The sequence below is a fragment of the Leucoraja erinacea genome, chromosome 4, assembly GCF_028641065.1.
Source record: "Leucoraja erinacea ecotype New England chromosome 4, Leri_hhj_1, whole genome shotgun sequence".
NCBI classification, from domain to species: Eukaryota; Metazoa; Chordata; class Chondrichthyes; order Rajiformes; family Rajidae; genus Leucoraja; species Leucoraja erinaceus.
In genome coordinates this window covers 19029119-19173297 of record NC_073380.1, presented here as the reverse complement: position 1 = coordinate 19173297, position 144179 = coordinate 19029119, and the positions used below count along the sequence as shown (strand labels likewise).

Sequence of the window (144179 nt, the reverse complement as noted above, 5' to 3'; positions counted from 1 at the left end):
CTACTCCGGATCTCTGCAACTCATTCCTCCACTTTTTTGCTGATAAAATCAGCACCATCTATCAATTTTTATCCCCTGTACCCGACTCCCCAGCATCTACTCCACCACCTACCAAGGCCCCTCCTTTCAACATCTCCACTGACCTCCTTACCCCTCCTCCACACTGCTTCCTCTCCCAGTTTGACCTGGTCACCCCTATTGAAATCTCCAAACTTATCAGCTCTTCCAAACCCACTACCTGCTCCCTCGACCCTCTCCCCACTCCCCTGCTGAAGTCCTGCCTCCCCGTTCTCTGCCCCTACCTCACTAATCTCTTCAACACCTCATTGTCCCAAGGAATTGTCCCCTCCGCTTTCAAAACTGCTGCTGTCACACCAATCTTAAAGAAACCTGGTCTTATCGGTAGGGGCGCTGTCCTGAACGGCTGCCTGTCCTGCAGCTGTCCGTTTTCTTCACTTCTTTTTAAATTATTTTTAGTGCGTTAAAGTGTGTTGTCGGGGGGGTCTAATCTTTTTATGTGTAGGGGGTGGTGGGGGGGGAAGGGGGAAACAGCTTTTCAAGTCCCTACCTGGTCAGTGAGGCTGCCTTCCCCCGAGCAGCACCTTCGACCTGTCCTCGCGGCCTACCAACGGGTCCTGGAGCGACGTTTTCTGAGGGGACCTGGCCAGAACCTCGGCTTTGGCGGCGGCACAGCGCTGGGGCACTGTCGCGGAGCGGGTGGAGCGGGCAATGCCTTGCCTGGGTCGCTGCGCTGCAACTCCAGTATGCTGGGACCGCCGATAAAAACATCATGGAGCCGTGGTTCTGTGGAGCGGTCAGCTGCGGCGCTGAACTTTGCATCTCGGAGCCTGGGATCTTTCGTCGAGATCGCCAGTGAGTGAAGCTTCGTTCAGCGTGGTCTATTGGCCTGGAGGCCGCGGTCTCTGGTAAGAGGGCGGCTGTTCCTGGCACCCCAAGCTGCTGAGGGTTCTACCGACGCCGGAGTACCATCACCTGATGAGAACGGCCGGGAACATCGGGCCCCGTAACGGCGACTGTGGAGGCCTCAATAGGCCTGACTCTGGGTGGACAAGAGGATGGGGACTGGACTTTGTGCCTTCCCCCACAGTGGGAACCTCTGTGGGGGGATGTTTTATGTTTTAATGTTAAACTTCTTGAATGCTATGTTGTATTTTTATTAGTGTGCTGCAAGGACATCTGAATTTCCCCTGAATAAGGGGATTAATAAAGTAATAATCTAATCTAATCCAATCTAATCTAATCTAATCTAATCTTGATCCCTCCTCTCTCATTAACTACCGCCCAATCTCAAACCTCCCCTTTCTTTCAAAAACCCTGGAGCGTATCGTTGCGTCACAACTTCATTCCCACCTCCTTGCGTATAACCTACTTGGACCCCTCCAATCTGGCTTTCGCCCCCTCCATAGCACAGACACTGCTCTCCTCAAAGTCCTCAATGACCTCCTCACCTCTGCTGACACTGGTTCCCTCAACATCCTCATCCTCCTCAACCTGAGCGCAGCCTTCGATACAGTGAACCATAACATCCTGCTCACCAGACTCAAAGACCTCGGCATTGAAGGCTCTGCACTCAGCTGGCTCCGTTCCTAACTTTCCAACAGATCCCACTTCATCTCTCTCCATAACCACACCTCTGCTACAGCCACAGTCACTCAAGGCGTTCCCCAAGGCTCCATACTCGGCCCCCTCCTCTTCATCATCTACATCCTCCCCCTTGGTCAGATACTCCGCCACTTCAACCTGGACTTCCACTGTTACGCCGATGACACCCAGATCTACCTCGGCACCAAATCCCCCCCCACAACCCCCCCCCTCCCCCCTCCCATATCAACCCCTGTTTGTCAGCTATAAAAACCTGGATGCAACATAACTTCCTCAAACTCAACAGCGATAAGACAGAATTCCTCCTCATAGGCTCCAAATCCATACTCAGCAAAATCAATAACCCCACTCTCACCATCGACGGCACCACTGTCTCCCCATCTCCCCAGGCCCGCAACCTTGGCGTGATCTTTGATTTCACCCTCTCCCTTGAGCCTCACATCCGCCATGTCATTAAAACCTCCTTCTTTCATCTCCGCCACATCGCCAAACTCAGACCCTCTCTCACACCTCCCGCTGCTGAAAGACTCATCCATGCCTTCATCTCCTCCCGACTGGACTATTGCAACTCACTTCTCCTTGGCATCAGCTCCACCTACATCAACCGACTCCAACTGGTCCAGAACGCAGCCGCCCAACTCATCACCCACATCAAATCCTGGCATCACATCACTCCAGTCCTCAAACAACTTCACTGGCTTCCCATCTCCCAACGGATCACCTACAAAATCCTGGTCCTCACCTACAAAGCCCTCCACCATCTGGCCCCCCCCCATATCTCACTGACCTCCTCTCCCCCTACCAACCCTCACGGTCCTTCAGATCCACATCAGCCGGTCTCCTCTCCATCCACAAGTCCAACCTCCGCCGTTTTGGGGACAGCGCCTTCTCCAGGGCAGCTCCCAGGCTCTGGAACTCCCTTCCCAACTGATCCGCAATTCCGTGTTCCTCACCATCTTCCAGTCCCGCCTCAAGACCCATCTCTTCACCTCTGCCTATCCTTAGCCCCACGTCCCCCTCCCTTTTCATCTGTGCATTAATTGTCTCAAATTGTGTTTTGAATTGAATTCTGTCTTTAATTTGTGTATTAGGCATGTCTCTACTAACCATATAACCATATAACAATTACAGCACGGAAACAGGCCATCTCGGCCCTACAAGGCCGTGCCGAACAACTTTTTTTCCCCTAGTCCCACCTGCCTGCACTCATACCATAACCCTCCATTCCCTTCTCATCCATATGCCTATCCAATTTATTTTTAAATGATATACCAACGAACCTGCCGCCACCACTTCCACTGGAAGCTCATTCCACACCGCTACCACTCTCTGAGTAAAGAAGATCCCCGTCATGTTAGCCCTAAACTTCTGTCCCTTAATTCTGAAGTCATGTCCCCTTGTTTGAATCTTCCCTATTCTCAAAGGTAAAAGCTTGTCCACATCAACTCTGTCTATCCCTCTCAACATTTTAAAGACCTTTATCAAGTCCCCCCTTAACCTTCTGCGCTCCAGAGAATAAAGACCTAACTTATTCAACCTATCTCTGTAACTTAGTTGTTGAAACCCAGGCAACATTCTAGTAAATCTCCTTTGTACTCTCTCTATTTTGTTGACATCCTTCCTATAATTGGGCGACCAAAACTGTACACCATACTCCAGATTTGGTCTCACCAATGCCTTGTACAATTTTAACATTACATCCCAGCTTCTATACTCAATGCTCTGATTTATAAAGGCTAGCATACCAAAAGATTTCTTTACCACCGTATCTATATGAGATTCCACCTTCAAGGAACTATGCACGGTTATTCCCAGATCCCTCTGTTCAACTGTATTCTTCAATTCCCTACCATTTACCATGTACGTCCTATTTTGATTTGTCCTGCCAAGGTGTAGCACCTCACATTTATCAGCATTAAACTCCATCTGCCATCTTTCAGCCCATTTTTCCAAATGGCCTAAATCACTCTGTAGACTTTGGAAATCCTCTTCATTATCCACAACACCCCCTATCTTGGTATCATCTGCATACTTACTAATCCAATTTACCACACCTTCATCCAGATCATTGATGTACATGACAAACAACAAAGGACCCAACACAGATCCCTGAGGCACCCCACTAGTCACCTGCCTCCAACCCAACAAACAGCCATCCACCATTACCCTCTGGCTTCACCCATTCAGCCACTGTTGAATCCATCTTGCTATTCCTGCATTTATACCCAAACAGTTGAACCTTCTTAACCAACCTTCCACGAGGAACCTTGTCAAAGGCCTTACGAAAGTCCATATAGACAACATCCACTGCTTTACCCTCATCAATTTCCCTAGTAACCTCTTCAAAAAATTCAAGAAGATTAGTCAAACATGACCTTCCAGGCACAAATCCATGTTGACTGTTCCTAATCAGACCCTGTTTATCCAGATGCTTATATATATTATCTCTGAGTATCTTTTCCATTAATTTGCCCACGACTGAAGTCAAACTAACAGGTCTATAATTGCTAGGTTTACTCTTAGAACCCTTTTGAAACAATGGAACAACATGCGCAGTACGCCAATTCTCGGGGACTATTCATTTACTTCATGCTGCCTATAATTATTGTAGATCTCCCTCTTTTTCCGAACAAGATGTCCAATTTCCCTTGAAAACCAGGGCTCTTTCCAATTTTTACTTTCCTTTCAACCGAACAGGAACATAAAGATTCTGTACTCTTAAAATTTCCCCTTTAAATGTCCTCCATTTCTCTTCTACATCTTTCCCATAAAACAAAATGTCCCAGTTCACTCCTTTTAAATCATCTCGCATCTCATCAAAGTTTGCCTTTCTCCAATCAAAAATCTCAACCCTAGGTCCAGTTCTGACCTTCTCCATAATTATATTGAAACTAATGGTATTGTGATCACTGGACCCGAAGTGCTCCCCAACGCATACCTCCGCCACCTGTCCCATCTCATTTCCTAACAGGAGGTCCAGCACTGCCCCTCCTCTAGTAGGTACCTCTATATATTGCTGCAAAAAACTATCCTGCACACATTTTACAAACTCCAAACCATCCAGCCCATTTACAGAATGTGTTTCCCAGTCTATGTGTGGAAAGTTAAAATCTCCCACGATCACTACCTTGTGCTTACTACTAATATCTGCTATCTCCTTACATATTTGCTCTTCCAATTCTCGTTCCCCATTTGGCGGTCTATAATACACCCCTATAAGTGTTGCTACACCTTTCCCACTTCTCAGTTCCACCCAAATAGCCTCCCTAGATGAGCCCTCCAATCTATCCTGCCAAAGCACTGCTGTAATATCTTCCCTGACTAGCAATGCAACACCTCCACCTCTTGCCCCTCCAATTCTATCACACCTGAAGCAACGAAATCCTGGAATATTTAGTTTCCAATCACAGCCCTCCTGCAACCATGTTTCACTGATCGCCACAACATCATACTTCCAGGTGTCTATCCAGACTCTAAGCTCATCCACCTTTCTTACAATGCTCCTTGCATTAAAATATGCACATTTAAGAAACCCCCCGTCTCTTCTTCTCTGTTTATTTCCTTTTTTTTCTTTCTCGTCTTGTGTCTGAGTGCTTCCCTTTTCTGCTTCCTGCCTCCCATTCTGTCTACTAGCTTTCTCTATTTGAGTCCCTCGCCCCAACCATTCTAGTTTAAAGTCTCCCAATTGGCCTTTGCAAATTTCCCCGTCAGGATATTGGTCCCCCTCGGGTTCAAGTGCAACCCATCCTTTCTGTACAGGTCCCACCTTCCCCAAAAGAAGTCCCAATGATCCAGAAACTTGAATCCCTGTCCTCTGCACCAGTCTTTCAGCCACGCATTTATCCTCCACCTCCTACTCTCACTGTCGCGTGGTACAGGCAGTAATCCTGAGATTGTTACCTTTTTGGTCCTTTTCCTTAACTCTCCTCCCAATTCCCTAAATCCTCCATTCAGGACCTCTTCCCTTTTTTTACCTATGTCATTGGTACCTATATGTACCACGACCTCAGGCTCCTCTCCCTCTGATTTCAGGATATCTTGGATGCGTTGAGACACGTCCGAGACCTTGGCACCAGGGAGGCAGACCACCATCCTGGTCTCCCGACTGCGTCCACAGAAACGCCTATCCAACCCCCTAACAATAGAGTCCCTAATTACAATTGCCCTCTTCTTTTTTTCCCTACCTTTCGGAGCAACAGGGCCGGTCTCTGTGCTGGAGGCCCGTCCGCTGTCGCTACCCCCGGGTAGGCTGTCACCCCCATCCGTACTTAAACAGGAGTACTTATTTGCAAGGTGTACCGACATTGGAGTACTCACTCGTCCCAGCCTCTGCCCCTTGCCCTTCCTTAGCGTGACCCACATGTCTCTCTCCCATGGCTTTGGAGTGACCACCTCCCTATAACTCCCCTCTATGACCTCCTCACTCTCCCTGATCAGAGCGAGGTCATCGAGCTGCTGCTCCAGGATCCTAATACGGTCCCTTAGGAGCCCCATCTCTCTGCACCTGGTGCAGATGTGGACGTCTGGAGGGCCATCTGACACCATGACCTCCCACATCTGACATCCAGAACAGTACACTGCTCTGACTGTCATTCTCCCTCCTTACCCTGGATCCGATACCAGTATAATACAATAGAAACTGCTGGGAGAAATCAGCAGGTATCTGACTCACAACAGCTGCTCCCTCTTGACCTTTAAACTGCACCTTTATTATATAAACAAAAAGCACTGTACCTTTAGCCCACTGTACCCTTGGCTCACTGTACCTTTACTAAAGCACTGTACCTTTAGCCCACTGTACCCTTGGCTCACTGTACCTTTACTAAAGCACTGTACCTTTAACCAGAAAGCACAAATGCTAACCTGAGGTTGCACCCAATCAGCTGCTTCCTCTAGTCTGCTTCCACCAATCAGCGGTTTCCGCCAGAACCCTCCCTATGGAGTGTGGAACGTTACGGATTTCGGTAAGCCCTGACCCTCCTCCACACTCTCCAACGGTCCCGGGCCTCTGTGAAATAAAGCCCCGCGCCCGATACTACTTATTTCATTCCCCTTACATGTTTTTCCTCTACTTGCTAAATTTTTGTAAGGTGTCCTTGAGACTCTTGAAAGGCGCCCATAAATAAAATTTATTATTATTATTATTATAATTAAGACCATCTCCGCAATTCTTTTATTTACTGTGGGGATCTGGGCTTCATTGGTAAACAGTGAAAGGGGGGAGGATGCTCCAAGGACCGTCCCATCACCAACATTCCTAAATGTCCTTGAGGGGATAGTGTGGAGCCAGCTTCTTCAATTGTTGTTGTCCTTCTGGTGAGAAGGGAGTGAGAACCAGGATTTTTTCCGAGCCTGAGTGAAGGAACATGTGGATATTTCCAAGTCAGGATGGTGTGCAAAATGAAAGGGGAACCCGCATGTGGTGGTGCTCCCATGTGCTTGCTACCTTTCACCCTCTTTGTGGCAGATGATTTATTTATGACAACAACCACGAACGTCTTTCATTATACGAGGTATGAATCCAATTTTTGGAGTGCATTACATTTGACGTCGATTGACTTCAGTTTTATGTGCACCTTCATGACATAATCCTCCAACCAAGTCAAAATGTTTTCTACCTCATGCGACCTACATTTTCACCCAAGTTGTTAATATATATGATATATAACAGGGGACTTAGTGCTGATCTCTGAGACACACAGCTGGTCACATTCTGAAAAACAAACCTTCTGTACCACCCTTGGACTTTTTCTACCAAGCCAATGTTGAATCCAGTTGGCTATCTCACCTTTGATCCCATGTGATAATAGACAATAGACAATGGGTGCAGGAGTAGGCCATTTGACCCATCGAGCCAGCACCACCATTCAATGTGATCATGGCTGATCATCCACAATCAGTACGCCATTCCTGCCTTCTCCCCAAATCCCCTGACTGCTTTCTTTAAGAGCCCTATCTAATTCTCTCTTGAAAGTATCCAGAGAACCGGCCTCTGAGGCAGAGAATTCCACAGACTCACAACACTCTGTGTGAAAAAGTGTTTCCTCACCTCCGTTCTACCCCTTATGCTTAAACTGTGGCCCCTGGTTCTGGACGCCCCCAACATCGGGACAATGTTTGCTGCCTCTAGTGTGTCCAAACCTTTAATAATCTTATATCATTCAATAAGATCCCGTCTCATCCGTCTAAATTCCAGAGTATACAAGCCCAGCCACTCCATTCTCTCAGCATATGACAGTCCCGCCATCCCAGGAATTAACTTTGTGAACCTAAGCTGCACTCCCTCAATAGCAAGAATGTCCTTCCTCAAATTTGGAGACCAAAACTGCACATACTACTCCAGGTGTGGTCTCACCAGGGCCCTGTACAACTGCAGGAGGACCTTTTTGCTCCTATACTCAACTCCACTTGTTATGAAGGCCAAAATGCCATTCACTTACTTCACAGCCTGCTGTACCTGCATGCTTACTTTCATTGACTGATGAACAAGGACACCTTTCCCCAACTTGACACCATTTAGATAATAATCTGGCTTCCTGTTTTGCTACCAAAGTGGATAACCTCACATTAATCCACATTAAACTGTATCTGCCAAGCATCTGCCCACTCACACAACCTGTCCAGGTCACCCTACATTCTCATAGCATCCTCCTCAAAGTTCACACTGCCACACAGCTGCAAATTTGTTTCATCTGCAAATTTGCTAATGTTACTTTGAATCCCTTCATCTAAATCATTAATGTATATTGTAAATAACTGCAGTCCCAACACCGAGCCTTGCGGTACCCCCACTAGTCAGTGCCTGCCATTCTGAAAGAGACCCGTTAATCCCTACTCTTTGTTTCCTGTCTGCCAACTAATTTTCTATCCATGTTAGCACTCTATCCCCAATACCATGTGCCCTAATTTTGCCCACTAATCTCCTTATCAAATTGTTTCTAAAAGTCCAGGTTACACTACATCCATTGGATCCTCCTTATCCATTTTCCTAGTTACATCTTCAAAAAATTCTAGAAGATTAGTCAAGCATGATTTCCCCCATCGTAAATCCATGCTGACTCAGACCGATCCTGTTACTGCTATGTGCCGCTATTTCATCTTTTATGATTGACTCCAGCATCTTCCCCACCATCGACATCAGGCTACCTGGTTGATAATTCCCTGTTTTCTCTCTCCCGCCTTTCTTAAAAAGTGGGATAACATTAGCTACCCTCCAATGCACAGGAACTGATCCTGAATCTATAGAACATTGGAAAATGATCACCAATGTGTCCACGATTTCTAGAGCCACTTCCTTAAGTACCCTGGGATGCAGACCATCAGGCCCTGTGGATTTATCAGCCTTCAGTCCCAGCAGTCTACCCAACACCATGTCCTGCCTAATGTGGAGTTCCTCTATCACCCCAGATCCTCTGGCCACTAGTATATCAGGAAGATTCTTTGTGTCCTCCTTAGTGAAGACAGATCAAAAGTACCTGTTCAACTTTCCTTGTTCCCCATAATAAATTCACCTTTTTCACTCTTCAAGGGTCCAACTTTGCTCTTAACTAATTTTTTCCTCTTCACATACCTAAAGAAGCTTTTACTATCCTCTTTTATATTCTTGGCTAGCTTACTTACATACCTCTTTTCTCCCCATATTGCCTTTTTAGTTATCTTCTGTTGCTCTTTAAATGTTACCCAATCCTCTGGCATCCCGCTCATCTTTGCTATGTTGTACTTCTTCTCTTTTATCTTTATACTGTCCCTGACATCCCTTGTCAGCCACGGTGGCTCCTTACTCCCCATGGAATCTTTCTTACTCTTTGCAATGAACTGATCCTGCACCTTCTGTATTATTCCCAATAATACCTGCCATTGTTGTTCCATTGTCATCCCTGCCACGGTATATTTCCAGTCATCTTTGGCCAGCTCCTCCCTTATGGCTCCATAGTCCCCTATGTTCAACTGTAATACTGACATCGATTTATGCTCCTCCCTCTCAACTTGTAGATTAAAACTTACCATATTATGGTCACTACCTCCTAATGGCTCCTTAACCTCGAGTTTCCTTATCAAATCCGGTTCATTACACAATACTAAATCCAGAATTGGCTTCTCCCTGGTAGGCTCCAATACAAGCTGTTCTATGAATCCATCACAGAATCACTCCACAAACTCCCTTTCTTGAGGTCCAGTACCAACCTGATTTTCCCAGTCCACCTGCATGTTGAATTCTCCCATAACAACCGTAGCATTATCTTTACCACATGCCAACTTTAACTCCTGATTTAACGCGTCCTATATTCAGGCTACTGTTTGGGAGCCTGTAGATTAGTCCCATTAGGGTATTTTTACCCTTACAATTCTTTAGTTCTATCCATACTGACTCCACATCTCCTGTTTCAATGTCACCCGTTGCAATGGACTAAATTTCATTCCTCACCAACAGGGCAACCCCACCCCCTCTGCCCACCTGTCTGTCTTTTCGATAGGAGGTATACCCTTGAATATTCAGTTCCCAGCCCTGGCCCTCTTGCAGCCATGTCTCAGTAATTCCCACAACATCATACTTGCCAGTTTCTAACTGAGCCTCAAGCTCGTCCACTTTATTTCTTATACTTCGCGCATTCATATACAACATTTTGACTTCAGTATTCACCTCCCCTCTCACACCACTCACTATTGGCCCTGACCTTACTCTCTTATCCCTTCTCGAACTTTCCTTCCCATTAATTTGGGAGTCTTTTGTAACTTTTCCTGTACTCACTTCCCCTTTAACTCCATCTTTATACTCCCAATTTGTCAATACCTCTCCCCCACTGTTTAGTTTAAACCCACACATGTAGCCCTAGCAAACCCGCCTGCCAGAATGTTGGTCCCCATCCAGTTAAGGTGTAACCCGTCCTCTTTGTGCAGGTCACCCCTACTCCAGATGAGATCCCAGTGGTCTATAAAGCTATATCTTTGCTCCCTGCACCAGCCTCCCAGCCACACATTCAGATCCCATATATCCCTGTTCCTGCCTTCACTAGCACGAGGTACTGGAAGCAATCCAGAGATAACTTTTCAGTCTTCCTCCTAACTCTCTAAATTCCCGTTGCAGATCCTCCTTCCTCTTCTTCCCGATGTCGTTCGTGCCCACATGCACAACTACTGCCGGCTGTTCACCTTCCCTCTCGAAGATGTTCTGAAGTCGATCTGTGACATTTTTAACCCTGGCACCAGTGAGGCAACAGACCATCCTTGAGTCTTGGCTGCCGCCACAGAATCTCCAGTCCATACCTCGGACAATGGAGTCACCCACCGCTATAATCGGTCTCGTCGGTCCAGTCTCATCGCGTGGGTTGGAGCCTCCTAACCTTCTAGCCGACCATGTGCGTCTTTTTCAGAGGCTTTGTTCAAACCCGTGTAAAACAACATCCCCACCCTGCCTTCATCAACCCCCAATCCTCCAATTTAATGAAAATAACCCACAAACAACACCCCCCTCTCCTTGTTTTTGACCATAAGACAGAGGAGCAGAAATAAGCTATTTGGCCCTTCAAATCTGCTCCACCATTCAATCATGGCTGTTCAATTTTTCCCTCCCTCCCATTGATGAGATCATTCATGCCACATTCGGTCTTCGCCACACTTTCTAACTGCGTTTGCCACTTTTCATGAACTTTGTACTTGTACCTCAAGGTCATTCTGTTCTCCAATACTCGCCAGGACTATACCTTTCATTGTGTATGTCCTGTTCTAGTTTAACATCTAATATGCATCATTCTGCACTTCATCTACCTTTTCTTTGGCCTCTTTCCCAGTTGATTCTGTTACAACCTCAGCCAATTTTCTTCACAGGCCATTATACAACCAATTTTATTCCATTCACAAACTTATTATTGGTATTTGATTTGGTTTATAATTGTCACGAAATACTGAGACAGGGTGGAAGCATTTTGTTTTTCATGCTGTTGAGGCAAATAATACTCTACATGTGTATAATCAAATCAAACAATGAGCACAACGAAAGGAACAGAGTGCAGATATGATGTTACATCTACAGAAAAGGTGCAGTTAAAAATAACTGCAAGGACTGTCATGAGGTAGATAAGGAATTCGGGAATATATATTCTTAGTTATTGATAAGTCCTTTCAGTATTCTGATTAGTGGGAAAGAAGCCATTTTAAAATCTGTAATACATGCTTTCAAGCCTTCGTATCTTTTGCCAGAGGAGAGAAGGGAGATGGGAGAATGTGAATGGTCCGGTTGAGGAATATAGCTGATGTAGAATGTAATGAATGCAGAGCTATGCCCCACCCCTTGACATGTACAGCCTAATCAAGTGGGAGATGAGGGAGAGTGATGAAGGGTCTCGACCCGAAATGTCACCTATTCCTTCTCTCCAAATATGCTGCCTGTCGCGCTGATTTACTCCAGCTTTTTGTGTCTATCTTCGGTTTAAACCAACATCTGCAGTTACTTCTCACACAAGATTGTGAGTGATCCTTGATTATGTTTGTTGTTTTCCTGAGGCAGTGTGAAGTGTAGGAGGAATCCATGAGGGTGGTGGGAGTCTGGTTTGCATGATAGACGGGGCTGCATCCACAACTCTCTGCAATTCCTTGAGGTCTTGGGCAGAACAGTTGCCATATCATGTTTTGATTCATCTGGGTAGGATGCCTTCTACGATATATCAGCAGAAATTGAAATGAGTCATTGGAGACATTCCCAATATTCTTAGTCTTCTCCTGTGCTTTCTTAGCCACAGCACGGATCTGGTTGCACCTGGTCAAATTGTTAGAATTATTTACACCAAGGAAACCGCTTAGTATTCTGAGGAAATAGAGGCTTTGATGTGCTTTCTTGACTGCAGTTTCCTGGTGTTTGGACCAGATCAAATTGTTATATACATTGCAGCTACATCCTCATCCAAATTGTTAATACAGTTGACAAACAATAGAGGACCCAGTGCTTGTGTCTGCAGCACACCACTGGTCACAGACCTCCATTACACAAACAATCCTCCATGACCACCCTTTGACTCCTACCACTCAGCCAATTTTGTATCTACTTGGCCAGCACACACGACATCCCATGTGATCTAATCTTACAGACTAACCTACCACATGGAGCATTGTCAAAGAACTGACTGAAGTCCATGCAGAAATTTCTATTACCCTCAAATTTTAGAGATCCCATTTCCCTCACACTAAATATTGCCAACTCTCTCTAATCAGTCCTTATCCTTCCAAATTCTACTGATCGTATCTCTCATAATTCCCTCCAGTCACTTTCCCACTGCTGATGTCAGGCACACTGGCCTGCAGTGCTCTGGTAGAAACAAAGAACTGCAGATGCTGGTTTACACAAAAGTACACAAAGTGCTAGAATAACCCAGTGAGCAGCATGGCTGGAGGACATGAATAGGTGACGTTTCAGGTCAGCATCCTTCTTCAGACTCTGGTAGTTTTGTTTTGTCTTTTCATCTCTGACCTTAATCCAACTATCTACCTATCTCCCCTTCACCTGTATTTGCCTATCACTTGCCAGCCTTTGTCCTGCCCCCACCTCCATTCTAGCTTTCTCCATCACAACCACCATCAGTCTGAAGAAGAGTCCCAACCTGAAACATTACCTAACCATATTTTCCAGAGCTGCTGCCTGGCCCGCTGTGTTACTTTGGCACTTTTGCGTCTGTGAAACGTTTTGTGAAACACTGACTACACAATTCCCTTGAAGAGTTTTGCATACATTCCATATGATCTGGAATGTGCAATCAATGAATAGAGCTTTAATTAGAAGTAAAATTGGATATCCAAGATTGCAATAACTTCAAAATCGTCCTCTGTTGTTTGGATTTGGTTGAGAATGTAGGTGGTATGATTACTGAGACTGCAGATGATATTGGTGGTATAGTGGACAGAATATCGATCAAATGGGAAAGTGGGTAAAAGAATGGCAGACGGAATTTAACTCCATCACGTGCAAATGATGCATATTGGAAAGTCAAACCAGGGCAGGACATACAGTGAATGATATGGCCCTGGGGAGTATTGTAGAACAGAAAAAACAAGTGGTACAAATACCTGAGAATTCCCTGAAAATGGGGACACAGTAAGACAGTGTGGTGCAGAAAGCATGTGACACGCATGAGCTCATCGGATGGGGCATTGAGTCCAAATGATATGATCTCATATTATAATCTGAGGAAAGACATTCTTGCCATAGAGGGAGTACAGAGAAGGTTCACCAGACTGAATCCTGAGATGGCAGGACTTTCATATGAAGAAAGACTGGATAGACTCGGCTTGTACACGCTAGAATTTAGAAGATTGATCTTATAGAAACTTACAAAATTCCTAAGGGGTTGGACAGGCTAGATGCAGGAAGATTATTCCCGATGTTGGGGAAGTCCAGAACTAGGGGTCATAGTTTAAGGATAAGAGGGAAGTCTTTTAGGACCGAGATGAGAAAATCATTTTTTACACAGAGAGTGGTGAATCTGTGGAATTCTCTGCCACAGAAGGTAGTTGAGGCCAGTTCATTGGCTATATTTAAGAGGGAGTTAGATGTGGCCCTTGTGGCTAAAGGGATCAGGGGGTGTGGAAAGAACGCAGGGATTGGATACTGATCAGCCATGATCATATTGAATGGCGGTGCAGGCTCGAAGGGCCGAATGGCCTACTCCTGCGCCTATTTTCTATGTTTCTATGTTTCTAATCTGACTTGACATCGATGAGACCATACTTGGAAGTACTGTGTGCTGTTCTGGTCACCACATTATGGGAATGATGTGATTAAGCTAGTGAGGTGCAGAGGAATTACAAGGATTTACTTTAGACTTTAAACTTTAAAGATATAGCGTGTAAACACCCTTCAACCCAGCAAGTCCACACCAACCAGCGATATCCCCAAACATTAGCACTATCTTACACACTAGGAACATTTTTCAATGAACAAAGTCAGTCAACCTCAACCCTATATATCTTTGGAATGTGGATAGGAAACCGGAGCATTCGGTGAAATCCCAGGCGGCTGCAAGAAGAATTTACAAACTCTCTACTGACAGCACCCATAGTCAGAAATAAACCTAGTTCTTTGGCAACTGTACTGCTGCACCACTGTGCCACCCTAAATATTGTTGGATTGGAGGACTTGAGATATAAAGAGGAATTAAATAGATTGGTGTTTAAAAAGGAACTGCAGATGCTGGAAAATCGAAGGTAGACAAAAATGCTGGAGAAACTCAGCAGGTGAGGCAGCATCTATGGAGCGAAGGAAATAGGCAACATTTCGTGTCAAGACCCTTCTTCAGACGGCTCTCAACCCAAAACATTTCCTATTTCCTTCTTCAAGTTTATTGTCATGTGACCCTGTATAGGACAATGAAATTCTTGCTTTGCTTCAGCACACAGAACATAGTAGGCATTTATAACAAAACAGATAAGTGTGTCCATATACCATAATATAAATATATACACACATGAATAAATAAACTGTTAAAGTGCAAATAACAGAAAATGGGTTATTAATAATCAGAGTTTTGTCCAAGCCAGGTTTAATAGCCTGATGGCTGTGGGGAAGTAGCTAATCCTGAACCTGGTTGTTGTAGTCTTCAGGCTCCTGTACCTTCTACCTGAAGGTAGCAGGGAGATGAGTGTGTGGCCAGGATGGTGTGGGTCTTTGATGATACTGCCAGCCTTTTTGAGGCAGCGACTGCGATAAATCCCCTCGATGGAAGGAAGGTCAGAGCCGATGATGGACTGGGCAGTGTTTACTACTTTTTGTAGTCTTTTTCTTTCCAGGGCGCTCAAATTGCTGAACCAAGCCACAATTCAACCGGTCAGCATGCTCTCAACTGTGCACCTAGAAGTTAGAGAAGTTAGGTCAGAAGGGTCTCCACCCACAACATTGCCTATTTCCTTCTCTCCATAGATGCTGCCTCACCCGCTGAGTTTCTCCAGCATTTTTGTCTACATTAAATAGATTGGGTTTGTTTTCCATGAAGCAAAGGAGGCTGAGGGGTGACCTTAGAAGTACATAAAATTATGAGCAGCATGGAAAGGGTAGAAAGTCACAGTTTTTTTCTGCAGGGTAGGATGGTCTAAAACTGTAGGGCATACATTTAAGGGGAACGATTTGGAGGAGACTTGAGGAACAGGTTTTTTTCACACAGAGGGTACAGTGTTTAAGAGACCTTTTGACTATATATGGACAGGAAAGGTTTAGAAAAATATAGGCAAAACATAGGTACATGGGATTAGCTGAGACACACACTTCAGTCAACATGGATGAGTAGGACCAGAGGGCATGTTTCCATGCTATTTAATGCTATAAATCTACAAATCCAGATAAAATCGGGCTGGATTGCACTGACCGTTGATGTACTAAATAAAAGGACTCTAAACCAAGCTTTAGTACAATTTATTCTTTATTAGCACTCAAGTGACCTAAACATCTATGCATACCACTGAACTCTAGTAATATCACATTAAATCTATTGTTCCCATTTATCACTTGGTTCATTAAGTTCTAAGACTCAGGCTTGGACTTAATTACCACCCGTATGAAATTAATTTGGCAAGGTTCACTCTGACAGGGTTGCTGTCTTCTCTGAGTTTCAAATTCAAGGCCCTCTTCTTTTGATGGTTAATCCCAGGTCTGTTGGTCCCACCCCCCTACAAATTCCTGCTAGCACCACATCGCAATTGTCTAAAATATTTGGTTCCTTGATTATCAAAGTGTGTGTTATAATTTATCAAGTCTTTTCTATCGTGGTTCCCAAAACATTCTTATTGCTTAAACAAGAAACTGCAGATGCTGGTTCAAAGACTGCCATTCATTAAAAAGACTTTGGGCGGCCACGATGGTGCAGCGGTAGACTTGCTGCCGTACAGCGAAGGCAGTGCCGGAGACCCAGGTCCGATCCCATTTGTCTACGTCGCATCTGCTCCCAGGATGATGTGTTCCACACCAGGGCATCGGAAAGGTCCTAATTCTTCAGGGAACGAGGGTTCCCCTCCCCTACTATAGATGAGGCTCTCACCCGGGTCTCTTCACCCCACTAGCCGTCACATACAACAAATAGTCCTCTGTCATTTTCGCCACCTCCAACGTGACCCCACCACTCGCCACATCTTCCCATCTCCCCCCTTGTCTGCTTTCCACAAAGACCGCTCCCTCTCCAACTCCCTGGTCAATTCTTCCCTACCCTCCCACACCACCCCCTCCCCGGGCACTTTCCCTTGCAACCGCAAGAGATGTTACACTTGTCGCTTTACCTCCCCCCTCAAATCCATTCAAGGACCCAAGCAGCCATTCATCTGCACCTCCTCCAACCTCATCTATTGCATCCACTGCTCTAGATGTCAGCTTATCTACATTGGTGACACCAAGCGTAGGCTTGGCGATCGTTTCGCCGAACACCTCCGCTCGATCCGCATTAACCAACCTGATCTCCCTGTGGCTCAGCACTTCAACTCCCCCTCCCATTCCGAATCCGACCTTTCTGTCTTGGGCCTCCTCCATGTGAGTGGGCACCACCGGTAATTAGAGGAGCAGCACCTCATATTCCGCTTGGGCAGTTTGCACCCTAGCGGCATAAACATTGACTTCTCCAATTTCCGGTAACCCTTGCTGTCTCCGTTCCTTCTCAGCTCTCCCTCAGCCCTCGGGCTCCTCCTCTTCCCTTTCTCTCTTTTCATCTCCCCAACCCCACCCCCCCCCCCCCCCCCTCCCCCCACTCTACATCAGTCTGATGAAGGGTTTGGGCCTGAAACGTTACCTATTTTCTTCACTCCATAGATGCTGCTGCACCCGATGAGTTTCTCTAGCACTTTTGTCTACCTTCGATTTTCCAGCATCTGCAGTTCCTTCTTAAAAACGTAGACATCCAAGTCCTTAACTTGCTGCAATTCATTTATACAAAGCATAGTTGCACAAGTAAAGTTTAAAAAATTGATGCCGCCATCATACAAGGCAGCGTTTACCCCCAACATTTACCTCACACGTATCTTTAGGATTGCTTGCTGCCTTTACAATGTATCAATCATTTTATTACAGACTTTCTCTAACATTTGTCTGTGTTTCCGTATGTACAGTTTCAAGATTTTTTTCAAGGTTCAAGACTCAAGAGAATTTATTGTCATGTGTCCCACATAGGAATATGAAATTCTTGCATTGCTGCAGCACAACAAGATATTGTAGTCATAAATACAGATTCAGATCAGTGTGACCATCTATATTACTAAAACTCTGATCTTGACCGCTTTTGGCCCACTGTGCCGCGATTTCCGACAGAACGCCACCACCTACGGCCGTCATTTTTGGCCACCTCGCTCAGAGCCCCGCTCTGCCTTAAAGGAGCAGAGGATTTTTCCCAATGATGACAAATCAGAGAGATATTAATGTTTTTAAAAAATTCGCCATTCTCTCTGCTGCCGCTGCTGGAGGGAGGGGGAGGGACTATAAAACCAGGAAGTGGTGTGCCTCACTTAGTCTCTTCAATATGGATGAAGCCAAGGGTCATGTCTCTCTGAGCTCTGAATAACACTGAACAAATGTCTACATAACTGTGAGTCCCCTTAATGTGGTTTGAAAATGAAAATATGGTTTGTTTGAGGTAAAAATGCACTGCCTGCAAATGGTTGTTTGGGTTCTTTGGCTTGAAGTTAAAAGGCATTGCTTACTGCAAATGGTGGCTTGGGTGCTTTGGCTCGAAATTGAAATGCACTACTTACTGCAAATGTTGGCTTGGGGAGCTTTGGCTTGAAGTTGAAAGGCACTATTACTACAAATGGTGGCTTGGTTGCTTTGGCTTGAAGTTGAAAGGCACTGAAAATGGTGGCTTGAGAGCTTTGAATTGAAGTTGAAAGGCACTATTACTGCAAATGGTGGCTTGGCTGCTTTGGCTTGAAATTGAAAGGCACTACTTACTGCAAATGTTGGTTTGGGTGTGGCTTGGGTGTGGCTTGAAGTTGAAAGACACCACTTACTGCAAATGGTGGCATGAAGTTGAAATGCACTACTTACTGCAAATGGTGGCTTGGTTGCTTTGGCATGAAGTTGAAAGGCACTACTTACTGCAAATGGTGGCTTGGTTGCTTTGGCATGAAGTTGAAAGACACTACTTACTGCAAATGGTGGCTTGGGAGCTTTAAATTGTGAAAGGCACTACTTACTGCAAACGGTGGCTTGGGAGCTTTTTGAAGTTGAAAGGCACAACTTACTGCAAATGGTGGCATGAAGTTGAAAGGCACTACTTACTGCAAATGGTGGCTTGGGTGCAATGGCTTGAAGTTAAAAAGGCATTACGTACTGCAAATGGGGGCGTGGGTGCATTGGCTTATAAAGAGGTTGGAGAGAGGTTATAAATCCCGGAAGTGTGGGTGTGGCTCAGTCTCTGCATGATGGGGGAGGGAGAGGTCACGACTCTGTCTGAGCTGTGAATCAAGTGAACACACTGAATGTCTACTGAAGTGTTAGTTTGGTGTTTTGTGTGGTTTTATGGTGGTTTCACCCTGCATGAAATGGTATGAAGCTGCATTTGAATTTAGTGGCCTTGCACCCTGCTTGAAATGGAATAAAACTGCACTTGAATTTGGTGGCCTTGCACCCAGCTCAAAGTGGTAATAAATTGCACTTGAATTTGATGGCCTTGCACCCTGCTTGAAATGGTAGGAACATGGATTTGAATTTGGTGGCCTTGCACCCTGCTTGAAATGGAATTTCAAGGAATAGTCATGAGTCAACTGCCAGCCCACCAGCCGTGAGTGAGCTGCCAGCCGATCAGGCTTGAGGGACTGAGCTGCCACCCCAAGAACCCATACCAGCACTCCAGAAATCCCCCCCACTGGCCACCTATATTGGAATTGGTGGGGAGGTGGAATATTGCGTCGGGTGACCAGCCCTCCCGTGTGAATATGGGACCCAACGGGTCCCACTTAGTCTAGTGTATATATATATATATATACACACATTAATAAACAGGCTCCTGTACCTTCTACCTGATGGCTGCTGAGAGATGAGTGTGTGGCCAGGAGGGTGTGGGTCCTTGATGATGCTGGCAGCCTTTTTGAGGCAGTGACTGCGATAGATCCCCTCGATGGTAGGGAGGTCAGAGCTGATGATGGACTGGGCACTGTTTCCAGCTTTCTGCTCCTGGATTATAGAAGATATTTGATATATTGAAGCTAGAAACATTGCAATGATAACCACATGAGAGGCTATCCTCACCTACGGGTTAAATAGCATCAATTGTATCCCAGTGCAAATATCGTCCCACCATCAGGTACAGGATACTGAGTTGGATGATCAGCCATGATCATATTGAATGGTGGTGCAGGCTCGAAGGGCCAAATGGCCTGCTCATGCACCTATTGTCTATGTTTCTATGTTTCTATCTGATATCCTTAATTTCTTTAACAACCTTCCCAAGCTCTCCATGTTACTGAATGTCGATGACTGTATGGTGGGCTTTGACTACTTGTTGCTTAATTTATTGCAAATCCTTGGGCCAGGGACCAATTTCACTCATATAGTTTTAGAAATAGTTATCCAAAACTTTCTTTACTTCCTCCATAACCTTGATTGTAATTTGACTTCCTCAGTAAACTCTATTGTAATATTGTAAATTTGCACTATCGATAAATCTAACACAGTTTGGTGTTTCTTATTCGGCCCGGCATTTCGGGGTTAATACAAATAGTGTTATTGGTTGGGTTCCTTCTTAAGGCACAAAGGTGCATAGAAAGTGCTCCTAGCAACTTTATGAAATGTATCAGCTGGTATTTGTGTAACATTATAAACCCTTCAAATAACCAGGAAGAAAAAGCTTAGGAGCAGATTCAAAGGCACAATCAAAGCACAAATGCTGTCTGTAAATAGCTCGTTCTAATCTCTCCCCTGTCTAGTTTTGGTCAATAAAATACTGAATCAAGCACTTGAGATACTAAACTTTATTTTGGATAACACAACCCAAATTCCCCTATACAATACCTAACCACCGTGGGTTCGCCCTTCTAGCCTTGTGCAAGCAGAGACAGTCCAAAAGGTCATGCAGTGCCAAGCGTTCTTCCAGAAGATCGACATCGGACCTTGTGGGAGCTACTTTTTATAGGTTTCTGAACCTTGAGGGGCTGAACTACATGGAGGTGGTCTGCTTAAACATATTGATAATAACAGTACATAATTGACAGTTCCCTAACCCATTATTACATTCTTGAACACATTGTGTTTGAAAGAAGCTTCTAGAAAGAAGCTAACATAGATGAATAATGCAACATGTGCCTTGGGATTCAGACAACCCAGACAACACTTAACATTTTAACCAATCAACAACTATCCAAATAAGGCTTTGCAACATTATTTAAACAATGTTTATCTGGTTTGCATTGACCCAATCAATTCTATGCATTTTACATCTTATCGTAAGACTTCTGCAGATGTCCCATTCTTTATCTGCAGCTCTTATCTGGGCCACAGACAAACTGGCACCATTCAGCAGCTTATCTCAGTTCTGTAAAGGCACATTTAACTTGACCAAAATGGCCTAGCAGCACACAAGCCTTTCCTCAATTTTAATACCATGGCTGTTCCAATTTAGCCAGGGTTAACATTCCTTCCTTTTATCATATATGATAAACCATAATTTATGATAACCTAATAATCAGATAATCAGATATACATGGGTGACTATTGCGTTATCAGTCTATTAACAACAACAAGATGATGATGATGTCTCTTCCCAGAATCACATCAAGTTTCACGAGTTTTCGTAGGTGTAGCTTCACAATTTCCATCTGATGAGTCTTCACCTCCCGTGTTTCTGTGGGCATGAATCCCCTTTATCTGTATTGTCAATCCCTCTGTATTCCATCCATGGTTGAACCTAAAATTCCTGAAAAGCTTGTGAGGAAGCAAGTTACCATTCATGCACGAATGCTCTTCCATATATTCATCAACTGTACCAATACTATTCTAATAGCATACACTTTTCTATTTACTATCACTATTCTATACTGTATAATCTTTCCCCTACTAGGATCAACATTAATCAGTCCCCTCTGTATTCACACGATGTTCTTCAATGTATATCTGATGATGGTTTCTCATATAAATTTCAGCTGGGTTCAGTCCAGATTTCCCACCAGGCGTGACTCTTATTTAAAGCAAACCATGAGGAATGTTTCAATTCAACCAAATTCAGTCTCAGCCTTCAATTTAATATTTTAAGTCTTGGGGTCCGTCTCACCCTCTTCATTCCACAGCTTGTGGTCGATATCACAACTCCATTCCAATTCCTGTGGAATTCCCAGCTGTTCAAATGTAATCAATTAATTTCCATATGTTGTCAATTTTATTATAAAGCCAATTAACAATGCCGAATCTAGGACAATTTCTTTACACCTTGATAACAGAAGCCACTTTACTATCAAGGGTTAGACACATTTAGATTCACTGGTCAAATACATCGACTGACACCAGTACCCATTCCCTTAGTATTTCTTCTAATTCAATAAGACTTCTCCTCAAGTAACTCTTTCTTAGGTAGTTAACTTTGGTTTCTCGAAGGGGAGTTCTGCTATTCTCATTTCCTCTCTCTTACTATTTCAATGCCAACTCTCATGTTCCCTGAATATTCCTCCATTTGACCAGATCTTCCCAAGTTCCATCCTTCCCTGATGTTCTTTGCATAATCCTTCCCATCTTTGGTTGCCTGTTTGGGGATGAGACAATAAAAATACCAAGTTAATAATCAGATTTTAAATACTTCTAAGCCAGATCTCATGTCAGTTCCTAATCTCAAGCCTTAAAGTCCTTCCAATTCATCACTATATAATTCAGAGATCGTTTTGTATACCCTTCCACTACCGGGCTGGCTGCTCCACTACCAGATACTATGTCCCCCACGGCGTTCAACGCCTAGCTCGCCTATTTCACCACCTCCACCCGGCGAGTCCCCGGTCATTTCCCTGGTTCCCTCCCCAGTCACTTCACCGGTGAAAGGAGGAGATGCTGATTTTGTACCGCACACGTGCCGGATGGGTCAGCAGGCCACGCATTAGATACGGTGATTTTGTGTAACTATCTATACTTCCCCATATGCTTTATTAACGTTCCGGCTACTATATTGTTTGGCCACCATGTTTCCACGTATCTATGCTTTATTTTGGTTCTGCAAGGAAAGATGTAGATTGGTTATTTCCTGCTAACCAATTGTAGTGCTTGTTAGTAGTTGCTCCGCATAATATGCGATTAATATTACCAAGAGCTTGCTTACATAATTCAGTCTGAGTAGCTGTTAGGTACTGTAACGTCCTGCAGACCAATGCTGTAAGTGGACTTTAATAAATATGTGTTGTTTTTTGATGTGTGACCGACTCCACTCATTACATTCCATACTGATTTAACAGACATTGTTTATTGGGAGAGTCTTGAATTAACCTTATGCTCCTGATGGAAAAGGATGTGACTGCTTGAAAGATTATAAAATGTTGTAAAAACATTGCCTTTGCACTGACATCATTCATTCATACACTCTCTCTCTTTCTCTCTCTCTCTCTCTCTCTCTCTCTCTCTCTCTCTCTCTCTCTCTCTCTCTCTCTCTCTCTCTCTCTCTCTTTTTCTCTCTCTCTCTCTTTCTCTTTCTCTTTTTGTTTGCAAATATAAATTAATTTACAAGTTGCCACACCTCATACAACATTTTAAAACTCAGATCATTCATAACAGTTCATGACATACAAAATAGATTAAACAGTCTAATATACATTTTAAACTACATTCATGCAAACTTGAATGAAGCCTTTAAACTTTGAGACTTTAAGACAAAGCTGAAAGCTATTAATCATGCAAAAGTAAACATTCAACCAGTTTGAAGAGTGACAACTCCAGGGCAACTAAATTTCCAGGGTTTCTCACATTTCAAACTCTGATGGGACTCGGAATTCAGATTATAAAACCTGTTTGTTGGACGTTTCTGGGAAGTTAACGGATTGGATGGGGAACCGCACTGGGGTTCTTCAATCTATCTGCTGCTCTGTAACCTGACCTTTAATCCTCCTCACAATGCCCTCGGTATTTTCTCAGAGGGGAACCATTCTAGTAGTTCCTTCTACAATTAAAAACATTATTCCAGCATTTTGTTTTCCCACATTCATATCCTTCATTGCAGAATCCATGACTCATTGTGGGTAGCAATTATCCCACCCCCCACCCCTTTCTGCTTTCCACAAAGCTTCCTGTGTGTACTCCTTAGATCACTCTTTGAGCCAGCACCACCACTCATTATGATCATGAGGCAGCATGCAAACTGGAGGAACTGGATCTCAGCACTTAACCAGCACTTAAATACTTTACAACCCAGTGGTTTGGACATTAAATTATCCAATTTGAGGAAACTTAGACACCACCCAGCCCCTCCTTTTATCCCCCTCTCTTCCCTGTGCCCCACCTGAATGCCCACCCATTTCTCCCTTTCCCCTGTTGCCTTCCACCTATATTCTTTCACATTTCGTGCTTCCTCTATCCTCATCTCACACTTTTAGTCTTTTTAACCCATTTGTTTAACCAATCAAACCCCCTCTCCCTCCCCCTCCCCCACCTGTATTCACCATCACTTGCTTGCATCTCTCTTCCAGCCTTCTCTCCACCCCCATCCCCATATCATAAACAGCCTGATGAAGGGTCCCAACCCAAAACATTGTCTATCCATATTCTCCGTAGTGGCTGCCTGACTCACTGAGTTACTCCTGCACTTTGTGTCAAAATTATCACGAATTTTGGGACTTTTCAGAGAGACTAAAGTACGACTAAAGTATGAGTCCAGTGCCTTTGCTTAAATTCAAATCAGTTTTGTCTGTTTAGGAAGGAACTGCAGATGCTGGTTTATACCGAAGATAGACACTAAATGCAGGAGCAACTCAGCGGGTCAGGCGGCATTTCTGGAGAAAAGGAATAAGAGACGTTTCGGGTCGAAACCCTTGAGTCTGAAGAATGATTCCGACACAAAACATAACCTATTCCTTTTCTCCATAGATGATGCCTGATCTGCTGAATTACTCCAGTATATTGTGTTTGACTAAGAAGGAACTGCAGATGCTAGAAAATGGAAGGTAGACATAAATGCTGGAGAAACTCAGCGGGTGAGGCAGTTTGTCTGTTTAGTTTTGGCCCATGATATCCTTGAGAATTAAACCTTTTTTCTGAATGCATTTGCTCAAACCATTCGTCGGATCCAGTCACAACGACCAGGTTCAGGAATAGCTACTTCCCCACAGCCATCAAGCTATTAAACTTGGCTCGGACAAAACTCTAACATTAATAGCCCATTATCTGTTTATTTCCACTATCAGTATATTTATTCATGTGTGTATATATTTATATAATGGTATATGGACACACTGATCTGTTCTGTAGTCATGCCTACTATGTTATGTTGTGCTGAAGCAAAGCAAGAATTTCATTGTCTTTCAGGGACACATGACAATAAACTCTTGAATCTTGAATCTTGAATCTATCACTTCCCACCACCATCAATACAGCCTCCTTCATGTGCTGCTGCTCCTTCCACCAGTATTCTGCAGCTTGGGTAATGCTGAGATCAAGCCACCCATTTCAATGCCTAGGACATGCAGAAGGCAGCATCCTTATTGGGCAGAAGCCTGAAATTCCACACTGCGTGCCACTCGCAGTCAAGTGGCATGGTTGAGAGAAATAATTGAATTCTACAAAGTCTGATTTGGAAAATGTTTCAAACTGAAGAATTCTACACGGAATACCATGGGGCTCAGACACATCTGCAGGAGAATTGTCTCCTCTTTTTCATAGAACCTAAGCAGGTCCTTCTGCTGGTGGACACCCATTCAAAGAACTCGTGGGGATTGATGGAGTGTTCTTTATTTCACAGCTGGTGCCACTGTAAACAGTGCAATGTATGTAATGTCCACTTGGTTTGCCTGTGTTCTGGGGTCTGTGGGTGGTAGATTTGGTCACAGGAGCAGACTCGATGGCTGTGGATGGTGTTAGGTCCTGAGTTTCACTCCAGGGCGTAGAAATTCCAAATCTTACACTGGCTCTCTCACTGTCTTTCCCCATACCTCCTCGCTACTTCATCCAATTCTCCCCAATTTACTTTACCATCCCCTTTATCTACCCCAGCAGCCCCAAAGTTCACGTCAAACCCCTTTAAACTGAGCTGCACAATCAAGTTTGACTCAAGTATAGTAGATAGAGCAAAAGGGAAGATACTAGAATATAGTTCTCATCTTTCCATTACATCGGTTTCATAGACATAGTCCGCAGTGGATTAGAGGTGAATTGGACAGTATCCAAACTTATCGAAGAACCATTCAGCCTGATAACAGAGGGGAAGATGCTGTTCCTGATTCTGGTGGTACACGGTTTCAGGTTTCTGTACGTTCTGCCATGCGGGAGCAGGGAGAAGAGGAATGACCAGTGGGACAATTCTTTGATTATGTTTACTTAGTTTATTATTGTCACTAGTACAAAGGTACAGTGAAAAACATTTGTTGCATGCTATCCAGTCAAAAAGACTATAGATGATTACAATCAGGCCATCCTCAGTGCACAGATAAAGGATACAGGGTTAAAGCAGGAACGTGGTACTGATTTGGGATGATCAGCCATGATCATATTGAATGGCGGTATTGGCTCAAAGGGCTGAATGACCTACTCCTGCACCTATTTTCTATGTCTCTATGTTTCTAAAACATTTAGTGCAGGATGAAGTCCAATAACAGATAGTTCTAAGGTCACCAATGTGGTAGATAGGCGGTTATGACCGCACTGTAGCTGATAAACTGCACTCTAGCTAATGAAAAGTGATATTTTGGCCGCTTTTCCGAGGTAGTGCGAAGTGTAGATGGAGTCCATGATCAGAAGTCTTCTGCATTTTTCTGTGACCACTGCAGTTCCTGATTTGCAGCTTTGCACCCCATGGCTGCTTTTTCCTTTTCCTAAAATGCTGCATGTAAAATTGTCAGGTACAGGTATAAACTACTTGGTACCAGGTACACCCAAGATACCTGTACCAGGTACAGACAGCCAAGGTAGAGACCAAAGATCTTATAGCAGAGCTCTGCTATAAGATCTTTGGTAGAGGCTGCAGCTGAATCCTTTGTTCCTCCTTTGCTACTTCCCGCAGATCTTACTTATTTCTTGTTTTGTTGTTTCTACTGTAACTACTTCTTTAACTTTGAAATCATAATTTCTTTCCCCCATACCCACTGGCTATTGCAGTCATCTGACTAAGTTTAGGAGCTTATTTAGTCAGTACTTTCTTTGCCTCTTCCCAATATTTCAGTCAGCAGGGCTTGAGCATATTCAACCCATGCGGGCCATTTATCACTTAGGTACCTCGTAGCACTTTTTGATGACTGTACTTGGTTTAGTTTTGTTAGCTTTAGAGATACAGCATGGAAAGAGGCCATTCGGCCCACTGAGTGCATGCCGACCAGCGATGCATGTACACTAGCACCATCCTACACAATGGAGACAAGTTACGATCTTTACTGAAGCCACTTAACCTACAAACCTGTACATCTTTGGAATGTGGAAGGAAACCGAAGCACCCCAGGAAAAGCAACAGGGAGAACTTGCACACTCCCGACAGCACTCATAGTCAGGATCGAACCCGGGTCTCTGGCATTGTAAGGCAGCAATCCTACTGCTGCACCACTGTGCCAGAAGGTGGAGAGGCTCTTGTGGTTCCAACCTGCAGTCAGGAAAGTGTGTGGATGACCTCTTAATTCCGCAGTGACTGTCTTCCCTGCAAGATTTCCATCCAGTCCCTATGAATCAATTCACAGGAGGAACACCTCTCAGCATTGACTTGCAGAGTTTTAACCTAGTCTCCACATGAATTCATGACCTCTATGATCACAGTTTTTTTGTTCAGCAATCTGTGATTTGGATGTAGTGGACCATAGAAATTCACCATTTAACCATTCTCAACCAGGGATACGGAAATATAACCCCCACCCCACACTTCAACCCCCCACCTTTTCACTTAGGGCATCCATTGACGTTCTGAACAGAAATACTCAAAACTAAGGATTATTGGAACTAAATCTTTAGTGGGCATGAGGAATTGCTGTTAGTGGATTAAACAAAAACAGGTGCTGGAGTAACTCAGTGGGCCAGCTTGCATCCCTGGAAGACATAGATAGGCAACGTTTTGGACCGGGATCCATCAAGGTCCCACATAAAAGATTAGTATACAAACTTAAAGCACATGGTATTGGGGGATCAGTATTGATGTGGATAGAGAACTGGCTGGCAAACAGGAAGCAAAGAGTAGAAACATAGAAACATAGAAAATAGGTGCAGGATTAGGCCATTCGGCCCTTCGAGCCTGCACTGCCATTCAATATGATCATGGCTGATCATCCAACTCAGTATCCTGTACCTGCCTTCTCTCCATACCCCCTGATCCCTTTAGCCACAAGGGCCACATCTAACTCCCTCTTAAATATAGCCAATGAACTGGCCTCAACTACCTTCTGTGGCGGAGAATTCCAGAGATTCACCACTCTCTGTGTGAAAAATGTTTTCCTCATCTCGGTCCTAAAAGATTTCCCCCTTATCCTTAAACTGTGACCCCTTGTTCTGGACTTCCCCAACATCGGGAACAATCTTCTTGCATCTAGCCTGTCCAACCCATTAAGAATTTTGTAAGTTTTTATAAGATCCCCCCTCAATCTTCTAAATTCTAGCGAGTACAAGCCGAGTCTATCCAGTCTTTCTTCATATGAAAGTCCTGACATCCCAGGAATCAGTCTGGTGAACCTTCTCTGTACTCCCTTTATGGCAAGAATGTATTTCCTCAGATTTGGAGACCAAAACTGTACGCAATACTCCAGGTGTGGTCACACCAAGACCCTGTACAACTGCAGTAGAACCTCCCTGCTCCTATACTCAAATCCTTTTGCTATGAATGCTAACATACCATTCACTTTCTTCACTGCCTGCTGCACCTGCATGCCTACTTTTAATGACTGGTGTACCATGACACCCAGGTCTTGTTGCATCTCTCCTTTTCCTAATCGGCCACCATTCAGGTAATAGTCTACTTTCCTGACGAGGGAATTGAATGCAGCATCTCCAAGTTTGCGGATGACACGAAGCTGGGGGCCAGTGTTAGCTGTGAGGAGGATGCTAGGAGGCTGCAAGGTGATCTGGATAGGCTGGGTGAGTGGGCAAATGCATGGCAGATGCAGTACAATGAAATGAAATGAAAAATGAAATGATTCAATTTATTGTCATTGTCAGTGTACAGTACAGAGACAACGAAATGCATTTTTAGCATCTCCCTTGAAAGGGAGACACAGGGCGTCGCGGTGTGCCCGCGCCTGCCGCCGTAACATTCCATTACAGGCAAAGGTGGGTGAAGTGTCTTGCCCAAGGACACAACGACAGTATGCACTCCAAGCGGGATTTGAACCGGCGACCTTCCGGTCGCCAGCCGAACTCTTAGCCCATTGTGCTATCTGTCGTCCAACGTGGATAAATGTGAGGTTATCCACTTTGGTTGCAAAAACAGGAAAGTAGACTATTATCTAAATGGTGGCCAATTAGGAAAAGGGGAGATGCAACGAGACCTGGGTGTCATGGTACACCAGTCATTGAAAGTAGGCATGCAGGTGCAGCAGGCAGTGAAGAAAGCGAATGGTATGTTAGCATTCATAGCAAAAGGATTTGTGTATAGGAGCAGGGAGATTCTACTGCAGTTGTAAAGGGTCTTGGTGAGACCACACCTGGAGTATTGCGTACAGTTTTGGTCTCCAAATCTGAGGAAAAACATTCTTGCCATAGAGGGAGTACAGAGAAGGTTCACCAGACTGATTCCTGGGATGTCAGGACTTTCATATGAAGAAAGACTGGATAGACTCGACGTACTCGCCAGAATTTAGAAGATTGAGGGGGGATCTTATAGAAACTTACAAAATTCTTAAGGGGTTGAACAGTCTAGATGCAGGAAGATTGTTCCCGATGTTGGGGAAGTCCTGGACAAGGGGTCACAGTTTAAGGATAAAGGGGAAATCCTTTAGGACCGAGATGAGAAAAACATTTTTCACACAGAGAGTGATGAATCTCTGGAACTCTCTGCCACAGAAGGTAGTTGAGGACAGTTCATTGGCTATATTTAAGAAGGAGTCTGATGTGGCCCTTGTGGCTAAAGGGGTCAGGGGGTATGGAGAGAAGGCAGGTACAGGATACTGAGTTGGATGATCATCCATGATCATATTGAATGGCGGTGCAGGCTCGAAGGGCCGAATGGCATACTCCTTTTCTATGTTTCTATCAGACTAATTCAGACAATTGGTAAAAAACGTCCCAACCCGAAATATCGCTTATCCATTTCTTCCATAGATATTCTCTGACCTGCTGAGTTACTCCATGTAAAGGAGCTTAGACGTAGTCCTTAGTCCTTCACTAAGTCTTTATTAAGACGCTACATCCACACGTCCCAGCACTGACCACAACTGGTCTACACACGTACTGGAACCTACAGGGGGAGGGTGCATGCAGATACTACAGTTATACTACATAAGGTGGGAGTGTCAATATGGTAATGAGGTAGCTACATATTTGGTTGCATGCATAACCATCTACATCCTTTCCCGTAGAATAAACAGCAGCAGGGTAATTATACAAACCTGCAACATAGTAACAGTATCAATTAATCAAACAGCACAATATTAAGCAAAGTTGCCATACCGATCAGGGGGCCGGACAACTCTACCTGAGCGGGTCCGTACAGCACCCTCACCCTCACTCCCCTCCCCCAAAGAGAAAGGCAGAGGCGGAGAACAACGTGGGGACGGCGGATCAGACAGAAAAACAGGGGACTGGCCAGAAACCGGTGGACTGCGAGATGGCGACTCCCGAGGCGGATAAGAAGAAGAAGAAGAAGAACCAGTAGGCGAAAGATGTGGAGGAGACGCACCGGCCGGGGAGTTGAAACCAGGAGGCACCGTGAGAGGCATGGTAGGGGCACGAACAACAACAGGATTAAGCGGCACAATCCGAGGAGGAGAGTCGAGCCACGGAGAGGGAGGCTCCGGGAATGGAATCGGTGGCCGCAGGCTCCCGGACAGCTAACAGATGTTGGCAACTGCAACGGTACACAGTGCCTTCGTAGTCTACTAAATAGGAACAGGGCGAGTCCACCACCCCTACTACAGTGGCAAGCTTGGAAAACCCGGTAGGTGTCTGCATACGGACAACCTGACCCGTTGTGAGGGGAGGTAGGGGGCGGCAAGACTTGTCGTGGGACCGGCGCTAGATTTCGTGGCGTTGAGAAATACGGCGGTGGACCGCGTCAGGGTGGCGTACCACCGGGACCAGCGACTGCTGAGCGATCGGCATTGGCGGCCGGAGGACACGGGATATGAGCCGCTGAGCAGGTGAACCCAAAACACCATTTCTAGACACATTGCGCAGATTTAACATTCCCTGATAAAAATCGCAGTTTGACAAGCGAGACTGCTCCAGCAACGTCTTCGCGCTGCGCACAGCACGTTCAGCCAGGCCGATACTCTGAGGGAATTCAGGGCTGCTAGTAAAGTGAGTAAAGTCCCATTTGGTAGCGAAGGCAGCAAATTCGGCGCTAGTAAATTGACGGCCGTTGTCAGTCTGGAGCTTGACCGGGGAACCAACGGCAGCAAAGTGACGTCGCAGCTTGCCGATGACCATCTCCGATGTGATGGTGGGAAGAAGGTCCACTTCAAACCAGGATGAATACGAGTCCACTAACACCAGGTAGGGCTTCCCACGCCACTCAAAAATATCTGCAGCCAGTGAAGACCAGGGCATGTCAGGGGCCGGCTGCTGCAACAGGGGCTGGCGTTGCTGGTGAGGGGCCATGGAGTTGCACTCGGAGCACGCTGCCACTCGAGCCTTGATATACTTGGCCATGGCAGGCCAATAGTACTGCCCTTGAGCATGAGCAACAGTAGCGTCAGCGCCCGGTTGCCCCAAATGAGCAGCAGAGTAGTAAGCATCATAGAGCGAGGCAGGGATCACCACCTTGTGACCTTTCATGATGATACCCTCCCGAACCACAAGCTCATCCCGAACCAGGAAGAAGGGGTGCACGCCAGCAGGCAGAGAGTTGGGCTTGCGGGGCCACCCGCGCATAATGACAGCAGACAGCTGTTGCAAGTCAGGGTCAGCAGCAGTGTGCTCGAGCAGGCACCGCAGCTGCTTTGAAGGGACAAAATTCACATTCAGAACGTGCAGGTCCTCCTGCTCGTATGGATGCTGGGCACAGGAGGACTGAGGTGCCCTCGACAGAGCATCGGCAACATGCATTTCGGTACCCCTCCTGTACACAATGTTGAACTCGAACCGCTGTAGCTGTAGCATCATCCGCTGCAGACGGGCCGGGGCAGCATGAATAGGTTTGTTTAATATCGTAACCAGCGGCTGGTGGTCTGTTTCCACCGTGAACCGAACCCCAAAGAGAAAGTCCCGGAACTTGGAGCACGCAAACACCACAGCAAGGAGCTCCTTTTCAATTTGAGCATACCTTTGCTCCGTGTCCGTCATGGTACGAGAGGCAAACGAGACAGGCAGCAGAGAATCTCCATCACAAAGTTGCATGCAGGCTGCACCGAGACCAAAACGAGAGGCATCGCAGGTCACCACAATTGGGAGCCGGAGATCGAAAAACCGGAGAACCGGAGTGTTGACCAGCATTTTTTTGTCAAAGTGTGAAACGACTGTTGGTGCTGCGGAGTCCACGACCAGGCAACATCCTTCTGTCAGGAGGCGCAGCGGCGAGCTGAGCTCACTGAGACGCGGAACAAACTTGCCCAGATAGTTTACCATCCCGAGAAACCGCTGCAGGCCAGCGACATCAACAGGTGCAGGGAACTCGGAGATGGCAGCAGTTTTGTTAGGGTCAGGCTTCAGGCCACGAGAGGTAAAGATGTGGCCGACATACGACACTTCAGACAACCGGAACCTGCATTTGGACGGGTTCAGTTTGAGGTTTATCTGGCGAGCCCGGTCGAGGACCCGTCTGAGATTTCGATCGTGTTCCATGACATCCCGACCATACACGAGGATATCATCGACAATGATGGCACATGGTAGCCCGGCAAACAATTGCTCCATGGAGCGCTGGAAGACTTCGCTAGCTGAGCTTATCCCGAAAGGCATTCTTAAAAACTTGTACCTCCCAAATGGCGTTGCAAAAGCTGTCAAGTCAGTTGACTGACTGTGCAGTGGAATCTGCCAAAACGAACTCCTGGCATCAAGAACTGAAAATACGGTGGCTTGACCAACCTGGGCAGCTACATCCTCGACAGTCCGCATAGGGTAGTGGGGCCGCTTAATGGCAGTGTTCAAGTCCTTCGGGTTGATGCAGACCCGAATTTCGTTCTTCCCTTTTTTTTATAGTGGCAACCATCGTAGACACCCAGCTAGTGGGCTTACTGATAGCTTCTAGCACCCCCAAGTTTACCATTTTGTCCAGCATTGCTTTAACTTTGTCTTTCATCGTGAAAGAAACCCTATGAGATGGACGGCACACAGGAGTTATGGAGGAATCAGTAGTAATTTTATATACAAGCGGCAGCTTACCGAGCTGATCATCAAAGAGGTCAGGGTATTCAGAGACAGGGTCCAACACCACCCTCACCTCATGGACTGTGCTGTTGAAAGCAACCAGACCCAGATCCTGGCATGCCTGATTGCTCAGCAGAGGTACACAATCACAATCCAACACAAAAAACGACAGGTCACGAGATGTCTTCTGTAGCTTGCAGTGGAAAGTTACCCTCCCCACATGTGTCAGTTCCTCCCCTCCGTACGCTCGGAGCACAGAGCGGTCTGCAGTCAAACTTTCATTAGACCTTATCTGGTGGAAGAGTGATGTTGACATTACGCTGACCTTGGCACCCATGTCCAATTTCGCAGTGAAGGTCTTGTCATTAATAGTAACAAGCACCGATGGATCGGGGAGTCGAGTCTGGTTGTGCAGCAGAGCGTAAACACTGGCATCCCCCATAGAGATGCTGGAGTCTGACTCGGGGGCTGACTCCTCAATGTACTGAGAATCAAGGACACTTTCAATCCTCTGGAGATTGTTAAACACCTGGCGAGGAGGCTGAGCAGCGTTCCCACGGGAACGACATACCGCCGCAAAGTGGTTCTGTTTTCTGCAATAGTTGCAGGCTTTTCCATAAGCAGGGCACGGAGACTGTGGCAAATGTCCATACCCACAATTGGGGCACTTCCTGGCACTCTGAGGGCGAGGGGCAGGAGCTGGGCGAGGCTGTGGTTTAAAACTGTTTGGTGGCCGCCGCGGCACAGACAGAGCAGCCACGCTAACGGCACGGTTCCCAGATCCTCTCTCCCCACGAAACGGAGTAACAACCTCAGCAATGCAACAAGCATGCACAGCTTCGTTCAACGTGAGGTCAGGCCTCCGTAATAAATCAGCCCGCAACTTCTGGTCTAGCATGCCAGTAACTAACATGTCCCGCGTGAGCTGGTCACACAACTCACCAAAACGACAGCGCTGGGATAGATAGCGGAGGTCGGCAATAAAACATTCCACAGGTTCCTCAGGCTGTTGCTTGCGAGAAAAGAAATGAGCCCGCTCCAAAATGCGGTTCGAAGGAAGGTCGCAAATCTCTGTTAACTTCCTCAACAGACACACCGGGTCGTCAGGAGACTCGGCTGGCTCAGCAATCTGGTCATCCTTGCCCAGGACCGCTGGACGGTACACAAACGACTGAGCCCGCCTCATAGCATCAGGCCCAGCGAGATTCAATAGCAGCGATGCTTTGACAGCAGCAGGGTCATTACGGTGTGCAATATTCACATAATGGTTGTAGTCCATGATGAACGTGTCCCATCGCTCCGCGATGTCGGCATCAAAGACTAACGGGGAAGGCTTGCGACAAGACAAAGCCATCACTACACACACACTCAAAATGCAAAATAAAAGCAGATATACGAGAGGCGCAGATTAAAAGGTTCTGACACCATGTAAAGGAGCTTAGACGTAGTCCTTAGTCCTTCACTAAGTCTTTATTAAGACACTACATCCACACGTCCCAGCACTGACCACAACTGGTCTACACACGTACTGGAACCTACAGGGGGAGGGTGCATGCAGATACTACAGTTATACTACATAAGGTGGGAGTGTCAATATGGTAATGAGGTAGCTACATATTTGGTTGCATGCATAACCATCTACACTCCAGAACTTTGCCTCTCTTTATAATGTTTAGTGGTATTGGTATTGGTATTAGTTTTGGTTTACTATTGTCTTGCGTCGTGAGATAACATTAAAAAACGTTGTTATCTGTGCTATCCAAGCAAATCATGCCATTCATGAGTACAATAGGTTGTGCAAAGAGAAAATTAAACCAAGTGCAGCAGAAAATGTTACAGCTGCAGAGAAAGTGGAGATAGAAAAAAATGCAAGATACACCTATAGTCTCGGAAAGGTCCATTAAATAGGGAAGGTGTTGTTCCTGAATCTGGTGAAACATACTTTCACATTTTTGTGTCTTCTGCCCAATAGGATAGGGGAAAGGAGAGAATTAATGGATTGTAACAGTCCTTGAACTGCAGATGCTGGTTTAAACTGAAAATAGACACAAAATGCTGGAGTAACCCAGCAGGACAGGTAGCATGTCTGGAGAGAAGGAATGGGCGACGTTTCGGGTCGAGACCCTTCTTTTGGTTCTTTTCCCTAGGCAAAGTAAAGTGCAGGGTGTTGATGGGAGAGGCTGGTTGATTTGATGCACTGGGTGGTTTACAATAGGAGAGTTCACAGAACTGTGTCAGCACGACCCTATGTCCTCATCTCAAGGCTAATCTTCACTGCGCTTCTTTGCTTCTACCCCCCAAAACCTGATGGTGCTTATTATCTTATCCACATCTGCAGCACAGACTTGTTTTACTGCAGAGAGCTTGCTGCAGCAAATTTCGGAGTAGTCAACACTTCCAAGCCTGCACACTGCATCATAACATGATTTAAGATTAAAACATCCAGATGAATTATTGAGGAACCAACTGATTTTGAGTCAAGGCAAGAGTTGAAAAATAGGATAATGAAAATTAGGAGTAAAGATGTACGTGGATTTTGGCCTGAGGAAGCTATAAGCTAGGGGGTGATAATAGCATGGACGATAGTTTAAATAAAAACAAACATCTTTCTGTTTCACACTTTGAAATGAAAGAGGATGATTTATTGTGTCAGCTTTTGTTACCTGAGGCAAATAATTAAGAAATCAAGCAAATAGGCAGTAAAGTTAGAAGTAGACAGATTCATCAAGGATTAATGAACAATCCAGCAGGAGGGACTTCATGGGTCAAATAGCAACTTTCTTGATGGGTCGAGCAGCATCTTTGTTGGCGGGAAGGACAACATTTTGTTTATTCCTTTTGCCCCATAGATGCTGTTTAACCCACTGAGTTCATCCTGCTGTTTGTTGCTTCCAGTCAGGTCGTCAAGTTTATTATCATTAGTCAATATTGTCATAGTCATTAGCGAGACTACAGTGAGCTACAAGTACAAGAATTTTGCTTACACAGCATTATCAGCACACAGATTCAGACAATGTACAAAACAAATATATATATAAATCATGCAGAACTATGGAAAAATAAGTCACTAGTTCAAAAATTCCACAATAGTGCAAGAGGAGGTCCGTAGTGTTCCATTGCTGAGATAGGATTGGGTTGAAAATACAGCATGGAAACAGGTCGTGTGTTTCAACAAACAACAAGCCTGCAGTTTTGGGATATGGGAGAAATCTGGAGGACCCAGAGGAAACCCATGAGGTCACAGGGAAAACATGCAGACTTCAATGTTATATCTTTGCATTACACATTGTACCCTTTATCCTTTATCTTTGCAAATGGATGGCTTGATTGTATTCATGTTCAGTCTTTGATTTACTGGATAGCTTGTAAACAAAAGCTTTTCACTCTATCTTGGTACATGGGGCAATAATAAACTAAACTAAACTCCACACAACCAGCACCGAGGTCAGGATCGAACCAAGGTCCCTGGTGTCATGAAGCAGCTGCTCAGCCAGTTGTGTCACTGCACTCTTCCAAGAAATTAGAGGTGATTGTGCATTCTTTTTTGTGATTACATCTACGTGCTGGGGCCAGAAGAGATATTCTGGGATATTATCACTCAGGAATTTGTAGCCTCTCCACAGCCAATCCCCCAATGAAAACTGACATATGGTCCCCCTCCTATCCCTCTCTAAAGTCAATGATTAAGCCATTTGTTTTATGGACATTCAGTGAGACATTGCTGTTGCGGAATGCTCAAACCTGGTTGACATAACAAAGTGTAACGCCTCAAACTTGTCAAAGTTAAATCCCACTTGCCATTCCTTGGCCCATCTTCCCAACTGATCTATATCCTGTTGTAAACTTAGATATCCCTCCTTATTGTCCACTATACCACCAATGTTCGTGTCCACCAGCTTAATTAACAATGTGAACTACATTGTCATTCATATTGTTTAGATGATGAAAACCAGTGGACCCCATACCAATCCCTGTAACATGCCTCTGGTCACGCACTTCCAATCAGTAAAGCAACCCTCCACGATTATCGTTTGACTCCTTTCTCCAAACTACTTTTTAATCCAGTTGGCTAGCTCCCCTTCCAGAAGATTATCCCATTCCCCATTATCATATTGTTAATTGATTCCAACACTGGTAGCGTTTGCAATCTTGATATCGTCCAGTAGTTCACTCTCCACAGAGACCTGGGCACTACAGCCAGACCTGAGGCAAGTGAGCTGACCTGGGCGCTACAGCCAAACCTGCCAGCCAACCTGGGAACTTCAGCCAGTCCCAGGGCACGCAGGCGACCTGGTAGCTATAGCCAGACGTGTTTTGTGAAACATTGCAGCAAAACCGAAGCCTCCGAAGTCGAGTCGCAGCAGCAACGCCACCACAGCCTCCAAAGTCAGCCAGCTCCGTGATGGCAAGTCCGCACACAGGCTCCGCGACCGGAGCCCTCAAGGTTGATTCCAGTTGGAGGCCGCCAGCTCCTAGAATCTGGACTCGGGACTAGCTGCAGTTCCAAGGTCGGCTCGCCTGCCTCGGGACTGGCTATAGCACCCGGGTAGCCTGCGTGCCCTGGGACTGGCTGTAGTTCCCAGGTTGGCTGGCAGGTTTGGCTGTAGTGCCCAGGTCTGCTCGCTTGCTCCAGGTCTGGCTGTAGCACCCAGGTCTCTGCGTGCCCCGGGACTGGCTGCAGTTCCCAGGTCGCAAAAACGAATTGAAAAAAAATACGCCTGCGGGCCGGGTGATTTCGGGTTAGGGGCTTTGCCGGCGCCTGTGCTCGATGTCAGGCCTCATTGTGTCCCCTCCATGCTTTAGAAGTGATTTCCGCCCCGGCACAGGTGGCTCCATCTGCCTTTTAGTTCCTCATGATGCTTCCACCTATCACTCACCTGCCTCTGCCTAACAACAGCCACCCTCTTCCATTTCAAGGTTTCAAAGTCAGTTTATTATCACATGTACCAATTAAGGTACTGTGAAATTTGAGTTAACATTTACCCATCATTTTTCACCTATCACCTACTGCCTCCTGTCTCACACCTCCCCCTTTCCATATTACACTGCCTATATTCCCTCTTGCCTCTTGATCCTGATGCAGGGCCTCCACCCAAAATGTAGACAATTCCTTTCCCCCACAGATGCTGCTCAATTCACAGAGTTCCTCCAGCGGTTTGTTTGCGCTCCAGATTCCAGCAACCTGTGTCTCTATTTTGAATTGATTCCTTGACCTTGTCTAACCAGGTAAATTGGGTTGAATGGATGTTGCAATCTACAAAGATCTGAGGATTTCTGGCACCAAAAATATATCTCTAACATTGATTCTAGCTTCTTCAAGTAGAGAGACCAGGGACAACATCATTGTTCCCCTCAGAGTAAAGAAGTTAGCTTAAAAGTCCATTACTTTGTTGAGTGGTGTGGGATGAATCACCGGCTGCTCAACACTGACAAGACTAAGGAGTTAATGGTGGACTTTAGGAGGTGAGGAACACCCCTGTCTCCATCTAGGGTGTGGATGTGCAGTTTACCAAGGAGAGCAAGTACCTTGGAGATTACCTGGACAGTAAACTGGTCTGGTCTAGGAACACTGAGGCACTGTATAAGATGGGACAGAGCCGTCTGTACTTTCCGAGGAGGCTCCACTCGCTCAATATCTGCTGCAAGATGCTGTTGTGTGCTGGGGTAACAAGGTAAAGGCCGAGGGCTGCAACAAAATTAACAAGATCATCAGGAAGGCTGGCTCTGTCCTGGTGGTGCAGTTGGATTCACTGCAGGTGGTCTTGGACAGGGGCGGAAAACCCGGGTAGGCCAGAGGGGACACGTCCCCCCCCCATGTTTTGAGAGGTGGGGGACATCCCCCCCAAGTTTTTGTCATCCGGATTTTAGAATCTCCGCTTTCCGCGAGACAGTGGAGGTGGGACTGCTGATCGAGGGCGCCGATTGGATGAGAGAGACATCGGTCAGCAGGCAATGGGGACGGGACGTGATGATTCAGTGCGATGATTGGAGAATGGAGGAGTGGGACTGAGGATAGAGCACGGTAATTGGAGGAGGGAGACGTGGCACAGACCTCTGCCTCATCCGCAGGCAGGATCGATCCCGGCCGGGTCTCCGGCGCTATCCTGTCCCCATCTGAGTGCCCCCCCCCCCCACCCCCCACGGATAGCCAGAGAGGTCGGGAGTCAGGCAACTCAACTCTGCCTGTCCCGCCTGGGCTTGCGGGAAATATGGCCAGCATGGAGAAGCAGCGCTGGTATCTCATCTGTCCAGTCAGGGCTGTAGTTAACCTGGTGGTGAGACAGGCAAATTTGAGCTGCATTTAGCGCTGGATTGAGCCTTCGAAACCTCGCGCATGTGTGATTGTGCGCATGCGTGCGGGGCCGCCAAAAAATTGTGTCCCCCCTGTCCCCCGGTCCCCTCCATATTTTGATAGCGAGTTCCGTGCCTGGTCTTGGAGGTGAGGATGCCTTTCAAACTGCAGGGCATCTTGGACAATATAGCTCACCCTCTCCATGACACACTGATTAACATGAGGAGCACCTTCAGACTGGTTCCACCAAGGTGCAACACAGAACGTCACAAGAGATCCTTTTCCCTGTGGCTATCAAACTGTACAACTCCTCCCCCTTCTGTAGTGGGGCAGACTGACCCCCCCCCCCCCCCCCCCCCCCCCCCCCCCCCCTCGATCTTTGTACATCCCCAATCCTGGACTTTGTACTGGTCACTATAATTTCATGAACCATGTATCTTGTTGTATTTTATGTCTGTTGGCAGCAATTCCCCTCCTCCTATCTTAATATGAGATGCTGTTTCTCCAATTCCCACACGGACATTTCTGTCTAAGGTCTCCTCCATTGTCAGACTGAGGCTAAACGCAAATTGGAGGAACAGCATCTCATATTTCGACTGGGCAGCTTACAACCCAGTGGTATGAAATTTGATTTATTCAACTTCAGGCAGCATTCCCTTTCTATCCCTCCCCCACCCAAGCGCACAAGCTTCACATTTTCACCCAACAAACTGCTAACAACGGCCTGTTTCCTTTATCATCGTTACTTTTTTTTGCTTTATCATCGTTACTTTTTTTTGCATATCTTTCATTCATTGTTATCACTCTGCATCATCATATATATCTCTCGTTTCCCTTATCCCTAACCAGCCTGAAGAAAGGTCTCGATCCGAAACGTCACCCATTCCTTCTCACTGGAGATGCTGCTTGTCCCGCTGAGTTATTCCAGCTTTTTGTGTCTATCTTTTTTTTAAACCAGCATCTGCAGTTCCTTCCTACACATCTTTCCGTTCAACCGTATTAAACTTTCACAACTCCATCCTCGCGTGTTTCAGGACATGTAGGGATTTATGGCGTATTTCTCAACTCCCTGGCGAATCGTGTTATCGTACTGCGTGCTCTGCTGCGGGGTGGAGCTTGCCTTGTGTTTCGGGGCTGGTTACAAGCCTTTCTCTTACTGAAGACAGTGACGGGAGGAAATGTTAGGCGCTCGTTTCAATGCCGAGAAAAGGTCCCTCCTGTGTAACGTTTAAAGAAACTGGTCACACACGCCCTTGCTGGAAGATTCCCTTTGTTTTAATCGTGTTTTTAATCTCAAAATGGAAACAAGGGGCAATTGTTAACGATCGATACTTGGGGACATCGCTGGGTAAGTTCAGCACTTTGTTTCATTTTTTTCCCAAACCGTTCGCTTACGTTTATCGTTTTGCTTCCGAAGCATTTTAAGGAGAACAATCTGACGACTAAAAGTTTATATGTAGACTGAAATTGTAAAACTTTGGGCGAAGACTCGGTGAACGTGGTTCAGAGAATAAAGTAAAATTGCACCACTTTACTATTTGTATGCTGTCAATCACAGTCATTTTAATTTCGAAAAAAAACGGGTAGACGTAATTCTTAGATTTAAATCATGACAAACTCCTTAGACATTTCCAGCCCCCGCCTTCGCTTATTTTGCGAGGACTATGGGGAAGAAGAAACGGCTTAATTTTTTCAAAATATTGCCATGCAAAATTAATTCAATAACTTGGAATGTTTCAGTAAATATCTGTAATGGAATTTTCCAAATGCTTTAAGAATGGTTCTCTAACCCTATTATTAATCCATTTCCGGACATTGGTATTGAGGGTAGATAGACACAACGGGGCAGGCTGCATCTCTGGAGACAAGGAATGTGTGACGTTTCAGGTCGAGACCCTTTAGACTGGTATTGAGGGGTTGCTGGGGGTGGATTTGGAAATTCAACGATGGCGCTCAGGGTCATTATTTTCGATCAGCCTCGGTTCTTGTTGCAAAATATAATAGTAAAATTTATGTAAAACAGGACAGCGATTCCATTTACAAAACGCCTTTGTGTAACTTCTGAACTTTTAAATTGTTGCAAAAGCCAAGCCAGTCAATTGTAAAACGTACCATCGGGAAACATGTAGCAACCAAACAATGCTGTTGACTCGCTGTCTTGCGAAGTGCCCTTGATATCTACCGTGCTGACGCCAGACATCCAGCAATCACCTCCTCATACTTAAGATAGATACAAAAAGTTGGAGTAACTCAACGGGAAAGGCAGCATCTCTAGAGAGAAGGAAGAGATGCTGGCTGTCCCGTTGAGTTACCCCAGCATTTGGTATCGATCTTCGGTTTAAACCAGCAGTTCCTACACACCCTCCTACTTACCCCTGAACCATAACAACACTGATGAACACCAGTCCACCTTTATCCATGGCATCACAGACCATATTATTTTCAGCGATCCCCCCACACAGCGTCAAATATTATCGTTCCACAACTCTGCACCTCTATTTCCTTTCTCAAATCCACAAACAGGACTGCCCTGGCAGGCCCATTGTTTCTGCCTGCCCCTGCCCCACCAAACTCATCTCTAAATACCTCTATTCTATATTTTCCCCCTTGCCCAGTACCTTCCCACCGACATCTAGGACTTCCACTAATCCTCTGCATCAATTAAGTAAATTCCACTGCCTTGTCCCACCACCTCAATTGTCCCATGGACTCCCAGTCCCTTAATATCTCCATTCCCCACCAGAAAGGCATCGGGAACCCCATTTTCTTCCTTGAACAGACCCAATCAATTCCCTTCAACTAACATTCTGCTCAGCCTGGTGGAACTTTTCGTCACCCATAACAACTTTTGTTTTAACTCCTCTCACATTCATCAAGTCAAAGGTGCTGACGTGGCCACCCACATTGGCCCCAGATATTCTTTTTTTGTTGGTTACATTGAATTCTCTTGTTCCAAACACACCCAAGTAGCACTCCCCAATGTTGTCGCCACTACAACGACCGCATCGGAGCTTCTTTCCTGAAGTTGTTCCAAAGTCGTTTTCATCATTCTCACTACCAGCCACCACCCTGCCCTCAAATTCACGCGGAAAGCAGACAATTCTTTTGCTGAACACTTGTGTTTGATCCGCCAAGACCTGTTGGAGCTCCCGGTTGCTACCCGTTTGAACTCTTCCGATTAGAGTCATACAGCATGCAAACAGGATCAGGCCCAAATTGCCCACACCAACCAACATGCCCCATCTAAATTAATCCCACCTGCCTGCTTTTGGATCCAACCTTCTGTCTTTGGCCTCATCTATTGCCAGAGTGAGGCCATATGTAAACTGGATGCGCAGCACCTCATATTCCACTTGGGGTAGCTTATAACCCAATGGCATGAACATTGAATGTTCCAATTTCAAGTAAACCCCCTACACACCCCTTTTTCATCCACCCCATCCCCCACCCATTGATGCATTCCTTTCTCCGCTAGCCTGTCCCACTGTTTCTTTCCCCTCCTCTTTCCACTCCACTACCACCCTCCCTATTATGATCCCCATTCCCCTTTTATCCCCCCTATTTCCTCTCCCACAGTGCCTTCCATCCTTCCAGCTTTACATTTCATTCCTCCTCTTCCTTCCTTAAGTGACATTGTTTGGTCTCCATTTCACCTCTCGATTTTGTTATTGTTTACAACCATTTGCCAATCAGCCCCCTCATCTGTATTCAACTATCACTTGCCTGTTTTTGCTCCAACCTCTATGTTTCCAACCTCTATGTTTCAATAGCTGTTTTCTCACTACTACTTCTGTCTGAAGAAAGGATTTCAAACCAAAACATCATCTGTCCATTTCTCATCACATTTGCTGCCTGACTTGCTGAGTTCTCCAGTAATATGTTTTTTTTTTGCAGAAGCCCAGTCATTCCTTCTTCTCTTTGCTCCTGTCCATCAGAAGGCACAAAAGCTTCAAAGCATGCACCACCAGACACAGGGACAGCTTCTTCCCCTCACTTATCAGGTTTCTGAACGGTCTTTTCATAAGCTAGGATATTTTCCAATTCACCTCTACCACATTGAGATGCTGCCTGACCTGCTGAGTTACTCCAACACTTGTCACTGTGTATTATCCAGCATCTGCAGTTTCTTGAACACTTTCTTGCATTATCCATTTTTGTTTCGGACTTCTAGCTTTGTCAAATTATTTCTATCTACTGTTTTATTCATTTGGTGTATCAACTGCTTCGGTGATGAAATTCTAGTCAGCCCATACACTTGAATAGGGAGGCCAGTGACCCAATACTGGGCCATTTAATCCATTTACATTTTGCAGGTCAAACATAGCTTGCTTGTAAAAGTTGTCAAAGATTGAGCTGATGCTGTGTTAAAGTAAATCTTCAGCCAAAGTAGTGGGTGTAGGGGATAGGTGGTGATCTGACGAGATACAGAAAGTATGTTGGGGTGTGACAGAATGGAGAAGTATCATAGTCCAGGTTGCTTGGGTGGCTGATGGTGGAGAGAACTGGTCTTCTTGCTTTCAATGTCATTTCACAATGAACTCCTTTGCTGCTTCTGTGTCAGGTGGAAATAAATGTAAGAGCTCCATGTCTTATTGTTGCTGCGTACTTCTGTGTGGGACATTTCAAAATCGGAATGAACACTGTAAAAAGTGTAAGACCATCACTTATATAAGTTGTTTCCAGTTTGCGTTCAGACTGCACACTCGACAAAACCTATGCAATAGTAAGGAGAGAGAAAGAATCAGTGTCTTGACATAGCAGCCTCTGTTGCGATTTTTCTTGTTCATAGCATTGCTTTGTTGCCGGAATGAGGGTGAAGAGAGTAATTGACTATAAGAAAACCTGCATGTGATTTTTCCTTTCAGGGTACTTAATGAAAAGCCACTTGGATAAATACCCAATTTCTGTCTGAAATGCTGCCTGACCCGCTAAATATCCGACTCCCAGCAATGCTTGTGATGACAACACAAGAGATTGCAGATGGTGCAGCCTTGAGCGAAATACCAAACTGCTGAAGGAACTCAGGGAGTCAGGCAACATCTGTGGAAGGGAATGGATGTGGAAAGTGGGAATTTGTTGTGATGTTTGATACTTTAGAATGATCAAAACATTCCAAACCTCTGGTAGGTAAAGGCTTGACTGGCAGGAATGTCCTTGCTCATTTAATTTTGCTGTGGCTTTTACTGATAGATTTTACTTCGGAGTCACGTGAATGACTACGTGAAGAACCCCGCCAGGACGCATGCGTGCCATATATCGCTACACGCATTGCAACGAGTCACAGCAGGGGGAACAACGTTCCCCTTAGTGGCGGAATTTGAAAGCCGGGAACAGCAAGTAAGGAGACTCTGCGTTCTTTCCACTTACTTCACAGGTGGAGGCATGGACAGATCCACGAAGGCTGCGAAAAAGCTGGCAGGGGAGAACCGCGGAGTTGCGGGCAGCCAGCAGCAGCAGCCAACGGCACGCCAATCTCCTGTAATGGGAACAGCTGTGCCCGACTTCACTCCCACACCGGCCATGGCCGGGCGGTAAAGCAAAGCAAAAACCTAACAGAGTCGTTGACTCCGATGAGTCCGACTTTGTGCAGCCGCGAGCGGCCAGTGCCCGTGAGCATTGGGGCTGGTTGGAGCAGCTTCAGTAGCAGCCGCGAACGGCCAGTGCCCGTGAGCATTGGAACCGGTTGGAGCGGCTGGGGGAACTGGAGCAGCCGCGAGCGGCCAGTGCCCGAGAGCATTGGAGCCAGTTGGAGCGGCTGTTGGAGCAAATACTCCAAAGTGGCAGGCTCCGGGAGATGCAGACTAGTCACAGTGGGCAGCTAGTAAGTCCTACAGCAGTACCTCTTGTAGGGCTGCACAGTGTTTCTTCCTCATCAGAGGGGAGTCTGGGGGGTCAATTCTGGGCTGACCCTGAAGAGGGGTGTGCAGAACATATCCCTAGTGTGCATGGGGTGCAAGAAAACCTATTGGATATGGTGTTCCAGTTCATTCAACCCGACCAAACTGGCCAAAACCTGGAGCCTAAAATAGCTGCAAGTATCAACTACTTGTCATTCAACCAGCTATAAGGATAGGCATTATTGGACACCACAGCAAGACACTTACCACCAGGGAACTGCAAATCACTGAATGTTCCCAGTGTCAACCGGTGTATTTGGAAACATGTTTGAGCCTCAATCAGAGCCAGGGACTTGAAACTACAGAAAGTTCTGAAAGTCCTAACAGCGGGAATTACGGTTTTTCGCCCGCACAATAAACGAAAAAGACATGACACAAGATCACCAGGATGCACTGGCTTTATTTTGCAACTCCCAATACGAGTTAAATGGCATTAGGAAGAGTGCCATCAACCGGCTTTAGACCCAAATTTGCAGGCCTGTGCAAACCTGGAACCTCCAAACCACCAATATTACTATTTGGAGGGGACTTATCCAAACAGGTAAAAGAACTTGACGAAGACCCTGGGGCTCATTAAAGCAGTGTCCAAAAACTACTTTGGCCAGAAACAGCACCCCTACGCACCACCAGCCGGCCAAGACAAACTGGTGAAAGCTCGAAGGCCAGGAACACTCAACATCGGTCTTTTTTAGGCCATGGCCCAGACCGGCCTTCCTGGGAAATGCACTAACCCTCAACACCGACCTAACTACAGATCCAGACGCCGGCGCCTCAACGTCCACGGAGGATGCCGAAAAAGTAACAAACCTACCACTAGTAGCCATGGAGGTGGGTGGGTCTGGTTCCTTACGAATTAAAGGGAGCATGGAGGTTGGTGGGAGATTACAATTCTATCTGGATGCATGAAATAAGTTAACTACCTACACTTATATTTTTAAGCAGTATAGGGTTATACCATAGAATTTATACAAAAACATAACCCTCCAGTTCAGCATGTACCGAACCGAATGTTCGTGCTTACAGGCAAAGGAAAATCAAAAGCGCATGCTGAACTACAGCGGCTTTATAAAAAAGGAGTAATTGAGAAAACCCAACACGAATCACAGGAATTTGTGTCCAAAATCTTTATCATAAACAAGAAAGATGGTGGTTACCGCATCATCATAGATTTGACTAAATTGAATACTTTCGTACAATATATTCATTCAAGATGGAAACCTTTGTTACTGCTAAGCAATTGATTTCCAAAGGTTACTACATGGCAAGTATCGATTTAAAAGATGCTTACTATACAGTACCCATAAGAGGTGACCACAGATGTTATTTAACACAATGGATTATCTGGGGTTCACCATTAACTCTGTTCACATGTCAGTGACTTTGCCGAAAGAAAAGGTTACAGCCTTAATAGAGGCTTGCAACAAAATCATTGACATCACTAAACCATCCATCAGACTGGTAGCAAGAATAATTGGCAAGATAGTGGCTGCGTTTCCAGCCACACAATTCGGACATTTACATTATCAAAATTTACAGAGGGCTAAAATACGAGCACTCAAAAATTTATGGTGGTCATTTTTTTTTTCATTTTTTTTTTTTCATTTTTTAAAAATTTTAAATTACAATACTACACAACACATATATCTTAATACATTTTTTGTACCGCTTCATTTTTTTTTGAGCTTTAAGAAAAAGATAGATGTAAAGAAAGTAAAGAAAGTGCGCAAGAGTCGTGAAGTGCAAGAGTGTAGGGAAAAGAAAGCCCCTTAGAAAAGAAGTTAGAGAAGGAAGTAAAGTGAGAAAGTAGACCCTAGAAAAGAAAGAAAAAGAAAATAGGAACAATCGCTCTATTATAACATTAAACTCAGCAGAAAGGGGACTACCAACCAAGTCTGTTTTTGTTGTTTTCCCTCCCGTTACCAGGTCCTGATACCATTTATTTATTTATTTATTTTTAAAAATTACTATTGCACCTCATACTTGTAATAGGTCCAGAAACATAGACCACGTCTTTTGGAATTGGTCTGCTTTACCTGCTAAGAGGAATCTCATCTCTTCCAGATGTAATGTTTCAAACATATTTGATATCCGCATTTTTATTGTTGGTGTGGGCGCATTTTTCCAGAATTTAAGTATAAGCTTTTTTCTCATTATTAGCCCGTAATTAAATAAATTCTTCTGAAACACGTTTAGTTCAGGGTTACCTTCCGATATTCCGAAAATAATCCATTCTGGTTTTGGTACTAGTTTTATTTTGATTAATTTTGAAAAAATATAAAATATTTCATACCAGAATTTTTGGATTTTTGTACAAAAATCAAAAGAGTGCGCTATGGTAGCTTCTTGACACAGGCATTTATCACAGATTGGTGAAACATTAGGGAAGATTTTATTTAATTTAGTTTTTGAATAATATAATCTATGGAATGTTTTGAATTGAATGAGCGTATGTCGTACGTTGATCGAACATTTATGCACCTGTAGTAAATGATTATCCCAGCTCTCTTTTGAAATTTTTATAGCTAATTCTTGTTCCCAATCTCTTCTAATTCCATCTGTTGTGGGTATTTCTATGTTTAAAATGATATTATATAGGTACGCTATTAGATTAGCTGATTCCGCCTTTGTCTTCATTGCTTCATCCAGTAAGTCGGAAGGCATATTATGATAGTCTTTTGTGTGTTTTTTCAGATAATCACGAATTTGAAGATATTTAAAATATTGGTTATTTTTCAAATTATATTTCAGTTGTAGTTGTTGAAATGATAGTAATTTTCCCAATTCATACAGATCTTCGAGCGTTTTGATTCCCATTCTTTCCCATTGTATAAATGATTTGTCTATGATTGATGGTTTAAACAATGGATTATTGACTATTGGTATTAAAAGAGATAGGTTTCTTAATTTTAAATTCTGTTGTATTTGTTTCCATGTTCTAATTGTGTTATGTATAATTGGATTTTTATTATAATTTTTATTATTCAAATTTATTGGTGAGAGGATAGTCGCTCCTATATTACTCGGGGAGCAGTCCCCTTTTTCCATTACCATTCAGTCCGCCTGCTGGGCAGAATTGTCCAGCAGGTGAATCATATTTTTAATATTTACTGCCCAATTATAATACATAAAATTAGGGAGAGCTAGACCCCCCAACTCTTTTCGTTTATTAAGGTGTGCTATTTGTATTCTATGGGATTTATAATTCCATATAAAATTTGTAATGTCTGAGTCCAATTTTTTGAAAAACTTTTTTGGGAGATATATAGGTATTGATTGAAATAGGTATAGGATTTGTGGTGAGAAAATCATTTTTATAGCATTTATTCTGCCTATTAAGGACATCGGAAGTGTTTTCCAGAATTTAATCAAATTATTTAATTTCTTGAGTAAGGGATTATAATTGGCTTTAAACATATCCTGGTAATTTCTAGTAATTTCAATTCCCAAATATTTGAATTTTTCTGTAGCTATTTTAAAGGGGAATTTCCGGAGGTGTGTTGAGTCTTTTGGTTTTATCGACATAATTTCACCTTTGTTCCAATTTATTCTATATCCTGAGAAGGATCCAAAGTCCTCAATTAAATTTAATATGTTTGGTATACTAATTTGTGGTTTTGTGATGTACAGTAGTACATCATCGGCATATAGGGATATTTTATTATTTGAATATTTTGTATTATAACCATAAATATCCGGGTGTGTTCTTATTTTTTCAGCAAGGGGTTCAATTACCAAAGCAAATAACAGTGGTGATAATGAACATCCTTGTCTATTGCCCCTTGATAGTTCAAATTTTGAGGATAATATATTATTAGTTAATATTCTAGCCGTAGGTTTGTTATATAATAGTTTTATTCATGCGATGAAGTTCTCTCCCAATTGGAATTTTTGCAATACTTTAATCATATAATCCCATTCTACTTGATCAAACGCTTTTTCTGCGTCCAGTGAGATGATAGATAACTCTTGGTCGTGAGATTTATGTGAGTGCATTTTGTTAAGCAAACGTCTCAAATTATTGAATGAATGTCTCTTAGGTATAAATCCTGTTTGATCTCCATTTATTAGTCTACTAACGTACCTGCTTAGTCTACTGGCTAGTGTTTTCGCTATTATTTTTTGATCCGTATTTAACAAAGCAATGGCTCTATATGAACCTGGTTCTCTATATTTTTATCTTTTTTAAGTATTGATGTGATCGTTGATTCTGCTAATATTTCGGGTAAGCTTTGCTCTTTAAAAGCATATGTGTACATTTTCTGTAATCGTGGGGTAACTATGTCGTAAAAGGCTTTATAAAATTCATTACTGAATCCGTCTGGTCCTGGTGTTTTTCCATTCTTTAGTGTTTTTATTGTGTCTTCTATCTCCTTAGAAGTAATTTGTGCTCCCAGTTCCTCTTGTTCCCTCAATTCTAATTGTGGGAGGTTACAATTTTCCAGAAATTCTGAAACTTTATTATTATCTATTGACGTTTTAGATGTGTATAGATTCTGGTAAAATTGAGCAAATCTTTCATTGATATCCTTGGGTAATGATAATAATTCCCCTCTATCTGATTTAATCTTTAGTATTGCATTCACTTTTTCCCGTTTTTTCAATTGGCGTGCTAAAAGTTTGTTTGTGTTTTTCCCTGAATTCGAAGTGTTCTTGTTTTGTAACTTGAAATAGTATTATAACTTTCTCTGACAATAATTTATTTAGCTTGAATTTCAATAGTAGGATTTTATTATGTTTATCCATAGTTGGATCTTTAGCATTTTCTGTATCTAATTGTTTTATTTGTTCTTCTAAATGTCTTTGTTCATTCTTATTCTTTTTATTTTGATAAGCTTGAAATGAAATAATGACTCCTCTAATAAATGCTTTGAAGGATTCCCATAATAGCGCGGGCGATATATCTGGTGTATCATTTATCTCAAAAAATAGGTCCATCCTATTTTTTTAGATATATACTCCCTTGTGGGTCTTTTAAAATTTGCGAATTAAACCTCCAGAACGATTTATTCATAGACATTCCTTTTAATTTTAAAACAAAAGTTAACGGAGAGTGGTCTGAAATCGCATTCATGTGGTATTTAGGGTTCATAGTATGCGGAATTAATTTTGTATCCACAAGAAAATAGTCTATCCGTGAGTATGTTTTATGCACCGTTGAATAAAACAAATAATCCCTTCCCGTCGGGTTTGCAATCCTCCACACATCTGCTATATTTGTGTTTTCCATATATGTATGTAAGAGTTCATTGGTTTTAGATTTCATATTACCTTTTTGTTTTTGCATCGATTTATCTAAATAAGGGTCTAAAACGCAGTTAAAGTCTCCTCCAATTATAACATTTTGATAATTAAATTCTGCAATTATATTCAGAATTTTATTAAAAAATTGAGGGTTATCAAAATTGGGCGCATATATGTTTACCAGCGTAATTGGCGTATTATTGATCTCTCCTGCTACTATAAGGTATCTCCCTTCCTTATCTGAAATAGTATTCTTTGATTTAAATGATATTATTCTTTTACGAATAATAATTGCAGTACCTCTGGATTTGGAAGTGAATGAAGAGTGAAATGTTTGGCCTATCCAGTTCGCCCTCAGTCTCGTCTGATCTTGATGTTTAAGATGCGTTTCCTGTAGAAACGAAATGTCCGTGTTGTATGATTTCAACTGAGCTAGTATCTTGCCCCTTTTAATAGGTTCATTAATACCCCTTATATTCCAACTACATAATGTGATTCCTCCCATTTTCCTTTGATTGTCGTCATACATTTTTACCAATTTTAATGACCTTATTTATTATGGTGCATCCATACCTCAGGACTCTGGTTATTTTGGGGGCATTTATATTATAGACTTCCTTGGTAGTTCCCCTCTGCGATTGTCCTTGAAAAAAAACACATAAATGTGACATATTGTGATAAAAATAAAAAAGTATATCAAATAAATGTACGATGTCTGAGTTTCCGACACCATAGTGAGTGGCCCACTCGTCTGTGGGATACGACATCGATATCGCTTCTGGCGTAGATGTTATGAGGTTAGCCCCGCTGCCTTTATTACCCAAAACCTAGGGGGTCGATACCGTTTCCAAATCAGTTCTATTTCACCCAATTGCAGTATATATATATATATATATATATGTTTCATTCCGACTTATCAAATCTAAACATGTATTCAGTTACATATATTCCTCACTCTTTTGATTTTAGTATTGTTAAAAGTGAGCTGTTCGCTGAAAGGGTTAACCAGAGTCAGGCTCCTGGAATTGTGCCAGGTGCCTGAGTCTCCTCCCCTCCCCACTCGAGCTGCGGAACATATGTAATTACCGTGTTGTCTGCGTTATAACACATTTTTATCAGTTTCAATTGCTGTTTCTATGTTAGTATTGTTAATTATTAATTATTATTAATTCTCTATACTTTGTAAAACTATGCAAGCCGTTGGATGTTTTTCGCTCTCTCTCAGCTCAGCAGATCGTCACTCTCATGTTATCAGTCTTTCCTCGTTTGAGCTCAGAGTGTCCTTGAGTTAGATTCCACAATGTTCAAGAGAAGATTATAATGTCTAGACACGTCTCGTGGAAAATCTGTTGCGTATAATAATTTTTAAACATTGGCGTTATTCACTTTTTTCACTTTTCTTCAAATATTCTCGTTGGGGGAATAAGCAAATTAATTTGTTCATGACGTCTTGGTGATCAATCTTCTTTTGTTGCTGCCTTGGCCACGATTTCTTGAGCGTATTTAAGGGATTCTACCGGGTTAGTGAATGTTTTTGAGATTCCCATGAAAGTAATATGCATCCTGGCCGGATAAAACACTCCACATATGACGCCCTTGACACTGTAAAGAGCTTCTCTGGTCTGTGAGAACTTTCTTCTCTTTTGCACAATCTCGTAAGGGTAGTCCCGTAGGAGTTTAATAGAATCATTTCTATACATCATCTTCTCTCCGTGTTTAATTTTTTTCATCAGCGCTTCCACTGTTGGGATATCCCGAAGTTTGACTATGATCTGTCGTGGGGAGGCTTGTTCTCCTTGAGATCTTGATTTAAATCTGGGTAGTCGATGTGCTACTTCAATTACAGGTGCCTCAGGTAGATTGAGTACATGTTTGATTAGATTGGCAGTGAACTCACAAGCATTGTCCCCCTCAGCTCCCTCTTTCACTCCACGTATTTGTATATTTTGACGTCTTGAGCGAGCTTCTAGGTCAACACATTTATCAGATATTTTTTGTAAATTGGCTCTTGAGGCTGTCTAATTCTAACTTCATCGCCTGCATATCTCCGGTCATCTCTTCCACAACAGCTTCCAAATCTTTCACTGCAGTTGCATTTGCGGAAATAGTTTCATGCACAGCCTCAAACATCTTTGTGGTCTCTTCTGCCACCTTATTAATTTTCCCCGTTAGTTCTTCTTGCACATCATCAACTTTTTTTTGCAGAGCACCAATGCCCGCAAGTATTTTTTCATTACCAGCAATCAAATTTAAGTTTCCAGCTGTCAAATCATTTTTCAAATCTCTTACCGAGTTCTTTAATTCCTCCATTTCGGTTTTCTCTTTTGTGGTCAACTCAGTCTTAGATCATGTAGCCATTCCAGAATCCACTCCAGAGGTCAGTTTTGCAGTTTCTTGATGTTCCTGAGTCTTCAGCAGTTGTTTTGTCACTTTCCTCTGTGGGCTCTGACCTGGAGATGTGTTTTTCATTTAAAATGACTTTCCCTCCGTTAAATTCACGGCGCTTACTGATGACGTCATCAGCACCACGATTTTTTCAGCGGAGCTAGAAAATTTGCGACTGCTAGCAGAGCATGCTGCCACCGGAAGTCATTTTGGTGGTCATTTTGACAGACCAATGAAGCTACTAACAGAGGCCATAATGGAACTAAAATGGTGGAAAGATAACATTAGGCATTGTTCCAATCCAATCATTATCAGCCACCCATCTATGGTACTACAAACTGATGCCAGTGCACTTGGTTGGGGTGCTACCAATTCCATCTCCAGCTGTGGGGGAGATGGAATGCACAGGAGGCATCATTATTACAAACACTGGGCATAAACTACCTGGAAATGTTAAGTGCATTCCATGGCCTTGTCATATTGTTCTGGGTTATATCACCAGCATGTTAGACTACAAATTGATAACACCACCGTGGTAGCATATATCAACCATATGGGTGGAAACAAATCGATATCATGTGACAATCTGGCCAACACAATTTGGCAATAGTGTATCCAGAGAGATATTTGGATATCAGCTACCTACTTACCAGGTAAACTAAATTTAGTGGCAGACACCAGGTCACGCAAATTCAATGAAAACACTGGATTTGCTGAAATTACAGCACAGTATGGAACACCAGATATTGACATATTCGCATCCAGGCTCAATCACCAGTTATCAAATTATGTTTCATGGGAACCAGACCTTGGGGCAGCGGCAACAGATGCATTTTCACTGCATTGGGGGAAATTGTTTATTTATGCATCCCCTATTTCTGCCTCATCAGTCGGGTATTAAGGAAAATACAGCAAGACTCTGCGTCTGGTATTTTGATAGTACCCGATTGGCCTACTCAACCATGGTTCCCGGTGATACTCGACATGGTATTAGAACCATGCATCACCATCCATCATAGACCTAATTTACTGGTTCATCCCGCAACAAGGGAAAGTTACCCATGTCATAATTATACAAACCTATTAATTTGTAGAGTTTGAAAGCACCTCTACTACACCTGGGACTGACGGACCGAACAGTGGATATTATTTCAGCGGCCCACAGACAGTCCACCAAAAAACAGTACTTGGTGTACATCAAGAAATGGGAAATGTACTGTCACAACAATAACATCACCCACAGGTCTATGAACATCCCGTCTGTTCTGGAATTCCTGGCAAGCCTCCATTACGATGAGGGGCTCAGTTATAGTGCCATCAACTGCACCAGAAGTGCTCTGTCAACATACCTGTGGCAAGGAACAGAGCGGCATTCTGTTGGGACACACCCCCTGGCAACCAAACTCATGAGGGACATTTTTAATGTTAATCCCCCAAGAAACAGGTACTCCCAAATATGGGATGTGAGCATTGTACTGACCATGTTAAGAAACTGGTCTCCACCTACAGCTCTGTCCCTACAGAAACTGACTATGAAAACAGTCATGCTGATGGCCTTGGTCACGGCACAAAGGGTCCAGTCGCTTCAGAAACTAAGGCTGGACAACATGACTATTTCATCTGGAAATTTAACTTTTCACATCAATGAATTAATCAAACAGAACAGACAGGGGTCAGCAGACCTAAAAACAGAATTCAGGGCCTACCCGACAGATGATTGTCTCTGTATTGTAACACACTTACTATTATATATGGAGTATACTAAGATCAGAGGCAAAGAAATGTCACTTTTAATCAGCTACAAACTGCCACACAAAAAAGTGACAGTCCAGACCATCTCTAGATGGCTAAAACAGGTCCTAATAAAGGCTGGAGTAGACACTAGCATTTTAAATCTCACTCCACCCGGGCTGCAGCTACATCAGCAGCTATGAAGTTGGATGTTCCTATGGACCAAATTCTCAAGACAGCAGGATGGTCAACGGAGAAAACATTCCAACGATTTTATAACAAACCAGTCATTGAACCTGGAACATTTGCAGAAACAATTTTAAGTTCTGTAATATAATTTTACCCCATAAATAGGGGCTATAATTTGGTGTTAATATATTTAGCGTTGGTTTTTCAATATCATATTGATGTCTAATGATGTTAACACTATTCTCCCCATAATCAAGGCAGATGTGATGCATGGACTCGTTTCCACGGCATGAAATCACAGAGCTTTAAAATCTTCACGTGGTCACTCACGTGACTCCGAAGTAAAATAGTAAGATTAAACGAGAATTTACCAGTTTGAAGTTTGCTCGTTATTTTATGAGGAGTAACATTGAGGGATTACGTGCCCTCCGCTCCCACCCTTGATCATATACTCAACTGGTATCTCTTCTCTAATCTTACTATGTTTAGTCATTAAGTTATCTGTGATTTCACACCACTGCTTTGAAGAATGACACGCATCCGTCCTGGTGGGGTTCTTCGCGTAATCCCTCAAGTTTACCCCTCATAAAATAACGATCAAACTTTAAACTGGTAAATTCTCGTTTAATCTTACTATTAAATTGCATTGGTTATGTTGTTTCTATGGACCAAATCTGCTCTTGACACTACAGGGCAACAGTGAAGCATTATTCCATTAGTTGGTATCCTTTGAATGAAATGTTAATGGATTTGTCCTGATGAATGTTGAAGATTCCTTGAAACTGTTAAGAAACCATGCAGATTTTAATGGTGCTTCCTAATTGGCAATTCTTACATAATAATAAACAAAACAGGTACTTTGTTTGATTAGTGTTTGTTGAATATAGACAGTCGCATGGTTACATAAGGGTTCCATTCCTGAGAATACACTTACTTCCCTCAATGTCCACAGGATATTCCCTAGGACATTGAGGGAGGTTAGTGTAGAAATAGCAGGGGCTATGACAGAAATATTTCAAATGTCATTAGAAACGGGAATGGTGCCGGAGGATTGGCGTACTGCGCATGTTGTTCCATTGTTTAAAAATGGTTCTAAGAGTAAACCTAGCAATTATAGACCTGTTAGTTTGACGTCAGCGGTGGGCAAATTGATGGAAAGGATACTTAGAGATAATATTTATAATCATCTGGATAAACAGGAACTTTGGAACCACCAGGACTCTTCACACCGGCCAAACTGAGAATCGGGGGAGAAGGGCCTTGGTCAGGGAGGTGACCAAGAACTCGATGGTCACTCTGACAGAGCTCCAAAGTTCTTCTGTGGAGATGGAAGAACCTTCCAGAAGGACAACTATATCTGCGGCACTACACAAATCAGGCCTTTATGGTAGAATGGCCAGACGGAAGCCACTCCTCAGTAAAAGGCACATGACAGCCTGCTTGGAGTTTTCCGAAAGGTTTGTTTTCTCTGGTGCTCTGGTCTGATGAAACCAAGATTGGCCTCTTTGACCTGAATGCCAAGCATCACGTCGGGAGGAAACCAGGCACCGCTCATCACCTGGCCAATACCATACCTACGGTGAAGCATGGTGGTGGCAGCATCATGCTTGGGGATGTTTTTTAGCGGCAGGAACTGGGAGACGAGTCAGGATCGGGGGAAAGATGAACAGAGCAAAATACAGAGAGGTCCTTGATGAAAACCTGCTCCAGAGCGTTCTGGAGATTCACCTTCCAACAGGATAATGACCCTGAGCACACAGCCGAGACAACGCAGGAGTGGCTTTGTGACAAGTCTGTGAATGTCCTTGAGTGGCCCAGCTAGAGCCCGAACTTGAATCCGATCTCTGGTAGGACCTGAAAATAGCTGTGCATCGACCCACCCCATCCAAACTGACAGAGCTTGAGAGGATCTGCAGAGAAGAATGGGAGAAATTACCCAAATACCGGTGTGCCAAGCTTGTAGCGTCATACCCAAGAAGACTTGAGGTTGTAATCGCAGCCAAAGGTGCCTCAACAAAGTATTGAGTAAAGGGTCTGAATACGTATGTAAATGTGATATTTCAGTTATTTCTTTTTAATTACTGAGCAAAAATGTTTAAACACCTGTTTTCACTTTTTTACGGAGATTTTCATCCTCTCACTTCTGAGGTCTGAGGTCCCCACCTGCTTTAAAAGGGCATCAATTATACCGGTGCCCAAGAAGAGTAAGGTGACGTGCCTCAATGACTATCGACCAGTGGCACTAACGCCGGTGATGAAGTGCTTTGAGAGGCTGATCATGGAAGAAATCAACTCCTACCTCACCAAAAACCTGGACCCACTGCAGTTCGCTTACCACCACAACAGATCAACGGTGGATGCAATCTCGCTGGCCCTCCACTCCGCACTGGACCACTTGGACAATAAAAACTCATATGATGAATAGAAATTCTGAATCAATGTTATAAGATTGTTCTGAAAGACAAAATGGTTGGCCAGGTAGACTGAAACAAAGGACATAAGATGGCTGCTGACCAGACTTGCTGGAACCGGCTGTTAGAATGGATACACAATGTCTTGCAGTTACTGTGTAGTCATGAATAAAGGATCACAGGCCCAGTCTGACAAGATTGAGGAATACACAACCTCCCCCCCTAGCCAGGAAGACTGAGGAATGTACTGGTCTGAGATTATGTGTGGTTCCTCTTTCATCCCCTTATATGTACATACTTGGTTTCCTGTATTCTTCCAACGTGTTGGTTCTTTGATCGGGGGAATGTGGGAGGTGCTAAACGGTGGCATTAACATATAAAGAGCCTTGCAATTAAGAGCAGTCAGCTTGACTCTTTGCCAGGTTGTAACCTGTGTGGAGACTCCTGCTCAATAAAACGTACGTTTAAAGCAACCCTGGTGCCTGGTCGATTATTGTCGAAACAACCGATGTGAGAGAGAAACGTGAATCAACAATATGACAGGCTGTTATTCATTGATTACAGCTCGGCATTCAACACAATCATCCCCTCCAAACTGGTTACCAAACTCGCAGAACTGGGTTTGTGCGCATCCCTCTGCAACTGGATCCTTGACTTCCTCATCCACAGACCACAGTCTGTTCGTGTTGGTGGAAATGTGTTAGCCTCGATAACAATCAGCACGGGAGCACCTCAAGGCTGCGTGCTCAGCCCCCTGCTGTACTCACTCTATACCCATGACTGCGTAGCCAACCACAGTGCGAACTCCATCATCAAGTTCGCTGATGACACCACTGTTGTGGGACGTATCACTGATGGGGATGAGTCAGAGTATAGAAGAGAGATCGAGCAACTGTCCATATGGTGCCAGCGCAATAACCTGGCCCTCAACACCAGCAAAACCAAGGAACTGATTGTGGACTTTGGAAGGAGTAGGATGGGGACCCACAGCCCCATTTATATCAACGGGTCGATGGTTGAAAGGGTCAAGAACTTCAAATTCCTGGGCGTGCACATCTCTGAAGATCTTTCCTGGTCCGAGAACACTAACGCAATTATCAAAAAAGCTCATCAGCGCCTCTACTTCCTGAGAAGATTACGGAGAGTCGGTTTGTCAAGGAAGACTCTCTCTAACTTCTACAGGTGCACAGTAGAGAGCATGCTGACCGGTTGCATCGTGGCTTGCTTCGGCAATTTGAACGCCCTGGAGAGGAAGGACTACATAAAGTAATAAACACTGCCCAGTCCATCATCGGCTCTGACCTTCCTTCCATCGAGGGGATTTATCGCAGTCGCTGCCTCAAAAAGCCTGGCAGTATCATCAAAGACCCACACCATCCTGGCCACACACTCATCTCCCTGCTACCTTCCTTCTCGTGTGGGGAGGAACTGCAGATTCTGGCATAATACGAAGATAGACACAAAATGAAGGAGTAACTCAACAGGACAGGCAACATCTCTGGAGAGAAAGAATGGGTGACGTTTCGGGACGAGACCCTTCTTCAGCCTACTTCAGACTTCAGTCTTTTAAAATAAACTTCCTCAATAAAGTTGCATTGCACCTTTTTTTGTAAGTGGCATACCCACAGCAAAGGAAGTATTTTTTGTAAATGGCATACGCACATCAAAGGGAGCATTTAAAAAAATAGTAACATGCACCCTTGCTGATTAGTAATGGACTTTTGGCATTTGCTTGGCCTTTCGAGATTACTTCATAATTTGCATATCTCTACACACAACATAACTTGGCAGTTTTATTTACATAGAACTACAAGTTAAGATCTCATGGCTTCTCCGCAAGAGTTTAATCGGCTGTTGTGCTCACAGACTTCCTTTGCTTGTGGGGGGAGGGGGGGGAGGTAAAGATGGGCTGAAAGGATTCTCTCCTCACGACTGTGTAGGAAGGAACTGCAGATGCTCGTTAATACCAACGTTAGAGACAAAAAACTGGAGTAACTCAGCAGGTCAGGCAGCATCTCTGAAGAAAAGTAATAGGTGATGTTTCGGGTTGAAATCCTTCTTCAGTCTGATGTGAAACATTATACCCTGTGACAGTGCATTTTACAGATAACACTCTTATCTCATCATTCTAGGCCTTGGGGTTGTTTGTGTTGGCAAGTTCTCTACATGTCTTTGCGGGTTTCCTCCAGAAGTTTTGGTTTCTTCCCACATCCTGGTGTGCTGGTAGTTAATTGTCTAATGGAAAATTACACAGGTTAATGACAAAAAACATCTAAGGGAAATCGATGGGCAGAGTGGGAGAGAATAGATAGCAAAGGTATAGGAAAATCAGGAGGGGGAGTGGGACGAAAGGAATTGGTCATGATCAATGATTCAATGATACTATTGTCACTGGTATCTAGGTACAGTGAAATGCCTTGTTTTGCATACAGCATGGTAAAATCATATAGCAGGCCTCATCTAGGCAGTACACAAGTGTTCCACATTTTGGCGCCGATAAAGTCAATAAAGTTCCCTGAACAGTCCTATCTACTGTCTGCAGACGTCCCCTCCCCGCCAGATCCCCCTTCCTTCTCGTGTGGGGAGGAACTGCAGATTCTGGTATAAAAAGAAGATAGACACAAAATGAAGGAGTAACTCAGCAGGACAGGCAACATCTCTGGAGAGAAAGAATGGGTGACGTTTCGGGTCGAGACCCTTCTTCAGCCTACTTCAGACTTCAGTCTTTTAAAATAAACTTCCTCAATAAAGTTGCATTGCACCTTTTTTTGTAAGTGGCATACCCACAGCAAAGGAAGTATTTTTTGTAAATGGCATACGCACATCAAAGGGAGCATTTAAAAAAATAGTAACATGCACCCTTGCTGATTAGTAATGGACTTTTGGCATTTGCTTGGCCTTTCGAGATTACTTCATAATTTGCATATCTCTACACACAACATAACTTGGCAGTTTTATTTACATAGAACTACAAGTTAAGATCTCATGGCTTCTCCGCAAGAGTTTAATCGGCTGTTGTGCTCACAGACTTCCTTTGCTTGTGGGGGGAGGGGGGGGAGGTAAAGATGGGCTGAAAGGATTCTCTCCTCACGACTGTGTAGGAAGGAACTGCAGATGCTCGTTAATACCAACGTTAGAGACAAAAAACTGGAGTAACTCAGCAGGTCAGGCAGCATCTCTGAAGAAAAGTAATAGGTGATGTTTCGGGTTGAAATCCTTCTTCAGTCTGATGTGAAACATTATACCCTGTGACAGTGCATTTTACAGATAACACTCTTATCTCATCATTCTAGGCCTTGGGGTTGTTTGTGTTGGCAAGTTCTCTACATGTCTTTGCGGGTTTCCTCCAGAAGTTTTGGTTTCTTCCCACATCCTGGTGTGCTGGTAGTTAATTGTCTAATGGAAAATTACACAGGTTAATGACAAAAAACATCTAAGGGAAATCGATGGGCAGAGTGGGAGAGAATAGATAGCAAAGGTATAGGAAAATCAGGAGGGGGAGTGGGACGAAAGGAATTGGTCATGATCAATGATTCAATGATACTATTGTCACTGGTATCTAGGTACAGTGAAATGCCTTGTTTTGCATACAGCATGGTAAAATCATATAGCAGGCCTCATCTAGGCAGTACACAAGTGTTCCACATTTTGGCGCCGATAAAGTCAATAAAGTTCCCTGAACAGTCCTATCTACTGTCTGCAGACGTCCCCTCCCCGCCAGATCCCCCTTCCTTCTCGTGTGGGGAGGAACTGCAGATTCTGGTATAAAAAGAAGATAGACACAAAATGAAGGAGTAACTCAGCAGGACAGGCAACATCTCTGGAGAGAAAGAATGGGTGACGTTTCGGGTCGAGACCCTTCTTCAGCCTACTTCAGACTTCAGTCTTTTAAAATAAACTTCCTCAATAAAGTTGCATTGCACCATTTTTTGTAAGTGGCATACCCACAGCAAAGGAAGTATTTTTTGTAAATGGCATACGCACAGCAAAGGAAGCATTTAAAAAAATAGTAACAGGCACCCTTGCTGATTAGTAATGGACTTTTGGCATTTGCTTGGCCTTTCGAGATTACTTCATAATTTGCATATCTCTACACACAAGGCCTTGGGGTTGTGTGTTGAGGGGGGGGGGGGGGTAAAGATGGGCTGAAAGGATTCTCTCCTCACGACTTTGTAGGAAGGAACTGCAGATGCTCATTAATACCAACGTTAGAGACAAAAAGCTGGAGTAACTCAGCAGGTCAGGCAGCATCTCTGAAGAAAAGTAATAGGTGATGTTTCGGGTTGAAATCCTTCTTCAGTCTGAAGAAGGATCTCGACCTGAAACGTCACCTATTCCTTTTCGCCAAAGATGCTGCCGGACCTGCTGAGTTACTCCAGCACCTTGTGTCTACTCTTGTGAAACCATCGTCAGCCTGAACGTTTGGAAACAACAACATTTTTGGACTTGCTTGCAGTTTGATGAACAAGATTTGGCTGGTTGTCTTCTAATGATAAATTTGGCGGGTGACCTCTCTCAGTGACAGAGAAACGGCATTAATTCTGGGATCTGGGGTTTGATGAATCAGGAGATTCGTCCATCTGTGGGGCGACACCTGTGTGTGTCTGTGCTGCTGTGACCACTGTGGTTCCCCCCACATCCGAAAGACGCATGGGTTTGTAAATTAATTGGCATTTGTGTGTCAGGAGACTATTTATCTGGTGTGTCAGGAGAATATGCAAAAGTGGAATTACAGATCTACAGTAATGTGAACCATATAATCATATAACCATATAACAATTACAGCACGGAAACAGGCCATCTCGGCCCTACAAGTCCATGCCGAACAAATTTTTGTTCCCCTTAGTCCCACCTGCCTGCACTCATACCATAACCCTCCATTCCCTTCTCATCCATATGCCTATCCAATTTATTTTTAAATGATACCAACGAACCTGCCTCCACCACTTCCACTGGAAGCTCATTCCACACCGCTACCACTCTCTGCGTAAAGAAGTTCCCCCTCATATTACCCCTAAACTTCTGTCCCTTAATTCTGAAGTCATGTCCTCTTGTTTGAATCTTCCCTATTCTCAAAGGGAAAAGCTTGTCCACATCAACTCTGTCTATCCCTCTCATCATTTTAAAGACCTCTATCAGGTCCCCCCTTAACCTTCTGCGCTCCAGAGAATAAAGACCTAACTTATTCAACCTATCTCTGTAACTTAGTTGTTGAAACCCAGGCAACATTCTAGTAAATCTCCTCTGTACTCTCTCTATTTTGTTGACATCCTTCCTATAATTTGGCGACCAAAATTGTACACCATACTCCAGATTTGGTCTCACCAATGCCTTGTACAATTTTAACATTACATCCCAGCTTCTATACTCAATGCTCTGATTTATAAAGGCTAGCATACCAAAAGCTTTCTTTACCACCCTATCTATATGAGATTCCACCTTCAAGGAACTATGCACGGTTATACCCAGATCCCTCTGTTCAACTGTATTCTTCAATTCCCTACCATTTACCATGTACGTCCTATTTTGATTTGTCCTGCCAAGGTGTAGCACCTCACATTTATCAGCATTAAACTCCATCTGCCAACTTTCAGCCCATTTTTCAAAATGGCCTAAATCACTCTGTAGACTTTGGAAATCCTCTTCATTATCCACAACACCCCCTATCTTGGTATCATCTGCATACTTACTAATCCAATTTACCACACCTTCATCCAGATCATTGATGTACATGACAAACAACAAAGGACCCAACACAGATCCCTGAGGCACCCCACTAGTCACCTGCCTCCAACCCGATAAACAGCCATCCACCATTACCCTCTGGCTTCTCCCATTCAGCCACTGTTGAATCCATCTTGCTATTCCTGCATTTATACCCAACAGTTGAACCTTCTTAACCAACCTTCCATGAGGAACCTTGTCAAAGGCCTTACTAAAGTCCATATAGACAACATCCACTGCTTTACCCTCGTCAATTTCCCTAGTAACCTCTTCAAAAAATTCAAGAAGATTAGTCAAACATGACCTTCCAGGCACAAATCCATGTTGACTGTTCCTAATCAGACCCTGTTTATCTAGATGAACAGGTGATCAATGGTCGGCGTGGACTCGATGGGCCCTCGGGCCTGTTACTGTATTTATGTCTGAACTAAGCTTAATCTGAGAACACAACTTTTGCCTCCTGTTTCTGCTATGAGTGCACGTTTTGAGGAACTTCGCAGACCTGCCAAAGCAACCCCTTAGATTACTCAGTTATAGCAGACAATCTGCAATAACGGACCACCCCCCCCCCCCCCCCCCCCCCCCCCCCTTCCATGGTTTACTGTAAGCTCATTTATTTCTTACAACTGCCCAAAACATCTGATTTCTAAGTTCATTACTTGCTTCACTAAAATCTTATTTATTCACCATGAATAACATATGCTAACAAAGGAAAACATGATGTTTCATTACGAGTTTTTAAACTCTCCTGCATTTCATTACCACTCTTTAGCTTTAAGCCGACTTAATACAAAATCCCTGTGCATCTTTACTTCAAATTTTGATTTTCCTCCTATGCTTCAACTCGACTCAAAATCAGGAGTTTTATACAGTTCAACAATTAATCTTGTTTTAATCGTGAGTCACATTAACATTTTATGATGTGCTGTTGTAAAGTAAACTTTATTTTAGTGACACATTGAAACAGCAACAAAAACTACTGCTTCAGATCTCATGCAACCCTGATTCAATCCCCACCTTGGGCGCTGTCTATTCGGAGCTTGCGCGCTCCCTGTGACCATGTAAGTTTCCTCTGGATGCTCCAGTTTCCTCTCACATGCCAAAGACATGCAGTGTGATCGTTTAATTGGTCACTGTAAATTACCACCAGTGTGTAAGTGAGTGGTATAATATTTTAGTTGATGGGAATCTGGGGAGAATAAAATGGGATTAGTGTCAGATGCTTACCAGTGGCATTGACCAAATTGCTTGCTCTCTGCTATAAAGCTCTATAGCAGCCTGCAAACTGTACTTCATCGCAACCCACCATCAATTTCAATTTAGTTTAGTTTAAAGGTGCAGCACGGAAACAGGGCCTTCAGCCCACCGAGCCCACTAGTTTTAGCCTATGCACTATTTACAGAAGTCAATTAACCTACAAACCCGCACGTCTTTGAAATGTGGGAGGAGACTGGAGCACCCGGGTTTCTGCATACCCACAACCATTTGCATTGTAGTGAGCATTTGCAGCCTCACAGCAGAATCTCAGTATCTGATCTAAACTTCAAATTATGTAATCCGATGTCATCCTGATGAAGCCGAGTTTTAGTTAAAAATATAAGAAGATATTAAATTGGTTTCTGGGCTAGCTTACAGCTTATATTTAGTGTCAAATTAGGCTTTCCTCAGGTTGGGGGGTGTGAGAGATAACATTGTCTCCCAAGTGAAGGAGCTAGAGAGATATCTTCACAGGGAGATGCCATAAACCAATGTTTATGGGGAGGAGGCGATAAAGGAAGAGAGAAATAAACAGTCACATCTTTGTAAACAAATAACCTATGTTTATGAGGGACCAAATGACAGAGGAAGCAGCGACCAGAGCAAGGGTGGTCTATTTGGAGATAAAACAAATGGACAATGTTTTTAGTTTATCTTGTACCATGTAAAAAAAAAGGTTTGATGTGATGCATTCTGTGGAAACCTTTTCCAGTACTTCTGACCATGACTAATGTCTGTGGAATGTGATAAGGGGACAAAAAACCTATTTAAAGCAATGTAATTCTGTTGTTCAAGGGAGGTGACTGAGCACAGTCAAGTGTCTGTGTTAGTCACTTGACTGGCGTTCTCCCTCCCTTCCATCGGCCGATGTTAAGTAAAGTTTTGAACTGGTCTACCAAAACAGTTTGTGTGGTGTCTGTTTATTAAGAAGCGAACCTGGTTTAGTAGTTAAGATAAGTAGCTTTTTCAATCCTATCTGTGATATTCCATTTGTCCCATCCATGCCCATCACCCACCTTCTCTGCAGCCTAAAACTGACAAGTTTTCACTCTGAAGAAGGGGCTCAACCCAAAACGTCACCTCTTTCACCTATTCCTTTTCTCCAGAGATGTTGTCAGACCCGCTGAGTTACTCCAGCTTTTTGTGTCTACCTTCGGTTTAAACCAGCATCTGCAGTTCCTTCCTACATATGTTTTCACCCTTTCCCAGTTCTGATGAAGGGCTCCAGGCCTGAGATAATAATTTTCTCTTTCCACAGAATGCTGCCTGATCCGCTGAGTGTTTTCAGCATTTTCATGTTATTCTGCTGTCATGTAAATCCTTTCACATCTATTGCAATGCTGAAGGGGAAGGTAACAAGTAACCAGACTCGTTTTATCCCAGTTAATAGTAAGATTAAATGAGAACTTACCAGTTTGAAGTTTGATCTTGATTTTATGAGGAGTTACGATGAGCGATTATGTGAAGAAGGGCCGTCCGTCTGCGTGCGCGTCAATCTTCAAAGCAGCGGTGTTAAATCACAGATAAAAAGAAGACCTGAGACTAGTAAGATTGTGAAGAAACTAGAACTTCCATATGACCTTGATAGTATGAGGGTGGGAGCGGTGGGCACGTAATCGCTCATCGTAACTTCTCATAAAATCAAGATCAAACTTCAAACTGGTAAGTTCTCGTTTAATCTTACTATTTTACTTCGGAGTCACGTGAGTGACTACGTGAAGATTTCAAAGCTCTGTGATTTTACGCCGGTTACGAATCCAGGCGTCACACACTGAATGGATTGACCATGGATGCGTGTAATCATTAAAGCATTCAGACATTACGTAGTTAAGTAAAGAAACTGATGGTTTAAATGAAAGAAAAGTTTTTTAAAAAGTTACCCCTCCCAACCTTGGGGGGGAAACTAAGGGACAGAACTTAAAATGATACGTGCAAACACCCCCAGTCCAGTTATTGGTTTGTTATAAAACTGGTGGACCCTTATATCATTCGTCCATCCTGCAGCCACTAGGATGTCGTCAAGGGGCACGTCCATAGCTCTTGCTGCCGACGTAGATGCAGCCCTGGTGGAGTGAGATTTAACCATATAAATGTTTACTCCTGCTACTGCCATTACCTCTTTTGACCATCTGGAGATGGTTTGAGTTGACACCTTTTGGTGTGGTTTTAAAAAAAAAAAATGTTTTTTAATGGCTGATGAGGACCAATTGTTCTGAGCCTCTGAGGTTCTCCGTAACTCTCAGATAGTGGTGTTAGTATGTTACCACCCACACAACCATTGGTCCTCTGGATATGCCAAGAACTGGATCTCCATCCCTGGCATTCCTGGCCTGCTCTGTTTTATCAGCTTCCTGATTAGGAATGTTATGTTGTTCATATTGGTGGTCATGTAGTCCAACCGTAGCTTTTGCAGTGTCTGGACTCTTTGTCAGCATACCACCTTTTGGGTTAGTTATAGGTGGTCCCCACTGTCAAAGTAGGGTTTGTACCACGCTCACATCCCATGTGTCAGTGTACCTTGGCCTTGGAGGTCTTAAATTGTAAATTCCCTTCATGAATTTTGTTGTAAAGGGGTGCATTCCTATCGAACTGTGCCCTGCTTCCGGCATCAGATTGGAGGAGAGTGCGCCTCTGGCACTATAGATGCACTATAACTTAGTTTATAGTTATAGTACAGTTGATAGGAACTCCAAGACATCCGTTATCCGAATTGTGTTGTATTTGTTCGGACAGCCCTATGCCTTGAAATGGCCTCCTCAGAATCTGCAGACCAACAAGTTATACATTCATGTAGTGGATGATTGCTCCCTGTAACTGGATTCACCAGGAGGTCCCTGCTCTTGGGTACAGCCATTACTGGCTGAACTATAATTCCCAAAACTTGTGGGGACCAGGCTTGAGTAGGCCAATCTGGCACTAGCAATATGCCTGTGGCTTAGTCTTGCTTGATTTTTGTCAAGCATCAGTTTGTGAGACAAATTGGCGGAAAGCATACATAAACATTCCTCCCCAATTGAGGGAGAAAGCATCCACTGCCTTGCTCCTGGATCCAGCTCGCAGGACACATATCTGGGTAACTAATGGTTAGATGCAAACGGATCAACATCTGGTATGCCAAATTGTGTAGTTATTTTGTTAAATACTGTCTGATTCAACATCCATTCTGTGTTGTTATTAAACATTCGTGATCCAGCATCTGTCACCGTGTTATATCTACCTCGTAGATTTCCCAAGTATTCCTCTCGATATACCAGTGCCAAATGAGGTTCGACAATCTGTCGTAAGATACAGATTTTACACCACCCTTGTTAATGGATATATGCCACCGCAGTGGTGTTATCAATCTGAATTTGAACAAGCGCCGGTTGCATATCGCTACAGAGAACCTTGAGTCCATATTGTGCCCCCAACAATTCTGGGTAATTGATTCCATGTGTTGGGGAATTACAGACTCCTGCTCATTCCATCCGCCCCCACAGCTTTAGACTGTGTTGGTGTCTCCCCATCCTTAGCCGCTTGCATAGGTCTGAAGAACCCTCGATGGCTTTCGAGCAAAATTTCCCTGAGCTGTCTCCCATTCGTTATCCACCATAGTTATTCAACAATGGCCTCTGCTGGCAATCCATAGTTTGCCAATTCGGCCGGCATGTAATCTGAGTGTTCGTTCCTTTGCTTGCTGTAAGTTCTGGTAATGCAAAGGCCCGTACTGCTGAGAATGCAGCTACTATTTGCCAATTACACTCGCTGTTTGCCTGATAGATGGCTAGAATTTGACTATCAGGAGTTCCAAGTCTGCTTGGAACCTATGTATGTTGTGCAGTAAAAATAATCACATGTTGTTATCTGTTTTTTAAAACCAGATCTGAAATTCATTGTTATTGTCATTTTGAACAAAAACACAAGAGTAAAATTACCAACATGTAACTGGTCCACAATCCCTTGTTTCAGTAAACCCAGACCCACCTACCTCCATGGCTACCGGTGGTCTTGTGGTAAGCCCAAAGGCCCCTGATGCGGGTTCCTTTTCTCTCCTTGATTGGGAGTTGGACTGGTAGGAAGTGTGGATTCCATGTTTCTCCTGACCTCTGCTTGGGTCTTGGTCTGAAAACCTTATCATACTGAGCCTGGCTTGTCGGACAATTCTGGCCATAATTCTGAGTCTGCCTTGAAAGACGACTCTGATCATATTTCCGTGCCCAGCTTTCAAGCTACCACCGGCTTCAGTGAACTGCTTACCCCCTATGGAGGTGTGGGGTGTGTTGTCGCCTACTGATGAAGTTTGCTTGTCGTTGGTACCTTGATTGGTCCGACAGTTTTTGCTTCCTTCTTCTGGCCTTACCTGAAGAGAGGATTCGGCGGCTGGTTTCTCCAAAGTCACCCTGATAGCGCTGTTCCCTTGCCGGCATTTGTGCGGGTATTCTGCAAACTGCTGTCTCTTGAGGCCATATGCATGTGCTTCAGTATGTTCATACTTTAATTCGAGATCAGTTACCTACTGATCTCGAAACCAAATTTCATTTGAAAGTTATGTGAGGTTCAAATGACAAATAAATAGTATTGTATAGTATTGTAATTCGAGATCAGTTACCTACTGATCACTCACACTCTCCTCTATTGAGAGTGAGATTTGTAGGTAGCCCTGAAAACAGGTGCTGCTGCAGGCCCCTGACAATACCTGCGCTGACATGGCCCCTCCAGCGGGCCTAAATGAGATTCTTGCTTTGGGTCAGACTGAAACTGACCATGAATGCTCCTCTCCTCAGAGCAGGAGACATTTTCTAGATCTCTATCCAGGGAAGCACCCAGTGGAACCTGAATGATTGCAGATGTATTTATTTTCTTTTGTGCTTATTATTTATTTTATGTAAAGCTCTTTGGTGCAAGTTAACTTAAACAGTGCTATATAAGTAAAAGTTACTTACTTACTTCCTTTCTTCTGCTTGTCCCTGGGGAGGTTTCCCTCCCCTGCTTTTGTACTCTGATTCAGAGTGGTTTCTTCCATATGTAATTCCCCCTCCAATGGGGATGACATTGGGTTGCCCCATTATGCGAGGCTCCCGGTACTGCCTGCTGCTGTAGGCCCGGGCTGACACAGCTCTCTCCAGACACAGACACAGGTCATTGTTGGAGCAACTTCTCCAAAAAGTTGCTCCTATGTGGGAGAGTGGTCCTCAGACGCTCTCCGCTGAGGGAGGGTATCCCTTTCCCTCCCCGGACTCTTCTGAGTCAACGGGTTGTTTGACTTGCGGGTGGATTTTCCCGTACTGCAGGACCACCAACGGAGCTCTCCTTCTGCAACGCCTCCTGCCGGTTCAGCTGCCGGCGATAAATGTCGGGAAACACCGTCGCCCGCTACTGGGATATGCTGCGGTCTTCGGCAGCCGACTTCCCCGCGGACCGTCTCCTCGACATCTGGGCCCTGAAACTACAAAAAGTTTCAAGCCCGAAAGAACGCAGGTAAGTGATTCAACTTTCCTTACCTGCCCATCCTAACGGCCAGGGAGGACGCAGTGCCTCTGCCAGTCCGTCGCGCGTTGCATTCAGACGTAATGACGCGCACGCAGACGGACGGCACTTCTTCACGTAGTCACTCACGTGACTCTGAAGTAAAATAGCCCATTATTGTTTGATTAGCAATGCATAGAGCCAAATGTTGCTGGTCACTGCCTGGGATTTGCATTTTGCTTCTTGTAGGATGCAAGGGGTTGTACAAACTGTTTGCTGTCGCATATCACCTGGAATCGTGTTGGGCTCCCTATTGAAGCCATTCCAAAAGGAGGAATGGGACAAGGGGCAACCAGCAGGCCACATAATTCCTGATGATCCTGTTGGGGGATAGCCCTGACAACCTTGTAAACAGCTCACACTCTCCATTGCTCTAAACCACTTTTACTATGTTCCTCTGAATCGAAGCACAAAATAGTGTTTTGATTTTGATTATTGAAAGTGACACTTAGAGATATTGAAAAGAAGTACATCTAAAACCATGCTCACTTGTAACTTAATTAAAACATAATTAATTATTGTAAAATAATGTTGTAACAAAACCTAGGTCTACTCAAAAAAACGAGCTGGAGAAATTCAGCAGATCAGGCAGCATCTGTGGAGGGAAATGGACAGATCATGTTTCGCATCACGATGTCTCATCAGACCCGACTTGAAACATGGTCTGTCCAATTTCCTCCATAGATGCTGCCTGATCCGCTGAGTTCTTCCAGCACTTTGATGATTAAGATTCCAGCATGTGCAGTTAGTTGTGTATCCTGGTTTCCCTCCACATTTTAAAGAAGTGCAGGGCAGCACAGTGGCGCAGTGATAGAGTCGCTGCCTCATGCCCCTGTCCCACTTAGGAAACCTGAAATGAAACTTCTGGAGACTTTGCGCCCCACCCAAGGTTTCCATGTGGTTCCCGGAAGTTGCAGGTGGTTGCCGGAGGTTGCAGGTAGTTGAAGCAGGTAGGGAGACTGACAAAAACCTCCGGGAACCACACGGAAATCTTGGGTGGGGCGCAAAGTCTCCAGAGGTTTCCGTTCAGGTTTCCTAAGTGGAACAGGGGCATTACAGTGCCAGGATTTAATCCTTGCTGCAGGTGCTGCCTGTGACCACATTGTTTTTCTCTGGGTTCTCGGGTTCTCGTTTTGTCTGCAGTGTGAAGGTGCGGAACTGTTCAACACACGACACATGTTACCGCAAGCTCTGATTCTCTGTAGCTAAGCAAGTCAATGGCCAGGTTTTATCCCGGTTTTCCTGGCATGACAATATTAACTCAAACACAATATGTTATTTTGAAAGTAATCCAATTTTGAAGTATTGTTGGATTGGGAATTCCGTTTCCTCTATTAAAGCATTATTCATTGAAAGCTTGCTGCAAATCATACTGGAATGTGTGCAGAACTCTTCAAGGGAACAAATAAGTCAAAAAAATTTGTTTGTATTTCACCGTAACAACTAGTTCGAAAATAGGAACTTCCATGGTGTCTCTAACTCAGAAATTAATCTGCAGAATGTTAATAAAGAGATGTTTAATGAATATTAACATCTGGGTTAGGAGGAATTGATCTCATCTGATTGAAACATATAAGATTGTTAAGGGTTTGGACACGCTAGAGGCTGGAAACATGTTCCCGATGTTGGGGGAGTCTAGAGCCAGGGGCCACAGTTTAAGAATAAGGAGTAAGCCATTTAGAACGGAGACGAGGAAACACTTTTTTTCACTGAGAGTTGTGAGTCTCAGAGGGCGGTGGAGGCAGGTTCTCTGGATGCTTTCAAGAGAGAGCTAGATAGGGCTCTTAAAAATAGCAGAGTCAGGGGATATGGGGAGAAGGCAGGAACGGGGTGCTGATTGGGGATGATCAGCCATGATCACATTAAATGGCGGTGCTGGCTCGAAGGGCTGAATGGCCTACTCCTGCACCTATTGTCTATTCCTATTGAAAAGTGTAGGTTGCACACAAATTTATTTGGGGAATATAGTCAAGCTAGAGCATAGAACAGTACAGTACAGTAATGAGCCCTTCTGTCAAACATGTTGCCAGGTTAAACTAATTTCCTCTGCCTGCATATGATCCATATCTCTCGATTCCATGCAATTTCATGTGCCTATCCAAAACCCGCTTGCATACCACTATCGTATCTGCCTCCACCACCACGCCTGGCAGCATATTCCAGGAACCCAACACTCTTTGTGTAAAAAAAACTTGCTCTGCCCATCTCCTTTAAACTTTTTCCCTTTCTCCTTAAAGCTATGCCGTCTAGTCTTTGACAAATCTACCCTGGGAGAAAGGTTCTGACTCTCTAACCTATCAATGCATCATATAATGTTATCTGCTTCTATCAGGTCTTCCCTCAGCCTCAGCTCCAGAGAAAACAATTCAAGTTTGAGCTAGCAATTGATGAAGGTCTTTGGTCCACCTCTCGAAAAGTTGCATTTAGAAGAGATTCAAAGAAAGAATCCAGAGAAACGACATGAATTAAAAGAGGGAACTCTCTAAGCCATATAAGAAAACAGCTGAAAAACCAATAGCAATGTCTAGTAAATGAGATTGGGAGAGATGCTTTTTCTAATTAGTTTTATTTCTGGGACCTAGTTGGGGCAGTTATTAAATTAGAACAAAAATAATCATACTATGATAACTGTCTGTGTAGGAAGGAATGCTGGTTTAAATCGAAGATAGACACAAAATGCTGGAGTATCTCAGTGGGACAAGCAGCATCTCTGGAGAGAAGGAATGGGTGATGTTTTGGGTCAAGACTCTTCTTCAGATTATGATAGCTGTCTGATCTACATACATATTTTAAATAATTAGGTGTTGGTGAAGACGGCCCACCCATGTAACAGCAGTTTGGTTTACAGAATTCACAAATCAAAGAACATTGTGATATTGCCTGGTTTCTAGAACATCAGGTTCATCTACATTGATCATTACCTAAACTACTGGAGGACTATTGAGAAAGTCCATCAGGAAAAACCTACCACCCTTTGCAGTCTGAGCAGTATGTGTATTTGCTAGTCAGCTGTAGCATAATCACTACACCGAAAAGTAGAAAGACTAAAACCAGTTTGATAATCTGACTTAGACACCTAATTCATGGGCAGCAAAGCCCCCCCCCCCCCCCCTCCCCCCTCCCCCTATCCCCCCCCCCCTCCATCACAATTCCAGCGTATGTCTCATCCCATTGGCAGGGCAAAACAAATCTTGGCTTCCTTTAAGCATTGTGGATCATGAGCACCAGTAAAAGATAATCAACCCCAATCTCTGCCCTCTTTATTCAGCATATCTTTCATTTTGACATTATTATGAAGCGTGTGAATCATGTCATAATCAGCACTGGGCAGACCTAAAACAACAAGGTGCCAGTGTGTGACCCAAGGATACATGCAGTGGCGGACTGGGTCTAAAAATATTGGTTGCCAGGAGACAAAGGGGGCCCACTTCATCAGGAGCCCACTTGAGATAGGGGGCCCACTTCATCAGGGGCCCACTTGCCATCGGGCAAGCTGACACCCTGGCCAGTCTGACACTGGATACATGCAGGCTCAACTGTGAGAGGTAGACCAAAACACAACGTGCTGAAGGAACGCAGTGAATCGGGAGGGAATCTCAGCTCAGGACTCTTCATCAGACTGCAGAAGGGTCCCGAACCAAAATGTCGTCAGCCTGAAAAAGGATGCTGACCTGAAACCGATAACTGCAGACTCGAGTCTCCATTTTATAGTGTGAAATCAACATTGTGAAGAGGGACTTGAATCCAGATTGTTAGGTAGTTAATCTAGTTACAGTACATAACCATTGCACCAGAGATTGGCTTGCTAATCCTTCATCTGTTTGTCTCTAAATGCTTATCTTATTGCCAATTGAATTGAATAAATGTTATTAGCCAAGTATGTATATATACAAGGAATTTACCTTGGTGCTTTGCTCGCAAGTAACAACACGATATACAGGAAACAATTAAGAATAAAACATTATAATTTAAACTTGAAGAATTAAATAAAATACCAGAGCAAAAGGAGGCTACAGACTTTCAGTTGTTGAGTAGAGATGCTGCTCGTGGAAAAAAGCTGTTTTTATGTCTGGCTGTGGCGGCTTTGACAGTCCGGAGTCGCCCTCCAGAGGAAAGCGCTTCAAAGGTGGCCAGGGTGAGAGGGGTCAGAGATGATCTCACCCACTTCCTTCCTGGCCCTTGAGGTGTACAGTTCGTTGATGGGGGGAAGGTTGCAGCCAACAACCTTCTCGGCTGAACGAACGATGTGCTGCAGCCTCTGGATGTCATGCTTGGTGGCTGAGCCAAACCAACCAAGATGGAGAAGGTGAGGACAGACTCTTTGATGGCAGTATAAAACTGGGCCATCATTGCCTGTGGCAGATTGTGTTTTCTCAGCTACCGCAGGAAGTACATCCACTGTTGGACCTTTTTGACTGTGGAGTCGATGGTGGGCTTCCATTTTAGGTCCCTGGAGATGATGGTTCCTAGGAACTTAAATGACACCACAGGTGTGACTGTGGTGTTGTTGATGGTGAGTGGGGGGCGGGAAGGGGAAGCTCTCCTAAAGTCTACAAACAATTCCATTCTCTTAAGAGCATTGAGCTCCAGGTTGTGGCGATGGCCCTAGGAAGCCAACTGGGCCTCTTCCTGACTGTAGGCATGATGGTATATTTGTCACTTCTTAGCAACACAATAGAAACATAGAAACATAGAAATTAGGTGCAGGAGTAGGCCATTCGGCCCTTCGAGCCTGCACCGCCATTCAATATGGTCATGGCTGATCATCGAACTCAGTATCCCATACCTGCCTTCTCTCCATACCCCCTGATCCCCTTAGCCACAAGGGCCACATCTAACTCCCTCTTAAATATTGCCAATGAACTGGCCTCAACTACCCTCTGTGGCAGAGTTCCAGAGATTCACCACTCTCTGTGTGAAAAAAGTTCTTCTCATCTCGGTAAGCCATGCATTATTTCTCAACACTTTTATAACCGGTGCCCCATAACTAAAGTTAGATATCTGTGACAGTTGAAGAATTTACACTTTTATTGGAGAATTTTGATGATTGAAAGTGTGTTAATATAAACAGGCTGCAATCGTAGATGTCTTTTCATTCCTCCTGTAAAGTGCCGTGGTACATTGTGAGAAGGAAACATGCTGTGTAAGTGGATGTTCGTTTTCTTATCTCATGGTATAATGAAAAAGAGATAGTGGGAAATATTCGTAGATTGATTAACATAGAAAAAGAGAAGTAAATTACTATGTTAGATACCCCTGTCATCAGAAGTGGCTCTGGATGGATGCCCCAAGGCAAAGATGGAGGCTTGGAGATGCTGCCAGAACTTAATCATAATGACTATTTATGGAATTATACAATGTATACATCTTACCAATGGCTACACATTGGCTTTGAGGCCTCAACATTGGCCTTGGGTCTTAATCCTGGGAACCTATCTGATAATTGGCCTCTGGACTTCCTGACCATCTCAGGTGTCATAGAATTCCCTCCCCCATGGCCCTCAACACTGGTGCTCCTCAGGGTCCTGGCCTTAATCTACTCCCTGTACACACCTGACTGTGTAGCCAAGAAAGCGCCGACTGTATCTTTAATTTGCCAATTATACCACTGTTGTCAGTTGGATTAACAACAACAATGAGATGAAGTACAGGAAAGAGATTGAGAATCTGATGGTATCATGTCAGGACATTAACCAGACCCTTAACATTAAAGGCTAAAGACCTGGTATTAATCTAAGGATGCAAAGGTGTGAACACAAACCTGTTCTCATCAATGGAGCTGCTGTAGAGATGGACGACAGCTTCAATTTCCAAGGCATTCATTTAAACAGCAACCTAACTTAGTTGCTGCACACAGATGTGGTGATCAAGAAAACATATCAGGATTTTACTTTTTTAGATGTCCGAAAATATAGGGGAGAACCAGTGGATGTGGTGTATCTGGACTTCCAGAAGGCTTTCGACATAATGTCCCACATAAGAAATTAGTATACAAACTTAAAGCACAAGGCATTGGGGGTTCAGTATTGATGTGGATAGAGAACTGTCTGGCAAACAGGAAGCAAAGAGTAGGAGTAAACGGGTCCTTTTCACAATGGCAGGCAGTGACTAGTGGGGTACCGCAAGGCTCAGTGCTGGGACCCCAGCTATGTACAATATATATTAATGATCTGGATGAGGGAATTGAAGGCAATATCTCCAGGTTTGCGGATGTCACTAAGCTGGGGGACAGTGTTAGTTGTGAGGAGGATGCTAGGAGACTGCAAGGTGACTTGGATAGGCTGGGTGAGTGGGCAAATGTTTGGCAGATGCAGTGTAATGTGGATAAATGTGAGGTTATCCATTTTGGTGGCAAAAACAGGAAAGCAGATTATTATCTAAATGATGGCCGATTAGGAAAGGGGGAGATGCAGCAAGACCTGGGTGTCATGGTACACCAGTCATTGAAGGTAGGCATGCAGGTGCACCAGGCAGTGAAGAAAGTGAATGGTATGTTAGCTTTCATAGCAAAAGGATTTGAGTATAGGAGCAGGGAGGTTCTACTGCAGTTGTACAGGGTCTTGGTGAGACCACACCTGGAGTATTGCGTACAGTTGTGGTCTCCAAATCTGAGGAAGGACATTATTACCATAGAGGGAGTGCAGAGAAGGTTCACCAGACTGATTCCTGGGATGTCAGGACTGTCTTATGAAGAAAGACTGGATAGACTTGGTTTATACTCTCTAGAATTTAGGAGATTGAGAGGGGATCTTATAAAAACTTACTAAATTCTTAAGGGGTTGGGCAGACTAGATGCAGGAAGATTGTTCCCGAGATGTTAACAACCGAGATGAGAAGAACTTTTTTCACACAGAGAGTGGTGAATCTCTGGAACTCTCTGCCACAGAGGGTAGTTGAGGCCAGTTAATTGGCTATATTTAAGAGGGAGTGCTGGGATCACAGCTATTTACAATACACATTAATGATTTAGATGAAGGAATTAAAAGTAACATTAGCAAATTTGCAGATGACACAAAACAGGGTGGGCATTTGACCTGTGAGGAGGATGCTATGAGGATGCAGGGTGATGGGCAGTTTGAGTTAGTGGGCAGATGCAGTTTAATGTGAATCTAGGGGTCCTGAAAGTAAGCAGGCAGTGAAGAAAGCCTTCATAACAAGATGAGTAGTACAGGAGCAAATAGGTCCTGCAGTTTTGCATGGCCCTGGTGAGACCCCACCTGAAGTATTGTGTGCAGTTTTGGTCTCCAAATTTGAGGATGGACATTCTTGCTATCGTGGGGGTGCAGTGTAGGTTCACAAGGTTAATTCACGGGATGGCGGGACTGTCATATGTTGAAAGAATGGAGAGACTGGGCTTGTATACTCTGGAATTAAGAAGGATGAATCTTATATGATTCATTAAGAGAGGTATCTTATTGAATCATATACGATTATTAAAGGTCTGGACATGTTAGAGGCAGGAAACATGTTCCCAATGTTGGGGGAGTACAGAACCAGGGTTCCAAAGTTTAACATAAGGGGTAGGCCATTTAGAACGGAGATGAAGAAAAACTTTTTCACCCAGGGTGTTGTGAATCTGTGGAATTCTCTGCCTCAGAAGGCAGTGGAGGCCAATTCTCTGGATGCTTTCACGACAGAGTTAGATAGAGGTTTTAAAGATAGTGGAGTTCAGGGATATGGGGTGAAGGCAGGAATGGGGTGCTAATTGTGGATAATCCGCCATGATCACATTGTCTATTGTCTATAAAGCTGGGAACAATAGACAATACAATAGGTGCAGGAGTAGGCCATTCGGCCCTTCGAGCCACCACTGCCATTCAATGTGATTATGGCTGATCATCTCCAAAGGCGGGGACAGGACATGGCTTGGGAATTAAGGTGCATACAGTTGAAGGAGGTTTGTTTTGCAGATGGCTGGACAAAGAATGGAGATGCAAAGGAGTCACAAGGGTATCAGATAAGGAGAGAAGTAGGGTGAAATGTAAAGCAAGAGGGAGGGATATAGGTGGAAGGGAACATGGGCAGAGGAAAAATAGAGGGGTGGGAAAGGGGAGAAAGGATGGTAGGGTACAGGAAAGAGAGAGGGGAATGGGCGGTTGTTACCAAAAATTGGAGAATTCAGTGTTCATACCATTAGGCTGTGAACTGCTCAAGAAGAATATGAGGCGATGTTCCTCCAAATTGCGTGTGGCCTCACTCTGGCAATGGAGGTGGCCCCAGGGAAGGAAGGTCTGTATGGGTAGGGGTGTTAACATGGCTAGTAACTGGGAGATCCATGAAGCCTTGACAGACTAGGTGCAAATGTTTGGTGGAACAATCACCTCGTCTACTCTTGGTCTCGCCAATGTAAAGTAGACCTCATCGAAAGCACCAAGTCCAGTAGGTGAAGTTTGACACGGTGCATGTGGACCTTTATCTCACCTGGAAGAGCTCAGTGACACAGCGGTAGAGTTGCTTCCATATTGTACCAGATATCTAGTTAGATCCTGACTATGGGTGCTGTCTGTATGGTGTTTGTACATTCTCCCTGTGACCAAGTGGGTTTTCTCTAGGTTATACCCATAGTTCAGACACACAGGTTTGTAGGTGAATTGGTTTCTGTAAATTGTTAATTGTCCCTAGTTTGTAAGATAGTGCTAGTGTACGGGGTGATTGCTGGTCAGTGCAGACCCGGTGGGCCAAAGGACCTGTATCCATACTGTATTTCTAAAGTAAGATAAAGAGCTGCTATGGTCCCTGGATGGAGGTGAGGGAGGAGATTTAAGGGTGGCAATGAGAAGATGTTACTGATGGTGGAAACAAGTGGAGGGTGGTGGAATTTTGGGGAATGAGGTGTTGAATGCAAAGGTTGGTGGGATGAAAGTGTAAGGCCAGGGAACTGTCATCCTTGTTCCTTCTAGGGGTAGGGGGAGCAAGAGCAGATCTGCTGGACAAAGCGGGTGATGGATACATCCACAACAAGTAAAACACCAGTTGTTTAAGAAGAAACTGCAGACGCTGGAAAATCAAAGGTAGACAAAAATGCTGGAGAAACTCAGCGGATGAGGCAGCATCTATGGAGTGAAGGAAATAGGCAACGTTTCGGTTGGCAACACTTTTTAAATAGGCAACGTTTTTAACACACCAGGTTTACTGAAGAAAGAGGATATCTGGGATGTCTTAATGGAAAGTCTTATCTTGGGCGCAGAGTGGTTTAGATGGAGAAATTGAGATAAAGGAATGCAGGAGGCAGGATGTGAGAAGGTATAGTCAACGTAACCATGGGAGTCAGTGGGTTTGTAGTAGACATCAGTCACATTGAAGTTCTGGTCAGGAGTGACCCCTGAATATTGATAATGGGGTCACACCATTACGTTGGCCAGACCTTACACCTGGAGTACGGTGTGCAGTTCTTGCCACACTATAGGAAAAATGTGATGGTGCCAGAGAGAATATGGATGAGATTAACCAAGATGTTACTTTTTAACTATGAAGAGGGACTCTTTGGTATCCACTGCTAGCAAAACAGGAAGGCAGATTACTACCTAAATGGTGCCAAGTTGGGAAAAGGGGAAATACAATGGGATCTGGGGATCCTTGTTCATCAGTGAATGAAAGTACGCATGCAGGTACAACAGGCAGTGAAGAAAGGGAATGGCATGTTGGCCTTCATAACAAGAGAAGTTGAGTATAGGAGCAAAGAGGTCCTTCTGCAGTTGTATAGGGCCTGAATGAGACCACACCTGGAGTATTGTGTGCAGTTTTGGTCCCCTAATTTGATGAAGGACATTCTAGCTATTGAGGGAGTACAGTGTAGGTTTACAAGGTTAATTCCCTGGATAGCAGGACTGTCATATGCTGAGAGAATGGAGTGGCTGGGCTTGTGTACTCTGGAGTTTAGATGGATGAGAGGGGATCTTATTGAAACACATTAGATTATTAAGGGTATGGACTCACTAGAGGCAGGAACCATATTCCTGATGTTGGGGGAGTCCAGAACCAGGGGCCACCGTTTAAAAATAAGGGGTAAGCCATTTAGAATGGAGACGAGCAAATACTTTTTCTCACAGAGAATTTTGAGTCTGTGGATTTCCCTGCCTCAGAGGGCGGTGGAGGCCAGTTCTCTGGATACTTTCAAGAGAGCTAGATAAGGCTCTTACAGATAGCGGAGTCAGGGGATATGGGGAGAAGGCAGGAGCGGGGTACTGATTGGGGATGATCAGCCATGATCACATTGAATGGCGGTGCTGGCTCGAAGGGCCGAATGGCCTACTCCTGCACCTATTGCAGAGGGGTGAAAACATTTGAAAACTGAGGAATTTGCTTTGTAAATTGGTAAATCAGGCAATTTATCAGTCAATTTAAGCAAGACTGCTCTTGGGGAGCAGCAGTGAGTGAGCGGCCTTGTGAGGGAAGTACCCTGTAAGTAAAGTGTGAGTCTTTGGCTCGATAGTCTTCGGCGAGGAGGCTGAGGAGAGGAGATCACGCAATACGCTTGAGAGGTAGAGACGAAAGAAGGAGATGTCAGGCAAGCTGATTCAGTGCGATGCTTGCAGTATGTGGGAGGTCAAGGACACCGCTGGTGCCTCTGGCTGCTACAAATGCGAAAAGTGCATCCAGGTAGAGCTCCTGAAGGGCCGTGTTTGGGAACTGGAGAAGCAAGTGGATGACCTCCGGTTCGTACGAGAAACGGAGTCGTTCCTTGACAAGTCCTACAGTATGATTGTTACACCTAAGGTACTGGAAGAGAGAAGGTGGGAGACAGTGAGCAAGGGAGGGAAGCATGGAATGCCAACGCCCCCGGGTGGTGTACCTCTTGTAGACAGGTTCATCCGCTTAGAAGCTGTTGGGACAGAAGACGTGAGCGGCGGACTGGCTTGCGATGCGAATAGGGCTGTTGAGCCAAAACCAAAAAGGCCTAAGGCAGGCAAGGCCATTGTAGTGGGAGACTCCATCGTGAGAGGTACGGACAGGGGTTTCTGCGGCAGCAGACGGGATGCAAGGATGGTACGCTGCCTTCCCGGTGCCAGGATACAGGATGTCACAGACAGAGTGCAGAAAATCCTCAAGGGCGAAAGTGAACATCCGGAAGTGGTAGTGCATGTCGGCACAAACGATGTCGGAAAGAAGGGGATGAATATTCTGCAGCGTGACTTTAGAGAGCTCGGACAAATGTTGAAAAGCAGGACCTCCAGGGTTGTTATCTCCGGTTTGCTTCCAGTTCCCCGTGCTGGCGAGAGCAGGAACAGGGAGATACGGGACCTGAACGTGTGGCTGAGGAACTGGTGCACGGGGCAGGGATTAAATTCTTAGATCACTGGGATCTGTTTTGGGGTAAGGGGGAACTGTACAAAAGGGGCGGATTGCATCTTAACAGGTGTGGGACCAGCATTCTGGCAGGCAGGTTTGCCACTGCTACACGGGTGGCTTTAAACTGAATAAGGGGGTGGGGTGTTAAATGGGATAGTGGAGGATGGAGTTAAAGGGAAAGGGTTTCTTAAATGTGTGAGCGTAGAGACCGAGGGGTGTAAAATGAGGGTAGAAGCAATAGGTAGCAAGGTAAAAAGTAAAAGTGGCAGGCAGCCAAAACCCGGGTAAAAATCAAAAAGGGCCACTTTTCAACATAATTGTATAAGGGGTAAGAGTGTTGTAAAAACAAGCCTGAAGGCTTTGTGTCTCAATGCAAGGAGCATTCGTAATAAGGTGGATGAGTTGAATGTGCAGATAGCTATTAATGACTATGATATAGTTGGGATCATGGAGACATGGCTCCAGGGTGACCAAGGCTGGGAGCTGAACATCCAGGGATATTCAATATTCAGGAGGGATAGAGAGAAAGGAAAAGGAGGTGGGGTAGCGTTACTGATTAGAGAGGGGATTATTGCAATGGAAAGGAAGGACATTAGTTTGGAGGATGTGGAATCGGTATGGGTAGAGCTGCGACACACTAAGGGGTAAAAAACGCTAGTGGGTGTTGTGTACAGGTCACCTAACAGTAGTAGTGAAGTTGGAGATGGTATCAAACAGGAAATTAGAAATGCGTGCGACAAAGGCAAAACAGTTATAATGGGTGACTTCAATCTACATATAGATTGGGTAAATCAAATTGGCAGGGGTGCTGAGGAAGAGGATTTCTTGGAATGTATGTGGGATAGTTATCTAAATCAACATGTAGAGGAACCAACGAGAGAGCAGGCTATTTTAAACTGGGTATTGAGTAATGAGGAAGGGTTAGTTAGCAATCTTGTTGTACGTGCCCCCTTGGGCAAGTGTGACCATAATATGGTTGAGTTCTTCATTGGGATGGAGAGTGACATTGTTAATTCAGAAACTATGGTTCTGAACTTAAAGAAAGGTAACTTTGAGGGTATGAGACGTGAATTGGCCAAGATTGACTGGCAATTAATTCTAAAAGGGTTGGCGGTGGATATGCAATTGAAGACATTTAAAGACTGCATGAATGAACTACAAAAATTGTTCATCCCAGTTTGGCAAAAGAATAAATCGGGGAAGGTAGTACATCCGTGGATAACAAGGGAAATCAGGGATAGTATCAAAGCGAAGGATGATGCGTACAAATTAGCCAGAAAAAGCAGCATACCGGAGGACTGGGAGAAATTCAGAGCAGCAGAGGAGGACAAAGGGCTTAATTAGGAAAGGAAAAATAGATTATGAAAGAAAACTGGCAGGGAACATAAAAACTGACTGCAAATGTTTTTATAGATATGTGAAAAGAAAGAGATTAGTTAAAACAAATGGAGGTCACTTGCAGTCAGAAACAGGTGAGTTGATCATGGGGAACAAGGATATGGTGGACCAATTGAATAACTACTTTGGTTCCGTCTTCACTAAGGAAGACATAAATAATCTGCCGGTAATAGCAGGGGACCGCGGGTCAAAGGAGTTGGAGGAATTGAGTGAAATCCAGGTTAGTCGGGAAGGGGTGTTGGGTAAATTGAATGGATTACAGGCCGATAAATCCCCAGGGCCAGATGGGCTGCATCCCAGAGTACTTCAGGAAGTAGCTCCAGAAATAGTGGATGAATTAGTAATAATCTTTCAAAACTCTTTAGATTCTGGAGTAGTTCCTGAGGATTGGCGGGTAGCAAACGTAACCCCAGTGTTTAAGAAGGGAGGGAGAGAGAAAATGGGGAATTACAGACCAGTTAGTCTAACATCGGTAGTGGGGAAACTGCTAGAGTCAGTTATTAAAGATGGGATAGCAGCACATTTGGAAAGTGGTGAAATCATTGGACAAAGTCAGCATGGATTTACGAAAGGTAAATCATGTCTGACGAATCTTATAGAATTTTTCGAGGATGTAACTAGTAGCATGGATAGGGGAGAACCAGTGGATGTGGTGTAACTGGACTTCCAGAAGGCTTTCGACAAGGTCCCACATAAGAGATTAGTATGCAAACTTAAAATACACGGCATTGGGGGTTCAGTATTGATGTGGATAGAGAACTGGCTGGCAAACAGGAAGCAAAGAGTAGGAGTAAACGGGCCCTTTTCAGAATGGCGGGCAGTGACTAGTGGGCTACCGCAAGGCTCAGTGCTGGGACCCCAACTATTTACAATATATATTAATGATCTGGATGAGGGAATTGAAGTCAATATCTCCAAGTTTGCGGATGACACTAAGCTGGGGGGCAGTGTTAGCTGTGAGGAGGATGCTAGGAGACTGCAAGGTGACTTGGATAGGCTGGGTGAGTGGGCAAATGTTTGGCAGATGCAGTATAATGTGGATAAATGTGAGGTTATCCATTTTGGTGGCAAAAACAGGAAAGCAGACTATTATCTAAATGGTGGCCGACTAGGAAAAGGAGAGATGCAGCGAGACCTGGGTGTCATGGTACACCAGTCATTGAAAGTAGGCATGCAGGTGCAGCAGGCAGTGAAGAATGCGAATGGTATGTTAGCTTTCATAGCAAAAGGATTTGAGTATAGGAGCAGGGAGGTTCTACTGCAGTTGTACAGGGTCTTGGTGAGACCACACCTGGAGTATTGCGTACAGTTGTGGTCTCCAGATCTGAGGAAGGACATTATTGCCATAGAGGGAGTGCAGAGAAGGTTCACCAGACTGATTCCTGGGATGTCAGGACTGTCTTATGAAGAAAGACTGGATAGACTTGGTTTATACTATCTAGAATTTAGGAGATTGAGAGGGGATCTTATCGAAACTTACAAAATTCTTAAGGGGTTGGACAGGCTAGATGCAGGAAGATTGTTCCCGATGTTGGGGAAGTCCAGGACAAGGGGTCACAGCTTAAGGATGAGGGGGAAATCCTTTAAAACCGAGTTGAGAAGAACTTTTTTCACACAGAGAGTGGTGAATCTCTGGAACTCTCTGCCGCAGGGGGTAGTCGAGGCCAGTTCATTGGCTATATTTGAGAGGGAGTTAGATGTGGCCCTTGTGGCTAAGAGGATCAGGGGGTATGGAGAGAAGGCAGGTACGGGATACTGAGTTGGATGATCAGCCATGATCATATTGAATGGCGGTGCAGGCTCGAAGGGCCGAATGGCCTACTCCTGCACCTAATTTCTATGTTTCTATGTTTCTATGTCTTTGAGACCTTTAACATTGATTTTGTTTCAGCAACATTTCTGTCTCCATCATTGTTTTGGGGTCAGACTGATGGAGATTACGGAGCAAATTAGGTGGCGATCAGTAATCACAAAATTCATGTGGCAGATGACAGGGACATCTTAGCAAATTCTTGTTCAGATAAGGAAGTGATTGAATATTTGGCTTTGTTTGGACCAGAGACATGTTGTTTATAACAAGAAAATGCTCTAAGCATTTTTTCAGAAGTTAGGCTCTTATCCTTGTCATTAGTACATTTCAGATGATCTTGTCTTTTCAGATTCAGATTCAATTTTAATTGTCATTGTCAGTGTACAGTACAGAGACAACGAAATGCATTTCTAACCCTGATATTGCAGTTGCACAAGGAAATTGGTTTGTCCAATGAAATTGGCGCTAAAATTATATTACTAAACAAAAGTAATAATAATTCTACACAGTTCTTTAAAAATGTCCAGTCCACATTGCAAATGTGGACTGGACATTTTTAAAGATCTGTGTAGAAGTATTATTAGTTTTGTTTAGTAATATAATTTTAGCGCGGACAAAGGCCGTTCAGCCCACTGAGTCCTCACCGATCAGCGATCCCTGCTCATTAACACTACCCTACACTGGGGACAATTATTACATTTACAGCAAGCCAATTAACCTACAAACCCGTAGGTCTTTGAAGTGTGGGTGGAAACCGAAACCCTCGGAGAAAACCCATGCAGGTCAATGGGGAGAATGCACAAATTCCATACAGACAAGCACCAGGATCGAACTTGGTTGCTGGTGCTGTATCCATTGTAAGGCAACTCTACTGCTGTTGCCAGATATCGAACTTCCTGTAATGGGACAAATATGTGGATGATCATAGCATGCTAGATATTTGTGAGAGGGTCATGATGTGTTCACTTACCCCACAGTGGGAGTTACCATAACTGAGACTAGTCCATTGTTGGTGGTAGATGCTACCAAAAGAAGACAGCAATACTTCAGTTTACTCTTTCAGACTGCATCTTATTCTGTAGGTTGGTCATCTGCAGTCAATTTTGTCTAACACAGGATGGCAATGTCAAAGCCTCTTGAGCTCTGGGGCTATGAAAACAGTCTGTCACTGTATAAGGTCCATCAAGGTCTTGATGTTCTCAGAACCAGACTTAATTTTGAGGAAAAAATGGTTGCCTAAATGCCATATCAATGGCAGTTATGTTTAGGTTTATTTTTGTCACGTGTATCGAGGAACAGTGAAAACCTTTTGTTTTACGTGCTATCCAATTAAAACAGATAATACTATTCATGAATACAATCAAGGCAAACACAAGAATAACATTGAAGTGATGAGAAAGATACCAGAATGCAGAATATCGTTCACAGCATTGGACTGTAAAAGTTCCAGAGTAAAATTTCAATGTCTGCAATGAGGTCCGTTGTAGAATTGGGATTGAACCCTAGCTTATGGAAGGGCCATTCAGAAGTCTGATAATAGAGGAGAATAAGCTGATCCAGAATCTGATGGTACGTGCTATCAACCTTCTATATCTTCTGCCCGGTGGGACCGAGAAGAAGAAATTAATGATCGCGGTGGGAACGGTGCATGATTTTGTTGGCTGCTTTCCTGAAGCGGCATGAAATGTAGATGGAGTCAATGATGGGGAGCCTAGTTTGTGTGATGGACTAGGCTACATTTACATCACTCTGCATGCTGAATTTCCACAGTCTGCTGATGAAATAAAGGTGGTGTGCGTTTTTTGTCTGTTGCTTTAATGTCAAGTCAAGTTTATTTGTCACATACACATACGAGATGTGCAGTGAAATGAAAGTGGCAATGCTCGCGGACTTTTGTGCAAAAAGACAAACAACCAAACAAACTATAAACCCAATCATAACACACATATACCTTTACATAATAAATAATGGATGGAAAAACGTTCAGTAGAGTTAGTCCCTGGTGAGATAGGCGTTTGCTGTCCGAATGGCCTCTGGGAAGAAACTCCTTCTCAACCTCTGTTCTCACTGCATGGCAATGGAGGCGTTTGCCTGACCGTAGCAGCTGGAACAGTCCGTTGCAGGGGTGGAAGGGGTCTCTCATGATATTGTTGGATCTGGAATTGCACCTCCTGATGTATAGTTCCTGCAGGGGGGCAAATGCTCGCGGACTTTTGTGCAAAAAGACAAACAACCAAACAAACTATAAACACAATCATAACACACATATACCTTTACATAATAGAGGTATGAAGTTCCCATAGTGCGTTCGGCCGAACGCACTACTCTCCACAGAGCCTTCTTGTCCTTGGCAGAGCAATTCCCAAACCAGATGGTAATGTTTCCGGACAAGATGCTTTCCACAGCCGCTGCGTAGAAGCACTGGAGGATCCTCGGAGACACTCTGAATTTCCTCAATTGCCTGAGGTGGTAAAGGCGCTGCCTTGCCTTACTCATGAGTGCTGAGGCGTGTGATGCCCATGTCATATCCTCGGAGATGTGGACTCCCAGATATTTAAAACAGTTCACCCTATCCACAGGATCCCCATTTATCCTCAATGGAGTGTACGTCCTCAGATGATGTGCCCTCCTAAAGTCCATGATCAGCTCCTTCGTTTTTTTGATGTTCAAAAGGAGGCTGTTATCCTGGCACCAGAGTGCTAGATCAGCCACCTCCTCCCGGTCGGCCTTCTCGTCGTTGTCTGAGATCAGGCCCACCACCGCAGTGTCATCAGCAAACTTATGTGGTTTGTCCACGCCATATTGCTGGTAATATTTATGCCTTGGAACCTAAAGGTTCTCAAATATTTCTACTTTGGTATCATTGATGCTGATTGGGGCATGTACTCCACCATGCTTCCTGAAGTCAATAGGTAGCTCCTTCATCTTGCCGACACTGGGGGAGAGCCTGTGGTCCAGATTTCATGTACTCCATCTCATGATTCTTCGTGACTCGGCCCACCACACAGTGGTGTCATCTGCAAACTTGTAGATGGTCAGAGCAGATAGTGGCCACACAGTTGTAAATGTATTGGGAGTATAGTGGGGGAGTAAGAACGCATCTTTTCAGGGCATCAGTATTGAGAATTATTGTGGAGGATATGTTGTCACCTCTCCTCGCTAATTGTAGTTTAAGGGTCAGAAAGTCACGGATCAAGTGGCAGAGGGGTAAGCTGAATCCTAGGTCCACGTAATTAGAGGTGAATTTGCAATGGGATTATGGTTTTGCAAGCAGACCTATAGTCAATAAATAGGATTCTGACATAGGCAGCCTTGTTGACTAGTGTTCCAGAAATTAAGTTTGCATCCAGTGTGGACCTGCTGCGATGGTAGGCAAACGACAGTGGGTCAGGGTTGTCCTGGTGGCTGGAGTTAATTGTACCATCACCAGTCTCTTGAAGCACTTCATTATGGTGGATGTCAGGGCCACTAGATAGTAGTCATTAAGACATCATAATCATAATCATAATCGTAATTTATTAGCCAAGTAGGTTTCGCAACATACGAGGAATTTGGTTTGCCACACAGTCATACCAAATAAGCAACAATACACAACCACATAACCATTTAACATAAACATCCACCACAGTGGCTCCTCCACATTCCCCACTGTGGTGGAAGGCAATAAAGTATTATCTTATTACCTTACATGTTACCTGAATTACTTTTGCACTGGGACAATAGGGGTCTTCTTAAAGCAGATGGGCTTAAAGCTGAGGTTAAAGATATCTGTGAATGCCTCTAACAATTTACAACAACTTCAACTTGGACATGACAGAACGATGTTGTGATCCAGGGGCAATGCTGCCCAAGATGACCAGATTGTATGGAGCTGCTGTGCACTCTAAATCTAACCTCCACTCATCAGAAACAAACCAACTATTAACTTGCTATTCCTGTGAATCAAGCACAGGAACAGAATAAAATTCCTCCTTTTATTTTCATGATGTTTCTGATGACCTCCAAGATAATCCTTTCACTGGACTTTTCTTATAATGATTAATGTCATTTGTTCATGAAAGTTTCACAATTATTATAAATATAAATGCTTAAATGAGTCCAAAGATGGACTTTGGGGGTGGTGCCCGGTGAGATTGACTCTCTATTAGTCTTGTGGGTGGATAGATTAGATATGGTTTACCTGTTCAACACAAAAGCTGGAGTAATTCAGTGGGTGAGGCAGCATCTATGGAGAAAAGAACTAGGTGACATTTTGGGTCGAGACCCTTCTTCATACTTGACCCTTCTTCAGATTCGACTTCGGGTCATAGCCTGAAACGCCACCTATTCTTTTTCACCAGAGATGCTGCCTGACCCGCTGCGTTACTCCAGCTTTTTGTATCTTATCTTTGGTTTAAACCAGTATCTGCAGTTCCTTCCTACACATGGTTTACCTGTTGTTTTTCTTTTAGGAGGAAGTTTACTCAGCCAGTTTGACTCAAGAAATTGTGCAATTATAGTGGCATAATGGAAAATTCGAAGAGAAGACTGACCACATTACTGGTATTCAAATCATCGGTGTGAAAGACGTCATCCTATCCACAATGAATGCAGCTCCCAAATGCACAAATACAATATGGTATTATTGATGGTTCTGCCCATTGAAAAATATTGAAAAGTGTCTTGACACCACAGTAACTTCCCACTCCACTAGCTAGACGTGAAAGAAAATACCAACTGAATGCTTTCTTTCTGAAAACTTTGATTATTCTATTCTGAAGATTTATTTCAGAGATGTATTCCACAGTAATGGCTGTTGTTGCTCAGTAGCTACTATTTTGTGCAAACTGGAGTTCTTTTTGTTAAGTACATATTTTGCAGAATTCATCTCATACTGATTCACTGACCAGGACCCACTACTTGCTCTTCGTTTTTCTCTGTTGCCAAGCAGGCTTCACCATGCTGGTTTCAAGCTTTTTTTTTAGGCTGGGGAGGCTTCAATATTTGTTATATTTACTGTTTCTTGTTCTGGTGCTGATTTCTGCCTTATTTACATACACAAAAAATATTTCACTACACCATCTCATGACAACGAGACTGTGCAAATGTAGCGAGTGTGTCTCCGAATTAGGTCTATCGGAATGGTTTGACGAGCGTTACGATTCGAACATGAACCCCATCCTGATGAAAAGCAACTACACAATTCCTGAGAAGTCTTACAATTGGTGGAAGGTAGGTGGTACACTTTACAGAGATTGGATCACTTTAAATGAAGGATAATTCATGGACTGAAATGAAATGTAAGAAAATACTTGATAAATGAAGGAGTATGATAACTAAAAAACTCCCTTGTATATATTCTGTGATTTTATAGAAATTCAGATTATTTGTGTGCTCTCAATAGAGATAAAAGTTTTTCACAATATCATCAGCATTCTGATTGAAAGTCAAAAGATATTTCTGTGAACTGGACATTTTTCTGACTAAACTTTAGAGATATAAGCCTACTACTTTAATGCTTAGTGTCTGCCTTTCAACTTTTTGAAAGAACTAACACTTTCTGTAGGCAACAAAGGATGGACAATAAAATCCAGCCTTCCTGGTGACTGTCACATGCCAATAATATTTTTCGATTAAATAAAGGCCCTCTTCAGCAATATCAACAGCAGTTATCTAAAATCAAAACAAAACAAAACAAAAGGGTTTTGGCCCAGAAACATTGCCTATTGTATTGTATTTGTATTGTATTTTAATGACCACACAGCCAGGCTGGTGGAATTTGTTATCAGTACAGCTCGGTTCCAACATTTCATCTAACATTAAACATATAGCATAGATATACATACAAACAGACGCATTACATAATACATAAGGGCCATGCTTATTCTTATTCCTCACCGTACATAGTTTAAAATGTTAATTGCAGTGGGAATGAAACTGTTTTTGAAGCGGTTTGTTTTGGAGGCAATTGTCCTGTAGCGCCTCCCAGAGGGCAGTAGCTGAAAGGCATAGTGTGCAGGGTGAGTAGGATCAGAGATGATCTGTGTAATGGCCGTTTGTGGTAAAGTGATTCAAGGGATGGTAGGGGTAAGCCAATAATTTTAGATGCTCTGTTGATGATGCGCTGTAATTTCTTCCGGGAGAGTGAGTCGAGACTGCCGAACCAGACTGTGATGGATGAAGTGAGGATGCTTTCGATGATGGCTGTATAGAAGCGGAGCATGAGATGAGACCTTGCTCTGAACTTCCTGAGCTGTCGGAGATGGAAAAGTCTTTGCTGGGCTTTTCCATAGATGTGGTCTGCATTCCATCTATTTCCTTCACTCTATAGATGCTGCTACACCCGCTGAGTTTCTCCAGCATTTTTGTGTAAAAACAAAATCATTGATACTCCATCAGTCTGAAGAAGGGTTTCGGCCCGAAACATTGCCTATTCCCTTCGCTCCATAGATGCCGCTGCACCCGCTGAGTTTCTCCAGCACTTTTGTCTATCATTGATACTATGTAAGCTTCCTACAGTAATCAGATACCATTGTCTCTAAAGAACCCAGGCTGCCAATTTCAGCATAGGATGCCACTTAAGAATTGTTTTGGAAACTAACAAGCAATTACTTCCATTGATACTTGTGCAATGATACTTTATGAAACAATATAACATGCAATGTTATTTCAAATCCATTGAAATCAGCAATCAAGAAGTCATAGGGGTTGTCCAACGTCATTCACCATAAAGAAAAAACAAACAAAGCGCTGGCTGTATAGGCTGTGTGTGAATTCTTATCTTTATTCATAATTCATTTATTAAAATATATTTAATCTGAGGAACGGGGATGACAAGTAGCGGGAGAGCGAGGTGTAACAGCGAGAGAGAGGGGGCAGATGCGAGTGGGAGACAGGGGAGGGCGCACACACAGACCCGTGCCTCATCCACAGCCAGGATTGAACCTGGGTCCCTGGCGCCACAAGTGCTGCCGAACCACCACTGGACTGAAGGTACACAAAAATGCTGGAGAAACTCCCGTTCTTGCTGCCAAAGTGGATAACCTCATATTTGGCAACAGCAGTAGAGTTGCCTTATAGCGAAGGAAATAGGCAACGTTTCGGGCCAAAACCCTTTCTTCAGACTGATTTATTTTCGGTTTCGGTTTTGGCCAGAAACGTTGCCTATTTCCTTCGCTCCATAGATGCTGCTGCACCCACTGAGTTTCTCCTGCATTTGTGTGTACACAGGGGGTGGAGAGGCAGGGAGAGGGGGGAGAGAGGGGGAAATGGAGAGGGGGAGGTGGAGAAGGGGAGATGGACAGGAGGGAGGAGAGGGGAGGAGTGGCGAAGGGGATGGGACACACACACACTAACCACTCCCCCCAAACACACACACAAACATCCCACCCCCCAAAACACACACACACTAACCACCCCCCTCCCCAAACACACACCACTAACCACCAGGAGGGAAGATAGGGGAGAGGGGGGTGAGGGGAGAGAGTAGGAGTGGAGGAAGGGGGGGGGGGAGATGGGATGGAAAGGGGGAGAGGAGGTGGAAAGGCAGGGAGAGGAGGGGGAGAGAGGGGGAAATGGAAGGGGGTAGGTCGAGCGTGACGGGAAGGGGGATGGGGAGAGAGTGGAGAGGGGGAGGGGGAGATAGGGGAGAGTGGGGGAAGGGGAAGGGGAGTGAGAGGGGATGAGGGGGAGAAGGGGAGGAGAGCAGGAAGGGGCGAGGGAGGAGGAGGGGGAAGGGAGGGGGAGGGAAGGAGAGAGAGGGGAGGGGGGGGGGGGAGGGGGGAATAGAGGGGAGGGGAGGGAGGGGGAGAGGGGGCAGGGGGAGAGTGAGGAGGGAGGGGATGAGAACAACTGGGATAGTGGACATTTAGACATAAGACCCTGTAATTACAATTAGTTTGCTGGTTATAACATGTGGCAAAGGGGGTAATATGTCTTTGGCAGTAGCATTAAGGGCATTCAATGATCTCTCCATTTGTCTGGGTATGTCTAGCTTCAGCAACACTCAAAAAGCTTGGAAGGTGGAAAAATGATAGGACTTTGATGAGAATCATTTCTGGAATTTTGTAATGGTCATGATGATGAAATTTGAAACAGTAGGAATGGAATTTTAACATTTGGCAATATTGGAATTTAAAAAGTTATTCAAATGGTGGGAATAATTACAACCAATAGTTGAAATGACAGTGATGGGTCATAGAACTGCAACAAGTGAAAAATTGATGGCAATAACGATTAAACCTTGATTGGGGTAAATAGATGAAATGTTGATGGAGAGAGCAACAATGGAACTCTGATAGTGGATGAAACCATTTGAACTAGTTAGACTACTGAGAAGATGTAAGTGATCAGGAGCCAGGATGGTGTGGGAGATTGCAACCTTCACGTGGTCCGCCCTGTTTCGACGAATGTAATCAACCTGGCGTGCACAATCAAATAAGATCAAATGAAACAAGTTGTCCTACAACTTTAGGCTGTGCACGTCACATGCAAGAAGAAGAGGAGCCAGGAAGGTGATAAAGAGAATGGTGTAATCAACCAAAATCAATCAAATAAACCATTGCAATCAAAAAAGTAATGTTGGCTATTTAAAACAATATAATTGCTTTATTTTGGACATTAAAGCTTCACATTGCCAGTTTAACCATATTACATGTACCATATAAAGTAGGTTAAAACAAATGCTGTATTTCGGTACTTACAGAATATCTACAAGAAATTGTTTCAAGCCATTCATAATCCCACTACCTGAAATTAGGACAAATGGTGAAACTTTATTGTTTTATTGGGCATATTAGTTGACAAGATGATAGTCTATTTTTCCCTTTAAAATTATATCATGTGTCATAAATATAAAAATTATAAAGTTATTGTGGTAATTCATGTTTATTTTAGTTTTAATTTAGAAATACAGTTCGGAAACAGTGAGACTGTGCCGACATACACCAGCACCATCCTACACACTAGGGAAAGTTTACAACTATTTTTACCAAAGCAAATGAACCTACAAACCTGAATGTATTTTGGAATGTGGAGGAAACCAGAGCACCTGTGGAAACCCCACACAGTCACAGGGAGAACGAACAAACTCAGCAGACAGCACCCGTAGTCAGGACTGAGCCCGGGTCTCAGGCGCCGTAAGGCAGCAATTCTACTGCTGTTTAAGAAGGACTTGCAGATGCTGGAAAATCAAAGATAGACAAAAATGCTGGAGGAACTCAGCGGGAGTGGCAGCATCTATGGAGCGAAGGAAATAGGCAACGTTTCAGACTGAAGAAGGGTTTCGACCCGAAACGTTGCCTATTCCCTTCGCTCCATAGATGCTGCCTCACTCGCTGAGTTTTTCCAGCAATTTTACCGCTGTACTGCCTACATGGATTAAATATACATAGCACATTATGGAAACCTAAAATACTTATTAGCAGGTAAATCTACTCCATAAATCTACTCCATAAATCAACACCATTAAAAAAACACCTGTTTAAAGTGCACTTATTTACAGGCTTATCACTGGTTTAATTAGTTTCTGCCTGACATTGCACTTATACTAGGGAGGGAAAATTTGTTGTGCAAACAGGTGATAAAAGTAAGTCCAACAGCCTTGACTGCTCTTAATGACCTCCCAAGTCCAACAGAGACAAGGATAGAAATTGTTTGCTCACCATTTTGATTTAAATTGTCATTCTTTTACTGTAACTGGGTCTAAATTATTTTCCAGCAGCACAGTGGGAGTTTCATTACTGGAAGAACGGATAATCATAAAATAAATTAAACTGTGCATTCAATGTTTATTTATTCCCTAAAGAAAGCTACATATTTTCACTCTGTATTGTAGGAAAATATTGATACCACACCATAGCTAACAATTATCAGTCTGAAATGTCAGCTTTTTCTTGGATAGGTTGATTTTACTTATATACAGCAATACTTTCAATACCATCTCAGACACCTCCGTTGTTGGATTCCTGATAGTTACCTTCTCTCATACATATGAGTTAGGAAAAATAGGTCACTCAGGTTGTCAAGCCTTCTGCAATTTAAGGAGATTTGCGTTTTACATTGAACATAGAACAGGACAGCACGGGAGCACGGGTGTCAAAGCTTATGGAGAGAAGGCAGGAAATGGGGTTAGGAGGGAGGGATAGATCAGTCTTGATTGAATGGCATAGACTTGATGGGCCAAAGGGCCAATTTTGCTCCTATCACTTATGAACATGAGCATAGCACAGTGTAGCATAGATTTGGCCCATGAGATTCATGCTAAACATGGTGCCAACTTAAACAAACCCCTCTGCCTACACATGATTCACATCACTCCATTTTCTGCATATCTTTTTTTTTTTTTTTTTTTGTGCCTTCCACTACAGTGATGAATGCTGTGGTGGATGTTTATGTTACATGTTGTGTCCTGTTTATGCATTTTTATTATTTTGTTAACCCATCTTTATGCTTTGTATGGAACTGATTTTTAAATTATGTAAAGCACTTTGGGGTCAATGAAAATCGACTATAAATGTGCTATATAAATAAATTTATTATTATTATTATTATTAAATCCACGTGCTTACCTAAAAGCCTCCATTTATCTGCTCCCACCACCATCAGCCATGGTATTACATTCTAGGCACCCACCACTCTCTTGAATACTTGCCCCACAGTTCTCCTTTAAACCTTTCCTCTCTCACCTTCATGCTCCACCCTCTAATATTTGATAATGATCCATGCCTCTCACCAGTTTGTAAACTTCTGTTAGTTCTCCGCATTGTTGCTCCAGAGAAAATAATCCAAGTTTTGAAACCTCTCCTAACAGTTAAACCCTCTAATCCAGGTGAAAATCTTTGGCACCCTATCCAAAGCCTCCACATCCTACCTGTGTTAACTAGAATTGTACACAGTTCTCTAAATGTGGCCTAACAAAAGTTTTATAAAGCTGCAATATGACTATCTGACATTTATATTTAAATTTACCTGCATTTGGAAGAGAATGGGTTAATCAGGGTCAATCAGCATGGTTTTGTGTGGAGCAGGTCACACTTTGCATGCTGTATTGTTTCATGTTTTTTTAAATTCCTCCCTCTGTCAAGTTATCCTCATTAACATTAACCAGATGGACAGATCAATACCTCATCATTATCGCAACCCTGGCCTCATCCTGTGCCTTGCCCATTCTCAATGTTTTCTTTCTTTCCTGATTCTGGGTTTGTAATGGCAAATTTGCGTGACCTCCTGTGTGTTTCCAGCACATTTTACTTGTTTCCACTTTATTTTTCCTGCTAAAACTAAAAATGTCATATTTTCACGTTCAGACTTTCATGTTTCATAGAAACATAGAAACATAGAAATTAGGTGCAGGAGTAGGCCATTCGGCCCTTCGAGCCTGCACCGCCATTCAATATGATCATGGCTGATCATCCAACTCAGGATCCCGTACCTGCCTTCTCTCCATACCCCCGATCCCCTTAGCCACAAGGGCCACATCTAACTCCCTCTTAAATATAGCCAATGAACTGGCCTCAACTACCCTCTGTGGCAGAGAGTTCCAGAGATTCACCACTCTCTGTGTGAAAAAAGTTCTTCTCATCTCGGTTTTAAAGGATTTCCTCCTTATCCTTAAGATGTGACCCCTTGTCCTGGACTTCCCCAACATCGGGAACAATCTTCCTGCATCTAGCCTGTCCAACCCCTTAAGAATTTTGTAAGTTTCTATAAGATCCCCTCTCAATCTCCTAAATTCTAGAGAGTATAAACCAAGTCTATCCTGTCCTTCTTCATAAGACAGTCCTGACATCCCAGGAATCAGTCTGGTGAACCTTCTCTGCACTCCCTCTATGGCAATAATGTCCTTCCTCAGATTTGGAGACCAAAACTGTACGCAATACTCCAGGTGTGGTCTCACCAAGACCCTGTACAACAGCAGTAGAACCTCCCTGCTCCCATACTCAAATCATTTTGCTATGAAAGCCAATATATCTTTCGCTTTCTTTACTGCCTGCTGCACATGCATGCCTACCTTCAATGATTGGTGCACCATGACACCCAGGTCTCGCTGCATCTCCCCCTTTCTCAATCGGCCACCATTTAGATAATAGTCTGCTTTCCCGTTTTTGCCACCAAAATGGATAACCTCACATTTATCCACATTATACTGCATCTGCCAAACATTTGCCCACTCACCCAGCCTATCCAAGTCACCTTGCAGTCTCCTAGCATCCTCCTCACAGCTAACACTGCCCCCCAGCTTAGTGTCATCCGCAAACTTGGAAATATTGCCTTCAATTCCCTCATCCAGATCATTAATATATATTGTAAATAGCTGGGGTCCCAGCACTGAGCCTTGCGGTACCCCACTAGTCACTGCCTGCCATTGTGAAAAGGACCCGTTTACTCCTACTCTTTGCTTCCTGTTTGCCAGCCAGTTCTCTATCCACATTAATACTGAACCCCAACGCCGTGTGCTTTAAGTTTGTACACTAATCTCTTATGTGGGACCTTGTCGAAAGCCTTCTGGAAGTCCAGATACACCACATCCACTGGTTCTCCCCTATCCACGCTACTGGTTACATCCTTGAAAAATTCTATAAGATTCGTTAGACATGATTTACCTTTCGTAAATCCATGCTGACTTTGTCCAATGATTTCACCACTTTCCAAATGTGCTGCTATCCCATCTTTAATAACTGACTCTTTCTCCTTGTAATATTAAATAACTTTCTCCTTGTAATACTCCATCAGCCAGATGGACAGACTGGAAACAGAGAGTAGAAATAATTATCTCTTTCCATGTAGCAGACAGTGACTGTTCCCATCGGCTCCACAGAGAATCAGTGCTTAGATCCTAACGATTCACAATGAATATCAATGATTTGATGAGGGAACTAACTGTCTCATTTACAATGGAAAGTACAAGAAACTGCAGGAACCCTGAGCAAAAAACAAAATGCTGCAGGAACTCAGTGTGGTAGGCAGTATCTGCATTGGGAATGGACAGAGGAAGCATAGCAGGAAGTGAGGAAAGATGGTGAATTCAATTGCAATTATTTCAATGTTGGAGGCCAAACTGTAGAGCAAAATGAACTCAAGACATGGAGAGGTATGTGGGACTGGGACCTTTATGGAATCTGGCTAAGGGAGAGATAGGCCTGGCAGGTTACTGTTCCAGGGTATAGGTATTGTAGACGTGATAGAGATAGGGATAAAAGACAAGAGGGAGTTGCTTTACTGATTAAAGAGAACATCATGGCAGTAGTCCGAGATGACATTTTTGAAGGATCATCCAGTGAGACCAAACGGGTGGGACTGAGGAAAAAAAGGGGCTGATCATCTTGTTGGGATTGTACAAAAGGCCAACAATGGTTATTAGAAGTAGAGAAACAAATATCATGGGAGATTGCTGACAGCTGCGTGACTAATAGCAATAGCATTGTCATTTAATGAGTATGAAAGACTAACTCAGCAGGTCGGGCATCATCTCTGGAGAACATGGATTGGTGACGTTTTGGGTCGGGACCCTCCTTCACACTGATAGTGGTGGAGATACAAGTGAGGCCGGGTATCTAGTCAGACGGTTGTACAAAGGCCAGAAATGAGAAGACAAAAGGTGCGGGATAAGGATTGAAGAGCGAATTGTGAAGTCAGAGGAAGCGATATAGCTGCAAGGGGAGTGGAGGGTGGAAATGGGTGCACATTCAGATGTGGCCCAGTGAGGGGGGGGGGGGGGGTGAGGGAGAAAAACTGGGGAGGGGAATTAGTTTTTGTAGGTTAGGTACCTAAAATATGAGAATTCATATCGTTGGGTTGTAACATACCCTAGCGAATATGAAATGCTATTCCTTCAGTTTACGTATGACCAGATTCTGGCAATGGAAGGAGCACATGGACAGAAAGGTCAGGATGGGAATGGGAAGCAAAGTTAAAATAGATAGCAAACTGGGAGATCCAATAAGCCTTGGTGGACCGAGCAGGTGTTTGGGTGAAATGGGCAATGCTATGCTTGATCTCTCCAATGCAGAGGAGGCCACATCGGGGACGAGGTTAGAGGAGGTGCACTTGCACCACTGTCTCACCTGGAAGGACTGCTGGGGTTCCTGTGTGGGAGGAAGTATAGGGACATGCTACATCTCCGGCTAGATTGTGTCTCTCAAATTTGATTGAGTTTTTTACTTTGCTACAAATAGGAATAGGATTACGTTATTGTCACATTTGACTAGGCACAGTGAGATTCTCTGCATACACAATGTATCCAAATAGCAGTCACCCCCTCCCCCCCCCCACCTAGCAGCTCCCCCACGGGAGCTTCAGGGACCGGGGGAAAACTGTGGATAACCCAGCCTCGGGGGCCATGGGAAGACCACAGGTAACCCAGCTTCAGGGACCGTGGGATGACTGCGGATAACCAAGCTACAGGGACCTTGTGAAGAACATGGGTAGAACCGTGCTTGGGGGAAACTTCAGCTACGGGAACCGTGCAAAAGCTGTGGGTAGATCCGTGCGTGGGGGAAACCTCAGCCACGGGGACCGTGTGGAAGACCGCAGGTAGATCCATGTTTGGGGGACACCCCAGCTACGTGGACCGTGTGGAAGACACGGCTAGGACCGCAGAAGAGCGGGTAGCCGGCGGCAAATTTAGACTCCTGCTGCCCGAGGGGGGTAAGAGCAGGAGACTAAAGTCAGGCCAGGAGGGCCCCTCCGATATGGGTTCGTCCTCGGACGTTTTACCCATCCTAATTGGCCAGGGAGGGCCATATCAGCGCAGGTCTCCTCGAGAGCCCGTGCCAGCACCCTTTTCAGGGCTGTCTACAAAACTCCCTTCTGCAAAGGTGAGTGCGACGAGTCAGTTGGCAACTGACTCTGAATTCAAAGCATGTCCGAGGAACAGGTGCCGGCTGGGATTTACCATGCACCTGGAAAGACATGGGTCCACATACACCAGCAGCCCTATGACCCAATCAAGGATGGAAATCAAACCCACATCGGGGGCCTTTTGGGCTTACCATAAAGCCACCGGTAGCCATGACAGTAGGTGGGTCTGGTTCTTTCCGAAACATGGGGTTGTGGACCATTTACAAGAAGGTTGGAAGAGATAGTTTATACTGCACAGTACAAGCGAGACAGTCTAGGAATATGGCTGGAGTTGCCTCTTTAGGCAGGCTCGCTATTATGACAAATGAGGCCTGTTTATTATCAACAAGCCCAACTCGCATGTGCAGTATAGACATTGAAACTTCGTGATGATTAATTCCCATGGGGTCAGCTTCATTCACAGGGCGCCGGAAATATCTGAAATTTAACTGGATGGGGCAATGATACAGTTAAAACATTGCAAAATAGGCTAACTTCAGTTCCCAGGTTATTTACAAAAATTAGTGCTTCGGCTGCTCAGAGTTTTAAAAATATTGTTAAGAACTATCTGGATGAGATTAAATGCTGTATTTTGCTAAGTTAGCTGTATCAGCTACAAAACCCATTTGAGAATTGGGTTCTCATCTGTCCAGATAGATTAAAGTTGATACCAACTGAACTTATTGATGATTGGGATTACCTTTAACTCTATTTAATCGTCTGGGACCGCCCTGAGGTAAGGGATTGGAATTAATTGAAGCCTGTAACAATACTGATCAAGCAACCTTCTGTTCATCAAGTATAATTGGCTTACAGCTGTGCTATATAGGCCTTTGCACAATCAGAACTATACAGCATGCAAAAGAAGTAAGCACTCAAGTACCATGTGGTTATTGTTACCAGCTCTATGCTATTCCACTAATTCAGTAAATCTTGAATTAAACTACAAACTGATGCTATTGTTCAGGATGAGAATTTGCTCATGCCATCTAGTTACAGATGTGGACGGTAGAGTTACCAATTCCTCAGTTACATGGTATCAACTACCTATAGACACTGGGTGCATTCTGGGGATTAAAGGTTTATGCGAATATGCCTATCTGCATGCTCTAGTCCAAATTGATACACTTCGGTGGTGGCAAATGTCTGTTTACATTGGTGCAAACAAGTCAAAATATCCGGTGATAGTTTACCCAAAACTCATTACGGTACACAATATGGGTGTTGGATCACAAAGTATTAAAATACATTGTGAACATTAAAGACCAAGAAACTTGTATCCAGGCTCAATCACCAGTGGAAAATATGTGGCATATCAGTAGTATTCGTTACATTCTAGCTACACTAAGGAGGAATGTTCTTTTATGTTTTCCTCCATTTCTGCCTCAACAGACAGGTTTGCAAAATTCAGCAAGTTCCCGCCTCAGGCATTTTTATAGTGCCTGCCGGGCTTAGCCAGCCATGGTTCCCACTGATGTGGGGAATGATAGAACCATATATGGTTATTCTAGACACAAGCTTTGGTCTAGCCGTGAAGTGGGAAACCGTCCTCAGCATGATATAATCAATTCTTTGTATTACAGAGACTGAGAAGACAGTTCCTGCATCTGGGGTTGTTAAACCAACCATGATCGTGCTCACTGCAGATGTAGGGATAGCACTAAAAAATATCAATATTTCCTCATAAGGAGATGGGAGGTATTAGTTTTACAATTATATTACATATTCGGCACGGATGACTGACGTCTTGTACTTCAGGCTCAATAGTCAATAGTCTATTTAATTGTCATTTGGACCCCTGGAGGTCCAAACGAAATGCCGTTTCTGCAGCCATACATTACACACAAATAGACCCCAGACACAACATAATTTACATTTTACATAAACATCCATCACATAGCTGTGATGGAAGGCAAAAAAAAAACTTATCTCTCCACTGCACCCCTCCCCCCCCCCCCCCCCCCCCCCCCCCCCCCCCCCCCCCCCCCCCCGATGTCAGAGTCAAAGTCAAGGCCCCCGGCTGGCGATGGCGATTGTCCCGCGGCCATTAAAGCCACGCCGGGTGGTGCGAGGTCGCACACACCGGGTCTTGGTGTTAGAGACCCCGGCGTGCGCTCGCAGAGTCCCGCGGCCATTCCAAGCCGCGCGGGGCAGTGATTTAGGCCCCGCTCCAGGAGCTCTTCGACTCCGCAACTCGGGCGGGAGAAGTCGCCGTTGCAGGAGCCCTGAAAAGCGGTCTCCCTCCAGGGACCTGCGGGCTCCTGGTGCCGCCGTCTGCCGACCCGCAGTACCAGCCTCCGCATCAGCAGCAGCAGCAGCAGCAGCGGCAGCGGCAGCGGCAGCGGCAGCAGCAGCAGCAGCAGCGCTCCTCTGCCGCTCCACCCGCACCGGTCTCGGCCAGCTCCGCGACGGTGAGGTGAGTCGGCACCAGAGTCCCCGGCTTCTTCTGTTGGAGGCCACTCCTCGTTGAGGCCCCAACGACAACTGAGACCCGACGAGAAAAGGTCGGGTTTCCAGTGCAGGGAGAAATTTAAAAGTTTCCCCCTCCCTCCCACCCCACCCCCAACCCCCCCCCACACACACACCCCAACATAAAATAACAAAAACTACATATAAACATAGACAAAAAATAATAAAAACGCGGACAGGCTGCAGAGGCCGCTGCTGACAAGAGTCGCGCCGCCTACCGGCTCATATGAGTGCTTGACAAATCATGATGTCTTAAGTGCCATCTACCATACCTAAGTGCTTCATCATACTGGCTGAAAGGAATAGAATCCACTCTGGGGGGGTCACCCTCTGAGCTCTAGATTATGAAGAAAATCTGCAACTCGAAAACTCCCAGGACTAGGGATGCAGAGATATGGGGTGTTAACGTTGTGCTACGTCGCTTCGCTGAAGGGCTCCAGCTACATCCCTGTCCTTGGGCTAACTCACTTATAAGTGGTTCTGCTCATAGCCCTGCATGCAGCACTATGGGTCTAGTCATTACATAAACGTTGACTGGATAGGATGATTATATCTGCAGACTAAATAACACTTATGTTATGACTTAGTCAAGCAGTGTAGACCAGGGGCTATAGATGTTCACATATCCCATGAACCTTCGATTGTGTATGGTCACACATCTACACCAGAATGTTAGATCACTAGAGCCTAGAGACTCTGAACTAGCAATATTGGTAGTTACATCTAGCGTCAAAAGAAGGTATCACTTCAGACCATCTTCAGGTGGTTATGGGTCTGGCTTAAACAGGAGTAAATACTGACATTTCAAATCACTTTACCAAGGCTGAAACAACCTCAGCAGCAGGGTTATGGAAGTTAGCGGGACCACACCCTAGCGGTTGCAGGATGGTCAATCTAGCAATTTTCCACACATTTAGTATAAACCCATTGCCAGATGGCGGGGGGGGGGGGGGGGGTATTTACGAACTCTATGTTAAGTTCTGTTCATAGTTCCTCCGGGGTAAGGGAGGTTACTATTGTCATTATTCATGTCTGAATATGAAAACATACTTCCTCCCCTGGTCAACTAAGGCAGTGAGTGAAGCATGGACTCGTTCCACGGCATGAAATCACAGATCTTCAAAATCTTCATGTAGTCATTCACGTGACTCCGAAGTAAAATAGTAAGATTAAACGAGAACTTACCAGTTTGATGTTTGATCTTTATTTTATAAGGAGTTACGATGAGGGATTATGTGCCCTCCGCTCCCGCCCTCTATCATAAAGGTCAACTGTTATCCCAGTTAGAAACATAGAAACATAGAAATTAGGTGCAGGAGAAGGCCATTCGGCCCTTCGATCCTGCACCGCCATTCAATATGATCATGGCTGATCATCCAACTCAGTATCCCGTACCTGCCTTCTCTCCATACCCCCTGATCCCCTTAGCCACAAGGGCCACATCTAACACCCTCTTAAATATAGCCAATGAACTGGCCTCGACTACCCTCTGCAGCAGAGAGTTCCAGAGATTCACCACTCTCTGTGTGAAAAAAGTTCTCCTCATATCGGTTTTAAAGGATTTCCCCCTTATCCTTAAGCTGTGACCCCTTGTCCTGGACTTCCTCAACATTGGGAGCAATTTTCCTGCATCTAGCCTGTCCAACCACTTAAGAATTTTGTAAGTTTCTATAAGATCCCCTCTCAATCTCCTAAATTCTAGAGAGTATAAACCAAGTCTATCCAGTCTTTCTTCATAAGACAGTCCTGACATCCCAGGAAACAGTCTGGTGAACCTTCTCTGCACTCCCTCTATGGCAATAATGTCCTTCCTCAGATTTGGAGACCAAAACTGTACGCAGTACTCCAGGTGTGGTCTCACCAAGACCCTGTACAACTGCAGTAGAACCTCCCTGCTCCTATACTCAAAACCTTTTGCTATGAAAGCTAACATACCATTCGCTTTCTTCACTGCCTGCTGCACCTGCATGCCTACTTTCAATGACTGGTGTACCATGACACCCAGGTCTCGCTGCATCTCCCCTTTTCCTAGACGGCCACCATTTAGATAATAGTCTGCTTTCCTGTTTTTGCCACCAAAATGGATAACCTCACATTTATCCACATTATACTGTATCTGCCAAACATTTGCCCACTCACCCAGCCTATCCAAGTCACCTTGCAGTCTCCTAGCATCCTCCTCACAGCTAACACTGCCCCCCAGCTTNGTGTCATCCGCAAACTTGGAGATATTGCCTTCAATTCCCTCATCCAGATCATTAATATATATTGTAAATAGCTGGGGTCCCAGCACTGAGCCTTGCGGTACCCCACTAGTCACTGCCTGCCATTGTGAAAAGGGCCTGTTTACTCCTACTCCTTGCTTCCTGTTTGCCAGCCAGTTCTCTACCCACATCAATACTGAACCCAAAGTTCTTCTTATCTTACTATGTTTATTTCATCTACTGTTGTCTGTGACTTCACATTGCTGCTTTGATGAATGTCGCGCATGCGTGCTGGACTGGGTCTTCACGTAATCCCTCATCGTAACTCTTCATAAAATAAAGATCAAACTTCAAACTGGTAAGTTCTCGTTTAATCTTAATATTAACCAGTCAATTGTTCATCCAGGCAAATACTCTGTCAACTTTCATTTTGCATCATATCCTTTGCTGTAATTACTTTCAAATGCCACCTCAGAATCTAAATAAAGTGTTTATCAGTTTCCCTTTATCTACACCACATTACTCCAATAAATCGGTCAAACATTTTTACACTTTCATATGGCTATATTGACTTTATTTAATTATGTATAATTTCCTGCTTTGACATCTGTAAAGTGTCCCTATGACAAATGGAAAGATAAATGGCATTTGGCTTCCTGCTTTAGCTCCATAAAACATAGGTGCCAAATTAGACCATTTGGCCTGTTTCCACCATGTTCTACCCCATGTCTACTGTGGATGTTAGCAATTTTGTTGATCATAATTATAATTTTGTAAATGTGCTTTGTGCCAATTTCACATTTTTTCCCTGCAGGACAAGATTATGGGCCGATGCAATAAGCTGCATGCTATTCACAGAGCAGAAACCCCTCATGCTCTCATTTTGGCCATTGTTTTCATCAGTGTTCATGCTAACAGAAAGAACCAAGCATAAAAGCAGTCAGAGTGTCTTGGCACAGATGTTGCTGCCCCAATGATGGGTTGGATTGTTCTGTCATGAATATAGTATGGATTGGGGCCGGGTAGGGGAGTAGAGAAGTTCCACAGAAGGAGCATACCTGCCAGGTTTGAGAAGGATCTGTTAAGAAACAAAACAATCCTTCTATCCAAAGGATAGCACTGTATAATATTATGAATTGTGTTTGGGAAGGTTGAGCCTAATTACCGTAATGTATTTATTAGCATTTATGCTTAAGGAAATCATAATTGCAATCAGTAATAGAATAAATTATTGAATAGCCATTCTTACATGACTTCAAGATTATCATTATAATGTAATAGTATTATTAACATATACTAATTTAAAATTATCGTCTGGTAGAGTCTTCAAGGTAGCAAAAATGCACCCCATCTCAACATCGTAATGGAACAAGTATTTAAGTTGTTTCCCGGAGACGACCTGCTCTCAGGCCATGGACCAAACAGATGCAGGACATGTGCCGTGGTTGGGAATTCTGGAAATCTGATAGGATCCAATTATGGACCAATAATTGACTCCCATAATTTTGTGATGAGGTAAGCCACCTGGTGCTATCTATGATTTCTTGATGTTGAAACAGATGAAAAGGGCAAGCTGAACACTTGAGCTCAGTCCGCCAAGGTCTACTTGATCTCCCGGTTGCTAATCATTTTAACTCCCCTTCTCATTCCCACGTTAACCTTTCTGTCCTGGGCCTCCTCCATTGCCAGAGTGAGGCCACATGCAGACTGGAGGAACAGCACCTCATATTCTGCTTGGCTAGCTTACAACCCAACGGTATGAACATTGAATTCTCCACTTTTAGGTAACCTCTAACTAATCCATGCTAGTGAGGGTAAGAACAGCGAGATAGAAAATCTGAATTTGTGGCTGATGAGTTGGTGCAGGCGGCAGGGATTTAGATTTCTAGATCACTGGAATCTCTTCTGGGACAGGGGTGACCTGTACAAAAGGGATGGGTTGCACCTTAATTGGAAGGGGACTGACATTCTGGCAGCCTGCACTGGGTATTGTGTAATGAGGAAAGATTAGTTAGCGATCTTGTTATGCAAGTCCCTTGGGCAACAGTGACCATATTTGGTGGAATTCTGCATTAGGATGGAGAGTGACACATTTAATTCAGAGACTAAGAAAGCTAATGGCATGTTGGGCTTCATTGCGAGAGGATTTGAGTTTAGGTGCATGGAGGTCCTACTGTAGTTGTGCGGGGCACTGGTGAGACCGCACCTGGAGTATTGTGTGCAATTCTGGTCTCCTAATTTGAGGAAGGACATTATTGCTATGGAGGAAGTGCAGTGTACCTGGTTAATTCCCGGGATGGCCGGAATGACATATGATGAAAGAATGTGTCGACTTGACTTGTATTCACTGGAATTTAGGCTGAGAAGGGATCTTATAGAACCATATAAAATTCTTAGAGGATTGGGCAGGGTGGATGCAGGAAAAATGTCCCTGATGTTGGGGGAGTCTAGCACCAGGGATCACAGTTTAAGAATAAGGCGTAGGCCATTTAGGACTGAGATGTGGAAAAACTTTTTTACTCAGAGAGTCGTGAATTTGTGGATTTCTCTGCCACGGAAAACAGTGGAGGCCAATGCACTGGATGTTTTCAAGAGAGAGTTAGATTTAGCTCTTAGGGCTAAGGGAATCAAAGGATGTGGGGAAAAAGCAGGAACGGGGAACAGATTTTGGATGATCAGCCATGATCATATTGAATGGCAGTGTTAGCTCTAAGGACTGAATGGCCTACTCCTGCACCTGTTTTCTATGATTCTATCTCTCTCCTCCAACCCTCTCGTTGCTACTTTCTTCCCTCTGGCTTCACAATCCACAACTCTTCAAATCTGTCTCTCACCTTCTATCCTTATCTCTGGCTTTTGTTTCAACCATTAAAACCCCCCACCCCCAAGTCAACCTATTACCTGCCATGCTTTGTCCTGCCTCTCCAATTTTCCAGCTTTCTTCTCCCTCCACCCCCCTGATACCTGAAACTCGTCAAGACCAAAATCCGCACATATTTTTAAAATATGAAAAACAACTCAAATTTTCCGAGTAGTAATTGTCCAATCAATGCACGTTTGACATTGCGTCGGACACCAATCAGTCTGAAAAAGGATCTTGACCAGAAACTTTGCCTATCCATGTTCTTCAGAGATGCTGTCTGATCTGCTGAGTTACTCCCACAATTTCTGTCCTTGTGTGTATTAACCAGCATCTGCAGTTCTTTGTTTCTATAGGGCAAGCTCCGAATTTGATTAAAGTTTGTTAATGATTACATATTCGAGCAGATAGAATTTATCAACTGACTGCACAATGATGGCAATATCTTAGTCATATTTAAAGATGATATAAAGTGGGGCAGGATGGGATTAATGCATGTTATCTAAAACTCAATTCTATACTATTCGTCGGTTCAGCCATTTAGGTTGCTGCCATTCTTTGATGTGGATCTGAAATAAACTTATGCTAAAAGATGGACACATAGAAATCTATAAACTATGGACTGATGTTATAGTAAACATTTTAGAAGCAATTGCCAAAGATGTAATTCCAGGGCAAACTCTCAAGGCAACCAAGAAATTAATGTGGTTTTAAGACATATTTGACCAATTTATTGCTGTTGATGACGTAACATCTGCTGAGGACAAAGTTAATTAATTTCAGGAAGGAATTGATAGGGTGCAACTCAAAGGCTATTATGGAAATGTTTTAAATGGTGATGGAGGTAACATGTTGGTGTGGATTGAAGATTGGCTGGACACAGGAGAAAGAGATTTGGCATAAATGTTTCCTATTGTTTGACAAGATGTGATACGTGCTGTGCTACAGGGATCAGTTCTGTGCCTCAACTTTTTACTTTTTCCATAAACTATCCAGATGATGGCTCAAAAGATAATAAGGCTTCTAAATTTACTGACCACAAACACAGACCGTCTGCTTATATATAGAAACTAAAAGGTTCTCAAGATATTGCATTATAACTGATAGAATATTTTTGTAATCGATTCACTGTTGTAATGTAGGAAACTTGACAACGTTTTTGCAAGGTGCCTCAAAGAACATTATGTTAAAAAGTAGACTATTAGTTTTAAAATTGTTAGTCACAGGATCAGTTTTGGCCTAGCCACCACCAGGCTAAAATTCATTCTCTAATTAGAATTTATTGTTTTCTAACCATCACATTAAAGAACAACAATTGTTTGAGTATCTGCTTAATGATCTGTATTTTTTAAATCATGCAGGATGAACCGTGCAAAGACTGTTGGCTATGAGAGGGATGTGGGTAGTAAAACCACACATCACTTCATGTACCCAGAAAGTGCTCAAGACCTGGCGGACAATGTTTCATTGGTTCTGATACCATTTAAAATATTGGACCTACAGTGGCTAATAAGTGCCTTTACAACAGGCAATATCACTCGGTGAGTCGGTTGTTAATTCTTCCCAATGGAAACATACATAAACAGAAAGCAATTTCAAGATGGTCAATTTTTCTCCATGTTACTCTTTTTTTTCTTTCTTGCGTCCCGGCCTGACAGCATTGACTCATTCTGAGTTATAGTATCTCAAAGGCATCGGGCACTTCCAGATCTTGAATAAAAGGCTGTGGTCCGAGGCGCTTTGTGACCCAAATCACGTAACTACCTGAATTTTTAACATTTTGCTTGAAAATAATATAGAAATCATACCTGAAACTCGTCAAGACCAAAATCTGCACATATTTTTAAAATATGAAAAAAACTCTAATTTTCCGAGTAGTAATTGTCCAATCAATGCACGCTTGACATTGCGTCGGACACCAATTGACCAATCACACGCTTTGTTTCATGGTAGCTAGGCAGCGAGCACTCTGGGATCATGGCTGCCTCCTAATTACATCAAAACAATAGCAAGGTTTCGAAGGAATAAAGGTAATGCTAACCTTGCTGATAATTTTGTTTTACAATTGATGTATCTTTGTAAAGTTATGATATGAACTGTTAAATAAAAATGATAATAAAAATGTAGAGCTAGTGTTAGGATTAGGGTTAGTCGGTCAGTCCGTCGGTCAGTCGGTCAGTCAATCAGTCGGTCGGTCGGTCGGTCAGCCCGTCGGTCAGCCAGTCCGTCAGCCCGTCAGTCGATCAGTCAGTCGGTTGGGCCATCAGTCAGGCTGTCGGCAGGCCGGTGGATGCTGCGAAGGGTCGGTCGGGCTGCCGGGCTGCGGGAGGATGCTGTGATGGGTCGTTCGGGTTGTCGGTAGCCGATGAGTGCTGTGACGGGTCGGTCGGGCTGTTGGGCTGCCAGTCAGTGCTGCGAGGGGTCGGTCGGGCTGTCGGTAGGCCTGTGGATGCTGCGAAGGGTCGGTCGGGCTGTTCGTAGGCCGATGTTGCAGTGAGCAAGTGGGCGGACTGACAGCCGGTGCTATAGGGGTGCTGAAGGCGGCCCAGGTGGGCACTGCCACTCCCCACTATCAATACCATGATGATCCAGAAAGGCATGCTGGCCGAGGTGGATGCACTGAGCGGCCACACGTACAAAGCCCACAGTCTGTCCCAAAGCGGCTCCAGCTCCAGCCGTGGGCAGCTCTGGAAGGGGGGCATTAGGTTTAGCCATTTCCTTCTCAGTCGAAGGTGCCTAGCCTTCCCCCAGCCTGGCACTGCCCCAGTCCCACTATGGCCGTGACCCCCCACTCTGCCCACTGGCAGTTAGTGGGGTTCAGTAAACGGGGGAACCCACAAGAACTGCCCTCACTCATTAATTAGGTGGTTCAGGAGCAGGACCTCTGCGGCAGTCTCATTCAAAATACATACTTGTGGTGGCACCCGGTGGTTGGGCCACTAGCTACACGAACCTTCCGCAGTCGGGGGTAGGGTCACTTAACTCGGCAATGGCAGGGAGGAGTTGTCAAGGGGTAGAGGGGTGTGTCCTGGTATATATAATGAACCCCAGGACTACCCTCTGTTTCTCTTCTCTCTCTCTTTGAGCTGACCAGTTCTCTCTGTCTAGAGGTGAGTTCTTCCACCGCAGCAGGGTCTCAGTTCCAGCCCACGAGGCAAGAGCCTCACAGCAGAAGCAACAACTTTATGTTAGAGGACCAATGTGCTTGTATAACAAACCTTTTATGGCTGAATAAAGTAAAGTTCACCACATTTGGTGCCATTACATTGGTGACCCTGACGTTCCAAAATGATGATTTGGGATTTTCCGACGCACGCAGCTGACCATCTACCTTGGTGACCTGATGTCTGCAGCCGGCAGCCCGGCTCTACGGTACTGACCGCTATGGATGCAGCCGTCAACTCTGTGCTGCACCCAGACGCCGCATTGTGCCCTACCAGCGTGGTCGGGCTGCTCGACTAACGCCTATGCCTGGTCTAATAAATCTCAGGCTGCCTGAGCTGCACGCCAGCATTCCGGGTCCACCGCAACAGAGAGCAGTGCAGCAGCCTCGGTCCTAACTATCTCTCCCGCATGACCCACCCGGAGCCGACCACTGGGGCTAAGAGTAGCAATGTTACAAAATTTTGAGATTTAAAAAATCAAGTCTGCAATTTATCCCATCAGATAAAGCATAACAATAAGTTTAATTTGACACCAAATTCACTTTCATATCTCAAGTATTAAAAAAGTTATGACCATTTTCATACTCGGAAATTAGCATCTTGTTCCCTATTGATTTTCAATGGACATTACAAAAAAGCTGTGATCTTGGATAATCAAAAGCCCATTTCTTAAGGAAAGATTAACATTTTTAAATAGCCTAAGTGTCCAAAGATTATTCACAAATAATTCACAATATAACATGATTTTTATATCTAATTTACATTAATTTATAGGCCAAATGGAAGGAATTTAGTGTTCAATTGCTGTAAATAAATGCCCATTTAAATCGGCTTTCTAGTGGGTTCATGTGGAACGCGCTGGTTTAGAACGTTGACATAGCGCTGGATTAGTGCCCTCAAATGCCGAGAAAAATACTGCGGGATATAAAAAGCCCAAAATGAACTACTCGCTATAGATAACTTTAATGAAAGGGTTATATATATGCCCCATTTAATGTAAAAATAAGGTACATACCTTTAATTGTTTGCTTTATAAAACCCTGGGGCTGCGAGAGGTTGCGGAATGAAACAGTAATTTTAAAACTATTAGAACTATATTATCGAGGCCTATAAAACTAATAATACCTTTTGCGACCGGGTCTTGCAGCGATTTTTCGTTAATGATTTACTAGGCTGAACATGTGCGATTAGTACAGCCTAGTAAAAATCGCGTTTTAAACCCGCCCCCTCCAAACAGCGCCAAAATCGCGGCCATGGCTGAGGGCAGATTCCCAATGGCGATTCAGGTAGGTTTTGTAACATACCTACTAAGAGGCCACGACTGCCGCCGCTCCCCCACCAGCTGCCGCAGGAGCTGCGAGGGTAGCAGCCCCCCGCCCCCAGCATCACCGACGGCCTCAGGGACGGGGAGAGAGCGGGCCCGCGCTTTACCCCACCTGCCGCTGCTCAAAGCCTAGCCACCCGATAGGGCAGGCCTACCTGGGGCGGCTGCCCAAAGACGTCCTCACCGGCACGCCTCCCGATGGAGCGGGCCTACCTGGAGCGGCTGCCCGAAGACATCCTCACCGGCGCTGACCCCGAAGATCCCTGGGTGCCGTCTGGCCCAGCAGCGGGGTGGCGCCTCGGCTGTTCATGAGTCAGCGGTCCCGTGACGGATTCCCCGGCAGCTTCCAGCCTCCGCCGAGGGCGCGGCAGCACAGCCAGCCTTCCGTGACGACAACAACAGTGGGTGGAGATCCCACCTGCAGCGGTGGGGCGAGGCCCATCGATGCTGGCTGCCAAAATGGCCACCGCGGCCGACTCCCACATGGCCGCCCCGGCCAGTCGGAAGCAACACTCGACCTGCTGACCGCCGTAAACAGCGCCACCTCTGGGCGAGTGGCAATTCTGCAGCCTGAGCGCCGTCAGTAGCGCCACCTCTGGTCGAGTGGCATCTATGCAGCCTACCCGAAGTCTACAGCGTCTCCCCTGGTCGGTTGGTGTTAGTACAGCCTCCAGTTTCAAGCACAGCTAATCCGGCCACTTTGGACTTTGCTGTATCTTTGCTGTTTGCTTACTGTAGCTTTTTTTCCCCACTGTACATTGTAATCACCTAGCTTTAATATTACTATTAGTTTCTTGTTGTGTTTCCATGGTTGCCGACGTCTTTCGGAGGTCACGATCCCCTGCTGGTCGACATGACTGGTCTATACCTCGTCCGTCCTGCGGATTTTATGTTTATCTCCTTGCACCCCTTGGCACACCTCGGGATGGCCCACAGCAGGAGCTTCGACTGCACCCATGGGCCCCTCTGTCCCGACCCACAGCCGCGGTGCCCCCGACCATACAGCAAGAGCCACCCTCGACCATACTTGCGCACCTTTGGTAGAATTTATGTCAGGCTGCCGCGATTTGTCGGCCTGCTCGTTTTACTATCTCCAGTTCTGGTTAGCAAAGAACCACTAACCACTGGTTAGTGGTTGGGCCACTAACTACATGAACCCTCAGCAGTCGGGGATAGGGTCAAGTGACTCAGCAATGGTAGAGAGGCGTTTTCACGGGGTATAGGGGTGTGTCCTGGTTTATATACTGAACCCCAGGACAACCCTCTTTCTCTTCTCTCTCTTTTACTTCGAGCTGACCAGTTCTCATCTCTCTAGCGGTGTGTGTCCTTCCACCTCAGCAGAGGCTCAGCTCGAGCCCACGAGGTAACAGCTTTATGTTAGAGGACCAATGTGCATGTCTAACGAACCTGTTATGCCTGAATAAAGTCACCCATTTGTTCATCACATTTGGTGCCTCCACACACTCACAATTATATTCATTATATTATATCAATCTAATTTTCTAATTAGCTTAATTAATTAATGTGCAACTTTTGGCACTGACCTGTTATGACTTCCTTCTCAATTATATTTTTTCTAAATCTGTGCAAAATTTCTAGTTCCCAGACATGGGTCACGAAAGTTAAATTCTAGACACATTTTTGATGCTTGGCCCACAGCCTACAAATAGCTCTTATGAAGACTGTCAGATTTAACTCCAGGTTAGCAAAAAGTGGATGTGAAATGATGATCAATGTGAATTCTACTTTATGACTTGAATGATGTGGTCAATAAAATTTGGCAATTCATTAATTACCTCCTATTCATTGTCCATACATATATACAGTATCATTGGTTGTGGATAAGTCATTGAGATGTCCATTGTGAACAAATTAATATTAATGATCAAAGTTGTTACATCACTGGTCAGCAGGTAACATTTCTTCAACAAAAGATCACAAATTAGTCGGTTGGAGGCAAATAGGTACCAGAGATTAAAAAATATATTTGAATTGTGCAGGACTGAGATGAATTGATTATGTTTATTTTTTTATTATTTTATTAACAGTACTTATACTCAAGTGTTAAGGAGGATCAAGGCAAATAAAGATAAGGTGAGTTACAATTTAATTTGTCTTATTCGGGTGGGAAGGGCCTAAGGTTAAGTACAAATGGATGAACTTTGCTAACCATAAAGGTGGCATTTTTAAGAGTGTGGCATATCTACCTGACTTAATTGAAAAGCAAAACTAAGTAAATCTTGAAGACACAAGGAACTGCGGATACTGGTTTACAAAAAAAGACACACCGTCTAGGCCACCGAGGGGCTGAGATACCATCCTACACGGTCAGCCTCAGACGTCACCTATGGGAACAGGTCTGATGGCTTCGGCTGGGCCGGCGTTCCAAAGCCGCAGCTGCAGGGAGCAAAGTTGACCTGCCAATTGGTCATGGAAGTCGGCTGTGGGAATGGATGTGCCGGCTCTGGCCAGGTCACTGTTCCAGAGGCCCGACTGCAATTGGCAAATTCGTCCTGTCAATTGGCTATAGAAGTCGGCTAAGGGAACAGTTCTGTTGGCTGGGCTAGAGTTCCAGAGGCCTGACTGCAGGGGGCAAATTTGACCCACTGATCAGCCGCTAAAGTCCTGATGAGGTGGCTAACAACCACCCACCTCACCAGGCTTAAGTGCCATATTTTCGGAGGGACCTCCGGGGGGGGGGGGGGGGGGGGGGGGGGGGGGGGGGGGGGGGGGGGGGGGGGGGGGGGGTGGGGTGGCTGGACCACATTTGGGGGGGGGGGTTGGGAAGGGGGGGGGGTGCACTCTCTTAATTTGTTTGTAGATTAAAGGAGGTGCTGGACCATCAGTGCTGAAAATGGTTGGTGGACCTGGAAAATTTGGTGGACCTGTGCTTTAAATATCTATTAGAACATTTTATATTCTTTGGAAAAATATTCTTTTCTGGGGGGGGGGGGGGAATGGGGGGGGGGGGGGGGGGGGGGGGTTCGAGTGGGGGCGGGGGGGGGGGGGGTTGGTGGGGGGGTCATGTAACATGGTTTTTGGACCTCTTACTTCTGTGACATTCTCTCTCCATTTTATATTCTTTGTATCTATTTAACAGTCCATTCTGTGACATTCTCTCTCCTTTGAAAAACTACCTTGCTTTGCCTCTCCCCTGTCCATATTACTTTAATTGTCCCCCCCCCTGCTTCATCTCTCCAGCTTTGAAAATATCTCTTTTATCTGTCGGCTGCAGAACATTCTGGAGGGGGAGGGTGAAGAGCCAGTTGTCGTGGTGCACATTGGCACCAACGATATAGGTAAAAAAACACGATGAGGTCCTACAAGGTGAATTTAGGGAACTAGGAGATAAACTTAAAAGTAGGACCTCAAAGGTAATAATCTCTGGATTAATACCAGTGCCACGTGCTGGTCAGAGTAGAAATAGGAAGATATTTCAGATGAATACGTGGCTTGAAAAATGGTGCAAGGGGGAGGGATTCAAATTTCTAAGGCATTGGAACCAGTTCTGGGGGAGGTGGGACCAGTACAAACAGGATGGTCTGCACCTTGGCTGGAATGGAACCAATGTCTTTGGGGGAATGTTTCATAATGCTGTCAGGGAGGATTTAAACTAATGTGTCAGGAGGATGGGAGCATGAGCAGAGAGACAGAGGGGTGTAAAATGAGGGTAGAAGCAATAGGTAGCAAGGTGAAAAGTAAAAGTGGCAGGCAGACAAATCCAGGGCAAAAATCAAAAAGGGCCATTTTTCAACATAATTGTATAAGGGATAAGAGTGTTGTAAAAAGAAGCCTGAAGGCTTTGTGTTTCAATGCAAGAAGCATTCGTAATACGGTGGATGAGTTGAATGTGCTGATAGTTATTAATGAATATGTTATAATTGTGATCACGGAGACATGGCTCCATGGTGACCAAGGCTGGGAGCTGAACATCCAGGGATATTCAATATTCAGGAGGGATAGACAGAAAGGAAAAGGAGGTGGGGTAGCGTTGCTGGTTAGAGTGGAGATTAACGCAATGGAAAGGAAGGACATTAGCTTTGAGGATGTGGAATCGATATGGGTAGAGCTGCGAAACACTAAAGGGCAGAAAACACAAGTGGGGGTTATGTACAGGCCACAATAGTAGTGGAGTTGAGGATGGCATCAAACAGGAAATTAGAAATGCGTGCAACAAAGGTAAAACAGTTATAATGGGTGACTTCAATCTACATATAGATTTGGTGAATCAAATTGGCAGGGGTGCTGAGGAAGAGGATTTCTTGGACTGTATGAGGGATAGTTTTCTAAACCAACATGTAGAGGAACCAACGAGAGAGCAGGCTATTCTAGACTGGGTATTGAGTAATGAGGAAGGGTTAGTTAGCAGTCTTGTTGTGCGTGGCCCCTTGGGCAAGAGTGACCATAATATGGTTGAGTTCTTCATTAGGACGGAGAGTGACATAGTTAATTCAGAAACAGGGTTCTGAACTTAAAGAAAGGTAACTTTGAGTGTATGAGATGTGAATTGGCCAAGATAGACTGGCAATTGACTCTTAAAGGGTTGACGGTGGATATGCAATGGAAGACATTTAGAGACCGCATGGATGAACTACAACAATTGTTCCTCCCAGTTTGGCAAAATAATAAATCAGGGAAGGTAGTGCATCCGTGGATAACAAGAGAAATCAGGGATAGTAACAAAACAAAAGATGAAGCATACAAATTAGCCAGAAAAAGCATCCTACCAGAGGACTGGGAGAAATTCAGTCCAGCAGAGGAGGACAAAGGGCTTAAATAGGAAAGGGAAAATAGATTATGAAAGAAAACTGACAGGGAACATAAAAACTGACTGCAAAAGCTTTTATAGATATGTGAAGAGAAAAAGATTAGTTAAAACAAATGTAGGTCCCTTGCAGTCAGAAACAGGTGAGTTGATCATGGGGAACAAGGATATGGCAGACCAATTGAATAACTAATTTGGTTCTGTCTTCACTAAGAAAGACATAAATAATCTGCCGGAAATAGCAGGGGGCCGGGGTCAAAAGGATTTGAGTATAGAAGCAGGGAAGTTCTACTGCAGTTGTACTGGGCCTTGGTGAGACCACACCTGGACTATTGAATACAGTGTTGGTCTCCTAATCTGAGGAAAGACATTCTTGCCGTAGAGGTAGTACACAGAAGGTTCACCAGACTGATTCCTGGAATGGAAGGACTTTCATATGAAGAAAGACTAGATAGACTCGGCTTGTACTCGCTGGAATTTAGAAGATTGAGGGGGGATCTTATAGAAACTTACAAAATTCTTAAGGGGTTGGACAGGCTAGATGCAGGAAGATTGTTCCAGATGTTGGGGAAGTCCTGAACATTAGGTCACAGTTTAAGGATCAGGGGGAAGTCTTTTAGGACTGAGATGAGAATTATTTTTTTTCACACAGCGAGTGGTGAATCTGTGGAATTATCTGCCACAGAAAGTAGTTGAGACCAGATCATTGGCTATATTTAAGAGGGAGTTAGATGTGGCCCTTGTGGCTAAAGGGATCAGGGGGTATGGAGAGAAGGCAGGTACAGGATACTGAGTTGGATGATCAGCCATGTTCTTATTGAATGATGATGCAGGCTCGAAGGGCCAAATGGCCTACTCCTGCACCTATTTTCTATGTTTCTATCCTTCCCTTTCTATTCTCTGTGGCAGGTGACACTGGAAAATAAAATCTGATATTAACACCACTGAGATTTGCCTTCTTAATCTCTTTTCTAACTCTTTATCCTCTGCCAGCATCCCCAATCTTTATTGTTGATGCCAGAGTGGACCACAGTCTCTGGCTGTTCAACCATACCGACAGAATTATCTGTAGCCTGCCAGTGATATCCTAACATTGACACTAGGGAGGCACCTAATTCTCCGGTAGGCGGCGCGACTCTGGTCAGCAGCGGCCTCTGCAGCCTGTCCGCGTTTTTATTATTTTTTGTCTGTGTTTTTATGTAGTTTTTGTTATTTTATGTTGGGGTGTGTGTGTGTGGGGGGGTGGGGGGGGGGGTGTGAGGGGGGGGGGGGAAACTTTTGAATCTCTCCCTGCACTGGAGACCCGACTTTTTCTCGTCGGGTCTCAGTTGTCGTTGGGGCCGCAACGAGGAGCGGCCTCCAACAGGAAGAAGCCGGGGACTCTGGTGCTACGACTCACCGTCACCGTCGCGGAGCTGGCCGAGACCGGAGCGGGTGGAGCGGTGGAGGAGCGCTGCCGCTGCTGCCGCTGCTGCTGCTGCTGCTGATGCGGAGGCTGCTACTGCGGGTCTGCGGACGGCGGCACCGGGACCCCGCGGGTCCCTGGAGGGAGACTGCTTTTCAGGGCTCCTGCAACGGCGACTTCTCCCGCCCGAGTTGCGGGGTCGAAGAGCTCCTGGAGCGGGGCCTAGCACCACTGCCCCGCGCGGCTTGGAATGGCCGCGGGACTTTGCGAGCGCACACCGGGGTCTTTAACACCAAGACCCGGTGTGCGACCTCGCACCACCCGGCGTGGCTTTAATGGCCGCGGGACAATCGCCATCGCCAGCCGGGGGCTTTGACTTTGACTCTGACATCGGGGGGGGGGGGAGAGTGCAGTGGAGAGATAAGCATTTTTGGCCTTCCATCACAGCTATGTGATGGATGTTTATGTAAAATGTAATTATGTTGTGTCTGGGGTCTATTTGTGTGTAATGTATGGCTGCAGAAACGGCATTTCATTTGGACCTCCAGGGGTCCAAATGACAATTAAATAGACTAATGACTAATGACTAATGACATAACCACAGAAATGTATGTTTATTTCCCTAACCATCAATTGCTGGTTTGATCATCTCCTCCTCCTTCTTCTCCCTCCCTCTATATCATTCTGTGGACTTGACTCTGGCTGAATTCCAAGGAGAAACCTTTTCCCCTGTCCGTGTTTTAAAAAATGCTATACGGGGCAAGCATATTTGGCATTAAATTTCCCTTTAAAGCACAGCAACTTAACACGGAAGGTGGCTGACATGAGGTTAACGGTAATAGTAGACCAAAACAAAAGGCTGGTGTGAGTGATGAGGACCTGGAATGTGGTCTGAAATGCACTGGAATGCAGGTTGGCTGGATGGCCGAAGGTAAAGAGTGGCATTAAAGAGGACTTTTTTTCTGGTTGGCTGCCAGTGACTAGCAGAGTTCCGCAGGGGTCGGTGCTGGGGCCTCTATTATTCGCTTTGTATATCAATGATTTAGATGATTGAAGGTTTTGTGTCCAAGGTTGCAGATGATACGAAGATAGGTGGAGGAGTCGGTAGTGCAGACAAAGCAGGGACTCTACAGAAGGACTTGGGCAGATTGGGAGGGTGGGGTGAAAAGTGGCAGATGGAATACAGCGTAATAAAGTGTGGAGTCCAGCATTTTGATAGTAGGAATAAAGGCGTAGACTATTTTCTAAATGGGGAGAGAATTCAGAAATCTGAGGTGCAAAGGCACTTGGTAGTGCTAGTGCAGGATTCCCAAAAGTGAATTTGCAAGTTGAATCGGTAGTAAGGAAGGCAAACGCAATGCTAGCATTTATTTCGAGAGGACTAGTATCCAAAAACAGGCATGCTGAGGTTTTATAAGGTACTGGTCAGACTGCATATCTGGGGAAGGATGTACTGGTGCTGCAGAGGGTCCAGAGGAGGTTTATGAGAAAGATTCCAGGAATCAGTGGGTTAACATATGATGAGCGTTTGATGTCATTGGGCCTCTACTCGCTGGAGTATAGAAGGTTGAGGGGGGACATCATTGGTTGTTCTTTTGAAAGGTAATTGAAATGTTTCTGTTTCTCTTTTCACAGAATACCTGAAGTATCATTTTTAGTTTTTTCTGTTTATATTTACTAGTGAACATTGATAATGCGATTACAATGTTCCAGGCCTGGTTCAAATTAGCATTTGCATAATATCATATTTACAAATGTTCTGATGAAGGGTCTCAACCCGAAAAGTCGACAAAGGTGACCAACAAGTTTAAAGTAAATTGTAACACTACAATACAATGAAGCTATCTGTAGATACCTTTCCCCATAGTTGCTTCTAGTTCCTCAAGTTGTTTTTTTGCATCAATTGTTTGTTTTCAGGGAACAGCTTCAGTAGTATTATTCAGTGGTACAGTAGTATTGAAATTTACTTTAAACTTGTTAAAGTCACATTTTGGAAAATAAATTTGGCTGAAGAACGCATCTTATTCCATTGTTCGTTAGTGGGACGCTAGTGGGAGTTGTGTACAGGCCACCTAACAGTAGTAGTGGAGTTGGGGATGGCATCAAACAGGAAATTAGAAATGCGTGCAACAAAGGTAAAACAGTTATAATGGGTGACTTCAATCTACATATAGATTGGGTGAATCAAATTGGCAAGGGTGCTGAGGAAGAGGATTTCTTGGAATGTATGCGGGATAGTTTTCTAAACCAACATGTAGAGGAACCAACGAGAGAGCAGACTATTCTAGACTGGGTATTGAGTAATGAGGAAGGGTTAGTTAGCAGTCTTGTTGTGCGTGGCCCCTTGGGCAAGATTGACCATAATATGGTTGAGTTCTTCATTAGGATGGAGAGTGACATCTTTAATTCAGAAACAAGGGTCCTGAACTTAAAGAAAGGTAACTTTGAGGGTATGAGACGTGAATTGGCCAAGATAGACTGGCGATTGATTCTTAATGGGTTGACGGTGGATATGCAATGGAAGGCATTTAAAGACTGCATGGATGAACTACAACAATTGTTCATCCCAGTTTGGCAAAAAAATAAATCAGGGAAGGTAGTGCATCCGTGGATAACAAGGGAAATCAGGGATAGTATCAAAACAAAAGATGACGCGTACAAATTAGCCAGAAAAAGCAGCCTACCAAAGGACTGGGAGAAATTCAGAGACCAGCAGAGGAGGACAAAGGGCTTAATTAGGAAAGGGAAAATAGATTATGAAAGAAAACTGGCAGGGAACATAAAAACTGACTGCAAAAGCTTTTATAGATATGTGAAGAGAAAAAGATTAGTTAAAACAAATGTAGGTCCCTTGCAGTCAGAAACGGGTGAATTGATCATGGGGAACAAGGACATGGCAGACCAATTGAATAACTACTTTGGTTCTGTCTTCACTAAGGAAGATATAAATAATCTGCCGGAAATAGCAGGGGACCGGGGGTCAAATGAGATGGAGGAACTGAGTGAAATCCAGGTTAGCCGGGAAGTGGTGTTAGGTAAATTGAATGGATTAAAGGCCGATAAATCCCCAGGGCCATATAGGCTGCATCCCAGAGTACTTAAGGAAGTAGCCCCAGAAATAGTGGATGCATTAGTGATAGATTTTCAAAACTCTTTAGATTCTGGAGTAGTTCCTGAGGATTGGAGGGTAGCTAATGTAACCCCACTTTTTTTAAAAAGGGGAGGGAGAGAGAAAATGGGGAATTACAGACCAGTTAGTCTAACGTCGGTAGTGGGGAAACTGCTAGAATCAGTTATTAAAGATGGGATAGCAGCACATTTGGAAAGTGGTGAAATCATTGGACAAAGTCAGCATGGATTTATGAAGGGCAAGTCATGTCTGACGAATCTTATATAATTTTTCGAGGATGTAACTAGTAGAGTGGATAAGGGAGAACCAGTGGATGTGTTATATCTGGACTTTCAGAAGGCTTTCGACAAGGTCCCACATAAGAGATCAGTATACAAACTTAAAGCACACGGTATTGGGGGTTCAGTATTGATGTGGATAGAGAACTAGCTGGCAAACAGGAAGCAAAGAGTAGGAGTAAACGGGTCCTTTTCACAATGGCAGGCAGTGACTAGTGGGGTACCGCAAGGCTAAGTTCTGGAACCCCAGCTGTATACGATATATATTAATGATTTGGACGAGGGAATTGAATGCAACATCTCCAAGTTTGCGGATGACACGAAGCAGGGGGTCAGTGTTAGCTGTGAGGAGGATGCTAGGAGGCTGCAAGGTGACGTGGATAGGCTGGGTGAGTGGGCAAATGCATGGCAGATGCAGTATAATGTGGATAAATGTGAGGTTATCCACTTTGGTGGCAAAAACAGGAAAGTAGATTATTATCTGAATGGTGGCCGATTAGGAAAGGGGGAGATGCAACGAGACCTGGGTGTCATGGTACACCAGTCATTAAAAGTAGGCATGCAGGTGCAGCAGGCAGTGAAGAAGGCGAATGGTATGTTAGCATTCATAGCAAAAGGATTTGAGTATAGGAGCAGGGAGGTTCTACTGCAGTTGTACAGGGTCTTGGTGAGACCACACCTGGAGTATTGCGTACAGTTTTGGTCTCCTAATCTGAGGAAAGACATTCTTGCCATAGAGGCAGTACAGAGAAGGTTCACCAGACTGATTCCTGGGATGTCAGGACTTTCATATGAAGAAAGACTGGATAGACTCAGTTTGTACTCGCTAGAATTTAGAAGATTGAGGGGGGATCTTATAGAAACTTATACAATTCTTAAGGGGTTGGACAGGCTAGATGCAGGAAGATTGTTCCCGATGTTGGGGAAGTCCAGAACAATGGGTCACAGTTTAAGGATAAGGGGGAAATCTTTTAGGACCGAGATGAGGAAAACATTTTTCACACAGAGAGTGGTGAATTTCTGGAATTCTCCGCCACAGAAGGTAGTTGAGGCCAGTTAATTGGCTATATTTAAGAGGGAGTTAGATGTGGCCCTTGTGGCTAAAGGGATCAGGGGGTATGGAGAGAAGGCAGGTACAGGATATTGAGTTGGATGATCAGCCATGATCATATTGAATGGCGGTGCAGGCTCGAAGGGCCGAATGGCCTACTCCTGCGCCTATTTTCTATGTTTCTATGTTTCTATTTTCCCACTCAACATTCTGTAGGGCATTGCTAAAGTTCATTCAAACAAAACATGTATTGTTGGAGTGACCCGGTCTGGTTCCTGACAGAATGGCTGCATTGTTGATTTCAAAGCCAGAGAACCCTTCCTAAAATATGCACTGGATTCAATGCTTCCTTGTATAGCAATCAGCTAAAATGGATTAACAACATCAGAAAACTAACAGAAAATCACTGCAGATGCTGGATATTTGATTAGTTTTTCATGTGTGTTTGTGCCTGCTGCAAGCACGGTTTTCCATAGTACCCATGCCTCATATTCGTGCATATGACAACAAACTTGCACTTGATATTAGTGGTGCAGGTTTATTGCCATATGCATGAAAGGAGGTAGGTTAGAATGTAGACTAGATATGGGGGAGAATAATGTGTTTTAATGGAGAATAGACTAAGTGGGACCTGTTGGGTCCCTGTCACACAGGAGGCTTAGTCCCCCAACACAATATTCCACCACTCACCCATAGCCCCCAACTGCACAGGCGGAGCTAATTTCCTCTCATCCCTAGCACTATCTCTCCCTCCTCCCCCCTTCTTTCCCCTCTCCTCCTCCCCTCCCCAATCCCCCTCTCACCTCTCTCTCCCTCTCCTTTGCCCTATCCTCAGTCACTCCCTCCCTCCATCCATAACTCCTTTCCCCTCCATACATTCCTCCTATCCCTCTATCCCCCACCTCCCCACTACTCACCTCCCTCTATACCCCCACTATCCATCCTCACCTCCCCCACTGCCCTCCTCTCCCTCTATTCCCCACTCTCTACCTCCCCCACTCCCCACCTCCTCTAGTCCCCCTCCTCTCCCTCTATATACCCCCTCCTTCCCCCATCACCTCCTCCCTCCTCTTTTCCTTCTCTTGTGGGGTGGGGAGGGGAGAAGGGGTGTGTTTGGACGGGAAGGTGTGGTTGGGAGAGATGGTGGTGTGGGGGGAGGGGGGTTGTGGAGGGGGGGGTGTGGCGGGGGGGGAGGTGTGTATGTGGGTGGGAGGGGGAAGGAGGAATTTGGGAGGTGGAAGAGGGATGTGTGTGTGTGTGGGGGGGGGGTGTGTGTGGGGGAGGGGTGTGGGCCGGGGTTTATGGGGGAGGTGTGTGGGGACAGGGGTTTGTGTGGGGGCGGGTGGGTGGTGTGGGCGGGAGGTTTGTGGGGGTAGGGTGGTTGTGGGGGAGGGGTGTGTGGGCAGGGGGTTGTGGGGGACGGGGAGTTGTGGGGGGAGACAGGGGTGCGTGGGCAGGAGGGGGGGGGGGAGGGGGGAGTGAGCTCATAGAAAAGGCGGGGAAGTACCATGGGCGAGAGGGGGGTTTCACGGGGGAGGGGGGAGGAGCCAGCGATGGGTACCAGAGGGGTAGTGGCTGGAATTTGCGGTGCGATGGGGACTCACAGCGGGCGCTGGTCACTGGTCTTTCACCTCTGTCAGGGTTAGAGTCTCTGCTTTCCGTTTGGCGATATCAGTGACATCACCGACTCCGGGCAGGGCTGGGTCTCCCACGCTGGGCTGGGCTGGGCAGGGTCTCCGACACTGGGTTGGGTCTCTGATGCTGGACCTCCGATGCTGAGCTAGGTCTCCGATGCTGGGCTGGGTCTCCGATGCTGGGTCTCCGATGCTGGGCTGCTTGGGGCTGGGCTGCTTGGGATCCCTCTGAAAATTATGTCCAGTTGGAAAACTCCGCCGTCCATCCTCAGCTCCAGTAAAGATGCGATGGCGCAGGAAGGGGGGGGACCCGTCCCAGTGAGTGACAAGGGAAGAGACTAATCCTCGTGGCGCTGAACTGCAGGAGAAGAGATCGATCGGCGCATGCGCTATCGTGAACCGTTTTTGCACAAATAGAAAGACCGCACAAACTGGAAGATAACAAAATCAAAGATTTAGTTATGTATAGATAGATTGTAGTGGAAAATGTTTTATACGGTGAGTGGTTGATATCTGGAACATTAGTGCGGATGTCAAGGATGCCATGGACATTGCTGCTCAGGTCCCTTTTAAATCTTTCCCACCTCACCTTAAAGCTATGCACTCTAGTTTTAGACTTGTCTACCTGAGGAAATTACTGTGACTATTCACCTTATCTATTCTCCCCGTAATTTTAGATATCTCTATAAAATCACCCCCTCCCTAATCTCATACACTTCAACATAGATAGATAGATATAGATATAATTTAATTGCCACACAACCAAGGTCGGTGGAATTTGGGTTGCCAGCAGCGGTACAGTAATAAAGAACACACAACCACAATAAAAATGTTACACAAACATCCACCACAGCATTCATCACTGTGGTGGAAGGCACAGAACTTGGCCAGTCCTCCTCCATTTTCCCCCGTGGTCTGGACCTCCACCCTCCACAGCCGTTGCTGCGGCGTCCAGATGGTAAGGGACAAAGTCAAAGTCAAGGTGAGTCCAGGATCGGTTCTTCCCAACCAGAGACCGCGGCTTCAGGCTGGTGTAGGCCGCAGGCCGGCGGTCAAAGTTTTAAAGTACCTGCCGTGCCGCAGCCGGAAGCACCGCAGTCTGCAGGGCCGGCGGTCGAAGCTCCCCTCCAGGGGAGATGGTAAGTCCATACCGCGCCCGCGGTAGAAGACGGCCACGGGCCGGCGGTGGAAGCTTCTTCTTCCCCCCGGGTCCCCCACGAGGGATCCCGGGCTGTAGACGCCGCACCAGCTGGAGTTCTGCAGACCGCTGCTTCAGGCTGCCGGCTGCCGCGGGCCAGCGTAACGGAGCACTCCCCTCCGGCGAGTCCCAGCGAGGTCTCACCCGCTCCGCGCCGATAGTCCACGCTGCGCCCGCCGCTGAAGCTCCGGGCGCGTCTCCGGGAAAGGCCGCCCGATCCTCGATGTTAGGCCACTGGGGAGGCGATCTGAAAAAAAGTTGCCTCTCCATGGAGGAGGCGGCTGAAACGGTTTCCCCCTCACCCCCCCACACCACCCCCCACACAAAACACACAAAGAAACATTAAAAACAGACTTTTAAACATACTAAAAAAATTTTAAAAAGTTGAAAAAAAACGGACACGCTGCCGACAGGCTGCTGCCAGTGCAGCGCCCCCTACACATAAAAAAGACCCAGCCTATCCAGCTTCTATCAGAAATATTCACTTCATCCTGTCCAGCCCCCCCCACCCTGTGTGCAACTGAAACTCTATTTTTCCCATCTTCTCTTTCCACAGGTGCTGTCTGACCAGTTGAGCGTATGCAGTTTAAAAAAAATAGATTCTCTAGACCAAAAATAAATCTCTTCTAAACCTTCTTGAACTTTGTATTTTCAGGTGTTGGTTTTGAGCCCACATTTTTTTAAGTATGTCTCTGACAACTGGAATCAACGTCATGGGAGTTACTCATCGACTGGAATGCTGGTCACAGTTTTTGCCCTTCATGTCTGCGATGAGGTAAATGTGGTTTCTGATGTAAAATGAAGAAAGTTTGATCACTTTCAAAGTCATAATGCAGAGTCCACCTTGTTAACTAATACGAGTAACAGCTATGGGCTTTACTTGTATCTGCACATATTCAGTGAAGATTTCTTTAGTTGATTACTCGTGTTGGAATGAGTATGAATATCAGATAAGTTCAAAAAAAGGACATTGCCTTCCACCTCTTTTCCCAAAGCTTAATACATTATTGATGCTAATGTCTAGAAGGCACTCATCCTAAAGATCAGTTGTTTAGCAGGAGTTAATGCAAGCATTATGCTTTAGAGAACAAAGGAAAACATAGGATGATTTAAATAGATAGATGCCAGTATCTTATCTAAAGTACTGGAGAGAATACTGTTGACAAAGCTAGAAATGTATGTCCTTACTAATGACAATCAGTTTGGGTTCAAAAGAAAGCATGGAACTGACCTGTGTATCTATGCTTTTAAAGAGATTGTGTTCAGGTACTCGAGCCTGAATTCATCTGTATTTTTATGTTTTATTGATGCGTCCAAGGCATTTGATAGAATTAATCATGAACAATTGTTTGTAAAATTGCTAAATAGAGGTGCCCCTAAATTCTTAGTGAGAATTTTAGTGTTTTGGTATGCCCATCAAACGTTTCAGGTTAAATGGGACAATGTTGTATCTGCTCCATTCAGTGTTGGTAACGGAGTGCGGCAAGGAGGAATTTTGTCTCCTATTTTATTTAATGTTTATATGGACGAATTGTCAAATCAGTTAAATAGGTTAAAAACTGGCTGTCTTGTGGGCAACACTATTGTTAATCATCTGATGTATGCAGACGACCTGGTCCTGCTCTGTCCATATAGTGCTGGGCTGCAGCAGATGCTGAAGGTGTGCTCTCAGTATGGCCTTGATTATGACATAAAGTATAACGCTAAGAAAAGCCGCATAATGGTGGTTAGAAGTGCTGAGGACAGGGAATCAACTTTTCCGACCTTTTAATTGTCAGACAGTCCTCTTGCAGTGTGTGAGGAAATTAAATACTTAGGTCATGTCACATCTGATGACTGGAAGGATGACAAAGACCTCTACCGACAGTGCTGTAAAATTTATCTTCAAGCCAACATGCTTATAAGGAAGTTTTATATGTGCTCTGACCATGTGAAGTGTTTCCTGTTCAGAACCTACATCACACCGTTATATACTGCTCAATTGTGGTCTAAGTATAAGAAAAAGAGTATGCAGAGTCTTAAGGTAGCATACAATGATACAATGAGGTTGCTACTTCGTGTCCCTAGGTGGCATAGTGCCAGTCAATTGTTTGTGTCCACTAGGGTGCCAACCTGTGAGGCACTCGTAAGACAGCTGATGTTTAGTTTTATGTGTCGCCTGGACAAGTCAGAGAACCACATAATTGAAGCCTTAGTCAGCCCTCTGAAATGCTGCTATAGATTCACTTCTAGGCTAAGATGGCATTGGTGCAATAGCTTATATATATTTTAGGCTAATATGCAATTTCTTAATGTATCTTTGTAATTCTTTGTACTGTTTGATGTGTATATGGACCTGTGTCTGAAATAAAGCTTTAATAATAGGAGGATATCGATTAAAAAGTTAAGCTGCAAGTTGAATCGGTAGTAAAGAAAGCAAATGCATTGCTAGCATTTATTTCGAGAGGGCTTATATTCAAAAACAGGGATGCAATTCTGAAGCTCTATAAGGTGCTGGTCAGGCTTTATTGTGGTCAGGCCTTATTGTGAGCAAATCTGGGCACCATATCTGAGAAATGATGTGCTGGCTCTGGAGAGGATCCAGAGGAGGTTTACAAGAATGATGCCAGAAATGAGTAGGTTAACATGTGAAGAGCAGTTGACGGCACTGGGCTTCTACTCGCTGGAGTGTAGAAGAATGAGGATGGACCTCATTAAACGATACAGAATAGTGAAAGGCTTGGATAGAGTGGATGTGGAGAGGATGTTTTCACTAGTGGCGGAGCCTAGGACTAGAGGTCATAGCCTCAGAATTAAAAGATGTTCTTTTAGTAAGAAAACGAGGAGGAATTTCTTGTGTCAGAGGGTGGTGAATCTGTGGAATTCTTTGCTACAGAAGTTTGTGGAAGCAAAATCAGTGTATATATTTAAGGCAGAGATAGATAGATTCTTGATTAGTACAGGTGGCAGCGGTTATGGGGAGAAGGCAGGATAATGGGGTTAGGAGGGATAGATAGATAGAAACATAGATATAGAAACATAGAAAATACGTGCAGTAGTAGGCCATTCGGCTCTTCGAGCCAGAACCGCCATTCAATATGATCGTGGCTAATCAGCCATGATTGAATGGCGGCGTAGACTTGAGTGGCCGAATGGCCTAATTCTGCTCCTATCACTTGTTATCTTATGATACTTCTTGGTTACATTATGATTCTAACATCTGTGACCTCTGTGGATTGCAGGTGGATGTTTATGGATTTGGTGCCAACAAATTGGGGCACTGGCATCATTACTGGGAGAAGAATTCTGGTGCAGGAGCTTTCCGTGTGACAGGAGTTCATGATGGAGACTTTGAAGCTAATGTTACCAAGACACTTGCCAAAAATAACAAAATTGTTTTTTTTAATGGTGTTTAAGCCTGCAAGACTGTGACTGATATCCAGGCAAACACTACATACTATAAAATATCTATTATCATTTAGATGTTGGGAGTAGAACACTACTTTAAACTCAGGACAGCAAATGTAAAAGAAAACTATTCCCTTCTAGTAATGTGCCTTAAGTCTATCCTTAGATGACCATTCCTTACAACAACTGATTCTTTTTCTCCAGTTTTTACACACGTACTATCATCTGGATCCAACTGAATCCAGTTCTCATTTGCAAGCGAATGTACAACATTATTGATAGTTTCATATAGTGCACCTGTGTCGACCGGGAACACATCTAACTCTAACCACACTCATCTCATTTCTCCTCATCTTTGGTGAAGGAAGATTGCCAACTCAGTGTGCAAGGTGAGAGGGAGCAAACTTGATTACCTGTGGTAGATTGAAATATTATCATAGAGTGAAATGCCATTCTTATTTTTGAGTTAGGTAGATATGAGCATGTGTGCAGCACCTTATTATCTCAAAGTGCTTTAAAGCATACTGTGAAGTACTTTTGAAACATAGTCACTTTTAAGATGTCAGAAATAGAGCAAACATTTTGCATGTTCCATAAATAACTTTGCCCAAGTTGTGACCAGGAAGGGTTATTCTCCTCCACAGTAAAATACACTACCATGAAATATTTTCCATTCAGATGAGACATTCCATTAGGACGTTAGTTTAACATCTCATTCAACATTTCAACGTTGATACTAAAAGTTTGGTGTAGTTTAGTTGAGAGATACAACATGGAAACAGGCTCTTTAGCCCACTGAGTCCATGCCGACTGCCAATCTCCCAGTCACACTAATTCTATGTTATCCCACTTTCCCATTCACTCCTTCCACACGTGTGGCAATTTACAGAGGCCAATTAACCTACATTCATATATGTTCAAGAATGCTGATTGATTTAAATTAGTTTAACTTATTGGTGCTTTCATTCAAGCAGCATGATAGAGACTGATTTACTTAACCAAGTGTGTTGCTGGGTAAATGTAACACTCAAAAGGACAGTAAATTTTAATTGTCTGTCTCGAAAGGTTCCCGATTCTTTGCTGGTTTGTGCATATTTAACCAATCTATGCAGGATAACTAGTTAGAATGTCCCAGAAGGTCCTCTTGCTTTAGTCCTGAAATAACTTTTGAATTACCTTGGCAATAATATGTGTACACACAGGCATTAGATGAGGATAGCATTATGACTATTACTGTGATTCCAGCACATTTTGAATAGCCTGCTGTTGCTCATAGACCAGATTTGAACTATGGTAACATTACCCTGTATTCTTAGCATCATGGAATAATATCCCCCAATTCCAACAGAATTCAACTTCTGAAGTTATAAAAACCTCCACTAGTATTTTGATTTACATCTGATGGAAATAATGCCCCAAAGTGTCAAAGTAAACCAGAAGAAACATAAGAGACTGCAGGCACTGTAATCTTGACCAAAAACCAAACTGGTGGAGGAACTCAATGGCTCAGGCAGCACCAGTGAATGGAAATGGACAGACATTTTGTATCAGGAAAAGACAAAGTGCTAGAGTTCATCAGCGGGTCACACATCATTTCTGGAGAACATGGACAGCTTATGTGCCTTTTGCAAACCAGCATCTACAATTTCTTGTTTCTGCATTTCTGATCAGGACCCGTCTTCCAACCAGAAGACAAATCATGAATTTGCTAGAACTGAAACAGTCTTGGGAGAATATCCAAATCCGACTGAATTCAAGTTAAAATCACTACCTCTTGAACAGAAAACTGCACTTCCATAAAGCACAAATCTAAATGCTGCACATTTTAAGAGACAAAATTGCCATAGAAAGGCTGTAAAAGAAAATGAAGTTGTTGTGTGATACAGTATAGATAATCAAAGAGGAGAAAATATCTCCCATGCATTTAACTTTGAATAGCTGGGTTAAATATGTAAATACATGCTTCAAAGTGGTTACATTCAATTTGATGCATATTAATAATTTGGATGGCTGTTTATGCATTTTTGTCATGTCCATGTCAAATTAAAAGCACGTTCAGATTTTATTAACGTTATCTCAGGAATATTATGGGGTATTATAACAATTTTCAGTTAAAATGAATTGACATCAAATTATTACCTATGTTTAATTCATTGGGTGTTTTGGGTTAAGTTAATCCTTAAACCAAAGAAGTAGCAAATTGTTAACTAAACCTAACCAGATTTACTGTAAGTGAAAGGATGTTGTCATTAATGTAGGTCCAAGGTAAATATTGCAGGACTGCTGGTGAACAAGAAATTTTCTAAATTAAAGTATGTTATCGGGAGTCAACCTGCCAAGAATTCATACCAGATTCAACGGCTTTTAGATCATTATTTTTTAGTTGAAGCTTAATATGAGATTGAGTGAAAAATAATAATGGCTAAGAATTCAGGTTTTGAGGTTGAAAAGGGGAGGATGAAGTGGTGCGTTCATTCTGAATTTTGATTTCCACCTTGCATTATAAAACAGACCTATATTATAGATTTCCTTTAATGTTCTAATAATTCTTTATATATAATTATTGATTACCTCTAAGCAATTACACTATCTGTGGACCACTTTGTTGTTACCTTTGAATAATAATGATCTGTGAAATTACCTCATAAATTAAAATCACCCAGACAACTCAGTTTGCAAACAGGCTGTTTGATTTAGTTATATAGCTCATGGCTGTTCTATTGTTTAGTGTGAAATAAAGATAATCTCTGGCATGTGATGGGAACATCACTGTTGAATTGAATTTAATTGAATTTAATCCTTTATTTGTCATTCAGATCTTTCGGTCTGAACGAAATGTCGTTGCCTGCAGCCATACATGTAATAATAAACAACACACAATAAACATAAATGAACATCCACCACAGTGAGTTCACCAAGCACCTCCTCATTGTGATGGAGGCAAAAGTCTTAGGGTTGCTGTCTCTTCCCTCCTCTTCTCCCTCAGCGCTGAGGCGATACCCCACCGGGCGATGGTAAGTCAGTCCTGCGGTTCTAGCTCCGCGGCCCGGGGTTGGTCGAAGCTGCCGCCCTCCAGTCCAGCGGACGCAGTTGTTGCCACGGGAGCTCCGGAAAACAGGCATCAACCTGTGACCCGCGAGCTCCCGACGATGTCATCCACTGGCCCGCGGCCGAGCCCCGGATTCAGGTCACCGCCGCCAGAACGCCACCTCAGCCACCGGAGCACCGTCTCGCCCCCGCACCGGGCCACCCACACGGGAGCGTCTCAGCGTCTGCCCCCATGGGAGCACCTTCCAGCCGGGAGCCGGGCCGCCCCCACGGGAGCACCTTCCAGCCGGGAGCCGGCCCGCCCACACGGGAGCGTCTCAGCCTCGCGCCGTCCGCCCACATGGGAGCGCCTTCCAGCCGGGAGCCGGGCCACCCACACAGAAGCGTCGCAGCCCCGCGCCGTCCACCCTCACCGGAGCGCCGAGTCGTGCCACTGCCCGAACGCCGCCGCAGCTCAAAGACGGCCAGCCTTCAACTTCAACTCTCCATGCACAGCAGTTGGCTGAGGAAAACATGGAGATTAAGACCTCAAATCTGGCATTATGCTCATGTGGCAGCAGTGGTCACTGACATTTGTACACTTTGGAGACATGGACTACCTACAGCAGGCCGCGCTATGGAGAGCTATCGAGTATGCTGACTCTGGAAAAGTTCTCCAAATCCACTGGCAGGATGAGTGAAGAAACATCAACATTCTCTCCTGGACCACGTCTCCAGCATTGTGACCCTAATTATACTCAATCACCTCCAAGATCACATCGATTGCATGCCCAAAATTAGACTCCAAATATAGACTATATTCCAAGACCTGTCACAGTTAGGATTACTAGAAGGATGGAGTAAAGGATTCTCAAAAAAATGGTCTCACAAGTTTCTGAAATCACCGTGTGTAACTGAGCTGCTTGACACAACACAGGCACGCTTCTTTGGACACTAAACATTCATTTCTTCCAAGGCCCATGCACAACCAATTAAATGCACATCAATAATTCACCCAAGCTAACATGATGAAACTTCCCGCAGCCTCTACCATTAATAACAAGGGGAGCATGCACATGAGAACACCATTTGCAGGTTCCCCACCATCTTGACTTGGAAATATTTCACCTGCACTTTATTATTGCTGGGTCAACATCCTGGAACTATGTCCAACAGAACTATGCAAATAACTTCAGCCAAAATATGTTGCTTATTCCTGTCTTTTTAAGGGTGGTTGGGGATGGCCAGTAAAATGCTGGCCTTGTTAATGACAGCTAGATTCCAAAAATGATGATAATGTAAAAAGTGTAGCTTCTCACATGATAAGTAACTGACTCCTGTCTATGTAACTGTACCCAAGTAAGAATCAATGGGGGCAATTTTGAACTTGGGTGGTAATGTATATCAAGTAATATTATTTCAGCTGCCCATTTTAAATTTATCTTAATCTTCATTTACATTCTTTGCAGCAAAAGTTTCTTTAATATCTTTAGGAATGACAGAGGATTTCGGTAAAAGAAGAGTATATTATTTTCATTTTATTGTATCTGTTCACTCTGGATTTGATTATAAGGAAAGGATAATGCTTATCAGATCCCTACCTCTTAAATCAAGCAATGTGTCAGAAATATTGTGCTTTATTTGTTAATTCTTTGCCTTGCTTTGTCACTGCTGTATCCAAATTTTCCGGTATAAGCTTTTGAAACAGGAGAAGGATACAGAGAAAAATCAGGAGAGGCAGAAAATTGTACTGGATTTTTTTAAAACCTCCTTTTAAAATATATCTTTTCCTTTGAACAATATTTTTGATTTCCTCCAGCTGAGTCTTATCAAAAATGATGATAAATTCTGCTCTGAATTGGCTGAAAGAGTCATAGAGTGATACAGTGTGGAAACAGGCCCATCGGCCCAACCTGCCCACACCCACCAACATGTCCCAGCTACACTAGTCCCACCATGCCGTGCTTGGTCCATATCCCTCCAAACCTGTCCTATCCATGTATCTGTCCAACCGTTTCTTAAACGTAGGGAAGTCCCAGCCTCAACAATGGTTCAAAGAAAGATTATATAGTTGGGTGGGGACATGTGTCAAATTTTAGAGATATAATAGTGTATTCTTTATGTTATTTGAATAGTACATGCAGTGAGTTCAGATATAACTGTGATTCTCTGCAAATCTGATTTTACCCTAAATCAGTGGATATCCCTTTAAACTGCCTGATGGTTGTGAAAAATTAACTGCCATTTTTAGAGGCTTGGGCAACATATGATTCTGGGTCCACCACAATATGGTTGTCTCTGTGTTGCCCTGTGATGGGACCTCGCTAGCCTCTCAGATCAAGAAGGCCAAACAACCCTCTCCCCACCCCAGAAAAATCTGGAAAAGGCAGTAGATACTAATAATTCTCACTTATTGAGAAAAGAACAATGAAAAGCTCTCCTGCTTTTTCTTCCCTTCTCCAAGTAATCAACTCAAATCTTGCAATATTAAGTCATTTAAAAAGTCTTGATACTTATTTTTATATGATAAAAACACTGACTTTTTGAGAAAGGATGAATGAATGTTTTAAAATTTGTGATTCTATACAGATATGGTTAACTATTAGAGTATATTTTAAAGGTATGCTATATTCCTAAATAGTTAAAATGTTATCCGATTTAGCAACTTGTTCATAATAATATGGTGGTGTAATATTTATTGGGGTATGATTGCGTTTTTAATTTCATATTTTCTGTAAAGGGGAGATACATTAATTATATTAAACAGTGGTATTTTGGTTATTATTATTGTTCCTATATAAAGGAAGATCTAGTTGTACAATATCTGATCACAATCATTCTCACCAAATCTTCTTGAATGTATGCACATGCTGCTTGATCAACCTTTAATCAACCAATTGGCAAAGGAATAACCCTCCTCTAACTTAAGGATAGAGGGTACAAGTTTTTACACTCAGTATAGAAGAGCACAAACATGTAAGATGATAAGATGTAGAAGTGCGAATGGGCCATTCAACCTCTTATCCCAGAGCCTTAATCCAAATCCATGACTTCATAAAAATAATATTGATCTCTGGTATAACTATACAGCAACTGAGTCTCCATAACTCTTTTGGGTGGAGAATTGTCGCATCAATTTTGAATGTGCAATATCTTAAGTTTACTCCTCAAGATCTTATGTGTCCCCTCTCAATCCTGTAAACCCCAGCATATATAAACCTACCTTCCTCTCTGATATAATCTAGACACCCCAACCAGTGCAAACATCAACTCTGCATCTACCCTACCAATTTCCATACAGTTTTGCATGTGTCAATGTGAACATCCCTCATTCTTCTAAATTCACAACAATATTGGCCAAGTCTGCTTAACATAGATGAGAATACATTCCAGAGAATGCCAGTTTGTAATTTATCAATAAACTTTCAGCCAAAGGGGAACCGCCCGGTTCATGTTTTATGAAACATGGGATAAGGAAATATTAAAACCAGCTTGGATTACCAATCTCGGCGGTTGTGCAGTGATCTTCCGCTGTTTAGAAGCACAAGAATAATCTTAGCTTCAAGCTCATTGTGTATCTCTACAACAAGTCCCTTCCTTTAATAAAGTGGGGTAGTACCAGGAAAAGTGCAGGACTGTCTGGATTAACATACAGCAAGAACAAGTTTCCACCAGTGATGAATAATCTTTACCATTTTCAATCTATTTTGGAAAGTCATGAATTTAGTAGCTATGAGTTTTGCCCCATAAATTTTAATAGGCTGCTTCGCTAACCAAAGGTAGTACATGATGTGTTGCTAGCTTATCATTGACAATCTGATTTCTTAAATGGAAGAGGGAGGAAAATATCTTTAATTTTCAAAACATTCCTATTTGAAAATACAATACATGCCAAGGAGCTTGTATTTATTAGGATTATTGATTGTTACCAGACCAGAATTTCAAATCAAACTTCTTCCTTCAGACTTGATTAATGTTGATTAATAGTGCCAATAAAATTGATGAAAAGATGGTGCTTTTTTGTTTTTTCAAACTCACCTTCATTCCTATGTTATGTTATACGTTAGCATACAAAAACAGTGAAAGATTAACTTCATGCTTTGCAAAGTGTGTTTATTTTTTTCAAGCCGAGTGAGTGAGCAAGTCTGCAAACACAGGAAGGATGTGGAGGCTTAGGAGAGGACGCAGCTGAGGTATAGCAGGATGCCAACTGGATTTGTGGGTAATAGCCATAAGAAGAGATTGGACAAACTTGGATTGTTTCTTCAGGAGTGTCAGAGGCTTAAATATAACATAGTGTATACTAGACTAAGTGGGACCATTTTTGGGTCCCCTTCACATGGGAGGCCTGGTCCCCAAACGCAACCTGTTCCCCAACGCAATATTCCACCACTCACCCGCCCCCCCCAATGCAATATTGCACCACTCATGCATAGCCCCAAACCGTGCAGGTACGGCTCATTTTACCTCATCCCCCAGCACTCCCTCCCTCTCCTCTTCACCCTCCCTCTTCTTTTCACTCTGCTCCCCAATCCGTCCCTCCCTCTCCTTTCCCATACCCTCAGTCACTCCCTCCCTCCATAACTCCTCACCCCTCCCTACCATTCCTATCCCTCTATCCCCCCACTCCTCACCTCCCCCCTACCCCCCCCCCCCCCCACTATCTTGACCTCAGAGAGGGATTATATATATATATATATTTTTTTTCAATAGATATAGAAACATAGAAATTAGGTGCAGGAGTAGGCCATTCGGCCCTTCGAGCCTGCACCGCCATTCAATATGATCATGGCTGATCATCCAACTCAGTATCCCGTACCTGCCTTCTCTCCATACCCTCTGATCCCCTTAGCCACAAGGGCCACATCTAACTCCCTCTTAAATATAGCCAATGAACTGGCCTCGACTACCCTCTGCGGCAGAGAGTTCCAGAGATTCACCACTCTGTGTGTGAAAAAAGTTCTTCTCATCTCGGTTTTTAAAGGATTTCCCCCTTATCCTTAAGCTGTGACTCCTTGTCCTGGACTTCCCCAACATCGGGAGCAATCTTCCTGCATCTAGCCTGTCCAACCCTTTAAGAATTTTGTAAGTTTCTATAAGATCCCCTCTCAATCACCTAAATTCTAGAGAGTATAAACCAAGTCTATCCAGTCTTTCTTCATAAGACAGTCCTGACATCCCAGGAATCAGTCTGGTGAACCTTCTCTGCACTCCCTCTATGGCAATAATGTCCTTCCTCTATCTATAAGATAGATAGAGAGAGAGATAGAGAGATATATTTCCACTACAATTCCACTATAAAACAGGCCAAAGTTAATATTTCCTCTTTTTTTAAAAATTATTTTAAAGTATTTACTAAATTTAAGTGTAATAATCTCCAAATAACGTATTGAATGTATTGGATGTGACTTTGTCTTGTTTGGACTTGTTTTGGTTGCACTGATCAGGAGTAGCTCTCCTAACTTTGTTGTATTTCTAAGTATAATGACAATAAAGGCTTATTATTACGGAGATAGATAGAGAGAGCAAGAAAGAGATCATATTTAAGGTAGACATTCAGGACTTTTTCCCCCAGTGTGAAAATGTCAGATACTAGAGGGTACAATTTTAAGAGGGAAAGTTTACAGGAGATGTGCAGGGCAAGTTTTTTTTTTTTTTTTTACACAGAGTGGTAGATGTCGGGAATGCACTGCCAGGAGAGGATATTGGAAGCAACACAATAGTGGCATGTAAGGGCTTTTAGATAGGCGCATTAATATGCTGGAAGGGATATGGAGTACGAGCAGGGAGAAGAGTTTAGTTTAATTTAACATCATGTTCAGCACAGACATCTTGAGTTGAAGGTCATGTTCCTCTGATGGTTCGACTGCCCCGACCGCAGGAGAAAAATAAGGGAAGGAGATTAGACTTTATTGCCTTCCATCACAGTGAGGAATGTAGGGAATACTGCATGTTTATGTTAAATTGATGTGGTTGTGTGTCTTGTAGCTTTTCTTTAGTATGGCTGTATGGTAATATGAATATCACTCTACCTTAATTGGCAGATGTGACAATAAAAGACCTTTGAAACCTTTAAATATTTTCCATAGGTGGCAACCTCCTTTGCTCATCCACCTTGTCAGGACTCCTCAACATCTTATGTGTCCCCTCTCAATCCTGTAACCCCCAGCAGATACAAACCTATCTTCCTCTCTGATATAACCCGCCCAAATCATATATTAGTCCAGTAGGTACCCAAAAATGCTGGAGAAACTCAGCGGGTGCAGCAGCATCTATGGAGCGAAGGAAATAGGCAATGTTTTGGGCCGAAACCCTTCTTCAGACCCTTCTTCGGCCCGAAACGTTGCCTATTTCCTTCGCTCCATAGATGTTGCTGCACCCGCTGAGTTTCTCCAGCATTTTTGTGTCCCTTCCAGCATCTGCAGTTCCTTCTTAAACACTATTAGTCCAGTAGTCTTTCTCTAAGCTGTATCCAATTTATATAAGTTTAAGAAGGAACTGCAGATGCTGGAAAATCGATGGTAGACAAAAATGCTGGAGAAACTCAGCGGGTGAGGCGGCATTAATTTAGATTTTTCTCACCATTTAGTAACCTTTTTCATAATTGTCATGCCAAAATGGACAATTTTATAGTTTCCCATTTTCTTTTATATATGCTAGATCTTTGTCAAATTGTTTAATCATATATTTTCGTACTTGATAAAACACATTTGGACAGATATATTGATAGGATAGGATTATGGGACAAACGCGAGCAGGAATATGGGACAAACGCGAGCAGGAGCAAGTGTAGATGGGGCATCCTGGTTGGAAGGGGCAAGTTGTACAAAGGGGCTGATTCCATGTTGTATGCATCTATGTCATCAGCAGATTGAGCAACAGCACATTTAGTGTCATCGCCCAGGACACACACACACACATAAATATATATATAAATATGGATATATATAAATAAATATATTTATATATAAATATATATATATATATATAAATATATATATATAAATATAAATACAAATATAATATATATATAAATAAATATATATATAAATACATAAATATAAATAAATAAATAAATAGATAAATAGATAGATGTGTGTGTGTGTGTGTGTGTGTGTGTGTGTGTGTGTGTGTGTGTGTGTGTGTGTGTAAGTGAATAAATAAATAAATAAATAGATAGACAAATAAATAAATAAATAAATAAAAGTTGAGGTCCCTGTATTGATCCCTCACGCACAAATCTCATCGCGTCTTGTCATCCAGAGATATACCTGTTTATGCCTACAATTGATTTCAAAAATTTTTAAAGGGAATTTGAATGGACAATATATAGCACTGGGTTTGCACACCAGAAAAGATGAAATCCAATTTCTAGCCAATTAACAACAGCGATGCTGAGGTGGACTTAATCATACAGCATCAGAAGTATGAAAAACGGGTGTTTTGGAGATGTTTCTTCATGCAAAGAGGAACGTGTGTGGTGGGGAAATGGTGAGGGGAATGTTCCACTAGAGGGAGCTCCACTGCCAAACCTCAAGATCTCATCTATAATGTCTGGAGCCAGGATGTTTAGGCACTAAAAAACTCTGAAATAGGCAGGCAAAAAGGCATAATAAAATTACAAAAAAGGCATGAAAAGGACATTTATTGACAAAAAAAAAGGCATAAAAAGGCATGTATTTCCACCACCAAAATATGGTTAAAAATGATAATATAAAGGTATACTATATTAAATGACCAAAGTTGCCTGGTTGCACATAATTATCTGGTGTTAAACTATACCATCTGTCAACAGAATATGCTTCAGTTGTGAAAAACTTCTTTCTACCCCAGCTGAGGTCACTTGTGCATCCCCGAAACAAGCTACAGACTCTATATTCATATTGATATCTTGTGTATTACAACTACCTTTGAGAACTTTAGCTATGTTTTGTATTTCTTCAAGATGTTTGTTAGCTAAAATCACTCTCTCACATTTTCCTTGTATGTTTTTACCTACATCGCCAGGAACTTTACGAATATCGGCAGTTACTTCATGGCCGTCCGAAGGGACGGTTGCACCCACCTTTTTTTCCCCAGAGTAAAACTAAATCCCCCCCCCCCCCAAAAATTGGAACGCAATCAGTGTTTCCACTTTGAAGGAAATTACCCGAAATGCGGAAATTCTGGTTCCAGCCCGCGGGATAATTTGAGGGGAAAAAAATATTTGCGGCCATCCGCGCCTGCGCAGTTGGGGGAAGCCGGGGATGCAGTTGTGACGTAAAATGACGCCGTCTCTCCATGCATGCGCAGTGGGCCCGGTGGGGCGGGATCAAATCACCACCATTTTCACTCATCGCCTCGGGCCTAGATTGGGTGAGTGGGGCCGTGGAATGTTGCGTTGCGGGGAGGGGGTGTCAACCTACCTGTGAAGGGTCCAACGCGGCCAGCAGGATGATTTAGAAAAAAAGAGTACCCATTTCTCCGGGCCCGGGGCTGCGGTGTCTGCCCGCGCGCCCGGTCAATCGCCTCCATCCGCAGCTTCGGAGCCTCGCCGCTGGTCAGTCTGGCGTCCAGGGAGCGGGTCCGCTGCCGGCGGTCAGTTCTCCTGTCGCCAGGTGAGAGCAGGAACCACTGAATCTGAACCCATTACTGGCAGCGGCCGTGACGCTGACACCAAGAGCCACTCCGGCCGGCTATGTTAAGGAAAAAGGAGTAGCAAAGTCAAATGTGGGTCCCTTGAAAGCTGACACGGGTGAAATTATTAATGGGTAACAAGGAAATGGCAGAAGAGTTGAACAGGTACTTCGGATCTGTCTTCACTAAGGAAGCCACAAACAATCTCCCAGATGGAGGACAGAGGATCTAAAAGGGTAGAGGAACTGAAAGAAATTTTCATGAGGCGAGAAATAGTATTGGGTAGGCTAATGGGACTGAAGGATGATAAATCCCGTGGGCCGGATGGTCTGCATCCCAGGGTCCTCAAGGAGGTGGCTCTAGAAATAGTGGACGCATTGGTCATCATTTTCCAATGTTCAATGGATTTAGTTCCTGTGGACTGGAGGATAGCTAATGTTATCCCACCTTTCAAGAAAGGAGCGAGAGAGAAAACAGGGAATTACAGATCAGTTAGCCTGACTTCAGTGGTGGGAAAGATGCTGGAGTCAATTATTAAAGAGGTAATAATGGGGCATTTGGATAGCAGTAAAAGGATTAGTCCAAGTCACCATGGATTTATGAAAGGGAAATCATGCTTGACTAATCTTCTGGAATTTTTTGAAGATGTGACAAGTAAAATGGATGAAGGGGAGCCAGTGGATGTAGTGTATCTAGACTTTCGGAAAGCCTTTAATAAGGTCCCGCATGGGAGACTGGTGACTAAAATTAGAACACATGCTATTTGGGGGGGGGGGGGGGGGGGGGGTAGGGTGTTGACATGGATAGAAAATTGGTTGGCAGACAGGAAGCAAAGAGTAGTAGTGAACGGGTCCTTTTCAGAATGGCAGGAAGTAGTGAGTGGAGTGCCGCAATGCTCGGTGTTGGGGCCGCAACTGTGTACCATATATATTAATGATTTGGAAGAGGGAATTAGAAGCAACACTAGCACGTTTGTGGATGACACAAAGCTCGGTGGCAGTGTGAACTGTGAAGAGGATATTAGGAGGTTGCAGGGTGGCCTGGACAGGTTGAGTGAGTGGGCAGATGCATGGCAGATGCAGTATAATATAGAGATATGTGAGGTTATCCACTTTGGCGGAAAAAACAAGGGGGCAGATTATTATCTTGGCCTTGGGTGGGCAGCGCGACCGACGTCGCAGCGGCCTCTGCAGTCCATCTGTCTTTTTTTAATTTAATTTTTTTTTTTATTGGCCTGTTGAGGGTATAGTTTGTGGTGGGGTTTTGACTGTGTATGTGTGGGGGGTGGGGTGGGTGGGGAAACGTTTAGATCTCTTACCTGTATGGGGACCCGACCTTTTCCCTGTTGGATCTCCGTTACCGTTGGGGCCTAGCACCGTGGAGCGGCCTCCAACCGGAACGACAGCTCAAGTCACGGAACCTGCGGAGCAGCGGACCTACCATCGTGGAGCTGGCCGACTTCGGGGCGTGGAGAGCTGCGGTGCCTTACATCGCCCAGCGCGGCTTTAAGTGGTCGTGGGACTGGCTAGCACCCGCCGGGGGCCTTTGACTTGTGTAACGGGTATAGCTTAGACCCAACAGCAGCACAGAATCAGGCAGGTATAATTGGTAATGAACCTTATTACGATACGGTAACACAGAGTAGTAACACAGGAATGGGTACACCGTACTCACACAGAGGCTCAGGATTGAGCGAGGGTTCCAAAGAGGGGCAGGCAGGAGACATAGTCGGGGTAACGGAGGATCCGGTAACCAGGAGATCCAACACACGATGCAAACAAACCAGCGAGGGACAGACGAAAGGAGAGTCGAAGCCAGACAGGTAGTCGAGGAGCCGTTGCAGGGATACACCAAACAGCCCAGGAGGTCGGGGACAGAAGGCTGAGGTGCTATCCAGGAAGACGACAGGACGGAATGGTCAGATGCAGGCAGGTTCGAATCCGTGTAGGCAGTCTTGAAATTGCTAGAGTCTTGCATGAATGCTGAGAACAACCTGGCACTGTGTGAACGGTGAGGAGAGTCTATATACCGGGTTAATAGGTGATCAGAGGCAACTGAGTGCAACAGGTGAGGAGAGTTAGGCTGATGAGAGGGGAATAGCAGGCAGGCAGGTGAGGATAAGGGGGGACCGGTGGAAAAGTACTGGGAGGTGAAGTGGATGAGAATGAGGAGAGGGCAGACTGTGACAGAACCCCCCCCCCCCCCCCCCCCCCCCCCCCCCCCCCCCCCCAAAGGGACGGCTCCTGATGTCCCAAAACAACAACAAAAAAAACCAATAAAGAAAATAAACCCAATCCCACGCAGAGTTGGGTGGGAGGAGGGGGACCGGAGGAGGGCTAATATTCGTCCGAGACATCCATGTCCGCATCCTCCTCCATGGCATCAGAGAAAAGCTCCGTCTCGTCGTTACTGGGCGCCTCAGACGGAAGAGGGGACAGAGTCTCAGGGGCGGCGACCCCTCTGGGAGTGGCGGACTTGGACGGCTGGTCAGGATGACGCCGGTGAAACTCCCTGATGAGGGAGGCGTCCAGGATGTGTCGAGCAGGAACCCAGGACCTCTCCTCTGGACCGTAACCCTCCCAATCGACCAGGTATTGGAGACCCCTCCCGCGGCGGCGGGAGCGCAGGAGGCAGTGCACTGTAAATGCGGGGCCTCTGTCGATGAGACGAGGAGGTGGAGGAGGAGGGACTGCGGGGACCAGGGAGCTCTCCCGGACTGGCTTTACTCTGGACACGTGGAACATAGGATGGACCCTTATGGAACGAGGCAACTTGAGCCTCACAGCCGCTGGGTTGATGAACTTCTGGATCGCATAGGGACCGATGAACTTGGGTGCCAACTTCTTGGACTCCACCCTCAAGGGAAGGTCCCGGGTCGACAGCCACACCTTCTGGCCCGCGAGGTAGGTGGGGGCCTGGGTGCGGTGATGGTTGGCAGCCGTGGCGTAGCGGGCCACGGAGCGGAGAAGAGCCGCCCTGGCTTGGGTCCACGTCCTGCGGCAGCGACGAATGAAGGCCTGGACGGATGGGCAGGAAACCTCTTTCTCCAGCGCCGGGAACAGTGGAGGCTGGAACCCGTAGGCACACTGGAAAGGGGAGAGCCCAGTGGCGGAGCTTGTCAGGGTGTTGTGGGCGTACTCCACCCACAACAACTGCTGGGACCAGGAGGAGGGATGCTTGGACACCATACACAGCAGCGCCGTCTCCATCTCCTGATTCTTCCTTTCAGTCTGGCCGTTGGACTGGGGATGAAATCTGGACGTTAGACTCACGGTGGCCCCCACAAGCGTGCAGAACTCCCTCCAGAACCCAGAGGCAAACTGGGGTCCCCGGTCGGAGACCACATGACGGGGAGACCATGGAGCCTGAAGACGTGGAGTAATATGAGCTCGGCCGTTTCCTTGGCTGACGGAAGCTTGGGCAGGGGCACGATGTGAGCCATCTTGCTAAATCTATCGACCACGGTCAGGATGGTGGTGTGACCACTGGATGGGGGTAGGCCGGTAACGAAGTCCAGGGAGATGTGGGACCATGGTCGATGGGGTACAGGCAGTGGAAGCAGATGACCCGCAGGAGCTTGGTGTGAGACCTTGTGCTGGTTGCAAACGGGACAGGCGTTGATAAACTCCCAAGTGTCCTCCTCCAGCGATGCCCACCAGAACCTCCGTAGCACCATCTCCTTGGTCCGCTGAATGCCGGGATGACAGGCGAGTCGAGAGCTGTGGGCCCACTGAAGGACGTCGAACCGCAGGGCAGAAACCACAAACAGGCGATCAGGAGGGCATGCGCTGGGTCCCGGCTGGTTCTCCAAGGCCGTCTTGACCCTCTCTTCCACTTCCCAGGTGAGGGAGGCAACCCTGTGCGAGGACGGGAGGATGGTCTTGGGGCCAGAGGCAGGCTCCTCCTTCGCCAAGAACTGCCTAGAGAGAGGGCATCGGGCTTCACGTTGTGGGACCCAGGTCGGTAGGAGAGGGAGAAGTTGAAGCGGGTGAGGAAGAGAGACCAGCGGGCCTGACGAGAGTTGAGCCTCTTGGCTGACTGGAGGTATTCAAGGTTCTTGTGGTCAGTCCAAACCAAGAAAGGCTGCTCGGTTCCTCCAACCAGTGACGCCATTCCTCCAACGCCAACTTAACCGCCAACAGTTCTCGGTTGTCAATGTCATAATTCCTCTCAGCAAGGGTCAGGCGTCGGGAGAAGAAGGCGCATGGATGGAGCTTCTGGTCCCCGGCAGCCCGCTGGGACAGAATAGCTCCCACCCCCACGTAGGAGGCGTCCACCACCATGAACTGTCTCTCTGAGTCCGGATCTTGGAGGATGGGGGCCGATGTAAACCGTGTCTTGAGTGTCTGAAAAGCTTTGTCGGCCGCGGCAGACCACCGGAACGGAACCTTGGAGGAGGTGAGTGCCGTGAGGGGTGTGGCCACAGTACTGTAGCCACGGATGAACGTCGGTAAAAATTGGCGAACCCCAGGAACCTTTGGAGCTGCTTGCGGGACTCAGGAACAGGCCAGGTGATGACAGCAGAGACCTTAGCGGG

At 44.5% G+C, this 144179-nt stretch overlaps 1 protein-coding gene across 1 annotated transcript; it reads left to right on the top strand.

Moving 5' to 3' along the window:
- Window positions 1-40281: 40281 nt before the first annotated feature.
- Window positions 40282-130786, top strand: LOC129696201 (CMP-N-acetylneuraminate-beta-galactosamide-alpha-2,3-sialyltransferase 1-like). The gene is made up of 7 exons (XM_055633846.1): window positions 40282-40824; window positions 88765-89524; window positions 105125-105318; window positions 108025-108204; window positions 113200-113245; window positions 125268-125387; window positions 127834-130786. Exons 2-7 carry the CDS (start codon window positions 89252-89254, stop codon window positions 128005-128007), a joined length of 987 nt encoding a protein of 328 aa, XP_055489821.1. The 5' UTR covers window positions 40282-40824; window positions 88765-89251; the 3' UTR covers window positions 128008-130786.
- Window positions 130787-144179: the final 13393 nt, after the last annotated feature.

Coding starts and splice junctions, on each gene's coding strand:
- LOC129696201 (XM_055633846.1), top strand. CDS start 89,252: ATGCTGGTTTCAAGCTTTTTTTTTAGGCTGGGGAGGCTTCAATATTTG. Junction 113,246..125,267: donor TCAAGGCAAATAAAGATAAG/GTGAGTTACAAT, acceptor TTGTATTTTCAG/GTGTTGGTTTTGAGCCCACA. Junction 125,388..127,833: donor CCCTTCATGTCTGCGATGAG/GTAAATGTGGTT, acceptor TGTGGATTGCAG/GTGGATGTTTATGGATTTGG.